General features: G+C 40.5%; 2 protein-coding genes and 2 pseudogenes across 2 annotated transcripts; 2 read left to right on the top strand and 2 right to left on the bottom strand.

Annotated features, from left to right (window-relative positions):
• Positions 1-51,585: 51,585 nt before the first annotated feature.
• Positions 51,586-52,488, bottom strand: LOC130043510 (voltage-dependent anion-selective channel protein 3-like). Its single transcript, XM_056135846.1, has one exon. The coding sequence runs from the start codon at positions 52,486-52,488 to the stop codon at positions 51,733-51,735; it is 756 nt and encodes a 251-aa protein (XP_055991821.1). The 3' UTR covers positions 51,586-51,732.
• A 17,621-nt stretch (positions 52,489-70,109) lies between these two features.
• LOC130016086 (mas-related G-protein coupled receptor member X1-like) lies at positions 70,110-108,945 on the top strand. Its single transcript, XM_056106802.1, has 2 exons — positions 70,110-70,207; positions 107,928-108,945. The coding sequence occupies exons 1-2, from the start codon at positions 70,110-70,112 to the stop codon at positions 108,943-108,945; spliced, it is 1,116 nt and encodes a 371-aa protein (XP_055962777.1).
• Positions 108,946-113,813: 4,868 nt separating this feature from the next.
• Positions 113,814-114,743, top strand: LOC130016102 (very-long-chain 3-oxoacyl-CoA reductase-like; annotated as a pseudogene).
• A 28,162-nt stretch (positions 114,744-142,905) lies between these two features.
• Positions 142,906-144,179, bottom strand: part of LOC130016118 (myelin expression factor 2-like) — a 3,010-nt pseudogene continuing 1,736 nt past the window's right edge.

Consider the following 144,179-nt stretch of genomic DNA (forward strand, 5'->3'; position numbering starts at 1 on the left):
ACAAATACCACCCTGTTTGGCAGTAAGGAGGTCCAGGCCTTATCGATTCTCTAATACAACTTGGGCAAAAGAATTTAATTGCTCTTTAACAGTCAAAAGAATTTGTGATACCTCTTGGATGTCCTCTATCAGCTGATTCTGCAAGGAATCATGTAAGGAGACAGCAGTGGTGATGCCGCCATGCCTGTGGCAATCCCAGCTGCCACTCCTAGGCCAACAAGAAAAGGGATGAAGGCAGGAGAGTGGGGTGTATGAGTATGTTCCTTCAAAAGTATTGCGATGAGTTCGGATGCTGGGAGTATATTAAGGTGTGGGAAAACAAAGACAATGGTACAAGTTCCAGTCCAATTTCCATACAGAAAGGGATGAATACCCATGTCACAAAGAAATGAGGCATTATATGGAGGGCATACTTAAGGGCAGCACTCATAACTGGGGGTTCCAGGAATTTTTTTACAATCAAGGGAAAGTTTACCTGTAGGAATACTGGTTAAATTAGACTTATTAAAGCAAGTATAATTCTCTGGAACTGTAGACAGCACATGATGGGGAAAATAATACAAAGGTCTATTATCATGACAGGGCTTAATTACTTCAGAGAAATTAAGGGTTTCATTAATCAGCAAGCTGGAGGCATCTAGAGGGACCTCATAGGAGGGGTGCATACACAACCAGCACCCTTGAGAGTACCCAACCTGAGTAGAACTAAGAAATTGATAGGAATATTTCAACAATTCAAGTAAAAGGGCAAAGGTCCAAGAATGTATTGGGTTAACTTGTTGTACAAGAGCTTGTAAAGCCTGAGATGCATGAGCCAACTGTAAATATAAAAAGGGAGGTTATGAATATCAGTTTTTGAATGGCACTCAAGTCCCAATGGTTTCCTTGTTTGCAGCATGGGCAGGGAGCGTTAGGAGGGGGACACCCCGTGGAGCAATTCAGTGCAAAATGACCTGGTTGCCCGCCTTTGAAGCCGGTTTTTTCTCTAGGGGCGATATATTCCTTAAAGGCAGCCCCAATGGTCATCCCAATGGCATGAGAAAAGCCAATCCCTGAGCATAACGAAATATAATCTGAGAGGTTGGCACCAACACGGTGGGGGTGGATGGCCGCCTGGCATGCATGGTTAGCATTCTCAAATGCCAGGTGTTTGACAAAAGCACTTTCGTTTTCTCCACTGCCCAACAATCGCTCAGCTGCGTCAGTCAGGCGGCTGATGAAACTGCTATAAGGTTCTCTGCACCCTGCCGCCGCTTCTTGAGAGAGGTGGTCGCAGACCCCTTAGGGGGGGAGGTGTTTCCATGCCTTGAGATCAGCACGCTGAATTTGGGCAAGCAGACCAGGGGGAAAACGGGCCTGGCTATCGTTAGTGTCATATGGACTGTGGCCCAAGAGTTTTTCTCTAGTCCAGTTTTTAAAGGCTACATTATCCAGATTTCGTTGGGCAGTTTCCCTGCAATTCTCAATGAACTCAGTTCTCCACAGGTCAGTCACCTCCAGAGAAGGTGGCCCGCGCCAAAAAATAACAATCATTCGATGTCAGACAGTGGTCACTCTTCAATTGATTTGTGCCAGCTAATTGATTTCAGCAGTGTCATATGGTTGATTTGTACCTATCTGTTTCTCTTCAAATAGAAGGGATGATCATACTGCTGTGTGGAAGAAGAAGAAGAAGAAGGAGGAGGAGGAGGAGGAGGAGGAGGAGGAGGAGGAGAGGAGGAGGAGGAGGAAGAGAGGAGGAGGAGGAGGAGGAGAAGAATTTTAAAATCTTTTCTAGTTACAAAGATATTAACCTGTGTCAAAAGCTGTGCTAATCCCAAGATTTAGTTTTTTGTTGGCTCTGTAGGACTGGAGCAATAGCACAGCAGGTAGGGCGTTCGCCTTGCACGCAGCCAACATGGCCGACCAGAGTTCGATTCCTCCGCCCCTCTCGGAGAGCCCGGCAAGCTACCGAGAGTATTTGATATGCCAGACACAGTAACAACAAAGTCTCCAGTGGAGACGTTACTGGGCCCGCTCGAGCAAATCGATGATCAACGGGAGGGCCTTTACGTTACTTTACTATAGGTAGTAGAAAAGGTAGCAAAGAAGGAGCCTCAAATTAATTCTTTAGAGAGCTTTGGAGGATGTTCTTTAGGAGGGTGGAAATCAAGACAACCTTCCTCAGGAGACTCTGGAGTTGTAAGGAAATAGTCATGTGGCCTAACTCAATTACAATGTAGTCATCACTGTTACTGTCCTCCCGTTGTGCATTGATTTGTTCGAATGAGCACCAGTAACGTCTCAAAACAAATTGTGAGACTTGTTGTTACTGTTTTTGGGAAATTGAACATGTCACAGGTAGCTTGCCAGGCTTTGCTGTGTGGGCGATATACTCTCTGTAGCTTGCCGGGCTCTCCGAGAGGGAATGTAGTCATATTTTCAGAAAATTTGTGACTGCATTTGAGATATCTGGCATTTCTCAGTTCTTAAAGCTGAATAGTATTTCATTGTATAAGTGAGTCACAATATACCTTCGTGGTTTGTGTATGTTGGTAAATAGTCTATTTTTGTGCAGTTTTCACACATAATAAATTTGCTACTAACATAAGTCTTTGAGTGTTTGTAGGACATGTTTGTATTTCTCACTGATGAACAACCAGAAGGGAAATCAGGTTAATATGAAAGAAGTTGCATATGGATCTATAGGAGTAATTTCAAATGTATTTTCAAGACGGGTGGTTCTATATCTGTTTGTTACATCTACTGTATGGTGTTAGTGCTCTAGACTTTCTGTTTTTCAACATTGCTCTCTTGCATGAAACACCACCACTAATGAACTGAGTACACAAAACAACAGGAACAAAAATACATCTATGACACCTCATCATACTCAAACAGTTCTATAAACCTAAGGAAACATGGGCTAAAACTAATCAGGAAAAAAAAACCTGTGCGTTCAACAACATCAGATAAAATTTTCCCATTTTTTATAAAGTACACAGATCAGCAACAGAAAGTAAGTCAAAAGCCCTATCCAAACATCTGGACAGAAAATGAACAAGTACTTCTTTGAAGGAGATAGACAGTGGTTGAGGATTCATTGAAAAATTAACTCTCATCCATAGCTGGTTCAACTAGTTCTATCCTAAGAAAAATAGTATGGATATTTCTCAGCACAGTAAGTATGAAATCAAAGCTCCAACAATCAAATTTAGAAATATGCCCTTCAAAATAGCAGACTAGAGGTTGGAAAAATACCTGGAATATCAGTGGAGGAAAGTCAGCACTGCTGGTGGGTTGCATTGAAACATTGCATGCCTCACACTCTGCTAGGTATAACTATGTACGTCCAAGTACCACAATATTCAATGAAATATAATAAGTGAATGAAGTAATAAAAGATCGTTGATCAAATTTGCAGAAAAATATATTTCTGGGGTTTAATTTTAACCCACTGCTCTCTGTATGGGTTTTTGTTCCAATACCACTCTTTTAATTTCTACTTTTGTGCTATTTCTTGAAGTCAAAGATTGTGATCCATATTCTTTACACTTCTTCCTGTCAGAACTATGTCAGTCACAAAGAAATGTTAGCTTTTCGTGTAAAAATAAAAAACCACAAAATAATTGCCTTTGGCACCATATAAGCTCATTAATGGTCATGATCTAAAACTCCAAATAACTTCGGAAGAAAACAACATGCTATAGAGGTGCAAGAGGACCCATGCCAGGCTGAGTTCATCCAGGACACTTCAGTGGGTGGCAGTTGAGCCCACAATCTGCCCCAAGAGAACCCCAGAAGCCAAATAACCTTCCAGAACCCAATTGATGCAATGCTCACAGTTCATGTTCACAGGCTCAGGACAAGCCCCTCATGCTTGAGAATGAATCTGTTGAAAAACCCAGATATTATGTCTTGTGACTGAATTCCTCAGGCTGTTATGCGTTAGGGAATGGGTGACCTTCTCCCATTTCCCTATTCTTCCAGAATCCTGGCAGTCATGCCCAGGAACTGCCTCTGGTGCCATAGAAGGTCATTAATGACTTTGACCAAGAGACTCACAAATCAATATCAGAAGAGAACAACAAGCTTCAGAGATGCGTCCAGACCCCAAAATGAACATCCAATTAAATACTTAACACCAGCTCTATCACTCATTTAAAATGTTCAAATTTCTGAAGAAAATTCTTATTCTCTAAGCCACTAATGTACCAAGAGTAGGACACCAGATTTGATGGGGAGAAAAGTAGAAGGCAATCAATCTTGATCAAGTCTGTGTAAGTATATGTGGTATTTATATATGTATAAAATACACATATATGTGTATGTACATATATATTAGCACAGATGGCTCAGTCTATAAGAACATGTTAGTATTTTCTTATACCAGTGCTTAATGGCTCCAAGGTGAGATACAAAAATTTTACACTTTTTATTAAGGAAAAGTTTTAGCGTGATGTTTTGAGTATTATTCATAACAAGCAATACAAAATAAATTGTTTCAGATGTGCTATAGGGCAGGCTGGGTGTTGGTGAGAAAGTATGAAATAATGGTAGTGGGAAGTTCTAATAGTGGTGGAATTGGTGTTGAAATATTTAAGTAACTAATTTTGGAGGACAACTTTATGAAAATCACTTAATCACTTAATCACTTAACTTCCCATTAGTCGACGACTTGCTTGAGCGGGCGCCAGTAACGTCTCCACTTGTCCCTGTCGCGTGCTAGTGTAGCCCAATGGCATCTGTTCACTCTGGGAACATGAAGAGCCTCAAACTGATCGTTCATGATCTTCACGAAGAAGTCTGACCATCTGGTAGGTGGGCGGCCACGCGGTTTTTTGACATCCCGTGGAATCCAGTCAGTAACAGCTCTAGTCCAGCGGTCATCTTTAAATCTCATTATGTGACCAGCCCATCTGATTTTTGGCACCTTGGCAAATGAGACAGCATCCCTGATTCTTGATCGTTGACTAATGTCGGAACTCCAGATTCTTTCTCTCATTTGAGTGAAACGTGATATTCTAAGCATAGCTCTTTCTATTCTTCTTTGAGAGACCTGAATAGCGTTCTCATCCTGTTTGCATAGAGCCCAGGTCTCTGAGGCATATGTTAATGCAGGAAGAACAGTGGAATCAAAGAGATGTGCCCAGAGCCTGAGGTTCTTCATCCTCTTAGCTATTTCTTCGACGTTCTTGAAGGCATTCCAAGCCGCTCTCTTCCTCCTGCGCAGCTCGGGTGCCAGGCCATTTATCATGTTGACTTCTCAACCTAGGTACACATAGCTGCTGCATTCGGAGATGGTCATTCCATTGAGAGTGAATGGGTCATCAGGAACGAGGCTGTTTCTCATAAACATTGTCTTCGTAAGATTCAGCTGTAGTCCTACCTTTCCACACTCACGGTCAAAGTCAGCCAGCTTTTGTGCCGCTTGGCTGATGTTTGGTGTTATTAAAACAATGTCATCAGCAAAGCAGAGGTGGTGTAATTGGCGACCATCTATCTTCACTCCCATTCCTTCCCATTCCAGTCATCACATGATGTTCTCGAGGGTGGCACTGAAGAGTTTCGGTGAAATGGTATCTCCCTGCCGAACCCCTCTCTTGACATCAACGATCACTTCTTTGTAGAATGGTGAGATCCTGGTAGTGAATCCGCAATACAGCTCACGGAGGATCTTGATGTATTGGGCTTGAATGACCTGATTGGCTAGGGCTTCAATGACCGCTTCCGTCTCAACAGAATCAAAGGCCTTCTTTAAATCAATGAACGTTAAACAGAGCGGCATCTTGAACTCCCGAGAAACCTCAATGAGTTTGGTTATTGTGTGGATGTGGTCGATGGTGCTGAATCCTTTGCGGAATCCAGCTTGCTCGCATGGTTGTCCTTCATCTAGTGTTCTGCCAATCCTATTTAGGATGACTCGAGTGAACAACTTGTAGATGACAGACAATAGGCAGATCGGGCGATAGTTGCCAATGTCATGGATGTCTCCCTTCTTGAACAGTAGTACAGTCCTGCTGGTTTTCCATTGGGACGGAACCTTGCATTCAGACAGGTAACGAGTGAAGAGCGAGCCAGTGTATTGATGAGTACTGATGGCAGGTTCTTCAGGTGTTCAGGTCTGACCTTGTCTGGGCCAGGTGCTGTTTGTTTCTTTACTGACGAAATGGCGTGTCAGATTTCGGAAGGGAGAACATTGGGAACGACATATCCATCCTGTGGAATTTGGTATGCCGGCAAGTGGACATGGCTATCGAAGAGATTTGAGTAGAAGTCATGGATAATCTTCTCCATTGCCGTTCTGGAGGATGTGATGGATCCATCAGGATGTTGGAGGGCAGTCATCTTGGTCTTGTAGTTGGCGAAGAACAGGCAGGCATAACGAATACTTTACCCACCTTCTGCCACATCTACCAGTACTTCTGCTCTTCTCTCTTTGAGGTCTTCCTTGATCGCATCTCTGCACTGCTTTCCGAGCTCGGACGTTAACTTGCGGTTGCCTGAGGCATGCGCCAAACCACACTGGTGAATTAGCTCAAGAGTTTTTGAAGACAGGCGTTTTTCTGTGGCTATCTCTCTCTTCGCGTTCCTCGCACATTCATGGAGGTGCTGAACCAGTCGATCGTATTCCTCGTCAATGTTGTCCACAATGGCATCTTCCCATGTTGCCGCAATAGTGCCAAAGAGTTCCCAGTTGGTGGTCTTTCTGGGAGTTCTCTTTTTGAACTTTGCAGCCCTTTTTCCCTGCTCTGTGAATTAGAACTTTGCACAAAGGAGACGGTGGTCCGTTCCCATTCGAAATTTTGGGAAAACAGCGACATTGGTCAGGCAAAACCGTCAATTGAATATGATGTGGTCTATTTCGTTTTGGAATCATCCACCGGGAGACTCCCATGTCCATCGTTTAGATTCTGCCTTCTGGAACTGTGAGTTACCATGGATGGTCTTGGTTGACATGATGAACTCAGACAGTCTCTCACCCTGTTCGTTCCATTCTAGGCCATTGGTCCTGATGTGAAGTTCTTCAGCTGATCTTCTCGGTCCTATCTTGGCATTAAAATCACCCAGGATGATCTTGTAGAAGGTGTGGTCTTCTTTATAGAACTTCTCCAGCTCCATGTAGAACTTCTCGATTTCTCTTTCATCATAATGAGATGTTGGTGCGTAGAAAACGAAGATAGAAACTGCAGGTAGTGAGCCACATCTATTCAGATGTAAACGTCCGATTCGGGTTGTTAGGCATTCGAACGAATCAATGCTCTTGGCCAAGTTTGTGTTGACAAGGACACTGACACCTCCGACACCTCTTTTATCGCATGTTCCGAGGAAAAATTCTTCTCCAGTGTCGAAAACGGCATGGTGAGATTCGTGCCTTCTTGTCTCGGTCAGACCAATGATGTCGTACTTGATCATTCGCGCTTGTACCATCAGGTCCTCAATGGATGCATCTGATGCTAGCGTACGTGCATTGAAAGTACAGATGATCATTTTTGTCTTCCTTCGTTGTGGCAGCCTAGTTCGGCCTTGAGATTTTGTCGGCCTCTCCTTTCTCATCCTTCTCAGTGCTGCCATGTCGGTGAACCCTTCAGGGTCAGGTGAATGAGACCAGTTGTAGTTACTGGTTTTGGCATATCGAATACACAACGGATAGCTTGCCAGGCTCTTCCGTGAGGGCAGAATACTCTCGGGAGCTTGCCAGTCTTTCCGAGAGGGATATTTCTATGTCTTTATGAAAATACAATTAAAAATAAAAAAAAACTTAAAATCATTTGATCACTTCACTTCCCGGTAATCGTGCATTAGCTCGAGTGAGCACCAGTTATGTCTCCATTTGTCTCTGTCACGTGCTACTGTAGCCCAATGGCGTCTGTTCGTTCTAGGAACACAAAGAGCTTCAAAGTCATCATTCAGGATCTTGATGAAGAAGTCTGACCATCTGATAGGTGGGCAGCCATGCGGTCTTTTGATGTCCGTGGAATCCAGTAGGTAACGGCTCTAGTCCAGAGGTCATCTCCAAATCTCATTAGGTGTCCAGCCCATCTGATTTTTGATTCCCTGGCAAAGGGGATAGCGTCCCTAATTCTTGATCCTCGATGGAGTTCAGAACTTTGGATTCTTTATCTCATTTGAGTGAAATGTGATACTCCAAGCATAGCTCCTTGAGGTTCCTCTTTGGGAGACCCGAATAGCTTTCTCATCCTGTTCACATAGGGCCCAGGTCTCTGAGGCGGATGTTAATGCAAGAAGAACAGTGAAATTGAAGAGATGTGCCTGGAGTCGGAAGTTCTTCATCCTCTTCGCTATTTCTTCGATGCTCTTGAAGGCATTCCAAGCCACTCTCTTCCTCCTGTGCAACTCAATTGCCAAGTCACTCATCATGTTGAGTTCTCAACCTAGGTACACATAACTGTTGCATTCAGAGATGGTTGTTCCATTGAGAGTGAATGGAGCATCCGAAACGAGGCTGTTTCTCATAAACATTGTCTTCATAACATTCAGCTGTAGTCCGACCTTTCCACACTCATGGTCGAAGTCAGCCAGCATTTGTGCCGCTTGGCTAATGTTTGGTGTTATTAGAACAATATCATCAGCTAAGCAGAGGTGGTGTAGTTGCTGACCACCTATCTTCACTCCCATTCATTCCCATTACAGTTGTCACATGATGTTCTCAAAGGTGGCACTGAAGAGTTTCGGTGAAATGGTATCATCCTGCCTAACCCCTCTCTTGACATCGATGATTACTTCTTTGTAGAATGGTGAGATTCTAGTTGTGAATCTGTAATACACTACTAAAAATTAAAATAGAAATGAGTAAATAAATGAGAAAAAGAAACAAAATTATTTTCAGGTTTTTTAAAAATTGTTAATGCTCTTTGAAAGAGTCTATTCAACTCTTCAGATTTGGAGTAGGACTCAATGTGTTTTTGGCATTGAGTTTTATGATATTTTTTGATATTTTGGTTCTCAACTTCTTATGTGTAAGGTTCACACACTTTTAACTAAGTAAACTATTAAATTAGAAACCATTCCAAATCAATACATTACAATTATTTATACAGTTACACAGAAGCAGATTGTTCCTGTGGATTGCAATTTAATCAGTGTGTTGGAGAAACTTACTTCTGTAGATAATAATACTAATCTTTCTACATGTGTAAACTTTGTATTAAGTATTTGGCACAGGCACAAACATCTGTGTAAACAAAATACTACATCAAAAAAGGGAGGAAAAAGAACAGCCGGTTTTCTCCCTTGATCTGCGCAGGACGGGAACTGAGGCCCATCTCTCAGCAAGAAACCTGAATGTCTCCGGGTACTCTCTCCTCATTCAACCAGGTACAGCCTGCCCCCAGGGCTTGGGACTCTCTCTGAGCGTGCATAGCTAGCTCAATCCCCTAGAACAGCCGCCGGTTTTTTCCCTTGATCTGTGCGGGACGGGAACTGAGGCCCATCTCTTGGCAACAAAGCTGAACATTTCCAGGTACGCTCTCCTCATTCAACCAAGTATAGCCTGGTACCCAGAGCCAGGGACCCATTCCAGAGCCGCGACCACTAACAGGCCTCAAATTGTTCTCCCACTACATATACCATAGGAACCATAAGCTACTCTCTTAGATGGAATTTCTCTAGGTTAGCTCAGCCACTAGAAACACAGTAGCCAATAACTCATAAGCCTATCTCAACTCACACTGCATATCAAGCAGAATAGTAACAGTGAACGTGAAGGACTAAACCACACTGGTAACAATGGTAAAGCAACGCAAAAGCCCACCAAACTTTCTTATTGAAGAGTCTAGCCCAAAAGACACCAACAGTACTGTAGTGTTAGACACCCTCTCTGACAAGGAATTTTTAAGGGAGCTTCTTAGGATGCTTAGGGAACTAAAAGAAACAATGGAAAGCAATGCCAATAAAAGACAAGAGGATTTGAAGGCAGAAATGAGGAAAATGCAATCGGAAATGTCAGACCTGAAAAACATGGTAGGCGAATTGAAAAACTCAGTGGAAGGACTCAGCAGCAGAGTAACAGCTGCTGAGAACAGAATCAGTGAGCTCGAAGATGAAGTTCAGAGACTCTCCAGAAAAGAGCAGAAAATGGAAAAGAGACTCACAATTCGGGAACAGATGGCAAGAGAAGATGATGATGAAGCCAAGAGTGGTAACATAAGAATTGTTGGAGTCACAGAGAGACAGGAAGAAAACCTCGATGAAGAAGAAACTGTCAAAGACATCATTGCTACGTTTCCAGAGCTGAAGAAAACTTGTGACCACATTCAGGAGCCCTGAAGGTTACCAGCTAGAAGATATCCGAATAAAAATACCCCAAGACACATCCTGATCAAAAAGACCAAAACCTTAGACAGAGACAAAATTCTGAAAGCAGCAAGAAAGAAGAAATAAATCTCTTACAAAGGAGCATCCTGAAAGTTCACAGCTGATTTTTCTGATGAAACCCTCATGGCCCGAAAAAAGTGGTGGGACATAGTGAAAAAACTCAATGAAATAAATGCCTCTCCAAAAATATTTTACCCAGCGAGACTCTCATTCATAACAGAAGGAACAACACACAGTTTCACAGACAAACAACAGCTCAGGAACTTCATAGACTCAAAATCATGGTTACAAGAACAACTAAATGGCTACTTTAAGGCAAGACAGGCCCCTCAAATACACCAAATTTCAACAGAACAATGGAATAAAATCCCATAACAATAATCTCTCTCAATGTCAATGGGATAAACGCACCAATTAAAATACATAGAGTGGCAGGGTGGATTAGAAAATTGAACCCAACATTCTGCTGCCTGCAAGAAACACATCTCAATAGTCAAAGCAAACACAGACTCAGAGTCAAAGGCTGGAAAACAATCCTACAGGCAAAAAGCTCCCATAAAAAAGCTGGGATAGCCATCCAAATATCAGACCACATCGATTTCAGAGTGAAGAAGGTCATAAGAGACAGTGAAGGCCATTTCTTACTGATAAAAGATTCTGTACAACTGAAGAACATACAATAATAAAAGTATATGCACCTAATGAGAGACCAGCAAAGTACTTAAAACAACTACTCATAGATTTGGAAAAAGACATCAATAGCAACACAATACTAGTGGGAGACTTCAACACCACTTTGTCACCTCTTGATAGATCAACCAGACTCAAGCTTAGCAAAGACATACATCATCTGAGGGAAAAAATGGAAGAAAGGGACTTAGTAGATATGTACAGGACAATTCATCCTCAAAAAACTGAATACATAATCTTCTCAAGCATAAATGGAACATTCTCCAAGATAAACCACATGCTGAGCCACAAAACATACCTCCATAAAATTAAGAAGATAGAGATTGTATCAACAATCTTCTCAGACCATAATGCGCTGAAATTAGAAGTAAATCACACAAAAAAACAGAAAACTAAATCAAACACCTGGAAATTAAATAGTGAGCTATTGAACAACGAGTGGCTTAGAAAGGAAATCAAAGAGGAAATCAAAAGATTTCCAGGAACAAATGAATATGAGGACACGAGTTACCAAAACTTATGGGACACAGCAAAAGCTGTGTTAAGAGGAAAGTTTATAGCTCTACAAGCATTCCTCAGGAAGGAGGAGCAAGCACACATGAATAACCTAACCGCACAACTTAAGAGCTTGGAGAAGGACCAACAAAAGGAGCACAACCCAAACAGGAGGAAGGAAATAATAAAACTCAAAGTAGATATTAACGAGATGGAAACCCAAAAACAATTCGAAAGATCAATGAAACCAAGAGCTGGTTCTTTGAGAAAATTAACAAGATCGATAAGCCTCTAGCAAAATTCACAAAGAAAGGGAGAGAGAAAACCCTAATAAACCGAATCAGAAATGAAAAGGGGGTCATTAAAACAGAAACTACAGAAATTCAAAGGATCCTGAGGGAGTACTTTGAGAAGCTTTATGCCATGGAACATCAAATCCTCGAGGAAATGGATAAATTTCTAGGTTCCTACAGACACCCAAAGCTGAACCAAGAAGACCTGGAATACCTGAACAGACCTATCACCACAGAGGAAATTGAAATGGTAATAAAAAGTCTCCCCAAGCACAAAAGTCCTGGCCCGGATGGATTCACTAGTGAATTCTTCCAAATCTTTAAAGAGGACTTACTCCCAATGCTCTTTAAGCTTTTCCACGAAATTGAAATATCAAAATAAGTTCCAAACACTTTCTACGAAGCAAATATCACACTGATACCAAAAGCAGACAGAGATACCACAAAGAAAGAGAATTACAGGTCGATATCCCTGATGAACACAGATGCAAGGATCCTCAACAAACTACTAGCAAATAGAATCCAACTACTCATCAAAAAGATCATACACCATGACCAAGTAGCATTCATCCCAGGGATGCAAGAATATTTTTACGTTCGGAAATCAATCGCCATAATCCATCATATCAACAAAAGAAAAGATAAAAAGCATATGATCATATCAATAGATGCAGAGAAAGCAGTTGACAAGATCCAGCACCCCTTTATGATGAAAACCCTAGTCAAAATGGGTATAGAGAGGACTTTCCTCAACATAGTTAAATCCATCTACCACAAGCCTACAGCAAGCATCATCCTCAATGGGGAAAAACTGAGAACCTTCCCTCTAAGATCAGGGACGCGACAAGGATGCCCACTCTCTCCACTGCTGTTCAATATAGTACTGGAAGTAGGAAAGGAAGAAATCAAGCTCTCACTATTCGCAGATGATATGATACTGTAGTTAGAGAACCCAATAACCTCCACCAAAAAACTCTTAGAAACAATAGACTTGTATAGTAAAGTTGCTGGAGCGATAGCACAGCGAGTACGGCGTTCGCCTTACAAGCGGCCAACATGGCCGACCGGAGTTCGATTCCTCTGCCCCTCTCGGAGAGCCCGGCAAGCTGAGAGTATTCAATATGCCAGACACAGTAACAACAAAGTCTCCAATGGAGACGTTACTGAACCCGCTCAAGCAAATCGACGATCAACGGGAGGGCCTTTACCTTTACCTTACCTTAGTAAATTTGCAGGCTAAAAAATAAATAACTAAAAGTCCATGGCTTTCCTATACGAAAATAGTGAGAGAGAAGAAAGCTACATGAAAAAAAAAAAAACAATCCCGGTCACTATTGTGCCCCAGAAAATTAAGTACCTAGGAATCAGTTTAACTACGGAAATAAAGGACTTGTACAAAGAAAACTACAAAACGCTACTTCAGGAAATAAAAGAGGACATGAGGAAATGGAAAGACGTCCCCTGCTCATGGGTCGGGAGACTTAACATTGTCAAAATGGCAATATTACAGAAAGCATTGTATAAATTCAATGAAATCCCTATAAGGATACCCATGACATTCTGCAATGAAATTGAGTAAACACTCCTGAAATTTATATGGCACAATAAGCCCCCACGAATAGCTAAAGAAATTCTTGGGAAAAAGAAAATGGGAGGAATCAACCTCCCTAACTTCAAACTGTACTACAAAGCAGTAATAATTAAAACAGCATGGTACTGGAACAAAGGCAGAACTGCAGACCAATTTCACAGGGTTCAATATACTGACATCTCCCCTCAATCATATGATCATCTAATCTTTGATAAAGGTGCAAGAAATGTGAAGTGGAGTAAGGAAAGTCTCTTTAACAAACTGTACTGGCGTCACTGGACGGCTACATGCAAAAAAATGGGCTCACAACTCTGCCTAACACCATGTACAAAAGTAAGATCAAAATGGATTAAAGACCTCAACATCAGACCAGAAACCATAAGGTACATTGAAGACAAAGTTGGCAAAACCCTCCATGACATTGAAGCTAATGGTATCTTCAAAGATGCCACTCCACTGACTAAGCAAGTGAAAACAGAGATAGATAAATGTGACTATCTTAAACTAAGCAGTTTCTGCACCTCAAAAGAAACAGTGACCAAAATACAAAGACAGTCTACAGAATGGGAAAGGATATTCACCGAATACACATCTGGCAAGGGGTTGATATCAAGGATATACAAAGTACTGGTTGAACTCCACACGAAGAAAACATCCAACCCCATCAAAAAATGGGGCAATGAAATCAACAGAAACTTTCTCAAAGAAGAAATCATAATGGCAAAAAATCACATGAGAAAATGCTCTACATCATTAATCATCAGGGAGATGCAGATCAAAACCACAATGAGATACCATCTCACACCTCAGAGACTGGCCCACATTCAAAAGAACAAAAGCAACTGATGCTGGCGCAGATCTGGCGAGAAAGGAACACTCCTTCATTGTTGGTAGGATGCCGATTAGTTCAGCCCTTTTGGAGAACAGTATGGACGATTCTCAAAAAATTAGAAATTGAGCTCCCATTTGACCCAGCAATACCACTCCTGGGAATATATCCCAGAGAGGCAAAATTGCATAGTCGAAGTGACATCTGCACTTGTTTGTTCATTGCTGCACTCTTCACAGTAGCCAGAAACTGGAAGAAACCTGAGTGCCGAAGAACAGCTGACTGGTTAAAGAAACTTTGGTACATCTACACAATGGAGTACTATGTAGCTGCTAGAAAAGATGAAGTCATGAAATTTACACACAAGTGGTACAACATGGAAAGTATCATGCTAAGTGAAATGAGTCAGAAAGAGAGTGATAGACATAGAAAGATTGCATTCATCTGAGGGATATAAAGTAACAAAATATGAGATTAATACCCAATAATACCTGAGATCGGCACCAGGAGGATTACTCCATAGCTTAGTGGCCAGCCGTGCATTCTAGGTGAAAGGGCAGCTCAGATAGAGAAGGGAGCACCAAATAAAGGGTATTTGGAGGATCCTCCCAGGAGGGGAGATGCATGTTGAAAGTGGACTATGGACTGAACCTGTTTACCACTTAATGCCTCTTTTGCAGACCACAACACCCAAAAGGAGAGAGAGAACAAAAGGGAATGCCCTGCCACAGGGGCAGGGTGGGATGGGGGGGGGGATAATGGTCGGAGGGATAATATCCATGGTGGTAGAAAATGGACACTGGTGAGATGGGTATTTGATCATTGTATAATCGAAACCCAAGCACAAAAAATTGTAAATCTACAACTGTACCTCATGGTGTTTCACTAATAAAAATTTAAAAAAAACCATAAATTTCAAAAAAAAGCACTGTAGCACTGTAGCACTGTACTCTCATTGTTCATCAATTTGTTCCAGCAGGCCCAGTAACATCCCGATTGTGAGATTTGTTGTTACTGTGCTTGGCTTATCAAATACGTCACGCGGAACTTGCCAGGCTTTGCCTTGAGGGCGAGATACTCTCGGTAGCTTGCCGGGCTCTCCAAGAGGGGCAGAGGAATCAAACCCGGCTCAAAAAGGAAAAGAAAATAAGTCCTCCTTTCATTGTATGACTTTCATGATGGAGGATGTCCTCCTACTATTTAAGTTTTATTCTCTGTATAGATCAATAGTTCTCTTTTTCTAGTAGCAAGGGATTTGAGTCTTTGAGAGTTGTTCTTGGGAGGATTCAAAAACATCCAATTCATTGCTTTCTATGTGGATTGATTTTATTTTTGTAAGTGATGTTAGAAGGAGATAGACATATATAAAATAATCAGTCCCTTGTAAATTAACAGTGTAAGGGAGTAACAAATTTCCAAGAATAATAGAAGCTGAAAACTGGACATCAATGGAAAGCCTATGATGATTAGATGATAAGAGAAGAAAAAACTGAAGGATTTGGACACTGTAGAATGTGTCATTCTAATTCTAAAAGTGGATCTGTAGAATTGGGAAAGGAAAAACAACTGACTGAGACCTGGATATTCAGAACAGCACTGTAACAGTTGTAAGTATGAACCAGGTACCTACCACTTAAACCCTTTGTGCTTCCATTTTCTTTTCTCTCTATGGAAATGATACATTTTCATTCTTTTTACATTTGTTTTGAGTAATTTCATCTCTTAGTTATGAAGTCAAGGGTTAATTTTATACCTTTTCATAGGTAACTCACTCACCACACCCACCTGCTAGATTTCAGTATCATTCCATCACCAAAAAGGCCCTCTACTCAGCCTTCCTGTCAGCCTCTCAGACACAACAGTTTTGTTCTGTTAACTCTATTTTTTCTTAATAAGACCCAGGGAGAGGTTTTATCATGAATATCACTGCACTAGCAGCTCTTCTTCACCTTGATTTGCCAGCTTTTCCCAAATTGAAGTTCAAATGAGCTTTGTGCTTAAATTGCAAGTCACTCCTGTAAAAGACACATCACCAATAACCATGCTTACTCTGGTGACAGTTTCATTTAGCAGGGTTTTTTGCATGTCATTTCATTTTCCTTGCTTTTAAACATTCCCTAACTCATTTGTTTTAGATTTCTATTTTATTTATTTTTTAGAGCACTACAAAGCCATTCGTGTTTGGATTTCAGTCATACAGTATTCCAAAAACCTTTCCCCCAAGAGTAGATTTCCCAGACTCCCTCACATCACTCCACACACCCACCCGCTGCCTCCCTACCTGCCTCTATGGCAGATACTTCTCTCTCTCTCTCTCTCTCTCTCTCTCTCTCTCTCTCTCTCTCTCTCTGTTACCTTTTTGACATTGTGGTTGCAATATTGAAAATGAAAGATTATCAAGAATATGCCTGACCTAGTTTTACCCCTGAAATCTTGTCCAGCGTTATCATTCCCAGCTATCTTTGTCCTAGAAGTATCTTCTATATCTTATCCACCTTCACCCAACAGACACTTGTGATTAGCTCCAACCATGCTTAACTCATTTATTATCTATTTAGTAATAACTCATGTGACCTTGACAAATGTTAGGCATTGGGACACATTAATTAACATGAGCAAGAGCTCGCTGTTTTCAGAAAGTTTACATAACTGACCATGCACTTTAGGGTCATATTCCTTGAAATACTGGTATGCTCTTTTCTTATAGGGGGTCATTATCAGTCATTGAGATATCACATAGTTCATGCCTCTGAAGAACAGAAGGCCCAGAACAGAAGAAGGTGGCCTCAGAGTCCTGCTACTGCCCTTACATCCTGCCCGGAAAACTCCCATCCAGACACTGTGTAATGGGACATGGCCGAGGAAACTCGTGGAAAAATCAGGACCTTAGAAAATATCATGTTTGTGAAAAATTGTGATTCATTAGAGGAATCCCAGGCCTTAATCAGAAAGACCAGATATTGGGCTGGAGTATTAGGACAGCAGGTAGGACATTTGCCTTGCATGTGGCCAACATTGGTTGGTTCCCAGCATCCCATATGTTACCATAATCACTGTCAGAAGTAATTCCTTAGTGCAGAGCCAGGATTAACCCAGGTGCATTGCCAGGAAAAACACAATAATCATCAAAAAAAAAAAAAGAAAGATCAGACAGAATCCAAATATAGGATGCCAAAACTGTGGGCCTGCTTAAACTGTCTAAGTTGCTACTCTCTGGCTTTGGGTACCCATATGGCCATGAAGATTGTGATCATTCTCAAAATTCTTTTTCATTTATGTTTCCAGGAACACCAGCAGAGAGAATCTGAGCATGGATATAACTGCCACACTTTGGGTGGCTGAAAGCATACTTCAGAGTACAAGTGACTTGTTGGACTTTCAAAGACCATTTTCCACGAATTTGCTGATCTCAAACCCTTTGAAATTCATCATTTCCCTGGTGGGGCTGGCAGGAAATGCTGTGGTGCTCTAGTGCTTGACTTTCCATGAACTGAGGAATGCTTTCTCCATCGATCAACAACTTACAGGAGCTGATTGTGTCTGTCATTCACCCACATGGTGTTTTCCAAAATGAGTTTTGTCAGAGATATCAAATTACACCCCATCTTCATTTACAAAAAAATTTAATAAGGTTTGTCTTTCCCTGGCCTGGAGCGATAGCACACCGGGTTTGGGTATTTGCCTTGCACACAGCTAACATGGCCACCCCGAGTTCGATTCCTCCACCCCTCTCGGAGAGCCTGGCAAGCTACCGAGAGTATCTTGCCTGCACAGCAAAGCCTGGCAAGCTACCCATGACGTATTAGATATGCCAAACACAGTAACAACAAGTATCACAATGGAGACATTAATGGGCCTGCTCAAGCAAATCGATGAACAACAGGAGGACAATGACAGTGACAGTGACCACAGAATACATTAGTGACAGTCTTTCCCTATATTGTAGGCCTGAGCATTCTCACTGCCATTAGCACTGAGCGATGCCTGCCTGTCCTAAAGCCCATCTGGTATGGTTGCCACCACCCAAAACATATGTTTTCTGTCATGTGTTTCCTGATATGGGCCCTGCTCCTGGACATTCTGTGATTTGAATTCAGTGGCTTTCTGTTTGGAGAACCTGACATACATTTGTGTAAAATAGTTGATTTAAGCATTGACACATTGCTAATTTTCTCCTTTGTGCTTCTCTTTGGATCCAGCCTGGTACGGATAATCAGATTGAGGTGTGGCTCCCAGAATAAGAAGCTCACCGGGCTATGTGTGACCATCAGGCTCACTGTGCTGGCTTTCCTCCACTGTGAATTTCCTTGGAGCATCCTCTTAGGCTTGCTGTCAATTAATTATACTACGTAGCACTGCAGCACTGTCATCCCATTGTTCATCAATTTGCTCAAACGGGCACAAGTAACATCTCCATTGTAAGACTTGCTACTGCTTTTGGCATGTCGAATAGGCCATGGGTGTTTTGCCAAGCTCTGCCGTGCAAGTGGTATAATCTCAGTGGCTTGCCGGGCTCTCCAAGAGGGATTAAGCAATCAAACCCGGTGGGTCGCGTGCAAGGCAAATGCCCTACCCTCTATGCTATTGTTCCAGCCCTTATTCTATTTACACTTCAAAATCTTTTCCAGTTTACAGAGATAATAACCTGTGTCAACAGTTGTGCCAACCCCATTATTTACTTCTTCATAGCTTCTTATAAGCAGAAGCAAAAAACAGCAAAGTGGGAGACTTGAATACATTCTTCAGAGGCTTTGCAGGATGTTCCTGCAGAGAATGAAAGTCAAGGCAGCCCTCCTCAGGAGACTCTGGAAATGTCAGGAAGTACTTGTGTGTCCTAATTTAATAAAAATGCAGGAATTTTTTCAGAAAGTTTGGCATTGCAATTCAGGTATCTGCCATTTATCACTTTTTAAAGCTAAACTCTGTCTCATTTGCCAAGGTGTCAAAAATCAGATGGGCTGGACATGTAATGAGATTCGGAGACGAACGCTGGACTAGAGCCACTACCGACTGAATTCCACGGGACATCAAAAGACCACATGGCCGTCCACCTACCAGACGGTCAGACTTCTTCATCAAGATCCTGAATGATTGGTTTGAGGCTCTTCGTGTTCCTAGAACAAACAGACGCCATTGTTCTGTTGAACAGAACACTAGCATGCGACAGGGACAAATGGAGACATATCTGGCTCCCACTCGAGCAAATCGATGATTAACAGAAAGTCAAGTGATCAAGTGATCAAAGCTAAATTTTATTTCATTGATAAGTGAGTTGCTATTCATTTTAATGGTCTGTCTATAAAGGTAAAAGGCTATTTTTGTCTAATATTCATGCAGAATAAATTTATACATCTTTGAGTGTTTCTAGGTCATGTTTGTATTTCTCATAGATAAACAACCAGAAGGAAAATTTGGTTAATATAAAGGAAGTTTACATGGCAGTGTCTGGCAAACTCCCCGTGGCGTACCCAATATGTCAAATACCAGTAACAATAAAGGGTCTCATTCTTCTAACTCTGAAAGAGCCTTGAATATGGCACTTTCTAAAAAAAATCTCAGAGCTAGGATGAAGAGACGTTACTGGGGCCTGCTCGAGGCAATCGACGAATAACAGGATGGTTGTGATTTGTGTGATTTGTGAAAGGAAGTTTCATATGTAACTCCAGGATTGATTTCAAATCTTTTCACAAAGGTTGGTTCTATATCTGGTTGTTACATCTACTATATGGTATCAATGTGCAGACTTCCTGTTTTCCATATGTTGCTCTCTTGCACCAAACCTCATTTCTTATGATTTTAGTACTCAAAAAATCAGAAACAAATACACCTATGACACCATATCTACTAAAAATTTCTATAGAAATTAGGAAACTTGGACTAAAACTAATAGACACTAAATGAACAGGAAAAAATATGTGCATTCAACAATATAAGATAAATACTTCCTTTTTTAGGTATATAAAGTACACAGATTAACAACAAAAAATAAGGCAAAAGTCCTATCGAAAAATCCAAGAGAAAATGAACAGATACTTCTTTGAAGGAGATGGACAGTGGCTGGGGATACATTGAAAAATGAACTCTTGTCCAGGACTGGTTCTACAATATCAACTCTAGGAAAATAGTATGGACGTTTCTCAGAGAAATAAATATAGAGTTACCTTGGGCAGGGATAATATTCACTGGGATGTGAATCAACCTAGGTGTCCAAGAGCAGATGAATGAGTAATGAAAGTATGATAAATTACATGCAAAACTTACACGATGAAGCTGAAATGGATGAAGAAATCATGCATTTTGCACAACTTGGACAGAACTGGAGTATACCATGTAAAGGAAGTGAGTCTCCAGGAAGACAAATACTAGATGATATTAGTTACCTGTGGTCTATAGAAGAAAACAAGAGAAGGGAATGCCTGGTCTCACAGTGGGGATAACCACACTACCCTTGACGACTGAATGTAGAAGGACAATGACAGGAAAGGGAAAAAATGAGGGGGATAAATATAGAGGAATGAGAGGGAACAGGAGGAAGGTTCTGGACTTTGAGTACAATTGTTGTGTTGACATGGGACATATGTATTTATCTATACTTCAGAGCCAACAATACTGTAAGTATGAAATCAAAACTCCAACAATCAAATTTAGAAAAGTGCCTGTCAAAAACACAGACTGGGGATATGGAGAAAACCTGGGAACAACAGTGGAGGGAAGTCAGCACTGTTGGTGAGACTTCATTGAAACACTGCATGCCTAAACTCTGCTAAGAATAATTGTGTACATCATGATACCATAATGTCTAATAAAATATAATAAAATAATAAAATTAGTCATTCACATGCCGCTTTGTTCAACGTTCATTGATTTAAAGAAGGCCTTTGATTCTGTTGAGACGGAAGCGGTCATTGAAGCCCTAGCCAATCAGGGCATTCAAGCCCAATACATCACGATCCTCCATGAGCTGTATTGCAGATTCACTACCAGGATCTCACCATTCTACAAAGAAGTGATCGTTGATGTCAAGAGAGGGGTGCAGCAGGGTGATACCATTTCACCGAAACTCTTCAGTGCCACCCTCAAGAACATCATGCGACGACTGGAATGGGAAGGAATGGGAGTGAAGATAGATGGTCGGCAATTACACCACCTCTGCTTTGCTGATGACATTGTTTTAATAACACCAAACATCAGCCAAGCGGCACAAATGCTGGCCGACTTTGACCGTGAGTGTGGAAAGGTAGGACTACAGCTGAATCTTACGAAGACAATGTTTATGAGAAACAGCCTCATTCCTGACTCCCCATTCGCTCTCAACGGAACGACCATCTCCGAATGCAACAGCTATGTGTACCTAGGTCGAGAGGTCAACATGACAAATGACCTGGCACCCGAGCTGCGCAGGAGGAAGAGAGCAGCTTGGAACGCCTTCAAGAACGTCGAAGAAATAGCTAAAAGGACGAAGAACCTCCGGCTCCGGGCACATCTCTTGATTCCACTGTTCTTCCTGCATTAACATATGCCTCAGAGACCTGGGCCCTATGCAAACAAGATGAGAACGCTATTCAGGTCTCCCAAAGAAGAATAGAAAGAGCTATGCTTGGAATATCACGTTTCACTCAAATGAGAGAGAGAATCCGGAGTTCTGACATCCGTCGATGATCAAGAATCAGGGACGCTGTCTCATTTGCCAAGGTGTCGAAAATCAGATGGGCTGGTCACGTAATGAGATTTAAGGACGACTGCTGGACTAGAGCTGTTACTGACTGGATTCCACAGGATGTCAAAAGATCGGGTGGCCGACCACCTACCAGATGGTCAGACTTCTTTGTCAAGATCATGAACGATCGGTTTGAGGCCCTTCATGTTCCCGAAGCGAACAGATGCCATTCATTGGGCTACACTAGCACGCGACAGGGACAAATGGAGACGTTACTGGCGCCCGCTTAAGCAAATCGACGACTAACGGGAAGTTAAGTGATTAAGTGATTAAGTCATTCACATATGTGTATAAGATTATTTCTGTTAGGCTTACTTTTAATCCTTTGGTCTGGGTTTGAAATTTTGTTCCAATATCATTATATTTTAAATATTTCTTTTGTACTATAGCCTACGTGGAAGATTATGATGAATCTTCTTTATTCCTACTCTCAGAACTACATGCAAATTGAGCTGTTCTTTGAAACACAAACAAATAAACAGTGCTATTTTCTGTTTCCCTGAAAATTGTCCTTGAACTTTGAAGAAGTCAATTCAGCTCTTCTATTTTGAGATTGGGTTGGATGTTTTTTCATATTGAGATCCATGAGATTTTTAGATCTTTGGGTCATCAACTTATATGTATGAGTCACACACTTTGAACCAAGTATAGTGTTAATTCAGAAGTCATTCCAAATAAGATGTATTGCTGTTTATTTAACAGACATAATATCTGGTTATTAGTAGTGATTGCAATTTATTCAGTGTGTTGAGGTTTTTGATATTTGATGATAAACAAGAAATAGTTCTACATGTGTAAACTACATGTATAATATAATCCATCTGTATTATGTCTTGGGCACATGCACAAATATCATTGTAAATCAAATACTACATAAGAAACTAAAGGAGAAAAATGTATGACATTTATATGTCTTCATACATATTTTGAATAGCCTTACTTTACGATTCTGTCAAATTTCACAATCATAAAAAAGTGTAAGTATGTCTCATTCTAAACTTTTCACAGTCGACAAAAATATTTTGCATTCTTATTCTTCAGGACTAAAAAAATAGAATTCTTAGTAATTTTAATTTGCATTTAAGTCATAGCTCAAGTGGGCCCAGTAACGTCTCCATTGGAGACTTTGTTGTTACTGTGTCTGGCATATCGAATACTCTCGGTAGCTTGCCGGGCTCTCCGAGAGGGGTGGAGGAATCGAACTCGGGTCGGTCATGTTGGCTGCGTGCAAGGCAGACACCCTACCCGCTGTGCTATTGCTCCAGCCCTACGATAGCACAGCGGGTAGGGCGTTCGCCTTACACGCGGCCAACATGGCCGACCCGAGTTCGATTCCTCCGCCCCTCTCGGAGAGCCCGGCAAGCTACTGAGAGTATTCGATATGCCAGACACAGTAACAACAAAGTCTCCAATGGAGACGTTACTGGGCCCGCTCGAGCAAATCGACGATCAACGGGAGGCCCTTTACCTTTACCTTTTACCTAAGTCATAGCAAACTGTGATTTTGCATCATTTCTGGTTGTCCATACTTGTTTTATTTTGCTTATTAGTAATTTTACTTGATATTATTGACATTTTATTTCCAAATAAATTTAATTCACAACCTGAAAATTTCTAAATTTTCTGTCATACCCCAAGATCTTACATGTGAAGAAAACTGATTCCCTGGTTCAGTTGACAAATAAAAAGAAACATGCATGTTCTTCAAATCACTAATCATAGCAAAAGAATTTAGGTACAAAAGTTAACTAAACTGCTGCTTTGGAAATAAAATCAGAACATTATTTATAAGTTGATTTATTTCTGTAGGTAATTTTAAGGAAAACTAAAACTACATGACTTATTACCATGATAACACAAAATTTAAAAAAGCCAGATAGAAAATAAGTCTCAGGTGAGGAAAGTGCATTTTATTCCTAACTATGTATCTTCAAAGAGCCAACTTGCATTGCTTTATGTTGTTACCCAGGCAAACGGCTGTCAGTGAGAGAATCCATAAGAAATACTTGCGAGGAAGTGTACCATATGGTAATGGAGATGCACAGACTGAAATAGAGGTTCTATCAGATCTATTGTTGAGACACTTCCCCAGAGAGCTCATGATACCAAAGACGTTGTTCTCTCATTTGATAGCAGGTCTCTAAATAGGAACTCACGTGAGCTCCTAGAAAACTTGATAAGCCTCCTTCTCACCAAGTCCCACTCTGTCTAAGGATCTTCTGTGCGGCAGAGAAAGGTTCAAAACGAAGTTAAATCTCTACAAACTCTTTCTTTCAGCAGGAGTCAGCTTTCTACTTAAAGGAAGAACACAAACAATGTAAGTTTATGCAGCTTATATCCAAAGCACTTCTGTGTTTTTGTCCGAAGGCACATCCATGAACCTCAAACTGGAAGCCACATGAGTACAGTAAGAAAAGAGAGAAATTCAGGGTCCAGCGAGAAAAACAGCAGTTTTGGTGTCTGCCTTGCTCAAAGCCTGCCTGTGTTACTACGAACTCACAGCCTTGCAGTGAGAAGGTATTGCAAATTACTGTCGTTATATTTTTTCATGTCTTGTTTTCCTGGATGCACCAGTGTCATAAGAAATGGGAATCCATCTGTGAGGCAGAGATATTTTTTCAGGATGCATAATCTATGGAGAATATATAGAAAGTATGTAGTGAAAAAGGCAAAAGACTCTACTTTCTGATGTATACTTGTCAGATAGTATTTTATGGGACTTTCTCTGGGTGATGGATCTCTTATTCACCACAAATCACAATCACAAATCATCCTGTTATTCGTCGATTGCCTCGAGCAGGCCCAAGTAACGTCTCCTTCATCCTAGCCCTGAGATTATATTCAAGGCTCTTTAGGAGAATGAGACCCATCATTGTTACTGGTATTTGGCATATTGGGTACGCCACGGGGAGTTTGCCAGACTCTGCCCTGTGGGCAGGCTACATTCAGTAGCCTGCCAGTTTGTCCAAAGTAGGAATGAGATAATAAGATGTCGCACGGCCGCATTCGCGGCCGTGCGGTTCCAGGAGCTGGTTTTTATAGTCTCTGAGTCTTGGTGGCTGATGGGATTACACGGCGCGAGTATACATCAGAAAGTAGAGTCTTTTGCCTTTTTCACTACATACTTTCTATATGCTCGAGTGGGCCCAGTAACGTCTCCATTGGAGACTTTGTTGTTACTGTGTCTGGCATATCGAATACTCTCAGTAGCTTGCCAGGCTCTCCGAGAGGGGCGGAGGAATTGAACTCGGGTCGGCTAACATGGCCGCTTGTAAGGCAAATGCCCTACCGCTGGGTAGGGCGTTTGCCTTACAAGCGGCCAACATGGTCGACCCGAGTTCGATTCCTCTGCCCCTCTCGGAGAGCCCGGCAAGCTACCGAGAGTATTCGATATGCCAGACACAGTAACAACAAAGTCTCCAATGGAGACGTTACTGGGCCCGCTCGAGCAAATCGACGATCAACGGCAGGGCCTTACTTTCTATATATTCTCCATAGATTATTCAACACATTCCACATAAACGATTGCTTTATTTTTATTTAGTTGTCAATCTCTATTTATATAATTTATTTTGAATGATTATCATTTGTCATTTCTTACTATTATGATTAATTATTGCCAGGAAAATCTGAATTTTACTTAAAAATATGGTGGGAAGCAAATCACTATCACGATCATACTGTTGTTTGTCGATTGCCTCGAGCAGGCACCAGTAATGTCTCCTTGCCCCTAGCCCTGAGATTTTAAAAAGTGCCGTATTCCGATCAAAACTCATTTATTCTCCATAATTTGTCTTCTTCTGTGTTAGTAATGCTTTAACAATAAATAGTCAAAGTGAATACTGCCAAATGAGGAGATTATAAAAATGAGCATACTGTAAGCCAAAATAAAATGAAGAAGGTTTGGTTTCTAAGGTTTCTGTCAAAAGGCAAAAAAGACAAGTACTTATCACAACTGACATTTGTATTCAATGACATTAATGAATAGGGCATGTGCCCTGATGGATGAAAATAGAGTTGTACTTTCCCTCCTCTTATCTGTCAACCAAGCCTACAAGATCCAATATATGTTTGATGGTTTATTCATCATGTCTATGAAAATGAGTCTTCCTTTCACTGTGGGGGTAAGGGCAGAATAGTGTCCTCTAACCATTTTAGTCTTCTGTTTGGTAGACCAAAAGTTACCTTTCCTAGCATCAAGGGACTTGAGTCTTTGAGCATTGTTCTTAGGAGGCTTCAAATAATAAATAACATCCATCTATGCTATGTGGATGGATCTTATTGTAAGTGAAGTTAGGAGAAAGGCACATATAGAATAATCTGTCTCATATAAAGCAATAATGTGAGGGAATAAAAATGCCAAAGACCAACCAACAGAAACCGAGAACTGGACTTCAGAACAAAAATGTATGAAGCTGAGGAGAAAAGGGAGGAAGAATATGGTGGGGTTGGGACACTGGGACAATGATGAGGGAAGTGAAATCAAAGCGCATGTGTGATGCTTGAAATATTAAAAACGGTTTTAAACGTTAAACATTTTATTTATATATTCTTTTTCAAGTTTTTATTTATTTATTTATTTATTGAATCACTGTGGGAAAGGTTACAAAGCTTTCAGGTTTAGGTCTCAGTCATGAAAATATCAAACACATTTCCCTTTAACCAATACTTATTTTTTACCATGAAGAACCCCAATAAAACCCCACCCCCCACCCCTCCCCGTCCCTGTGAGGGCGATGAATTCTAGTTAACATTCTATCCCCTTTGATTAGATTCATTGTTTCAATAAAAGATTCACCACTATTATTTAGAGTTTACCCCCCACCCCAAAATCAGACATGCTGAAAAAGCATTGTGAAGTGATTTGCTTTCTACAGCTGGGTTCAAGAATTAAATGTTGGTTTTGGATTTCTGCTATTTTACTTATTGACCCTGGAAGTATTTCTACTGAAAGTCAGATAGTTAAGAAATTGGTTTCTGTGCTCTGGAGTCGTGGCCATGCTGGAGAGCTGCTCGTGGGGGGCAACTGGTGGCCTCGGTAGGGCGTGAAGGGCGGACCGAAACGCCCCCCTTCCCATGAGGTTTTAGTCGCCCCCACACCCACGGCTCATACCTGCTGTCCACAAGGCTCCCATGCGGCCACCATCCTTCTTTCCAGAGAAGAGAGGGCGAATGGGGCAACACCCTTTCCCCTCTGGCAGACTTGATGGCCTGGATTAACGCATAGTCCTTTCACTTTTCTGCTCCAAGCTGCCGGGTTTTGCATTAAATCCTTGTGCTTCTGGGGCTGTGGCCGTGCTGGAGAGCCACTCGTGGGGGGCAACCCGTGGCCTCGGTAGGGCATGAAGGACGGACCGGAACGCCCCCCTTCCCATGAGGTTTTAGTCGCCCCCACTCCCCCGGCTCATACCTGCTGTCCACAAGGCTCCCATGCAGGCGCCATCTTTCTTTCCAGAGAAGAGAGGGCGAATGTGGCAACTCCCTTTCTCCTCTGGGCAGAAATGATGGCCTGGATTAACGCATAGTCCTTTCACTTTTCTGCTCCAAGCTGTTGTTTTCTGCATTAAGTCCTTGTGTTTCTGGGGTTGTGGCCATGCTCCAAACTTAACTCTGATTTTCACGGAGAAAGACTGGGTGGTTTACTTCCCATTGATCACTTTGTATATAGAGAGACGTCGCGCGGCCGCGAAAAAGTCCTAGTTCCCGCATACTCGAGCTGTGTTTGTAGAGGCTTCTGGTCACCGGAGTTCCATCTGGGGGAGGCGGGATGCGGCACCTACCCCATCTGGAACTTGCAGGTGATCTCGGCTCTTTTTGGAACCTGTTTTTTTTTTTTTCTCCGGGATCTGTGGTTCCCGCACCCTCCATGTGGTCCTTCTCTTAGGCTGAATGCTGAATGTTATTTATATATTTTTTACAAAATATCTTTAACATTTGAAATCATATAAACCAGGCTATGCAAAAAAATCCCAAGTCAAAATATTCCTCACGGGATCTGTGGAAGAGTTACTGGCATCATTCTCTCACTTCTCTTTAAGCAGGTGTCATTCCATTCTAAAAGTGCTTCTGTAGATTTGGTAAAGGAAAAGTAACTGACTCAGACCTAGATATTCAGAACAGCACTATACCAATTGTATGCATGCAATCAGGTACCTACCACTCAAACCTTTTGTGCTTCCATTTTTTTTACTCTATGTAGATATATAGTATTTACTTAGCATTTTCAGTCTGTTTAAATTAGTTTAGATGGTTTCAAGTATTTAGATATGAAGTTCAAGCCTTAATTTTATCCCTTTACATAGTTCACTCACTCACCATACCCACCTACTGGATCTTAGTATAATGACATAACCAAAAGGGCCCTCTCTCAGATATTCCTGTCAACCTCTCTGAGACAGCAATTTTTTTCTGTTAACTCAAATTTTTTCTTAAGAAGATGAAGACTGGTTTTATCTTGAATAACACTAATCAGGTTGCTCTTCTTCACCTTTATTTGCCAACTATTCACGAGTTAAAGTTCAAATGATTGTTTGTGTTTATATCTAAAGTCTCTCTGATCAAAGGCACATGACCAAACAAGTGCAGATGTCACCTCGACTATACTTTTTTTTTTTTTTTGCTTTTTGGGTCACACCCGGTGATGCTCAGGGGTTATTCCTGACTCATGCACTCAGGAATCACTCCTGGCGGTGCCCGGGGGACCATATGGGATGCTGGGAATCGAACCTGTGTTGGCCATGTTGGCGGCGTGCAAGGCAAACGCCCTACCTGCTTTGCTATTGCTCCAGCCCATGACTATACTTTTTTACCTCTCTGGGATATATTCCCAGGAGTGGTATTGCTGGGTCAAATGGGAGCTTAATTTCTAATTTTTTGAGAATCAATCGCACTGTTTTCCAAAAGTGCTGAACCATTCTGCATTTTCACCAGAAGTAGGATGGTCCCTTTCTTGCCATATCCGCGCCAACACCAGTTACTTTGGTTCTTTTGGATGTGGGCCAGTCTATGTGATGTGAAATCATATCTCATTGTTGCTTTGATCTGCATCTCCCTTATTATTAATGATATAGAGCAATTTCTCATGTGCCTTTTAGCCATTTGGATTTCTTCTTTGAGAAAGTTTATGTTCATTTCGTCCCACCATTTTTTGGTGGGGTTGACTATACACTGAACATGATTGCCACTCAATGCCTCCTTTGCAAACCACAGCACCCAAAAGGAATAGAGAACAAAAGGTAATGTTCTCTCACAGAGGCAGGGTGGGATCGGGGGAATTAGGGGAGAGAGGGATACTGGGATCAGTGGTGGTGGAGAATGGGCACTAGTGAAGGGATGGGTACTCGATCATTGTATAACTGAAACCCAAGCACAAAAATTTGTAAGTCTACAACTGTACATCATGGTTTCTTACTAATAAAAATTTTTTAAAAAAATAAAGAAAAATAAATCAATAAAATAAAACAAAATTGGAAAAAAAAGGCACATGACCAATAACCAATCTCCATGGGGCCTGGTGATAGTACACAGAAGGCATTTGCTTTCATGAGTCCAGCCTACGTTCCAGCCCCAGGAAACCATATGGTCCCCTGAGCATTTCAAATTAGGAACTGAGAACATTTCATGTTTGTGAAAAGTTGTGGTTCAGAATTCTCAGAAAGATCATGCAGAGTCCAACTATAGCATGTCAAAGTTGTGTGGCCTGCATAGACTGTATAAGTTGCTCCTCTCTGGTCTCAGGTACCTGTATGGCCATAAGGATCAGTGATGATACTGAAAATTCCTTCTCATTTGTGTTTCCAGGAGCACCGTCAGAGATTTTCTTAGCATGGATATAACTGTCACACCTTGGGTGACCGAAAACACACTGCATAAACAAAGCGACTGGGAGGACTTTGATAGACAACCTAACATGGCTTGGCTGATTTCAGGCATTGTGGAATTCATCATTTCGCTCTTTGGGCTGGCAGGAAATGCTGTGGTGCTCTGGCTTCTGGCTTTCTGTGTGTAGAGGAATGCTTTCTCTGTCTACATCCTCAACTTGGTAGGTGCTGATTTTGTCTTTCTATACACCCACATGGTATTCTCCATAATGGACTTGGTTGAACATAGAATACTATACTCCACCAACCTGTCACAATTTTTTTTGTAGCATTTTTCTTTCCCTATGTTGCAGACCTGAGCATTCTCGCTGCCATTAGCACTGACCGCTGCCTGTCTGTCCTAAAGCCCATTTGGTATCATTGCCACCGCCCAAAACATAGGTCATCTATCATCTGTGCCCTGATCTGGGCGCTGTCTCTCCTCCTGACCATACTAAAATGGGGTTAATTGACAGATGGTTTAGATATATTGATAGAAATTTGCATAATATCATTTGTTGCAGCATTCCCACCTGGCTGATTTTCTCCTATGTGCTTATACTTGGGTCCAGCCTGGTGCTGCTGGCCAGATTGTTGTGTGGCTCCCTGAAAATGAAGCTGGCCAGGCTGTATGCGACCATCGGACTCTCAGTGCTAGTCTTCCTCTTCTTTGTCTTGCCCTGGGGAATCAGTGATTTTCTATTATTCTTCATGCCAACTCTTTCTAAAATGAACATTCTTACAGTACATTTAACGACGAAGGTCTGTGTCAACAGCTGTGCCAATCCCATCATTTACATCTTTGTTGGCTCTTATAGGCAGCAGCAAAGTCAGCAAAGAAAGAGCCTAAAACTAATTCTGCAGAGAGCTCTGCTGGATGTTCCTGAGGAGGATGGAAGTCAAGACAGCCCACCTCAGGAGACCCTGGAGATGTCAGGAAATATTCATGTGACCTAACTCAACAAAAACGCAGACATAGTTTTCAGAAATTTTATCATTGCCTTTCAGATAGCATATTCTCACTTTTTAAAGCTGAATATTATAACTGAACCACCATTTATTTTCATGGTCTATATATATGCACAAATATATATAGGTAAAAAGTTTATTTTTGTATAGTGTTCACACAGAATAAATTTGCTATTAACATTAATCTTTGAGTGTTTTCCAGACATGTTTGTATTTCTTACATGTAAAAATCAGAAGCTAAATCTGAATAATATGGAAAAACTTGCATGTGAAACTCTAGGGATAAGTTCCAATGCGTTTTCTAGGGACGTGGTTCTATATCTGTTTTATAGATCTGCTGTGTACTGTCCATGATCTGGACTCACTATTTCTCCATGAGTTGCTCCCTCACACAAAATACTAGTCACGGTCACGGTCCCCCCGTTGTTCATCGATTTGCTCGAGCGGGCCCACTAACATCTCCATCACGAGACTTGTTGTTACTGTGTTTGGCATATTGAATACATCACGGGTAGCTTGCCAGGCTCTGCCGGGTGGGCGAGATACTCTCGGTAGCTTGCCGGGCTCTCTGAGAGGGGCGGAGGAATCGAACTTGGGTCGGCCATGTTGGCCGCTTGTAAGGCAAACGCCCGACCACTGTGCTATCGCTCCAGTCTCTAATACTTATAAATTATTACTCAAGAAAATAGAAACAACAACAACAAGAAAACAAACCAGACCTCATACATCCAAACATTCCTGTACAGCTAAAAAAACATAGGCTAAAACGAATAGAAACTAAATGAGGAAGAGAAAAATATGTGCATACAATATCAGATAAAGTTTTCTATTTTTATTTTGATTATTTCTTTATATTTATATATCATTATAAATATTTATACATGTAAAAATATATATGTAGGCATACGAATATATTTTATATGTATACATTTTATGTATTATACATATTGATACACATTTACATGTGTTTATACATATTTTAAATGACCCTTCTTGCTGATTCTGTCAAATTTTCCTTCTGTGAAAAATGTGAGAGAATGTCTTAACCCACACTGTCACCACAGCTGACAGAGAAATGTTTTGCACTTTTATTCTTTAGTGGAAAAACATATAATTGTGAAAAATTTAAATCAACAAGTAAGTCATTGAAAACTGTGACATTGGACTGTTTCTTACTGTCTATCCTTGGTTTATTTCCGTATTTTCAATTTTTCTTGAAAGTGTTTCATACGATTTACAACTAAATTTTATAACAACTCTTAAAATTTCTAAATTTCCTGCCATACCATAAAGTCTTTTATGGGATGAAAACAGATTCTCAGGTTCAAACTGACAAACAAAAAGAAATATGAATGTTATTCAAATCAACAGTCATAAGCAAAGAATTTAGATGCAAAAGTGAATAAAACTACTCCTCCTGGAAATATCAGTAGAATTCATGAGCTGATATACTTCTGTTTCATTTATAAGGTAGATAGAAATGAAAAGGACATATTACCATAATAACACAAAATTTAAAAGAGTCAAGTAGAATTTGAGTCTCAGATAAGCAAAGTGTACTCTATTTCTAATCTTCACAGACTCAAATCCCATTGCTCTGTGTGCTGCCAGGCACACGGCTGTCAGTGAGAGAATCCACAAGAAGCACTCGCAGGGAAGTGTACCACATGGGGGTGGAGATGCACATGCTGAGATGGAGGTTTCATCAGATCTAATGTTCAGACACATCCCCAGAGTGATCATGACACTAAAGACATTGTGGTCTCATTGGACAGCAGGTCTTTAAAAAGAAACTCATAAATGTTCACGGCTAAATTAATTAGCTCCCTCTCACCAACTTCCACTCCTTCCGAGGATCCTTCTTCAGGGACAGAGAAGGGTTCAAAATGAAGGTGAATCTCTATAGACTTCCTCTCAACAGGAGTCAGCTTGCGACCTAAAGGTAGAATGCAAAGCAGGTAAGCTTATCAAGTTTATTTCCAAAGCCACTACTGGGTGTTTGCCCTAAGGCATATCCATGAATCTCAAAATAGGAGCCACATGAGTGCACCAAGAAAAGACAGAAATTCTGGGACCAGTGAGATTGTCCAGCAGTTAGGAAGTTTGACTTGCTCACTGCGTACTCACGGCCTGACAGGGAGAAAATATTTCAAATGGCTGTCCTCACAATTTTTCACTCTCCTTTTCCTTATGCACCATAGTCAGAGGAAATGGGAATCAAGCTGTGAGGTACAGAGATAGTGTCTCCTGGATGCATAATCAATGAGCATATGCAAATGGTTTCAATGATAAAAGTAGAGGATTCTATCTTCCTTTGCTTTCTTCAAAAAAGGAAGTTTCTACAATATGGACAATTTTCAAAAAATTAGAAATTGAGCTCCAATTTGACCCTGCAATACCACTCCTGGGAATATATCCCAGAGAGGCAAAAAAGTATAGCCGAAGTGGCATCTGCAATTGTTTGTTCATTGCAGCACTCTTTACAATAGCCAGAATCTGGAAAAAACCTGAGTGCCTGAGAACAGATGACTGGTTAAAGAAACTTTGGTACATCTACACAATGGAGTATTATGTAACTGTACATAGAACAGATGATAGAAAAGATGAAGTCATAGAACTTACATACAAGTGGTACTACATGGAAAGTATCATGCTAAGCGAAATGAGTCAGAAAGAGAGGGATAGACATAAAAAGATTGCATTCATCTGGGGGACATAAAGTAACAAAATAGGATATTGATACCCAAGAATAGCCGAGATCAGTACCAGGAGGATAACTCCATGGCTTAGAGGCCAGCCGGGCATTCTAGGGGAAAGGGCAGCTCAGATAGGGAAGGGAGCACCAAATAAAGGGTGTTTGGAGGATCCTCCCAGGATGGGAGATGCAAGTTGAAAGTAGACTATGGACCGAACATGATTGCCACTCAATGCCTCTTTTGCAGATCATAACACTCAAAAGGAGAGAGAGAACAAAAGCGAATCCCCTGCCACAGAGGCAGGGTGGGATGGGGGTGATGGGGATTGGAGGGATACTGGGATTCAGCATGGTGGTGGAAAATGGGCACTGGTGGAGGGATGGGTATTTGATCACTGTATAATCGAAACCCAAGCACAAAAATTTGTAAGCTACAACTGTACCTCATGGTGTTTCACTAATAAAATGTTTTTTTTAAAAAAGGAAGTTTCTGGGACTTTTTCTGGGTAATGGAAATCTTCTTTACAACATTTCATCAAATGTTTCCTTTACTTTTTTGTTGTCAAAAAACATCTGTATAATTTCTTTGGAATAATATCTCAAAAGTACATCATTGCCTGTATAATTTCACTTTTTTAAAAAAATTTTATTTTATTTTTTTTAATAGTGAGACATCATGAGGTACAGTTGCAGACTTACACATTTTTGTGCTTGGGTTTCAATTATACAATGATCAAACACCCATCCCTCCACCAGTACGCATTTCCCACCACCACGGATCCCAGTATCTCTTCCACCCCCCAACCCCCATACCACCCTTCCTCTGGGGTAGGGCATTTCCCTCTCTCTCCTTTTGAGTGCTGTGGTTTGCAAAAGAGGCATTGAGTGGCAATCTTGTTTGGTCAATAGTCTACTTTCAGCATGCTCTCCCATCCTGGGTGAATCCTCCCAACGCCCTTTATTTGGTGTTCCCTTCTCTTTCTGAGCTCCCTTTTCCCCTAACATGTGTGGTTGTCCTCCGGGTCATTGAGTAATATTCCTGGTACTAATCTCTGCCCTACTTGGGTGTTAGTTTCCTATTTTGTTACTTTATGTTCCCCAGATGAATGCAATCTTTCTATGTCTATCCCTTTCTTTCTGAGTCATTTCGCTTAACATGATACTTTCCATGTAGTACCACTTCTATGTAAATTTCATGACTTCATCTTTTCTAACAGCTACATAGTACTCCATTGTATAAATGTACCAAAGTTTCTTTAACCAGTCATCTGTTCTCGGGCACTCAGGTTTTTTCCAGATTCTGGCTATTGTAAAGAGTGCTGCAATAAACAGACAATTGCAGATGCCACTTCGGCTATACTTTTTTGCCTCTCTGGGATATATTCCCAGGAGTGGTATTGCTGGGTCAAATAGGAGCTCAATTTCTAGTTTTTTGAGAATCATCCATACTGTTTTCCAAAAGGGCTGAATCAGTCGGCATTCCCACCAACAGTGAAGGAGTGTCCCTTTCTCACCACATCCGCGCCAGCACCGGTTGCTTTTGTTCTTGTGGATATAGGCCAGTCTCTGTGGTGTGAGGTGATATCTCATTGTGGTTTTGATCTACATCTCCCTGATGATTAATGATGTGGAACATTTTCTCATGTGTCTTTTAGCCATTCGGATTTCTTCTTTGTCAAAGTTTCTATTCATTTCATTTCCCCATTTTTTGATGGGGTTGAATGTGTTCTTTTCGTGGAGTTGAACCAGTATTTTGTATATCCTTGAAATTAACCCCTTATCAGATGTGTAGTTGGCGAATATCCTTTCCCATTCTGTAGACTGTCTTTGTATTTTGGTCACTGTTTCTTTTGAGGTGCAGAAGCTTCTTAGTTTAAGATAGTCCCATTTGTCTATCTGTTTTCACTTGCTTGGTCAGCGGTATGACATCTTTGAAGAACTATTAGCTTCTATGTCATGAAGGGTTTTTCCAACATTTTCCTCAATGTATCTTATAGATTCCGGTCTGATGTTGAGGTCTTTAATCCCCTTAGATCTTACTTTTGTACATGGAGTTAGGCAGAGAGATCTGAGCCCATTTTTTTTGCATGTAGCCGTCCAGTTTTGCCAGCAAAATTTGTTAAAGAGGCTTTCCATGCTCCAATGGTAAGAGACCTCAAAATAGCTCAAGAGCGAATCAGGGTCCTACGAGATGATTCAAGAAGAAACAACATTAGAATCATTGGACTACCAGAAGCTCAGGGAAACAATCCCAATGAAAAAAAACTTTCTTAAACAAATTATCACCGAAAAATTCCCAGAGCTCCATAATACAGCCATCCAGATTCAAGAATCCCGAAGGGTGTCAGCTAAAAAAGACCCCAACAGAAACACCGCAAGACATATTATAGTTAGAATGATCGATGCTGCAGATAGCGACACAATACTGCAAGCAGCAAGGGCAAGAAAGGAAATCAGATACAAAGGAGCACCCCTGAGATTCACAGCAGACCTGTCAGAGGAAACCCTAAAAGCCAGAAGACAGTGGTGAGATATAGTCAAAAAACTCACTGAAATTAATGCTTCACCAAGAATACTCTATCTGGCTAAGCTCTCACTCCAAATAGATGGAAAGCTACACTATTTTCTAGATAAACTGCAGCTCAGGAACTTCAAAGACTCAAAACCAAACCTAAAACAAGGACTAAAGGGGCTACTATAAGACAAGACAAACCCTACAACCACAACACACCCGCACAGAAACATGACACAAAACCCCATAACCGTACTCTCTCTCAATGTCAACGGCCTCAATTCACCATTGAAGAGACACAGAGTGGCAAAATGGATACAGAGACAGAACCCAACATTCTGCTGCCTACAAGAAACTCATCTCAACACTCAGAGCAAACACAGACTCAAAGTCAAAGGATGGAAAGCAATCCTGCAAGCAAACAGCTCCTGTAAAAAAGCTGGGGTGGTCATACTAGTATCGGACAACATAAATTTCACCTTGAAAAAGGCTAGAAGGGACAGTGAAGGCCATTTTCTATTCATCAAGGGATACGTACAACAGGAAGAAATCACACTCTTAAATGTATACACACCTAATGAGGGAACAGCTAAATATTTAAAACAACTGCTAACAGATTTTAAGGAGGACATTGCAAGCAACACAATAGTACTTGGAGACATCAACATTGCCCTATCATCTCTGGACAGATCGACAAGAACAAAACCCAGCAAGGAATCATTGGCTTTGAAAGAAGAAATAGAAGAGAGAGGGCTTATAGACCTATACAGGGCTTTACACCCCAAAAAGAAAGAATACACATTCTTCTCCAGTGCACAAGGAACATTTTCCAAAATAGACCATGTGCTAGGACACAAAACATACCTCAACAAAATAAGGAAGATAGAAATAGTATCAGCCATCTTTTCAGACCATGATGAACTGAGGATAGAAGCGAATCACACACAGACAAGGATAACCAAATCAAACACCTGGAAATTAAACAACTCGATGCTGAACAATGAGTGGGTCAGGAACGAAGTCAAAGACGAAATCAAAAGATACTTGGAAACAAATGAGAATGAAGACACGAGCTACCAGAACCTATGGGATGCAGCAAAAGCTGTATTAAGGGGAAAATTTATAGCTCTGCAAGCATATCTTAGGTTACATAAACAACTTGACCTCACAGCTCAAGTCCTTAGAAAAGGATCAACAGAAAGAGCCTAAATCAGGCAGAAGGAAAGAGATCATAAAACTTAGAACAGAAATCAATGACATGGAAACCAAAGAGACAATCATAAAGATCAATCAAACCAAGAGCTGGTTCTTCGAGAGAATAAACAAGATAGATAAACCACTCGCAACACTCACAAAGAAACAGAGAGAGAGAACCCTAATAAATTGAATCAGAAATGAGAAGGGGGATATCACAACAGAAACCAAAGAAATCCAAAAGATCATCAGAGACTACTTTGAAAGTCTGTATGCCTCGAAACAAGAGAACCTAGAAGAAATGGACAAATTCCTGGACTCCTATAATCTCCCAAAGCTGAATCAAGAAGACCTGGAGTGTCTGAATAGACCTATTAACATAAATGAAATAGAAACTGCAATCAAAAGCCTTCCCAAAAACAAAAGCCTGGGCCCAGATGGATTCACTAGCGAATTTTTCCAAACATTTAAAGAGGTCCTGCTGCCAGTCCTTCTCAAGCTCTTTCAGGAAATTGAAAAAACAGAAACTCTCCCAAACAGTTTCTATGAAGCCCATATCTCTCTAATATCAAAAGGAAACAAAGATACCACGAGGAAAGAAAACTAAAGGCCGATATCCCTGATTAACACGGATGTGAAGATTCTTAATAAAATACTAGCAAATAGAATTCAACTACTCATCAAAAAGATAATACACCACAACCAAGTAGGATTCATCCCGGGGATGCAAGGCTGGTTTAACACTAGGAAATCAATCATCATAATCCACCATATCAACAAAAGAAAAGATAAAAATCATATGATCATATAAATAGATGCAGAGAAAGCATTTGACAAGATCCAGCACCCCTTTATGATGAAAACCCTAGCCAAAATGGGGATAGAGGGGACTTTTCTCAATATAGTTAAAGCCATCTACCACAAGCCTACAGCAAGCATCGTCCTCAATGGCGAAAAACTGAGAGCCTTCCCTCTAAGATCAGGGACGAGACAAGGATGTCCACTCTCTCCACTGCTGTTCAATATAGTACTGGAAGTACTTGCAATAGCGATTAGGCAAGAAAAAGATATTAGGGGCATCCAGGTAGGAAAGGAAGAAATCAAGCTCTCACTATTCCCAGATGATATGATACTATACTTAGAAAACCCTAAAACATCTATCAAGAAACTTCTAGAGACAATAGGCTTGTATAGTAAAGTGGCAGGCTATATAATCAATACCCAAAAGTCCATGGCTTTCCTATATGCACATAGTGAAAGAGAAGAAAAAGACATGAAGAAAACAATCCCATTCACAATTGTGCCCCAGAAAATCAAGTACCTAGGAATCACCTTAACTAAGGAAGTAAAGGACCTGTACAAAGAAAACTACAAAACTCTACTTCAGGAAATAAAAGAGGATACAAAGAAATTGAAAATAATTTCACTTTTAATTGAATATATAGTGGTAATTATAATTATTTATAGAGATTTTTTTAAATTTTGAGGGCTCATGATTTTGAATTTGTTAGAAAGAATAGCAATTGTGGCTTTTTGTTTGTTTTTTGCTTTTTCATTTTTTGCTTTTTGGTTCATACTCGACTATTAACAGGGGATACTATTGACTCTGCACTCAGAATTTAGTGGTTCTCGGAGATGCTGGGAATCTAACTGGGTCAGCTGAGTGCAAGGCAAATGCCCTAACTACTGTGCTACCACTTTAGCCCCAGCAATTATGTTTTAAATGAACTGAAATTACTTAATGACCTGAGTCTTGAGAACACATGCCTTTCCCATATTTGTGTATTTCCCTTTTAAAAATAATTTTGTTTACACTGTGTAGTCCTCTTTGGCATTTAGCAACCAGCCAGGGGAATAAAAGAAAGGTATAACTAAAGCAGTAGGTGCTGTACATCTGCCCTCCTTAAAGCCAGTGCCCAGTGATGATAGGGCCCAGGTTCTTAGTGCCATTCAGAATCACACAGCCCTGTTCTCACACCCTCAGTAATATTTCTGAGCATAATGGAATTAGTGGGTAACTTCACTCACTACAATCCTGATTATTCCTCAGAATCTACCTCATTTAAATACTTTTGATGGTAACTCTTCTCATTATAAATGATGTGGCAGAAAATATGGAATACCTTAGGTGTGACTCCTGGACCAGGGTCTATGTAGACCTACCCAGAACCCAAGTCACTTATTCTCCTTAATTTATCTTCTTCTATGTTAATAAGACTATTGCAATAAATAGTAAAAGTGAATGGCACTACATGAGATTATATAATGAGCATTATTATAAACCACAACAAATATGAAGAAGGTTCAGGTTTCTAAGGTTTTTTTCAGGGGTCAAAAAAGACAAGGATTGCCCTGCCACAGAGACAGGGGGGATGGGGGGATGGGGGTGGGAGGGATATTATCCATGGTGGTGGAAAATGGGCACTGGTGGAGGGATGGGTATCTGATCATTGTATAATTGAAACCAAAGCACAAAAAACTGTAAATCTACACCTGTAAAATAAAATAAAATAAAATAAAGGGAAAAAAAAGAAAAGAAACTAGAACAGTTTCGTATCTTGAGTGAGGAGCTCCACAAACCTACACATGCATCTTAATTGCCTAAGATCACAAAACACACACACAAGAGTGTAGGCAATTTATGAAATATTAATAAATCTGTGGATTGCACCAAAAAAAAAGACAAGCCTTCTGCGCAGGACGGGAACTGAGCCCCACGGCTTGGCAACAAAGCTGAAGGGGACCCCTCTCCTCCTTCCAGTCAGGTACAGCTTGCCTCCAGGGCCTGGGAATCTCTGGGCATGCGCAGCTAGCTCGATCTCATAGCACAGCTGTTTTTTTCCCCTGATCTGCGCAGGACGGGAACGGAGCCCCAGGGCTCGGCAGCAAAGCTGAAGGGGACCCCTCTCCTCCTTCCAATCAGGTACAGCTCGCCTCCAGGGCCTGGGACTCTCTGGGCATGTGCAGCTAGCTCGATCTCATAGCACAGCTGGTTTTTTCCCCTGATCTGCGCGGGACAGAAACTGAGCCCCACGGCTCGGCAACAAAGCTGAAGGGGACCCCTCTCCTCCTTCCAATCAGGTACCAGTGCAGGGACACTTTCCAGAGCCGTGGCAGCTAACGCGGCCGTGAAATATTCTCTCACTACATATGCCCTAGGAACCATAAGCTACGTTCTTAGATGGAAACTTCTCTATTTTAGCTCAGCCACTAGAAACACAGTAGCCAATAACTCATAAGCCTATCTCAACTCACACTACATATCAAGCAGAATAGTAACAGTAAACGTGAAGGACTAAACCAAACTGGAAACAATGGTAAAGCAACGCAAAAGCCCACCAAACTTTTTTATTGAAGAGGCTAACCCAGAAGACATCAACAGTACTGCAGTGTTAGACAACCTCTCTGAAAAGGAATTCAGAAGGGAGCTACTTAGGATGCTTCAGGAACTAAAAGAAACAATGGAAAGCAATGCCAATAAAAAACAAGAGGATTTGAAGGCAGAAATGAGGAAAATGCAATCGGAAATGTCAGACCTGAAAAACCTGGTAGGCGAATTGAAAAACTCAGTGGAAGGCCTCAGCAGCAGAGTAACAGCTGCTGAGAACAGAATCAGTGAGCTCGAAGATCAAGTTCAGAGACTCTCCAGGAAAGAGCAGAAAATGGAAAAAAGACTCACAATTCGGGAACAGATGGCAAGAGAAGATGGTGACGAAGCCAAAAGGGGTAACATAAGAATTATTGGAGTCCCACAGGGAAAGGAAGAAAACCTTGATGAAGAAGAAACTGTCAAAAACATCATTGCTACAACATTTCCAGGTCTGAAAAAAACTTGTGACCACATTCAGGAGGCCCGAAGGGTACCAGCTAGAAGAAATCCGAATAAAAATACCCCAAGACACATTCTGATCAAAATGACCAAAACCTTAGACAGAGACAAAATTCTGAAAGCAGCAAGATAGAAGAAAGAAATCTCTTACAAAGGAGCATCCTTAAAATTCACAGCTGATTTTTCTGATGAAATCCTCATGGCCCGAAAACAGTGGGGGGACATAGTGAAAAAACTCAATGAAATAAATGCCTCTCCAAAAATACTTTACCCAGCGACACTCTCATTCATAATAGAAGGAACAACACACAGTTTCACAGACAAACAACAGCTCAGGAACTTCATAGACTCAAAACCATGGCTACAAGAACAACTAAATGGGCTACTTTAAGGCAAGACAGGCCCCTCAAATACACCAAATTTCACCAAAACAATGGGGCAAAATCCCATAACAATAATCTCTCTCAATGTCAATGGGCTAAACACACCAATTAAAATACATAGAGTGGCAGGATGGATTAGAAAATTGAACCCAACATTCTGCTGCCTGCAAGAAGCACATCTCAATAGTCAAAGCAAACACAGACTCAGAGTCAAAGGCTGGAAAACAATCCTACGGGCAAACAGCTCCCATAAAAAAGCTGGGGTAGCCATCCTAATATCAGACCACATCGATTTCTGAGTGAAGAATGTCATAAGAGACAGTGAAGGACATTTCTTATTGATCAAAGGATCTGTACATCAGGAAGAACTTACAATAATAAATGTATATGCACCTAATGAGAGATCAGCAAAGTACTTAAAACAACTACTCATAGATTTGGAAAAAGACATCAATAGCAACACGATACTAGTGGGAGACTTCAACACCGCTTAATCACCTCTTGATAGTCAACCAGACTCCAGCTTAATAAGGGCATACTTCATCTGAAGGAAAAAATGGAAGAAAGGGACTTAGTAGATATATACAGGACACTTCATCCTCAAAAAGTTGAATACACATTCTTCTCAAGCGTACATGGAACATTCTCCAAGATAGACCACATGCAGAGCCACAAAACATGCCTCCATAAAATTAAGAAGATAGAGATTGTATCAACAATCTTCTCAGACCATAATGCACTGAAATTAGAAGTAAATCACACACAAAAACAGAAAACTAAATCAAACACATGGAAATTAAACAGTGCGCTATTGAACAACGAGTGGCTTAGAAAGGAAATCAAAGAGGAAATCAAAAGATTTCTAGAAACAAATGAAGATGAGGACACGAGTTACCAAAACTTATGGGACACAGCAAAAACTGTGTTAAGAGGAAAGTTCATAGCTCTACAAGCATTCCTCAGGAAGGAGGAGCGAGCACACATAAGAAACCTAACCTCAAAGCTTAAGAGCTTGGAGAAGGACCAAAAAAGGGAGCACAACCCGAACAAGAGAAAGGAAATAATAAAACTCAGAGCAGAGATTAACGAGATGGAAACCCACAAAACAATCCGAAAGATCAATGAAACCAAGAGCTGGTTCTTCGAGAAAATTAACAAGAATGATAAGCCTTTAGCAAAACTCACAAAGAAAGTGAGAGAGAAAACCCTAATAAACCAAATCAGAAATGAAAAGGGGGTCACAGAAACTACAGAAATTCAAAGGATCCTCAGCGAGTACTTTTAGAAGCTTTATGCCGTGGAATAGCAAAATCTCGAGGAAATGGATAAATTCCTAGACTCCTACAGACTCCCAAGGCTGAACAAGAAGACCTGGAATACCTGAAGAGACCTATCACCATTAAGGAAATTGAAATGGTAATTAAAAGTCTCCCCAAGCACAAAAGTCCTGGCCCAGATGGATTCACTAGTGAATTCTTCCAAATCTTTAAAGAGGACTTACTCCCAATGCTCTTTAAGCTTTTCCACGAAATTGAAATATGAAAAACACTTCCGAACAGTTTCTACGAAGCAAATATCACACTGATACCAAAAGCAGACAGAGATACCACAAAGAAAGAGAATTACAGGCCGATATCCCTGATGAACACAGATGCAAAGATCCTCAACAAACTACTAGCAAATAGAATCCAACTACTCATCAGAAAGATCATACACCATGACCAAGTAGGATTCATCCCAGGGATGCAAGGATGGTTCAACATTCGAAAATCAATCAACATAATCCATCATATCAACAAAAGAAAAGATAAAAAGCATATGATTATATCAATAGATGCAGAGAAAGCATTTGACAAGATCCAGCACCCCTTTATGATGAAAACCCTAGCCAAAGTGGGTATAGAGGGTACCTTCCTCAACATAATTAAAGCCATCTACCACAAGCCTACAGCAAGCATCATCCTCAAATGGGAAAAACTGAGAGCCTTCCCTCTAAGATCAGGAACGAGAGAAGGATGCCCACTATCTCCACTGCTGTTCAGTATAGTACTGGAAGTACTTGCAATAGCGATTAGGCAAGAAAAAGATATTAAGGGCATTCAGGTAGGAAAGGAAGAAATCAAGCTCTCACTATTCCCAGATGATATGATACTATAGGAAGGAAGTGGCTTGGAATGCCTTCAAGAGGGTTGAAGAAATAGCTAAGAGGACAAAGATCCTCTGGCTCCGGGCACATCTCTTTGATTCCATTGTTCTTCCTGCATTAACATATGCCTCAGAGACCTGGGCCCTATGCAAACAGGATGAGAACGCTATTCCGGTCTCCCATAGAAGAATAGAAAGAGCTATGCTTGGAATATCACATTTCACTCAAATGAGAGAAAGAATCCGGAGTTCCGACATCATTCGACGATCACGAATCAAGGATGCTGTCTCATTTGCCAAGGTGGCAAAAATCAGATGGGCTGGTCACGTAATGAGATTTAAAGATGACCGCTGGACTAGAGCTGTTACAGACTGGATTCCACGGGATGTCAAAAGACCGCGTGGCCGCCCACCTACCAGACGATCAGACTTCTTCGTGAATATCATGAATGATCGGTTTGAGGCTCTTCATGTTCCCAGAGCGAACAGATGCCACTGGGCTACACTAGCACACGACAGGGACAAATGGAGACGTTACTGGCGCCCGTTTGAGCAAATCGACGACTAACGGGAAATTAAGTGATTGAGTGATTAAGGATAATGGTATAGCAGTAGGGTATTCGCTTTGCATGTGGCCAGTCAGTTCCACTTCCAGCTTCTTAGATGATCGGCCAAGTATGTACAGTCATAGTTTCTGTATACATAGCCAGGAGTAGCCACTCAGCATCACCAGGTGATTTTTGGCACAAAAAATAAATCAATATCTTATCTCTTCTCCAAAGAATCCTTTATACAAAAGCATTAAAAACACTATAAATATTGAGTGAATCAGCAGCCTAAATGTGCCTTTAGGCTTCCTGACACTCCAAAATTGCCGCTGTGTCTTTCACCGGGCCCCAAAAACATGGGTATCAGTTCACCAAGAAATTAAATGGCAGAAGTTAAGTCTGTGGAATCTATGCCTGAAAACCACCTGCAGCTGAGCTATGCAAGCTCATTTATTGGCCTTATTTCAGAGACCCATATAGAAATCCTGAAAGAAATGAAAAGTCGCAATTAATCTCAGACCTACACAGGGCTAATTAAACTGGGGTAAATTGGAGGAGGTCGGGTTGACCTGCTGGTCCGCCCAAGCAGAGCCTTCAGCAATCACTTGCTTCCAAAATCCAAAATCACTAGCGTACCACAGCCTGTATCCACTGTCTCAGGACAAACGTCATCAAGATATAACCTGTTGAATACTCTTGTATGTGAGTTTTGTGGCTGAAATATCTAGGTTTTCTCAGAGTTGGGGTGGGCTACCTCCTTCTACTTCCATACTCATGGAAGCACTGGCGTCATCCCATGAACCAACTCCAGTGCCACCATATAAACTCTACTACTGATCTTGCTTCAGATACCCTTAAATAAATCTTGAAAGAGATAAAAGCCTCAGTTCAGTTCAGACCCATGATGTGAACAGATAGGGTAAACTGAATGGGGGGAGAGGGTTTGGCCTGTGCCTGCCCAACCTGTGGCCCCAGAAGTTGCTTACTTCCATAAATCAAAATTGCTGCCAAACCCCTGACCTGACTCCACCATCTCAAGATGGACCTTATCAACATATAATCTGTTGAAAATTCTGGTATGCACTCTATTGCAAACCACAACACCAGTAAAGAAAGAGATAGAGCAAAAGGGAATGCCCTGACACAGAGGTGGAATGGGATGGGGGGGTGAGATGGGAGTGTGGGAGGAATACTGAGATCATTGGTGGTGGAATGAGCACTGGTGAAGGGGTGGCTACTTGATCATCGTATGACTGAAACTAAAAAGGATGAAAGTTGGTAAGTCTGTAGCTGTACCCCACAGTGACTCATTAAAAAAAATTCTGGTATGTGGGTTTGTGACTGAAATTTCCAGACTTTATTGAGGTCAGGATGGGCTACCTTCACTCACCTCCCTGTAGTTACAGAAGCTTCAGCAGTATCATGCACACCCCAAAGCTGCTACCCAATTGAAAAGCTTCTCCAACCTTACGATCCAAATAAAAATACCAAGTACCCTGAAGAAACATCATGATCTCTTATCACATGTATTGCAAACCATAATGCATAAAGGGAAAAGGAGGCGGGGGCTCAAGAAGGAAAGTGCCACTATCTTTATACCCTACTGCGGCCTTGAGTTTCCCATCACCAGCGGCTCTCTGGCACAGCCATGGCCCCTGAGGTAGACAGACCCATGTGAATGAAAAGGGTATCTGTCTTTTCTGCCTCTCCCCCACCAGCAGCATGGTGGTCACCTCAGAGTTTATGGATAGCCAGGCATGAGCTGGCGGTGACGGGACAACTGCAGTCTCATTGGATGGGGGGTGGAACCAGCATGTCCTTCACAAGCAACCGAGGCAGGAGTTATCCCCTACAAGTGGCTCTCCAGCACAGCCATGGACCCAGAGACACACAAAACGATCTCGTAATTATTCAGCTTTTGGCAGAAATCCCTCCAGATTTAATTAGTAAAATATCAGAAATCCAAATTGTGAGACTGCACATCATATGGTCTGCATAACCTCAGCCTGCTCCCAGCAGCCCTGCAGACCTCTATTACCTCCACTACCTTCACTACCCAGCCACCGACACACTCCAGGACACTTTCTGGACACTCAGGCCGAGACTCACGCATGAGTTGAGCCCCACAGAGCGAGGAAAGTGGAACTCTGGACCTTGGACTCCAGGCTCAATGGACCTGGGAACAGAGATCATAAAACACATCATAAAACACTTAGTACAGGATTACCAAACCATATTTAATTGCATTGAAATATGGTCTGAGCCATGGGAACACCTGCAAGGATGATTAGAGGCTGCCCTAAAAGCCTCTATCTCTCTCAGAGAGCCTGGCAAGCTACCAAGAGTGTGCCGCCCACACAGCAGAGCCTGGCAAAGCTATCCATCATGTATTTGATATACCAAAACCATTAAATACAATGGGTCTCATTCCCCTGATCTTGAAAGAGCCACCAATATGGCAGTGTTAAGAAGGATGAGGAAGGAAAGGCTGATAAAATCTCAGGGTCGATCTAGGCTGCCACAACAAAGAAAGACAAAAATGACTGTCTGTACTTTCAATGCATGTACTCTGGCATTGGATGCATCCATCGAGGACCTGATGGTGCAAGCGTGAAAGATCAAGTACAACATCATTGGTCTGACCAAGACGAGAAGGCGTCAATCACATCATGCCATTTTTGGCACTGGGGAAGAACTCTTCCTCGGAACATGCAACAAAAGAGGCGTTGGTAGTGTCGGTGTCCTTGTTAACACTAACCTGGCCATGAGCATTGATTCATTCGAATGTCTAACAAACCGCGTCGCATGATTATACATGAATAGATGTGGCTACTGCCAGTAATTTCTATCTTTGTTGTCTATGTGCCAACATCCAATTATGATGAAGGACAAATTGAGAAGTTCTACATGGAGATGGAGAAGTTCTATAAAGTAGACCACACCTTCTACAAGATCATTGTCAGTGATTTTAATGCCAAGATAGAACCGAGAAGATCAGCTGAAGAACTCCACATCGGGACCAATGGACTAGAATGGAACAAAAAGGGTGAGTTACTGTCCGATTTAATCATGTTGACCAAGACCATCCATGGTAACTCACAATTTCAGAAGGCCGAATCTAAACGTTGGACATAGGAGTCTCCCAGTGGACGGTTCCACAAAGAAATTGACCACATCATATTCAATTGATGGTTTTTGCCTGACCAATGTCGCTGTTGTACCAAAATTCCAAATGGGATTGGACCACTGTCTCCTTCGTGCAAAATTTTACTTCACAGAGCGGAGACATCTTCTCAATTCCACTGTTCTTCCTGCATTAACATATGTCTCAGAGACCTGGGCCCTAAGAAAACAGGATGAGAACACTATTCAGGTCTCCCAAAGTGGAATCAAAAGAGCTATGCTTGGAGTATAGTGCTTCAGTCAAATGAGAGAAAGAATCTGGAGTTCCGACCTCTGTCAATGGTCAAGAATCAGGGACACTGTCTTGTTTGCCAAGGCATCGAAAATTAAATGGGCTGGACACGTAATGAAGTTTGGAGACGACCACTGGACTAGAGCCATTACTGACTGGATTCCACAGGACATCAAAAGACTGTGTGGCCGCCCACCTATTAGATGGTCAGTTTCTTCATCTAGAACCTGAATGACATGAAAACCCTAGCCAAAATGGGTATAGAGGGGACTTTCCTCAATATAGTTAAAGCCATCTACCACAAGAATACAGCAAGCATCATCCTCAATGGGGAAAAATTGAGAGCCTTCCCTCTAAGGTCAGGGATGAGACAAGGATGCCCACTCTCTCCACTGCTGTTCAATATAGTACTGGAAGTACTTGCAATAGCGATTAGTCAAGAAAAAGATATTAAGGGCATTCAGGTAGGAAAGGAAGAAATCAAGCTCTCACTATTCCCAGATGATGTGACACTAAACTTAGAGAACCCAATAACCTCCACCAAAAAACTCCTAGAAACAATAGACTTGTATAGTAAGGTTGCAGGCTATAAAATCAATACCCAAAAGTCCATGGCTTTCTTCTTATACGCAAAGAGTGAGAGAGAAGAAAGCTACATGAAAAAAACAATCCTGTTCACAATTGTGCCCCAGAAAATCAAGTACCTAGGAATCACCTTAACTAAGGAAGTAAAGGACCTGTACAAAGAAAACTACAAAAGGCTACTTCAGGAAATAAAAGAGGACATGAGGAAATGGAAAGATATCCCCTGCTCATGGTTCTGTAGACTTAATATTGTCAAAATGGCAACACTACCGAAAGCATTGTATAAATTCAATGCAATCCCTATAAGGATACCCATGACATTTTTCAAAGAAATGGAGCAAACACTCCTGAAATTTATATGGAACAATAAGCCCCCACGAATAGCTAAAGAAATTCTTGGGAAAAAGAAAATGGGAAGAAACAACCTCCCTAACTTCAAGCTCTACTACAAATCAGTAATAATTAAAACAGCATAGTACTGGAACAAAGGCAGAACTGCAGACCAATGGCACAGGGTTGAATACACTGACATTTCCCCTCAATCATATGATCATCTAATCTTTGATAAAGGTGCAATAAATGTGAAGTGGAGTAAGGAAAGCCTCTTTAACAAATTGTGCTGGCATCACTGGATGGCTACATGCAAAAAAATGGACTCAGAACTCTGCCTAACACCGTGTACAAAAGTAAGAACAAAATGGATTAAAGACCTCAACATCAGACCAGAAACCATAAGGTACATTGAAGACAAAGTTGGCAAAACCCTCCATGACATTGAAGCTAATGGTATCTTCAAAGATGCCATGCCACTGGCCAAGCAAGTGAAAACAGAGATAGATAAATGGGACTATCTTAAACTAAGAAGCTTCTGCACCTCAAAAGAAACAGTGACCAAAATACAAAGACAGTCTACAGAATGAGAAACGATATTCGCCGAATACACATCTGACACGGGGTTGATATCAAGGATATACAAAGTACTGGTTTAACTCCACACGAAGAAAACTTCCAACCCCATCAAAAAATGGGGCAATGAAATGAACAGAAACTTTCTCAAAGAAGAAATCTGAATGGCAAAAAAGCACATGAGAAAATGCTCTACATCATTAATCATCAGGGAGATGCAGATCAAAACCACAATGAGATACCATCTCACACCTCAGAGACTGGCCCACATTCAAAAGAACAAAAGCAACCGATGCTTGCGCAGATGTGGTGAGAAAGGGAGACTCCTTCACTGTTGGTGGGAATGTCGACTGGTTCAGCCCTTCTGAAAAACAGTATGGAAAATTCTCAAAAAATTAGAAATCCAGCTCCCATTTGACACAGCAATACCACTCCTGGGAATATATCCCAGAGAGGCAAAAATGTATAGTCGAAGTGACATCTGCACTTGTTTGTTCATTGCAGCACTCTTTACAATAGCCAGAAACTGGAACAAACCTGAATGCCCAAGAACAGATGACTGGTTAATGAAACTTTGGTACATCTACACAATGGAGTACTATGTAGCTGTTATAAAAGCTGTCATAAAATTTACATGCAGGTGATACAACATGGAAAGTATCATGCTAAGCGAAATGAGTCAGAAAGAGAGGGATAGACATAGAAATATTGCGCTCATCTGGGGGATACAAAGTAACAATATAGGAGATTAATACCCAAGAATAGCTGAGATCAGTACCAGGAGGATTACTCCATAGCTTAGAGGCCAGTCGGTCATTCTAGGGGAAAGGGCAGCTCATATAGAGAAGGGAGCATCAAATAAAGTGTGTTTGGAGGATCCTCCAGGAGGGGAGATGAGTGTTGAAAGTAGACTATGGACTGAACATGTTTGCCACTCAATGCCTCTTTTGCAGACCACAACACCCAAAAGGAGAGAGAGAACAAAAGGGAATGCCCTGCCACAGAGGCAGGGGGGGATGGGGGGGTGGGAGCGATATTTTCCATGGTGGTGGAAAGTGGGCACTGATGGAGGGATGGGTATTTGATCATTGTATAATCGACCCAAGCACAAAAAATTGTAAATCTACAACTGTACTTCATGGTGTTTCACTAATAAAAAGAAAAAAAATGAAAAAAAAGAACCTGAATGATCAGTTTGAGGGTCTTCATGTTCCTAGAATGAGCAGAAACCATTGGGCTATATTAGCATGTGACAAGGACAAATGGAGATGTTTCTGGCACCTGCTCAAGAAAATCAATGAGTAACAGGATGTCAAGTGATCAAGTGATCATGTGAAACAGCAATAGAAAACAAATTATTTCACAATGCCTTTTCAGCAGTTCTGAGTGTTGGAGGAAATTCCAAATAATAATGATGCATCTTTTGTCTAAATAGTGAATATAAACAAAGTAGAAAGAGTTAAGTAAGAATCATCTGCCTCACAGGCATCTGGAGGGGTGGGAAAGGGGGTATATTTTGCTTCCTGGTGGTGAAAAATGCACACTGGTGAAGGGATAGGTGTTTGATCATTGTATGACTCAGAAATCTGAAAGCTTTGCGACTTTTCTCACGGTAATTCAACAAATAAATTTAAAAAAATAAAAACTGTCTTTGTTAGAACATTAAAGATACAAGGAAAAGCAAAAAAAAAAAAAAAAGGAGAAAAGTGCCTCCCATAGAGGGAGACTGAGGATAGGGTTGGGGGTTAGAAGACGGTGGTAGGGAAACTGGGCACATTGGAAGTGGGAAATGTGCATGGGTGGAGAAATGGGTGGTGGATCATTTATTGACTAAAAAACAATCATGAAGAATTTTGTAATGGTCTATCTTATGGATATCCAATTAAAAAATTTTTAAAAATGTAATGTGGAGTTCATGCCCAATTCAATGAGCTTAATCAATAGCTGAATAAATAGCAGCACTTTTCCATTTAAAAAGTACAAATATTATCATTTTCCCATACTTTCGTATGCAACAGAATTAAATAATGAAGTCTCTTATTCAACCCCACTCTCTCCACTCTCTATTACGTACATGCCCTTTTCCATACTAAAATATTACAAATTGAGTGAGTTTTTAAATATCATCACAAACTATATTCTTTATTTTAGCAGGTGACCACAAAAGTCTTTTCACTTTTGATCTCACAGAAAATAAAAGTAATCGTTATGCATGTTTTTTTATGTTTCAAATGTATGAGTTTATTTTATTTTACTCTGATTCAAAACCAAAGATTCCACTATAGCACAGAGACCAATATATTAAGAGGTCATAAAAAAGTGATGTGGGACATGCGGGACATGAGGCACAAACTAGAGGATCCGGTCATTCCCGAGTAACATGACACTACATCCTTGCTGAGAAAAAACAATTAAGATAACACTGCAGAACTGAACTGAAATGTGGCATAAAACATGTCAACTCCCAAGCATGCCTTCAAGCACCTCCCTTTGAATGGACCTGCGATCTCTATAGACTTCAGCGTTAGAAGGATTACAATAATTTGGAAGAATAAAGAGTTCACACTTTTGAAATTTCACAGAATTTTAAAGCAAAAAAAAATAACAGTGAGTTTATTTCTCTTCACACCCAGGGAAAAATCTGATGTTTCACTCAAAATCACATAAAGCTTCTAGTTCAAATCCCAGCCCAATCTTGTGACCACCTGCATTGAAGTTCTTTCCATCAACTAAAGCGGATAAGGTCAGTTTGACTCCTGGTCAAAGGGTATGAATATAACCCAGTCCAATCAGACTGGCATTATTTACTTTAACAGATAGAAAAGTTCTACAATCCAGCCTGTATTTAGCAGCGATGCCAAAATGGCTGGTATTATTGCCAGCTGTCCATGCAAGGTTTATTGATGTTTCAACTTTGTCAGTAACCTTCTGGTAGATACATCCTCCAAGTTCAGTGACATCGTTTACATGAGTATGCAGTTGGAAATCTGAATCCTTGTAAGCCAAGGCAACATTATTCTGAAACAGTTTGGATTTGCCTGTATCAAAACTCATCTGATAACCAGCAAGCCAACCTTCAAAGGCAAACACAGCCCAGCCATAGATGGTTGGTCCAGAAAAATCTATGTCAACACTACTGCCAAGACTGAAACATTCCCACCTAAAGGAGGCCTTCAATTTCTCACTCTTCTTTCCTGTGTTCAGTACAACTATGTTATTAAGAGTCAGCTTCAGCATGTCAACCAACTTATTCTCCCAAGATATTTCCATTCCAAGTGTACTGTCTATGTTCCAATTTTGGACAAAGGTAAATCCATAGTTACAGACCTTGTATTTGGTCTCTAGGTTCTCGATCGCTTTCCCTGTATCTGTGTAGGCATGACCAGAAGTAGAAAATTCCGCTCCACTACAAGACTTGGTTTTCAGATTTATTTTGACCATACCAAAGTCATATCTGTTGCTGAAGACATCCTTGGAAGCCTTTCCTAGGTCACAGTAAGTCACTGTGCTACACATATCTCAATCAGAGGGCCCATCTCTGCACTGCTAGGGCAACTGCTGAAGGTATCCCCAGGATGCCATCTGCGCCTGCGCAGCCTCAGTTCATTGTGCATGTTTAATTAATACATTCAAACAAACTAAGTTTCCAAATTAGGAGGAATCATGATACTTCTTATTATGCATGCTTATTCAGGTGACAGTTCCATTTAATGACTTCTATTTTTTTGCATGTGATTCAACTTTTCCTTGCTTTGAAAGTTCCCCCTCACTCATCTTTTATCTCCTAGTTGGAAAACATTTCATAATAATCTATTGTGACCCTGACAAATGTTAGCCATTGGGACACATTAATGAAAATGAGTCAGAGGTCACTCTTTCCAGATTACTGACATGAGCACTCACAGACCAGGCGCTACTGGGTTGTATTCCTTTAATTCCTTGTGTTGTCTCTGCCTGTCAGTGGGCCATTTTCAGGCAGAAAGGCCCAAAAGAGAAAAAAGTTGGGCTCAGGGTCCTGCTGCTGCCCTTACTTCCTGCCAGGAAAACTCCCCTCCAGACACTGTACAATGGGACATGATCTAGGAAACTAGTGGGAAAATCAGGACCTTAGAACATTGGATGTTTGTGAAAAGTTGTGACTCAGTAGAGAAATTGTAGGCTGTAATCAGAAAGATCAGGCAGAATCTAAATATAGTATGCCTAAATTGCATGGCCTGCTTAAACTGTCTTAGTCGCTTCTCTCTAATCTCAGGTATGGCCATGAGAACTCATGATTATACAGAATATTCTTTCTAGTTTGTGTTACAAGGAAACCAACAGAATATCTGAGCATGCATGTAACTGTCACAGTCTGGTTTAGGAAGGCACACCAGAAAATGAACGTGACTGGCTAGATCTGGAAACAACCCGAGTGCCTGAGAATTTTTTCATTTTCATTTCATCATCCTGTTAATCGTCGATTGCCTCGAGCAGGCCCCAGTAACGTCTCTTTCATCCTAGCCCTGAGATTATATTCACGGCTCTTTAGGAGAATGAGACCCATCATTGTTACTGGTATTTGGCATATTTGGTACGCCACGGGGAGTTTGCCAGACTCTGCCCTGTGGGCAGGCTACATTCGATAGCCTGCAAGTTTGTCCAAAGTAGGAATGAGATAATAAGATGTCATAAAGAAAAGTTCTGATAAGATGTCGCGCGGCCGCATATAAAATCTGGATTTTATAGTCTCTGAGTCTTGGCCGCTGATGGGATTACACGGCGCCAGGGGGCCAGGTGGTGGGTGTGACCCCCGCCTACTGGAATTTGGAGGATCTGGGTGGAAGATGCTCGACTCCAATTCGAGTAGGCTTGGAGGTCTCGGCCCCGGAACCCGCGTGGCTTTGTCCCTCTGCCAGTACCTTCATGTTTGCGGAGAGTGGTCTCAGCATGGTGGTGGCTGGTCCTGGAGGTCTTCGGCTGCCGGAGCCCCAGTCGGGGCGGGGAGGAAAGCTCGACCCGCTCCCCTCCAAGGGGTCCCGGCGAGGGACACCCAGGCGCGGGGGCAAAAGACTGCCGCCTGAGAATAGACAATTGATTAAATAAACTGAGGTACATCTACAAAATGAAATACTACTCAGCTGTTAGGAAAGGTAAAGTCATGAAATTTGCTTATGATTGGACTGACATTGAGAGTACCATACTAAGTGAAATGATTCAGAAAGAAAGGGAGGAGGGCTACTGGGATCATTGGTGGTGGAGAATGGGCACTGGTGGAGGGATGGGTACTCGATCATTGTATAACTGAAACCAAAGCACGAAAGTTTGTAAGTCTACAACTGTACCTCATGGTGTTTCACTAAAAAAATTTTTAATTAAAATAATTATAAAAAATTTAAAAAAGAAAGGGGCAGACATAGAATGACTGCAGTCATTTGTGGAATATCAGATAACATAATATGAGACTGACAAGCAGAAAAAGTAGAGACATGACCAAGAATATTGCTCCAGTGCAGCCTGCCTCATGAACTGGGGGGAAGACATGAAGCTTTGTACCTTATCTCATTGTTATTCAATAAAATTTTTAAAAATTAAATAAATAAATGTTCATTCCATTCTAGGCCATTGGACCTAATGTGGAGTTCTTAGGGGGAACTTCTCAGTCCTACTTACAATGACCTTGTAGAAGATGTGGTTTTCTTTATAGAACTTCTCCAGCTCCATGTAGAAATTCTCAATTTCTTCTTCACCATAGTTGGATGCTGGTCCATAGACGATGAAGACAGAAACTGCCGACAATGAGCCAGATGTATTCAAACGTCATAAGCATCGAATTCAGGTTGTTAGGTATTCAAATGAATCAATGCTCATAGCCAAGTTCGTGTTGACAAGGACACCAACACCACCGACGGTCTACTATAGCATGTTCTGAAGAACAGTTCTTTTCCAGTGTCGAAAGTGGCGTGTTGTGATTGATGCTTTCTTGTCTCTGTCAATTCAATGAGGTCATACTTGGTCTTCTGCACTTGCACCATCAGGTTATCAATGCATGCTTCCAACGCAAGCATACATGCATTAAAAGTGCAGATAGTCATTTTTGTCCTTCTTCGCTTTGGCAGCCTAGTTCAGTCCTGAGATTTTAGCAGCCTCTCCTTGTTCGTCTTTCTCAAAGCTGCAGTATTGGAGGCTTTTCCAGAGTCGGGGAATGAGGACCATATTTTTTACTTTTTTGTCATATTGAATATGCCACAGGTAGCTTCTGAGCTCTGTCATGTGGGCAGCATGTTATAACATTCTGTGTTGGTTCAAACTTCTCCAGTTGGCACCATTGAGGTTCTCTTGCCACAATGAGGCAGACACTATCAAGGTCGGTGGAAACTCCTATTTCTCACTTATCTACAGTTTTTTATGCTGACCAAGGCCAAACATGGTAATTCACACTTCCAGAAGGCAAAATCTAAACATTGGACATGGCAGTCTCCCCTTGGACAGTTCAACAACGAAATTGATCACATCATATTCAACTGATGGTTGGCCTGACTAATGTCGCTGTTGTCCCAAAATTGCAAACGGGATCAGACCACCACCTCCTTCATGCGAAATTATACTTCACACATCAGGGAGAAAGGGATTCAAAGTTTAAGACAAGAACATCCAGAACATCCACCAACTGGGAGCTCTTTGGCACTACTTCAGCAACATTTCAGCAATGACAGCATCAACATAGAATATGATTGACTGATTCATCATCTCCATGGTTGTGCAAGAAACAACGAAAGAGAGAAAGCCACAAAAGGATGCCTGGCTCAGAAACTCTCCAGCTCATTCACCAAGTGGTTTGGAGCGAGCCTCTGAAATCACAGGCTAACATCCGAACTAGCAAGCTGTGCAGAGAAGCAATAAAAGAACCTCAAAGGAAGAAGAGCAGCAGTGTTGGCTGATGTGGCAAAAGTAAGGAAAAGTATTCACAATGCCTGCCTGTCCTTCTCCAACTATAAGACCAAGATGACTGTGCCCTCTGACGTCCTGATGGATCTATCACATCTTCCAGATGGGCAATGGAGAAGGTTATCCATGAATTCTACTCGGACCTCCTTCATAGCCATGTTCACCTGCCCACATACCAAATTCCGCAGGATGGATATGTGGTTCCCAGCATTCTCTCTTCTGAAATCCGACATGCTATTTCATCAGAACAGAACCCGGCCCAGCAAGGTCAGACCTGAACACCTGAAGAAACTGCCTTCAGTACTCATCAATACACTGGTCCGGCTCCTCACACACTACCTGTCTGAATGCAACTGTCTGACCCAATGGAAAACTAGGAGGACTGTACTGCTGTACAAGAAGGGAGACATTCACGACATTGTCAACTATCGCCCATTCTGCCTATAATCTGTCATCTACAGGCTGTTCACTCAAGTCATCCTGAATAAGATTGGCAGAACACTAGATGAACCTACAACCATGAGAGCAAGCCAGGTTCCAAAAAGGATTCAGCATGATCGACCATATTCAATGGTAACTGAGCTCACTGAGGTTTCTCAGAAGTTCAAGATGACACTCTGTCCAACGTTCATTGATTTAAAGAAGGCCTTTGGTTCTGTTGAGATGGAAGTGGTCTTCAAAACCCTAGCCAAACAGGGCGTTCAAACTCTATACATAAGGCTCCTCCATGAGCTGTATTATTGATTCACTTCCAGGATCTCACCGTTCTACAAGGAAGTGATCATTGATGTCAAGAGATGGGTTTGGTAGGGTGATACCATTTCACTGAAACTCTTCAGTGCCACCCTTGAGGACGCCATGTGAGCACTGGACTGGGAAGGAATGGGAGTGAAGATAGACAGTTGGCAACTATTCCACCTCCGTTTTGCTGATGACATCATTCTAATAACCGCAAATATCTGCCAAGAGGCATGAATGCTGGCTGACTTCGACCATGACTGTGGAAAAGTCAGACTAGAGCTAAATCTCATGAAGACAATGTTCATGAGAAATGGACTTTTTCCTGGCATTCCATTTGCTCTCAATGGAACAAACATCTCCAGATGCAGCAGTTATGTGTACCTAGGTCAAGAATCTACTATGAGAAACAACTTGACACCTCAAATGCACAGGAGGAAGAGAGCGGCATGGAACACCTTCAAGAGCATCAAAGAAATGGTTAAGAGGATGAAGAACCTCCAGCTCCGAGCACATCTTTTCAACTCCACTGTTCTTTCTGCATTAACATGTGTCTCATAGCCCTGGGCCCTACAAAAACAGGATCAGAACGCTACTCGGCTATCCCAAAGAGGAATCAAAAGAGTTATGCTTGGAATATCATGTTTCACTCAAGTGAGAGAAGGAATCCAAAGTCCCGACCTACTTCTATGATCAAGAATCAGGGATGCTGTCTCGTTTGCCAAGGCGTCGAAAATCAGATGGGCCAGACACACCATGCGATTTGAAGACGATTGCTGGACTATATCTGTTTCTGACTGGATTCCACAGGATGTCAAAGAACACATGACCGCCAACCTAAGAGATGGTCAGACTTCTTTGTCAAAACGCTTAAAAAACATTTTGAGGCTCTTCTTGTTCCTGGAATAAGCAGACATCACTGGGCTACAATAGCATGCGACAGGAACAAATGGAGACTTTACTGGTGCCCCTTCGAGCAAATCAATGACAAGTGATCAAGTAATACAACTGACAAATAAATACATAAAAAATTAAAATAAAGTGACTGACTAGGCTTTCAGAGAACACGTTACATGCAAATGGATTTCTTGATCACAAACCTTCTGAAATTTATCATTTCCCTGGTAGGGCTGCAGGAAATGCTGCGGTGCTCTGGGTCCCGAATATCTACAAATGTTTTCTCAGTCTACATCCACAACTTGGCAGCAGTTGATTTAGTCTGGCTATTCATCCAGATGTTGTACTCCAAAATATGCTTTGCCAGGAACTTCAAATTATAATTAATTTCCATTTCTAAGTTTTACTTCATAATGTTTGTTTTCCCTATGTTGCAGGCCAAGCATTCTCCATGCCACTAGCATGTAGCTCTGCCTATCTGTCCAAAGCCCGTCTGGTATTGTTGCCATTGCCCAAATCACATGCCATCTGTCATTTTTGCCCTGTGCTGGGCCCTGTCCCTAATTCTGAGGATCCTGAGAATTGAATTCAGAGGCTTTTTGTTTGGAGAACATGATATATATATTTGTGGAAGTACTTAATAACAGCAGTGCCACATGGTTGATTGGCACCTTTGTGTTTCTTTTCAAATCCAACTGATGATCATATTGCTGTGTGTCTCCTGGAAGAAGTTGAACAGGTTATGTGTGACCAATGGACATACTGTACTGGACTTCCTCCTCTGTGGACTGCCTTGGGGCCTCCTCTTAAGCTTAATGCCTATTAGTTATACTATGAACATTTAAAAATCTTTTCTAGTTACAAATATATTAACCTGTGTCAAAAGATGTGCTAATCCCATCATTTACTTCTTTTATGGCTCTATAGGCAGCAGAAAAGGCAGCAAAGAAGGAGTCTTAAATTAATTCTTCAGAGAGTGTTGCAGGATGTTCCTGAGGAGGACAGAAGTCAAGGCAGCCCTCCTCAGGGGACTCTGGAGATGTCAGGAAATACTCATGTGGCCTAACTCAATCACAATGTAGTTATCACTGTCACTGTCCTCCCATTGTGCATTGATTTGTTCGAGTGGGCACCAGTACCATCTCACAACAAATTGTGAGACTTGTTGTTACTAGTTTTGGCATATTGAATACTTCACGGGTAGCTTGCCAGACTTTGCTGTGCGGACGATATACTCTCCAAAGCTTGTCAGGGTCTCTGAGAGGGAACGTAGTAATATTTTCAGAAAATTTATCACTGAATTTCAGATATTTGGCATTTCTCAGTTCTTAAAGCTGAATAGTATTTCACTGTATAAGTGAGTCATTATTTACTTTAATGGTCTGGGTATATTGGTAAATAGTCTATTTTTGTGTAGTGTTCACACAGAACAAATTTGCTACTAAAATACGTCTAGAGTGTTTGTAGGGCATGTTTGTATTTCTAACAGATGAAAAACCAGAAGTAAAATATGGTTAATAGGAAAGAAGTTGCATATGAAACTCTAGGAGTAATTTCAAATGTCTTTTCAGAAGGAAAGACATTTGAAATTGTATATTTGTTACATCTTTTTGTTACATATACTATATGGTGTCAGTGTTTTGGACTTTCTGTTTTCCATATATTGCTCTCCTGTTCCAAACACCTCTTCCTATGAATTGAGTACTCAAAACAACAGAAACAAAAATACACCTATGAGAACTCATCATACTCAAAGAGTTCTATAAACCTAAAGAAACGGGATAAAACTAATCAGGAAAAAAATGTGTGCATTCAACAATATCAGATAAAGGTTTTTAATTTTATATTATATAAAGCACACAGAAAAACAACAGAGAAAAGTCTAAAGCCCTATACAAACATCTGGACAGAAAATGAACAAGTACTTCTTTGAAGAAGATAGACAGTGGTTGGGAATTCATTGAAAAATGAACTCTCAACCTTGGCTGGTTCAACTCATTCTATCCTAAGAAAAACAGTATGGACGTTTCTCATCACAGTAAGTATGAAATCAAAATTCCAACAATCAAATTTAGAAATGTGCCCTTCAAATAGCAAACTAGAGGTTGGGAAATATACCTGGGATATCAGTGGAGGGAAGTCATCATTACTGGTGGGTTGCATTGAAACATTGCATGCCTTACAGTCTGCTAGGTATAACTATGTACATCACAGTACACAATACGCATTCAAGTATAATAAGCGAATGAAATAATAAAAGTTAGTTATAACACTTCCATAAAAATATATTTCCGGGACTTAATTTTAACCCAATGGCTGGTGTGTGGGTTTTTGTTCTGGTAAAAGGTAAAGGCCCTCCCGTTGATCATCGATTTGCTCGTGCGGGCCCAGTAACGTCTCCATTGGAGACTTTGTTGTTACTGTGTTTGGCATATCGAATACGTCACAGGAAGCTTGCCAGGCTCTGCCGTGCAGGCGAGATACTCTCGGTAGCTTGCCAGGCTTCTCCGAGAGGGGCGGAGGAATCGAACTTGGGTTGGCCATGTTGGCTGCGTGCAAGGCAAACGCCCTACCCGCTGTGCTATTTGTTCTGGTACCATTGTTTAATTTCTACTTTTGTACTATTTCTTTTTTTAATTTTTATTAGTGAAACACCATGAGGTACAGACATAGACTTATAAATTTTTGTGCTTGGGTTTCAGTTATACAATGGTAAAGTACCCATCACTCCAACAGGGCCCATTCTCCACCACCACGTGTCACAGTATCCCTCTAACCTCTCATTCCCCCATCCCACCGTACCTCTGTGGTAGGGCATTCCCTTTTGTTCTCTCTCTCCTTATGGGTGTTGTGGTCTGCAAAAGAGGCATTGAGTGGAAATCATGTTTGTTCTATAGTCCTCTTTCAGGATGTTTCTCGTATCCTGTAAGGATCCTCCCAACACCCTTTATTTGATGCTCCCTTCCTATCTGAACTCCCCTTTCCCCTAGCATGTGTGAATAGCCTCAAGCCATGGAACAACATTCCTGGTACTAATCTCGGCCACTCTCTGGTGTTAGTCTCCCATTTTGTTACTTTATGTTCCCCAGATGAATGCAGTCTTTCTATGTCTATCCCTCTCTGACTCATTTTGCTTTACATGACACTTTCCATGTAGTACCAATTGTATGTAAATTTCATGACTTCATCTTTTCTAATAGCTACTTAGTACTCCACTGTGTAAATAAACCAAAGATTCTTTAACCAGTCATCTGTTCTCGGGCACCCAGGTTTTTTCCAGATTCTAGCTATTGTAAACAGTGCGCAATGAAAAAACAAGTGCAGATGTCACTTTGACTGTACTTTTTTGCCTCATCGGGATACATTACCAGGAATGGTATTGCTGGGTCAAATGGGAGCTCAATTTCTAACTTTTTGAGTATCGTCCACACTGTTTTTCAAAAGGGCTAAACAAGTCGGCATACTCACTAGCAGTGAAGGAGGGTCCTTTCTCGCCACATCCGCGCCAGCACTGGTTGCTTTTGTTCTTTTGGATGTGGGCCAATTTCTGTGGTGTAATTGATATCTCATTGTGGTTTTGATCTGCATCTCCCTGATAATTAATGATGTAGAGCATTTTCTCATGTGCCCTTTTTCCATTCCGATTTCTTCTTTGAGAAAGTTTCTGTTCATTCCATTGCACCATTTTTTTGATGGGGTTGGATGTTTTCTTCTTGTGCAGTTCAACCAGTACCTTGTATATCCTTGATATCAACCCCTTGTCAGATGTGTATTCGGTGAATATCCTTGGCTATTGATTTTATAGCCTGCAACTTTACTATACAAGTCTATTGTTTCTAGGAGTTTCTTGGTAGAGGTTTTAGGATTCTATAAGTATAGTATCATATCATCTGGGAATAGTGAGCTTGATTTCTTTCTTTTCTACCTGGATGCCCTTAATATCTTTTTCTTGCCTAATCGCTTTTTAAAGTATTTCCAGTACTATACTGAACATTAGTGGAGAGAGTGGGCATCCTTGTGTCGTCCCTGTCTTAGGGAGAAGGATCTCAGTTTTCTCCATTGAGGATGATGCTTACTGTAGGCTTGTGGTAGGTGGCTTTAACTATATTGAGGAAAGTCTCTTCTATACCCATTTTGGCTAGGGTTTTCATCATAAATAGGTTCTGGATCTTGTCAAATGCTTTCTCTGTGTCTATTGATGTGAACATATGATTTTTATCTTTTCTCTTGTTGATAGGATGGATTATTTTGATTGATTTCTGAAAGTTAAAGCATCCCTGCATCCCCTGGGATGAATCTTAATTGGTCATGGTGTATGATCTTTTTGAAGAGTTGTTGAGTTCTATTTGTTAGTATTTTGTTGAGAATCTTCGTATCTGTGTTCATCAGGGATATCGGCCTGTAGTTTTCTTTTCTTGTGGTGTCTTTGTTTCCTTTTGGTATTGGAGAGATATGGGCTCAATAGAAACTGTTTGGGAGAGTTTCTTTTTTTTTCCATTTTCCCGGAAAAGCTTGAGAAGAACTGGCATTAGGTCCTCTTTAAATGATTGGAAAAATTTGCTAGTGATTCCATACGGACCCGGGATTTTGTTTTTGGGAATACTTTTGATTACAATTTCAATTTCTTTAATGTTAATAGATCTTTTAAGGTACTCTAGATCTTCTTGTTTCAGCTTTGGGAGATTATAGGAATCCAGGAATTTATCCATTTCTTCTAGGTTCTCTTGTTTCATGGCATACAGACTGTCAAAGTAGTCTCTGATGATCTTTTGAATTTCTTTGGTTTCTGTTGTGATGTCCTCATTCTTATTTCTGTTTTGATTTATTAGGGTTCTCTTTCCTCTGTTTCTTTGTGAGTGTTGCTAGTGATTTATCTATCTTATTTATTTTCTCAGAGAACCAGATCTTGGTTTCAATGATCTTTCAGATTGTTTTTTTGTTGTTGTTGTTTCCATGTCATTGATTTCTGCTCTAAGTTTTATGATCTTTTTCCTTCTGCCTGATTTGGGCTACTTCTGTTGATCCTTTTTTAAGGTCTTGAGCTGTGAAGTCAAGTTGTTTTTGTACATCCTTGGTTCTGTCCTGAGATATGCTTCAGAGCTATAAATTTCCCCTTAATACGACTTTAGCTGCATCCCATAGGTTCTGGTAGCTTGTGTCTTCATTCTCATTTGTTTCCAAGTATCTTTTGATTTCGTCGTTGACTTCCTTCCTTATCCATTCGTTGTTGAGCATTGAGTTGTTTAATGTCCAGGTGGTTTGATTTGATTCTCCGTGTCTGTGTGTGATTCACGTCTATTTTCATTGCATCATGGTCTGAAAAGCTGTTGATACTATTTCTATCTTCTTGATTCTATTGAGGAATGTTTTGTGGCCTAGAACATGGTCTATTTTGGAAAATGTCCCGTGAGCACTGGAGAAGAATGTGCATTCTTTCTTTTTTGGGTGTAAAGCCCTGTATAGATCTATAAGGCCTTTCTCTTCTATTTCTTCTTTCAAAGCCAATGTTTCCTTGCTGAGTTTTGTTCTTATTGATATATCCAGAGGTGATAAGGCAATGTTGAAGTCTCCAGTTACTATTGTGTTGCTAGCAATATCCTCCTTAAGATCTGTTAGCAGTAGTTTTAAATATTTAGCTGTTCCCTCATTAGGTGCATATACATTTAAGTGTGTGATTTCTCCCTGTTGTACGTATCCCTTGATGAAGAGAGGATACCGTTCGCTGTCCCTTCTAATTTTTTCAACCTGAAATTAATGTTGTAGGATACTAGTATTGCCACCACAACTTTTTTGAAGGATCTTTTGCTTGCAGGATTGTTTTCAATCCTTTCATTTAGAGCCTGTTTTTGCTCTGCCTGTTGAGATGAGTTTTTTGTAGGCAGCAGAATGTTGGGTTCTGTCTCTGAATCTATTTTGCCACTCTGTGTCTCTTAATTGGTTAATTTAGACCATTAACGTTGAGAGAGATTATTTTATGGGGTTTTGTGTTATCTTTCTGTAAGGGTCTGTTGTGCTTATAGGATTTGTGTTGTCTTATAGTAGCCCCTTTAGTCCTTCTTTTGGGTTTGGTTTTGAGTCTATGAAGTTCCTGAGCTGCTGTTTATCTAGAAAATTGTGTGCCGTTCCTAGATTTTGAGTGAGATCTATGGAAAAGATGATGGATGGATTATCTGGACTCCTGTGACAGTGCTCTTAGATAATTGAGTTTTTCAAAAGTTGCAGGAAATCAAGGGTTTTTTCATACGAGATTAAATGATTTATACATAATAACATCTGACTGAGTAAAGAGAAATGCTTGCTTTTCTCTTCTTTTATACCTTCAGTATGTTTTTGATGCTTCATGGCACTATGTTGGTTTGCATAAATTCAGATAAGTCTTTCCTCTCTGTAATTGGGTCTACCCCTCATGCAGACAGGAAAAACATCTATGGGACCCCTAACCCCTCTTCCAGGGAAACAGTCAGGGGATCTGTCTAAATGACAGGAGCAGGGATTTAACAGGCACTGTTTCAAGTACCCTACAAACCTCAGGGCTACCTTAAAGGCAGGCCAGCTTAAGAAAAGACTGAAAATCATCACTGCTATGGAGAATGAGGAATTTAGGACTCTGCAATGACTAACTCAGTCTGGGTCTACTCTAAGTGTCAAGGAAAAACCTGGAAACCAGGATTTCTCCCACCCATGAAGAAGGGATGGTATGGACTCCTTTCTGTCAGGACATCTCTGTGAAAAATGAGGCCTAAAGCCACATCCAGTTCAACCTGAAGGCTCGAGGCCTTCCATTCAGTTCATCGCGCAACATCTTTTGGCCAGGCCTGGGTAGTTCTGACATACCAGGTAAGATTAATGACACTATTGGTCTGTCTCCTGTCTTTAGCCGATTCCCAGGACTTCTCAGTAAATAATGGGGTATCCCAAATGGAGAGTACTTTAATCTTACTGTGTTTATGCAAAGGAACAAGCCAGGTTTGGTAAGCTATCTTGCAAATTTTAAAATGAAGGTGGAGAGAAAACCATGTTTCTGCAACTTGCTTTTTGTAAGAATCAGTGTCTAATTCTACAGAGGTGATTGAATAAATGTATTTAATCTTGATCTAAAAGGTACCCCCTCTTTTGGCAAATTTAGATAAAACTTGGTTTACTTACTGTAGAAAAACAGCCTAATCTATAAAGGAACTCAATGTTTTACATGCTGTCACTTGTCTGATCAGAGCATAAAGCTCTGAAGCCAGAGCTTTACTAGGGTGAAGCTCATCTCAAAGTGCAGAATTTGCTGTGAATTGGCCAAAATGTCGAGAAGGGCATCTAAACTGGTTAAATTAGAATAGATTAATATCTAGTTCTAAAATACTGTGAATTTTCTTTCTATACTTTCTGTATTGCATCTCATTTTCTGTGAACAGTCATTTGGAGAGAACAAGGATATTAACAGCTCTTAATTTTTGTTGCTTCATGGGATTAACACCAGAGAATATTTCCCCTAAGTCAGAATGTACTGCAGAAGAGGAACAATGGACATTGGAGGTTTCCAAAAGGAAGTTGATGAATGATTTACCCAACAAGGAAAGTTGTGAACCCCTGGATCAATGCAATGGAATATTATTAAAGGGTTATACTTTAACACTAATGAAAACCATCTTCCATGGGAAGGGACTGAACAGCAAGTAAGATAGAAGTAACTCAGAACTGTGCTTTCTGTGCCATTAATGAACCTAGTGGAAATCTTGATCCTCCTCTCCTAACACCTGTTCAGCATCAAGGAACTTAGAGGAGGATCACAGCTTGACCTCATGCAAATGATCAAATGCTCATATGTTCAAAGTAAAATATCTGTTGGTTCTCATTGAGAGCTTCAGTGTACGGGCAAAAGCTTTTCCAATCTGTACTGAGAAAGCCAGAGAATGGCTTGGTGTTTCAGTGTCCATTAGAAAAATCTGGACACAGGAAGTCATATTATCAACCAAATCTTATCAACCAAGTCATATTATCAACCAAGTGATAGGTAGAGTTATTCCTTTTTATTGTCTTAATGATAGATATGGGTATGGTATTGTGTTGCTTTTGTTTCTGTTGCTTTAACTCTTGTTTTTTTAGACAGAAAACAATTCTGTCCTTACTGGGTCAGAAAGAACCTTCTACTTCTCCAGGGTCTAAACATTTCAAAGTGATAGCCCTCAGTCTAATTGATCTGATCTTCTCTTTCAGATAATTTCAGGAACCCAACCAATTCATTGCCTGGGGCCCATTATTAACTAAGGTAGTCTGAGATTTCCCCCTTGCACAGGCAGGGTCTGTGCCCCTTATCAGCATGAAACAGCTTCAGAAGATGGACCACCAACCATTTTCCCCTTAAAGTTTTAAGGTGGTGAAATCTCTAGGGGGGGGGGAGAATATGATGTAGGCAGGTAGACAGGGAAAGCCCCCTCCCAAGGCAATGACAAAAGCAGCCCTGCATAAAATAGGAAAACAGGAACTAAGGCTTAATAAGACCCTCACCTGGCTACAGCAATAGACCCAAAGAAGCTCCTGCAGGAACAAAAGGTCAGGAAAGGAATTTCAAAGAAGACCATCACCACTCCAATCCTCCATGGTAACCTCCTTAGCAACGAACTTTTACCTGGGAAGAAGCCCACGAGGGGGCAGGCTGGAGAAACCCTATAAAGTACCAACTGCCTGAACTCATGTGCTGCTTGCAACCACGTGGCCGAGCACATGTGCGCTGAACACATGCGTTGCCGGCATCTCCCCTCTTGAGATGTATACTTTCATGCTTTTCTGTCTAATGCTAGGATGTGTGTAGGGGTTCTCTCTGCCTTTGGAGAAGCCTGTGTTCTCTCTTGAGTACATTACTCTCTCACTCTCTTCCTCTCCAAAACCTCCAAATAAAATCTGTTTATTTCACTGCTTGTCTACTTCTGAAATTCTTTTATGCGAGTGAGACAAGAACCCAGTAACTCTGGGTCCTGGGCGGCAGAGGAGGTTGGGGAGAAAGTGAACATCTTTCTCCTCCCCGTGTCACATAAGTCACTGGATGAAGTATTCTTAATGAAGCAATCATTTCAGTGAGCTTTTTCACTATATCCCGCCATTGCCTTCAGGTTTGGAGGTTTTCCTCTGATAGGTCTGCTGTGAATCTAAGGGTGCTCCTTTGTATGTGATTTCCTTCTTTGACCTTGCTGCTTGCAGTATTTTGTCTCTATTGGCAGCATCGATTATTCTAACTATAGTATGTCTTGGAGTGTTTTTGTTAGGGTCTCTTTTAGCTGGCACCCTTCAGGCTCCTTGAACCTGAATGGCTGCATTGTCAAGCTGTAGGGATTTTTCAGCAATGATTTTTTTAACCGTGTTTTTTCATTGGTATTATTTCCCTGATCTTCTGGTACCCCAATGATTCTAATGTTGTTCCTCTTGGAATCATCTCCTAGGACTCTGATTCTCTGTAGAGCTCTTTTGAGGTCCTTTGCCACTGTTTGTTGTTGCCTGTTGGCTTGGTGCAGCTGATCTTCCAGCTCACTGATTCTCTCTTCAGCTGTGGTAATTCTACTGTCGAGGCCACAGACTGAGTTTTTTATTTCATCTACGAAATCTTTTATTCGTGACATTTCTGCTCTCATTTCTTCCCGTAATTTGCCTATTTTTTCTGTCATGTTACTGGATATCTGTCTGACTGTTTCATTGAGTTGATTGAACATCTTCATGACTTCATATCTGAATTCTTTGTCAGAGAGGTCCCTTAGGTGAGCAGTATCTACAGAGGCTTCTGGATTCCTTTTGTTGTCCTCCCCATGTGGTGAGGATTTGCATTGTTTCTTCATGTTGGTGTGTAGTAATGGAGACTAGGTTTCTTGATATGGCTAAACTACCTGTGGCCACGAGAGCATCGGCCCACATAAAATCACATAAAATTAGGCCACTCCCACGTCTACAGAAGTCACACCCACTTCTGAAAAGGCCACGCCCCCACAGGAACCTGGTGTGTGTGGGGGGAGTAAAGACTGTGTAGGGGAGAAGATCAGCACGGCTTAGGGGGCGAAGAGGAAGAGGCAGAGGCCCATGGCTGCTTTTCCCCCAGCATCTAAGAGGATGCCTGGGGGGCTTGCAGGGAGAAATCCAAGTCCCGGGTTAGAGTACCAGCGGATGAACTGACCTGGGTTTGGGAGAAGATCAGTACAGCTTTGGGGGCGAAGAGGAAGACGCAGAGGCTCATGGCTGCTTTTCTCCCAGCACCCGAGAGGATGCCTTGTGGGCTTGCAGGGAGAAATCCAAATCCAAGTCCCGGGTTTAAGTACTGGCGGATGAACTGACCTGGGTTTAGGAGAAGATCAGTACAGCTTGCGGAGCGAAGATCACTATTTCTTTAAGTCAAAGATTATGATGCGTCCTCTTTATTCTTCTTCCTGTCAGAACTCTGTTGGTCACAAAGAAACTTTAGCTATTCATGTAAAAATGAAAAAACACCCACTATCTGCCTCTGGCACCATATATGCTCATTAATGCTCATAATCCAAAAACTCACAAATAACTCTCAGAAGAGAACAACAAGGCATATAGGTGCCTCAAGGACCCACGCCAGGCTGCGTTCATCCAGAGCAACTAAGAGGGTAGTGTTTGAGCCCACCATCTGCCCCAAGAGAACCCTGGCAGCCAAAAGTCTTCCAGAACCCAATTGACACAGTGTTCACAGGCTCAGGATTAGCCCCTCATGCTTGAGAGTGAATCTGTTGAAAACCCCAGGTATGAGGGTTTTGTCATTGAAATCATCAGGTTCTCATGGGTTAGGGAATAGATGACCTTCTCCCATCTCCCTATTCTTCTGGGAGCCTGGAAGTCATGCGAGGAACTCCCTCTGGTGCCATAGAAGGTAATTAATGGCATTAACTAAGAGACTCACAAATCAATATCAGAACAACAACCATAGAGTTGCTTCCAGACCGCAAAGTGGGGTCCAATTAAATATTTAATTCCAGCTATATCACCCATTTAAAATGTTCAAATTTCTGAAGCAAATCTTATTCTCTAAAGCAAATCTTATTCTCTAAGAGACTAATGTACCAAGAGTAGCACCCCACATTTGATGGGGTGAAAAGTAGAAGGCAACCAATCTTGATCAAGTCTGTGTAAGTATATGTGGTATTTATATATGTATATAAATATACATATGTGTATATGTACATATATATCAGCCCAGAAGGCTCAATCTATAAGAACATGTTAGTAATTTCTTACACAAGGGCTTAATGGCTCCAAGGTGAGGTACCACAATTTCACACACTTTTCTCTAAGGAAAACTTTTTGCATCATGTTTTGAGGGTTATTCATAACAAGCAATACAAAATAAATTATTTCAGATCTGCTATGGGCAGGCTGGATGTTGATGAGAAAGTACGAAATAATGGTAGTGGGAAGTCCTAATAGTGGTGGAATTGGTGTTGAAATATTTAATGTAACAAATTTTGGTGGACAACTTTATGAAAATACAATTAAAAAAATAAAAAATTTAAATAGAAATAAATAAGAATAAGAAAAAACAGAACTATTTTCAGTTTTTTATAAAAAATTGTTAGTGCTCTTTGATCAGATGGGCTGGACATGTAATGAGATTTGGAGACAACCGCTGGACTAGAGCCATTACTGACTGGATTCCATGGGACGTCAAAAGACCGCGTGGCTGCCCACCTACCAGAAGTTCAGACTTCTTCATCAAGATCCTGAACAATCGGTTTGAGGCTCTTCGTGTTCCTAGAACGAACAGAAGTCAGTGGGCTACACTAGCACGGGACAGGGACAAATGGAGACATTACTGGCGCCTGCTCGAGCAAATCGATGATTAATGGGAAGTCAAGTGATCAAGTGATCAAGTGCTCTTTGAAAGAGTCTATCCAACTCTTCGAATTTGGGATAGGACTCGATGTGTTTTTGACCTTGAGTTTTATGAGATTTTTTTGATCTTTTGGTTGTCAATTCCATATGTGTATTGTTCACACACTTTTAACTAAGTAGAGTATTAAATTAGAAACCATTCCAAATCAATATATTACATTTTTTATACAGCTACACAGGAGCTGATTGTTCATGTGGATTGCAATTTATTCAGTGTGTTGGACATACTTCTGGAATAATATTACAAATATTTCTACACGTGTAAACCTTGTATTAGGTATTTGGCACAGGCACAAACATTTGTATAAACAAAATACTACATCAAAAAAGGGAGGAATATGTATGGCTTTGATATCATTATAAATATTTTAAATGGTCCTGCTTGCCGATTCTGTCAAATTTCACTTCCATCAAAAACACCTGAGACCTTTTTACGAAGATGGTGCCAAAGGCCAAGAAGGAAATCCCTGACCCTCCCAAAGTTGAAACCAAAGCCAAAGCTTTGAAGGACAAGAAAGCAGTGCTGAAAGGCGTTCACAGCCAGAAAAAGGAAAAGATTCGCACTGTCACCCACCTTCAGAAGACCTAAAACGCTGCGTCTGAGAAGGTAACCCAAATACCCTCGTAAGAGTGCCTCCAGGAGAAACAAGCTTGACCGTTATGGCATCATCAAGTTTCCTCTGACTACAGAGTCAGCCATGAAGAAGATAGAAGATAACAACACACTTGTGTTCATTGTGGATGTCAAGGCCAACAAGTACCAGATTAAACGGGCTGTGAACAAGCTCTATGGCAGGTCAATACCCTGATTGGGCCTGTTGGAGAGAAAAAGGCATATGTTCGACTGGCTCCTGATTATGAGCCAGATTATGATTATGGATGTTGCTAACAAATTGGGATCATCTAAATAGTCCAGCTGGCTAATCCTAAATACAATTTATTTTCCACTATAAAAAAACGGCTGAGAATGCCTTATCCCACAGTGTTACCACAGCTGACGAAAATATGTTCTACACGTTTGTCTCAGAGAACATATATAGGTGACTAATTTTAATTTACATTTAAATCATTACAAATTGAGATTTTGCACCATTTATGGTGCCCACATTTGGTCTGTTTTGCATATTATTCAACTTCCCTTGAGAGTATTAGTATAATATTTAAAATTAAATTTAATTACAAATTTGAAAAACTCAAAATCTCATGCCATACACTTAGATCCTATACATGAATGAAAATAATTCCCCAGTTCTCCACTGTCCTTCTGAAAGATGTGATAGACCCATCAGGATGTCAAAGGGCAGTCATCTTGATCTTGTAGTTGGAGAAGGACAGGAGGGCGTTGGAAAGGCTTTTTTCATCTTCTGACGCATAGACCAGCACTGTTGCTCTTCTCTCTTTGAGGTCTTCCTTTATCGTTTCTTTGCCCTGCTTATCGAGCTCCTACATTTGCTTGTGGTTGCCTAAGGATTGAACCAAGTCACATTGGCGAATGAGCTCGAAAGATTTCAAACACAGGCGTCTTTTTGTGGCTATCTCTCTCGGTGATCAGATAGCAGAGACTCATGTCTTTATTTCTCATCTCAGGGGCATAAGTTGAGAATTTGATATCCAACAGATATACACAACTGTTCTGATACAGAGCCTCTGCTTCAATACATATATGTCGTCTCCACAGCCAACTTGACTCTTATAAGTTTGAGAGATTTGCTTCATTTCAGATTTCTAGGTCCCTGAAAAACGGCTTGTGAGAAGGTGTGACACAATTGTGCCTGTTAAGGAAATGCTATTGGCAGCCAATCACACATCAACTGACCCATGAATATTCACCCCATCTTAAGATGAGTATTGCTAAATCTGGTAGCAAGGATTTCTCCCACTTTTGAGGAACATCAGGTATATTCCTTGTTTTTATGCCTTACTTCACTAAACATGAGTTTCTTTGGTTCCACTCTACTTACAATAAATTGCACAATTTTATTATTCTTTGTGGCTGAAAAATATTTCATCATTCATATATAGTATTCACATAGTGAATACTATGTATATACTATATACTGTATATATAATATATAGTAGAATGCAATCTATTTATGATATATAGTGGAACAATGGGGCTGGAGCAATAGCTCAGCGGGTTCGGCATTTGCCTTGCACGTGACTGACCTGGTCTACCCTAGTTCTATTCCTCTGCCTTCGATTCCTCCTCCCCTCTTGGAGAGCCCAGCAAGCTACCGAGAATATAGCACCCTCACCGAAAAGCATGGCAAGCTAGCCGTGATGTATTTGATATGCCAAACACAGTAACAAATATCACAATAGAGACACTACTGGGCCTGCTCGAGCAAATTGATAAACAACGGGAGGACAGTAACATTGACAGTGGAACAATATGTGTATATATAATGTGTATACCACAAGTTTATTATCCTCACTTCTGTTGCCAGACATCTGGGTTATTTCTATATTTTAAAGAATTGTTTCACTGTATATAAAGATACAGGGCAATTTTAAATTCACCCACAGTGTACGATAATTCTCTTTATATGACACATTTTTGAAGGCTTGATGTTTCCTGTCTTTGTGATACATACTGCCTTTTCAAGTGTGAGATAATAGTGAGGATTATGTATTTATTGATGTTAGACACAGAAATGAATCGAGCTCCTCTATATGCAGGTCATCTCCTCTACCTCCACCTTAAGGTGGTAACCAGTTATTTTGAATTATTTTATGCTCATGATTTTGATTTTTGAAGAAAGAATAATGACCATGGTTTACATGAATTGCAATAGGAGGTATGGTGCCGCCAGGAGGCAAATCTGTACCTGTCAGGCAAATGCATCAGCAGCATAATGGCACCTTCAGACTTTCAGATACAGCAAAATTGCTGCTGTGCCTTTGGCCAGACCCCAAAAACTTGGGGCAAAGTTTACCAGGAAAGTAAGCGGCCAAAAATTAGGTATGTGGGATACATACCCAAAAACCACATTGGTTGAGCAATATAATTGAAAGCATGGCCTCTCTGGTTCCTGATCGAACTGCTCAACAGCCATGATCCCAGAGACTCAGAGACAAATTTCTAAACCCTATGGCTTTGGGCAGAACTGCAGTAGGTTACCAGTGCCGGGCCAACCCAGGTGGGAACAGGTTTTATGCCTTGGTCTTTTCCCCATGGTGGCCCAATGGCTGCCATCCTCCAGAGGCCACTGGACAGTCAGGTTTGGGCCAGCAGTGACAAGACACCACGTGGGGCCTTCCAAATGGGGGTAGAGCCAGCCCTTTCCTCCTCATCCCAAGGAGACCCCAAGTTGCCGCCCACGAACGGCCTCTCTGGCTCCTGATCAAGCTGCTTAACGGCCATGGTCCCAGAGATTCAGAAACAAATCTGGAAACCCAGCTGCATTTGGCAGAAATGCGTCCAGACCCTGCAGGAGGTTACTGTTGCAGGGCCACCCCAGGGGGGAAAAGGTGCTGTCCCCCTGCCTGCTCCCGATTGGCAGCTCGGTGGCTGTCATTCTCCAGAGCAATTGGACAGTCAGGTATGGGCCCACAGTGATGAGACACATGGAGCCTCACGGGATGGGGGTGGAGCCGGCCCTTTCCTCCCCATCCCAATGAAACCTTGAGTCGCTGCCCCAAAATGGCCTCCCTGGCTCCTGATCAAGCTGCTTAACGGCCATGATCCAAGAGACTCAGGAACAAATCTCGGAACTAAGCAGGTTTTGATAGAAATCCCTCTAGATTTAATTGTCAAAATTTTGAAATTTCAAAATTGCACGGCCACTGCTGCAGACACGGGATATCCTATGTTATTCATAACTGGAATAGGAAACAAATAGTCTACTATTGCTTTTTTTTAATAGTGAAACACCATGAGGTACAGTTGTAGACTTACAAATTTTTGTGATTGGGTTTCAGTTATACAATGATCCAGTGCCCATTCTCTGTCATTTACATTTTTTAAAATTTTTTTGTTAGTGAAACACCATGAGGTACGATTGTAGATTTACAAATTTTTGTGCTTGGGTTTCAATTGTACAATTATCAAACACCCATCCTTCCACCAGTGCACATTTCCCACCACCAGGAGTCCCAGAATCCCTCCCACCCCCCAGCCCCCATACCACCCTGCCTCGGTGGCGGGTATTCCCTTTTGTTCTCTCTCTCCTTTTGGGTGTGGTGGTTTGCAAAAGAGGCATTGAGTGGCAATCATGTTTGGTCTATAGTCTACTTTCAGCATGCTTCTCCCATCCTGGGAGGACCCTCCCGACACCCTTTACTTGGTGCTTCCATCTCTATCTGAGTTCCCTTTTCCCCTAGAATGTGTGGCTGGCCTCCAAGCCATGGAGCAAAATTCCTGGTACTAATCTTGGACACTCTTGGGTGTTAGTCTCCTATTTTGTTACTTTATGCTCCCCAGATGAATGCAATCTTTCTCTGTCTATTCCGCTTTTCTGATCCATTTCACTTAAAATGATACTTTCCAGGTAGTACCACTTGTATGTAAATTTCTTGACTTCATCTTTTCTAACAGCTACATAGTACTCCATTGTGTAGATGTACCAAAGTTTCTTTAACCAGTCATCTCACTCAGGTATTTTCCAGATTCTGACTAATGGAAACAGTGCTGCAATGAACAAACAAGTTCAGATGTCACTTCGACTATACTTCGTTGCCTTTCTGGGATATATTCCCAGGAGTGGTATTGCTGGGTCAAATGGGAGCTCAATTTCTAATTTTTTGAGAATCGTCCACACTTTTTTCCAAAAGGCTTGAACCAGTCAGCATTCCCACCAGCAGTGAAGGAGGGTCCCTTTCTCGCCACATCCATGCCAGCACCGGTTGCTCTTGTTCTTTTGGATGTGGGCCAGTTTCTGTGGTGTAATTGATATCTCATTGTTGTTTTGATCTGCATCTCCCTGACGATTAATGATATAGAGCATTTTCTCATGTGCCTTTTTTTCATTCTGATTTCTTCTTTAAGAAAGTTTCTGTTCATTCTATCACCCCATTTTTTGATGGAGTTGGATGTTTTCTTCTTGTGCAGTTCAACCAGGACCTTGTATATCCTTGATATCAACCCCTCATCAGATGTGTATTCAGCGAATATCCTTTCCCATTCTGTACACTGTCTTTGTATTTTGGTCACTGTTTCTTTGGATGTGCAGAAGCTTCTTAGTTTAAGATAGTCCCATTTGTCTATTTCTGTTTTCACTTGCTTGGCCAGTGGCATGACATTTTTGAAGATATCATTAACTTCAATATCATAGAAGGTTTTGCCAACTTTCTCTTCAGTGAACTTTATGGCTTCCGGTTTGATGTTGAGGTCTTTAATCCATTTTGATCTTACTTTTGTACATGGCGTTAGGCAGAGATCTGTGCCCACTTTTTTGCATATAGCCATCCAGTTTTGCCAGCAAAACTTGTTAAAGAGGCTTTTCCTGTTGCACTTTTTTTGCCCCCTTATCAAAGATTAGATGATCATATGCTTGGGGGGAGATGTCAGTATATTCAACCCTGTTCCATTGGTCTGCAGCTCTGCCTTTGTTCCAGTACCATGCTGTTCTAACTATTACTGCTTTGTAGTAGAGTTTGAAGTTAGGGAGGTTGATTCCTCCCATTTTCTTTTATCCAAGAATTGTGTTAGCTATTCGTAAGGTCTTATTGTTCCATATAAATTTCAGGATAGTTTGCTTCATTTCTTGGTAGAATGTCATGCGTATTGTAATAGGGATCACATTGAATTTGTACAATGCTTTGGGAAGTATTGCCATTTTAACAATGTTATTTCTCCTCATGCATGAACAGGGGATATTTTTCCATTTCCCCGTGTCCTCTTTTATTTCCTTAAGTAATGTTTTGTCGTTTTCTTTGTACAGGTCCTTTACTTCCTTAGATAAGCTGATTCCTTGGTACTTGATTTTCTGGGGCACAATTGAGAACAGGATTGTTTTCTTCATGTCACTTTCTTCTCTTTCACTATTTGCGTATAGGAAAGTCATGGACTTTGGGCTGTTCATTTTATAGCTTGCAACTTTACTATACAGATCTATCGTATCTAGGAGTTTCTTCGTAGAGGTTTTAGTGATCTCTAAGTATAGTATCATATCATCTGGGAAGAGTGAGGCCTTGATTTCTTCCTTTCCTACTTGGATGCCCTTGATATGTTTTTCTTCCCTAATCACTATTGCAATTAGATGGCTTGTAGATGGCTTTAACTATATTGAGGAAAGTCCCATCTATCCCCATTTTGGTGAGGGTTTTCATCATAAAAGGGTAATGGATCTTGTCAAATGCTTTCTCTGCATCTATTGATGTGACCATATGATTTTTATCTTTTCTTTTGTTAATATGATGGATTTTGTTGATTGATTTCCGAATGTTAAACCATACTTGTATCCCAGGGATTAATCCCACTTGTTCATGGTGTATGATCTTTTTGATGAGTTGTTGAATTCTATTTGCCAGTGTTTTGTTGAGAATCTTCGCATCCGTGTTCATCAGGGATATCGTCCTGTAGTTTTCTTTTCTTGTGGTGTCTTTATTACCTTTTGGTATTATAGAGAAATGTGCATAATAGAAACTGTTTGGGAGAGTTTCTATTTTTTTAATTTCTTTGAAAATCTTGAGAGGAACTGGCAATAGATCCTCTTTAAATGTTTGGAAAAATTCATTAGTGACTCCATCTGGAGATGGGCTTTTGTTTTTGGAAAGACTTTTGATTGCAGTTTCAATTTCCTTGATGTTAATAGGTCTATTCAGGTACTCTATATCTTCTTGATTCAGCTTTGGGAAATTATAGGAATCCAGGAATTTATCCATTTCTTCTAGGTTCTCTTGTTTCGTGACATATAGACTTTCAAAGTAGTTTCTGATGATCTTTGGAATTTCTTTGGTTTCTGTTGAGATATCCCCAGTCTTATTTCTGACTCGATTTATTAGGGTTCTCTTTCTCTGTTTCTTTGTGAGTGTTGCTTTTGGTTTTTCTATCTTATTTATTTTCTCGAAGAACCAGCTCTTGGTTTCAACGATCTTTTGGATTGTTTCTTTGGTTTCCATGTCGTTTATTTCTGTTCTAAGTTTTATGATCTCTTTCCTTCTGCCTGATTTGGGCTCCTTCTTTTGATCCTTTTCTAAGGTCTTGAGCTGTGAAGTCAAGTTGTTTATGTGCATCCTTTCTTCTGTCATGAGATATGCTTGCAGAGCTATAAATTTTCGCCCTAATAGGGCTTTAGCTGCATCCCATAAACTCTGGTAGCTTGAGTCTTCATTCTCATTTGTTTCCAAGTATCTTTTGACTTCCTTCCTGATCCACTCTGTTCAGCGTTTAGTTGTTTAATTTCCAGGTGTTTGTTTTGGTTCTCTGTGTCTGTATGTGATTCACTTCTATTCTCAGAGCATAATGATCTGAAACGCTGTTGATACTATTTCTATCTTCCTGATTCAATTGAGGAATGTTTTGTGGTCTAGGACATGGTCTATTTTGGAAAATGTTCCATGAGCACTGGAGAAGAATGTGTATTCTTTCTTTTTGGGGTGTAAAGCCCTGTATAGGTCTATAAGCCCTTTCTCTTCTATTTCTTCTTTCAAAGCCAATGTTTCCTTGCTGAGGTTTGTACTTGTTGATCTATTCAGAGGTGATAAGGTGATGTTGAAGTCTCCAGTTACTATTGTGTTGCTAGGAATGTCCTCCTTAAACTCTGTTAGCAGTTGTTTTAAATATTTAGCTCTTCCCTCATTAGGTGCGCATACATTTGAGTGTGATTTTTTCCTGTTGTACGTACCCCTTGATGAAAAGAAAATAGCCTTCGCTGTCCCTTCTAATCTTTTTCAACCCAAAGTAAATGTTGTCGGATACTAGAATGGCCACCCCAGCTTTTTTGAGGGAACTGTTCGCTTGCAGGATTGTTTTCCATCCTTTCATTTTGAGTCTGTATTTGCTCTGACTGTTGAGATGAGTTTCTTGTAGGCAACAGAATGTTGGGTTCTGTCTCTGAATCCATTTTGCCACTCTGTGTCTCTTTATTTGTGAATTTAGACTGTTGACGTTGAGAGAGATTATTGTTATGGGGGTTTGTGTCTCTTTCTGTAAGGGTCTGTTGTGCTTATAGGGTTTGTCTTGTCTTATAGTAGCCCCTTTAGCCCTTATTTTAGGTTTGGTTTTGAGTCTATGAATTTTCTGAGCTGCTGTTTATCTAGAAAATAGTGAACTGTTCCTTCGATTTTGAATGAGAGTTTAGTTGGATAGAGTATTCTTGGTGAAGCATTCATTTCATTGAGTTTTTCCACTATATCCCACCATTGCCTTCAGGCTTGGAGGGTTTGCTCTGATAGTTCTGCTGTGAATCTAAGGGTGCTTCTTTGTATGTGATTTCCTTCTTTGACCTTGCTCCTTGCAGTATTGTATCTCTATTGACAGAATCAATCATTATAACTATGATATGTCTTGGAGTGTTTTTGTTAGGGTCTCTTTTAGCTGGCACCCTTCGTGCTCCTTAAACCTGAATGGCTACATTGTCGAGCTCTGAGAATTTTTCAGCAATGATTTGTTTAACCATGGTTTTTCACCGCAATTGTTTCCCTGAGCTTCTGGTACTCCAATGATTCTAATGTTGTTCCTCTTGGAATCATCTCCTAGGACTCTGATTCTCTGTAGAGCTATTTTGAGATCCCTTGCCACTGTTTGTTGTTGCCTGTTGACTTTGTGCAGCTGATCTTCCAGCTCATTGATTCTCTCTTCAGCTGCGGTCATTACACTCTTGAGAGCACAGACTGTGGTTTTCATTTCATCTACAGAATCTTTTATTCATGACATTTCTGCTCTCATTTCTTTGTGTAATTTGTTGATAGTTTCTGCCATGGTACTGGATATCTTTCTGATTGTTTCATTGAGTTGACTGAACATCTTCCTGACTTCGTATCTGAATTCTTTGTCAGAGAGGTCCCTTAGATCACCAGTATTGACAGAGGCTTTTGGATTCCTTTTGTTGTCCTCCCAATGTGGTGGGGATTTGTGTTGTTTCTTCCTGTTGGTGTGTAGGTATGGAGACTAGGTTTCTTGATATGAGTAAACTACCTGCGGTCACGTGAGCAGCCACCTGCTCAAAAATACGGCAAGCCCATTTCTACAGAAGCCACACCCACTTCTGAAAAGGCCATGCCCCCACGGGTACCTGGTTGTGTGGGGGTGGGGGGGAGAAAAGACTGGGTAGGGGAGAAGACAGCTTGTCTGAGAGGTAGGGAAGAAGACCAGCACAGCTTGTCGGAGAGGATGCCTTGGGTGCTTTCAGGGAGAAATCCAAGACCCGGGTTCAAGTACCTGCGGATGAACTGTGCTGGGTTTGGGAGAAGATCAGCACAGCTTGGAGGGCGAACAGGAAAATGTACTATTGCCTTTTCGCAATATGTGAGTGTTGGGATAAAATCCCAAGTAATAATGGCGGGTCTGGTGTCAAAATATTGAATGTAATCAAAGTAGAGAGAGAGTAATGTGGAAATCATCTGCCCCACAGGTAGGGAGAGGATGGGATGAGGGTATACTGGGGTTTTGGGGGGTGGAGCATGGGCACTGGTGAAAGTACGGGTGTCTCATTGTATGACCGAGACTGAAACTCAAAAGCTTTGTAACTGCTCTCACAGTGATTCAATAAGTAAAATTATAAAAAAAAATCACTTGACTTGGTCACTGGACTTCCCGTTACTCATTGATTTGCTCGAGCGGGAGCCAGTAATGTCTCTATTCATCCCTGTTGCGTGTTATTGTAACCCAATGGCGTCTGTTTGTCCTAGGAACATGAAGTGCCTCAACCCAATTGTTCAGGGTCTTCTCAAAGAAGTATAACCATCTCATAGGTGAGCGGCCATGCATTCTTTTGATGTCCCATGGAATCCAGTCGGTAACAGCTCTAGTCCAGCAGTCATCTCCAAATCTCATTACGTGTCCAGCACACCTGATTTTCGACACCTTGACAAATGAGACAGCGTCCCTGATTCTTGGTCGTCGATAGAGGTCAGAACTCTGGATTCTTTCTCTCATTTGAATGAAACGTGATACTCCAAGCATAGCTCCATCAATTCCTCTTTGGGAGACCCAAATAGCATTCTCATCCTCTTTTACAAAAAGGCCCAGGTCTCTAAAGTGTATTTTAATGCAGGAAAAACTGTGGAATCAAAGAAATGTACCCGGAGCCAGAGGTTCTTAGTCCTCTAGCTATCTCTTCGACACTCTTGAAGGTGTTCCAAGTCACTCTCTTCCTCCTGCACAACTCAGGTGCCAGGTCATTCGTCATGTTGATTTCTCGACCTAGGTAGACATAACTGTTGCATTCTGAAATGGTCATTCCATTGAGAGCGAATGGAGCATCAAGAAAGAGACTATTTCTTTTTTTTTTTTTTCCCCCTTTATTTTATTTTATTTTTTTTAAAGTTGTAGATTTACAATTTTTTGTGCTTTGGTTTCAATTATACAATGATCAGATATCCATCCCTCCACCAGTGCCCATTTTCCACCACCATGGATAATATCCCTCCCACCCCCATCCCCCCATCCCCCCGTCTCTGTGGCAGGGCAATCCCCTGTGTTCTCTCTCTCCTTTTGGGTGTTGTGGTCTGCAAAAGAGGCATTGAGTGGCAAACATGTTCAGTCCATAGTCTACTTTCGACATGCATCTCCCCTCCTGGGAGGATCCTCCAAACATCCTTTATTTGGTGCTCCCTTCTCTGTCTGAATAGCCCTTTCCTCTAGGATACCCGGCTGGCCTCTAAGTTATGGAGTAATCCTCCTGGTGCTGATCTCAGCTATTCTTGGGTATTAATCTCATACTTTGTTACTTTATATCCCCCAGATGAATGCAATCTTTCTATGTCTATCCCTCTCTTTCTGACTCATTTCGCTTAGCATGATACTTTCCATATTGTACCACTTGTATGTAAATTTCATGACTTCATCTTTTCTAAGAGCTACATAGTACTCCATTGTGTAGATGTACCAAAGTTTCTTTAACCAGTCATCTGTTCTTGGGCATTCAGGTTTCTTCCAGTTTCTGGCTATTGTAAAGAGGGCTGCAATGAACAAACAAGTGCAGATGTCACTTCGACTATACATTTTTGCCTCTCTGGGATATATTCCCAGGAGTGGTATTGCTGGGTCAAATGGGAGCTCAATTTCTAATTTTTTGAGAATCGTCCATACTGTTTTCCAGAAGGGCTGAACCAGTGGACATTCCCACCAACAGTGAAGGAGTGTCCCTTTCTCGCCACATCCACGCCAGCATCGGTTGCTTTTGTTCTTTTGAATTTGGGCCAGTCTCTGAGGTGTGAGATGGTATCTCATTGTGGTTTTGATCTGCATCTCCCTGATGATTAATGATGTAGAGCATTTTCTCATGTGCTTTTTTGCCATTCGGATTTCTTCTTTGAGAAAGTTTCTGTTCATTTCATTGCCCCATTTTTGGATGGGGTTGGATGTTTTCTTCTTGTGGAGTTTAACCAGTATTTTGTATATCCTGGATATCAACCCCTTGTCAGATGTGTATTCGGTGAATATCCTTTCCCATTCTGTAGACTGTCTTTGTATTTTGGTCACTGTTTCTTTGGAGGTGCAGAAGCTTCTTAGTTTAAGATAGTCCCATTTATCTATCTCTGTTTTCACTTGCTCGGCCAGTGGCGTGGCATCTTTGAAGATACCATTAGCTTCAATGTCATGGAGGGTTTTGCCAACTTTATCTTCAATGTACCTTATGGTTTCTGGTCTGATGTTGAGGTCTTTAATCCATTTTGATCTTACTTTTGTACATGGTGTTAGGCAGAGTTCTGAGCCTATTTTTTTTGCATGTAGCCGTCCAGTGATGCCAACACAATTTATTAAAGAGGCTTTCCTTACTTCACTTCACATTACTTGCACCTTTATCAAAGATTAGATGAGCATATGATTGAGGAGAGATGTCAGTGTATTCAACCCTGTTCCATTGGTCTGCAGTTCTGCCTTTGTTCCAGTACCATGCTGTTTTAATTATTACTGCTTTGTAGTACAGTTTGAAGTTCGGGAGGTTGATTCCTCCCATTTTCTTTTTCCCAAGAATTGCTTTAGCTATTCGTGGGGGCTTATTGTTCCATATAAATTTCAAGAGTGTTTGCTCCATTTCTTTGAAGAATGTCATGGGTATCTTTATAGGGATTGCATTGAATTTATACAATTCTTTCGGTAGTATTGCCATTTTGACAATGTTAAGTCTCCCGACCCATGAGCAGGGGATATCTTTCCATTTCCTCATGTCCTCTTTTATTTCCTGAAGTAGCGTTTTGTAGTTTTCTTTGTACAGGTCCTTTACTTCCTTAGTTAAGCTGATTCCTAGGTACTTGATTTTCTGGGGCACAATTGTGAATGGGATTGTTTTTTTCATGTTGCTTTCTTCTCTCTCACTGTTTGCGTATAGGAAAGCCATGGACTTTTGGGTATTGATTTTATAACCTGCAACTTTACTATACGAGTCTATTGTTTCTAGGAGTTTTTTGGTGGAAGTTATTGGGTTCTCTAAGTAGAGTATCATATCATCTGCGAATAGTGAGAGCTTGATTTCTTCCTTTCCTACCTGAATGCCCTTAATATCTTTTTCCTGCCTAATCGCTATTGCAAGTACTTCCAGTACTATATTGAACAGCAGTGGAGAGAGTGGGCCTCCCTGTCTCGTCCCTGATCTTAGAGGGAAGGCTCTCAGTTTTTCCCCATTGAGGATGATGCTTGCTGTAGGCTTGTGGTAGATGGCTTTAATTATGTTGAGGAAGGTCCCCTCTATACCCATTTTGGCTAGGGTTTTCATCATAAAGGGGTGCTGGATCTTATCAAATGCTTTCTCTGCATCTATTGATATGATCATATGCTTTTTATCTTTTCTTTTGTTGATATGGTGGATTATGTTGATTGATTTCCGAATGTTGAACCATCCTTGCATCCCTGGGATGAATCCTACTTGGTCATGGTGTATGATCTTTTTGATGAGTAGTTGGATTCTATTTGCTAGTAGTTTGTTGAGGATCTTTGCATCTGTGTTCATCAGGGATATCGGCCTGTAATTCTCTTTCTTTGTGGTATCTCTGTCTGCTTTTGGTATCAGTGTGATATTTGCTTCGTAGAAACTGTTTGGAAGTGTTTTTGATATTTCAATTTCGTGGAAAAGCTTAAAGAGTATTGGGAGTAAGTCCTCTTTAAAGATTTGGAAGAATTCACTAGTGAATCCATCCGGGCCAGGACTTTTGTGCTTGGGGAGACTTTTTATTACCATTTCAATTTCCTTGATGGTGATAGGTCTGTTCAGGTATTCCAGGTCTTCTTGGTTCAGCCTTGGGAGTCTGTAGGAGTCTAGGAATTTATCCATTTCCTCGAGGTTTTGATGTTCCGTGGCATAAAGCTTCTCAAAGTACTCCCTGAGGATCCTCTGAATTTCTGTGGTTTCTGTTGTAATGACCCCCTTTTCATTTCTGATTCGGTTGATTAGGGTTTTCTCTCTCCCTTTCTTTGTGAGTTTTGCTAGAGGCTTATCGATCTTGTTAATTTTCTCAAAGAACCAGCTCTTGGTTTCATTGATCTTTCGTATTGTTTTTTGGGTTTCCATCTCGTTAATCTCTGCTCTGAGTTTTATTATTTCCTTTCTCCTGTTCGGGTTGTGCTCCTTTTTTTGGTCCTTCTCCAAGCTCTTAAGCTGTGAGGTTAGGTTACTTATGTGTGCTCGCTCCTCCTTCCTGAGGAATGCTTGTAGAGCTATAAACTTTCCTCTTAACACAGCCTTTGCTGTGTCCCATAAGTTTTGGTAACTCGTGTTCTCATTTTCATTCGTTTCTAGGAAACTTTTGATTTCCTCTTTGATTTCCTGTCTAATCCACTCGTTGTTCAATAGTGCACTGTTTAATTTCCAGGTGTTTGATTTAGTTTTCTGTTTTTGTGTGTGATTTACTTCTAATTTCAGCGCATTATGGTCTGAGAAGATTGTTGATACAATCTCTACCTTCTTAATTTTATGGAGGCATGTTTTGTGGCTCAGCATGTGGTCTATCTTGGAGAATGTTCCATGTACGCTTGAGAAGAATGTGTATTCAGCTTTTTGTGGATGAAGTGTCCTGTATATATCTACTAAGTCCCTAAGAAAGAGACTATTTCTCATAAACATTTTCTTCATGACTTTCAGCTATAGTCTGACCTTTCCACACTCATAGTCAAAGTCAGCCAGCATTTCACTAAAAAAGAAAAAAAAAGTAAGGTGGAGTTCATGCCCAATTCAATCAGCTAGTCAGTGGCTGAATAAATAGCAGTACTCCTACATTTTAAAAATAAATAAGTAAAATGAATGAATTATAATATCTAAAACTGACCTGAAACTTGAGCACCCATACCTCTCCCATTTTTGTGTATTTCCATCAAAAAAATTTTAGTGTAGTAAAGCTGTGTCATCTTCTGTGCCATTTAGCAACCAGAGAAAGAAAAGAAGGGCAGAATTCAAGGAGTCGGTACCTTACATCTACCCTCCTCAGATCAGCTGCCCAACGATGACAGGAGCTCAGTTTCATGGTACCAGCCAAAATCAGGCAGCCCTGTTCCCACACTATCAATAATATTTCTGAAAAGAATAGAAGAAGAGGTTTACTGCAGTCTCTCAACCCTGATTCTTCCTCAGAAACTGCCCTATTAAAAGACTTTTTATGGAAACTCATTTCATTGTAAATGAGGTGGCAGAAAACATGAAATTCCTTGAGTGTGGTTCCAGGTTCCAGGCCTATATTCATCTACCTAGATCCCAATGTCTTTGATTCTCCTTAATTGTACTTCTTCTGTATTAATACGGTTAGTATAATACATAGCCAAAGTGAATGCTACATGACCAGATTATAGTTTTGAGCATTATTATAAACCATAACAAACATGAAGAACAGTCAGGTTCCTAAGGTCTCATATGGAAAAATAAAAGACAAGCACGAATCACAACTGACATTTGTGTTCACTGACATGAGTGAATAGGACATGTGCCCTGATAAATTGAAATATATTTGTACTTTACCTCTTCTCATTCAGGCCACCAAGATTGCAAAACCCAAGAGAGATTTCATGACTTACTTATTATCTGTAGAAAAATAAGTCCTGTTCATTGGTGGTGGAAAATGTGCACTGGTGGAGTAATAGGTGTCTGATCCTTGTATTATTGATTCTTAAACACAAAAGCATTGTAACTATATATCATGGTGATTCAATAAAAAAGAAAAAGAAAATAAGTCCTCCTTTTATTGTATGAGTTGCTCAATGGAGGATGTCCTCCTACTTTTTAAGTCTTCTACTCTTTATAGATCAATGGTTGTCTTATTCTAGTAGCAAGGGATTTGTGCCTTTGAGCGTTGTTTGTGGGAGGCTTCAAAAAACATCCAATTCATTGCTTTCTATGTGGATTAATTTTTTTGTAAGTGAAGTTAGAAGTAGAAAGACATATTAAAACTATCAGTCTCGTAAATTAATAGTGTCAGGGAATAACAAATGTCCAAGCCTAACAAGCTGAAAATTGGACATCAGTGGATAGTCTATGATGTTTAGAAGATAAGGGCAGAAAAAACGAAGGGATTGGGACACTGTAGAATGTGTCATTCTATTCTACAAGTGGATCTGTAGAATTGGGAAAGGAAAAACTGACTCAGACCTGGATATTCAGAACAGCACTATAACAGTTGTAAGTATGAACTAGGTACCTACCACTCAAACCCTTTGTGTTTCCATTTTCTTTTCTCTCTAAGGAAATGATACATTTTCATTCTTTTTACATTTCTTTTGAGTACTTTCAAATCTTAGATATGAAGTCAAGGGTTAATTTTATACCTTTTCATAGGTAACTCACTCACCACACCCACCTGCTAGATTTCAGTATTATCCCATCTCCAAAGAGACCCTCTACTCAGCCCTCCTGTCAGCCTCTCAGACTTAACAGTTTTATTCTGTTAACTCAATATTTCTTAAGAAGACCCAGAGTGATGTTTTATCTTGAATATCACTGCACCCGCAGCTCTTCTTCACCTTGATTTGCCACCTTTTCCCAATTTGAAATTTAAATGAATTTGTGCTTAAATCGCAAGTCACTCTGGTAAAAGACACATTACCAATAACCATGCTTACTCTGGTGACAGTTCCATTTAGCAGTTTTTTTGCATGTCATTTTATTTCCCTTGCTCACTACTCATATGTTTTCTATTTATTTTCATTTATTTTTTTAAGCATTACAAAGACATTCATGATTGGATTTAAGACAAACAGTACTCCAAACACCATCCCCCCCCGTAGATTTCCAAGAACCAGTGTCCCAGACTTCCTCCCATCACTCCATAACCCATCCCCTGCCTCCCTACCTGCCTCTACGTCAGATAATTCTCTCTCTCTTCTCTCTCTCTCTCTCTCTCTCTCTCTCTCTCTCTCTCTCTCTCTCTCTCTCTCCTATCTGGCATTGTGGTTGCAATGTTGAAACTGAAAGGTTATCAAGAATATGCCTGACCTAGTTTTAACCCTGAGATCTTGTCCAGCATGATCATTCCCAGCTATCGTTGTCCTAGCTGTATCTTCTCTATCTTATCCCTCACCCAACAGACACTTGTGATTAGTTCCAACCATCTTTCACTCATTTCTTATCTATTTAGTAGTAACGCATATGACCCTGACAAATGTTAGGCATTGGGACACACTAATTAACATGAGCAAATGCTCACTATTTTCAGAGAGTTGACATAACTGACCATACACTTTAGGGTCATAATCCTTGAAATACTGGTATGCTCTTTTCTTTGAGTGGGTCATTTGCAGTCACTAAAATGTCACATAATCCGTGCCTCTGAAGAACAGAAGGCCCAGGACAGAATAAGGTGGCCTCAGAGTCCTCCTGCTGCCCTTACTTCCTGCCCAGAAAACTCCCATCCAGGCACTGTGTAATGGGACATGGCCAAGGAAACTAGTGGGAAAATCAGGACCTGAGAAAATTTCCTGTTTGTGAAAAATTGTGATTCAGTAGAGAAATCCCAGGCCTTACTCAGAAAGACCAAGCTTAGGGCTAGAGTGATAGTACAGCAGGTAGGGAATTTGCCTTGCATGTGGCCAACATGGGTTGATTCCCAGAATCCCATGTGTTCCTATAAACACTGTCAAGAGTAAATCCTGATTTCAGGACCATTATTAACCCCAGTGCATTGTCAGGTATAACCTGATAATCATCAAAAAAAGAAAGATCAGAGGCTGGAGCAATAGCACACTGGGTAGGGTGTTTGCCTTGCACGCAGCTAGACCCAGGTTTGATTTCCAGCATCCCATATGGTCCCCTGAGCACCGCCAGGAGTGATTCCTGAGTGCATGAACCAAGAGTAACTCCTCTGCATCGCTGGGTTTAACCCAAAAATTGCAAAAAAATAAAAATCAGACAGAATCCAAATATAGGATGCCAAAGCTGTGTGGCCTGCTTAAACTGTCTAAGTTGCTTCTCTCTGGTCTCGGTTCCTGTATGGCATGGAGATCCATGATCATACTGAAAATTCTTTCTCATTTATGTTTCCAGGATAGTAAGCAGAGAGAATCTGAGCATGGATATAACTGCCACACCTTGGGTGGCTGAAAGCACACTGCAGAATACAAGTGAATTGATGGATTTACAAAAACAATTTTCCATGGATTTGCTGATCTCAAACCTTTTGAAATTCATCATTGCCCTGGTGTGGCTGGTAGGAAATGCTGTGTTGCTCTGGTTCCTGGCTTTCTGAATGCAGAGGAATGCTTTCTCCACCTTCATCATCATCTTGGCAGGAACTGATTTTGTGTGTCTATTCACCTACATGGTGTTTTCCATAATGAGTTTTTACAGAGATATAAAATTTTTTAATAAATTTTGTCTTTCCCTATATTGTAGGCCTGAGCATTCTCACTGCCATTAGCACTGAGCAATGCCCGTCTGTCCTAAAGCCCATCTGCTATGGTTGCCACCACCCAAAACACATGTTTTATGTCATGTGTGCCCTGATCTGGGCCCTGCTCCTGAACATTCTGTGATTTGAATTCAGTGGCTTTCTGTTTGGAGAAACTGATATACATTTGTGTAAGTTAGTTGATTTAAGCATTGACATATTGCTAATTTTCTCCTTTGTGCTTCTCTTTGGATCCAGCCTGGTACTGATAATCAGATTGATGTGTGGCTCCCAGAATGAATCTCACCAGGCGACGTGTGACCATCAGGCTCACTGTGCTGGCCTTCCTCCACTGTGGACTTCCTTGGAGCATCCTTTTAGGCTTGATATCATTTAGTTATACTATGTAGAACTGCAGCAATGTTGTCCCATTGTTCATCAATTTGCACCAGTAACATCTCCATTGTAAGAATTGTTACTGTTTTTGGCATTTCAAATACACCATGGGAAGTTTGCCAGGCTCTGTTGTGTAGGCGGTATAATCTCAGTAGCATGCTGGGCTGTCCAAGAGAAATCAAGGAATTGAACCCACGTTGGCCACGTGAAAGGCAATGCTATTGCTCCATCCCTTATACTATTTAAACTTCAAAATATTATCTAGTTACAGAGATATTAACCTATGTCAATAGCTGTGCCAATCTCATCCTTTACTTATGTGTTGCTTCTTATAAGCAGAAGCAAAAACAATAAAGTAGGAGACTCGAGTCATTCTTCAGAGGGCTTTGGAGGATGTTCCTGCAGAGAATGAAAGTCAAGGAAGCCCTTCTAGGGAGACCCTGGAAATGTCAGAAAACACTCTTGTATCCTAACATAATCACAATGTAGGAATTTTTTTCAGGAAGTTTGGCATTGCATTTGAGGTATATTCTATTTATCACTTTTTAAAACTAAATTGTATTTCATTGTGTAAGTGAGTCACTATTAATTTTCCTGCTCTGCATATAAAGGGAAAAGGCTATTTTTGTCTAGTATTCATGCAGAATAAATTTTTACATCTTTGAGTGTTTTTGGATCACTTTTGTATTTCTCACAAATAAACTACCAGAAGGAAAATTTGATTACTATAAAAGAAGATTCAAATGGAACTCCAGGATTGATTTCAAATGTCTTTTCGAGAGGGGTGCTTCTTTTTTTTTTCCCTTTATTTTATTTTATTTTTTTTAAAGTTGTAGATTTACAATTTTTGTGCTTTGGTTTCAATTATACAATGATCAGATACCCATCCCTCCACCAGTGCCCATTTTCCACCACCATGGATAATATCCCTCCCACCCCCATCCCCCCATCCCCCCTGACTCTGTGGCAGGGCAATCCCCTGTGTTCTCTCTCTCCTTTTGGGTGTTGTGGTCTGCAAAAGAGGCATTGAGTGGCAAACATGTTCAGTCCATAGTCTACTTTCTACATGCATCTCCCCTCCTGGGAGGATCCTCCAAACATCCTTTATTTGGTGCTCCCTTCTCTATCTGAACAGCCCTTTCCTCTAGGATACCCGGCTGGCCTCTAAGTTATGGAGTAATCCTCCTGGTGCTGATCTCAGCTATTCTTGGGTATTAATCTCATACTTTGTTACTTTATATCCCCCAGATGAATGCAATCTTTCTATGTCTATCCCTCTCTTTCTGACTCATTTCGCTTAGCATGATACTTTCCATATTGTACCATTTGTATGTAAATTTCATGACTTCATCTTTTCTAAGAGCTGCATAGTACTCCATTGTGTAGATGTACCAAAGTTTCTTTAACCAGTCATCTGTTCTTGGGCATTCAGGTTTCTTCCAGTTTCTGGCTATTGTAAAGAGTGCTGCAATGAACAAACAAGTGCAGATGTCACTTCGACTATACATTTTTGCCTCTCTGGGATATATTCCCAGGAGTGGTATTGCTGGGTCAAATGGGAGCTCAATTTCTAATTTTTTGAGAATCGACCATACTGTTGTCCAGAAGGGCTGAACCAGCGGACATTACAACCAACAGTGAAGGAGTGTCCCTTTCTCGCCACATCCACGCCAGCATCGGTTGCTTTTGTTCTTTTGAATGTGGGCCAGTCTCTGAGGTGTGAGATGGTATCTCATTGTGGTTTTGATCTGCATCTCCCTGATGATTAATGATGTAGAGCATTTTCTCATGTGCTTTTTTGCCATTCGGATTTCTTCTTTGAGAAAGTTTCTGTTCATTTCATTGCCCCATTTTTGGATGGGGTTGGATGTTTTCTTCTTGTGGAGTTTAACCAGTATTTTGTATATCCTGGATATCAACCCCTTGTCAGATGTGTATTCGGTGAGTATCCTTTCCCATTCTGTAGACTGTCTTTGTATTTTGGTCACTGTATCTTTGGAGGTGCAGAAGCTTCTTAGTTTAAGATGGTCCCATTTATCTATCTCTGTTTTCACTTGCTCGGCCAGTGGCGTGGCATCTTTGAAGATACCATTAGCTTCAATGTCATGGAGGGTTTTGCCAACTTTATCTTCAATGTACCTTATGGTTTCTGGTCTGATGTTGAGGTCTTTAATCCATTTTGATCTTACTTTTGTACATGGTGTTAGGCAGAGTTCTGAGCCTATTTTTTTGCATGTAGCCGTCCAGTGATGCCAACACAATTTATTAAAGAGGCTTTCCTTACTCCACTTCACATTACTTGCACCTTTATCAAAGATTAGATGAGCATATGATTGAGGAGAGATGTCAGTGTATTCAACCCTGTTCCATTGGTCTACAGTTCTGCCTTTGTTCCAGTACCATGCTGTTTTAATTATTACTGCTTTGTAGTACAGTTTGAAGTTCGGGAGGTTGATTCCTCCCATTTTCATTTTCCCAAGAATTGCTTTAGCTATTCGCGGGGGCTTATTGTTCCATATAAATTTCAAGAGTGTTTGCTCCATTTCTTTGAAGAATGTCATGGGTATCCTTATAGGGATTGCATTGAATTTATACAATTCTTTCGGTAGTATTGCCATTTTGACAATGTTAAGTCTCCCGACCCATGAGCAGGGGATATCTTTCCATTTCCTCATGTCCTCTTTTATTTCCTGAAGTAGCGTTTTGTAGTTTTCTTTGTACAGGTCCTTTACTTCCTTAGTTAAGCTGATTCCTAGGTACTTGATTTTCTGGGGCACAATTGTGAATGGGATTGTTTTTTTCATGTTGCTTTCTTCTCTCTCACTGTTTGCGTATAGGAAAGCCATGGACTTTTGGGTATTGATTTTATAACCTGCAACTTTACTATACGAGTCTATTGTTTCTAGGAGTTTTTTGGTGGAAGTTATTGGGTTCTCTAAGTAGAGTATCATATCATCTGCGAATAGTGAGAGCTTGATTTCTTCCTTTCCTACCTGAATGCCCTTAATATCTTTTTCCTGCCTAATCGCTATTGCAAGTACTTCCAGTACTATATTGAACAGCAGTGGAGAGAGTGGGCCTCCCTGTCTCGTCCCTGATCTTAGAGGGAAGGCTCTCAGTTTTTCCCCATTGAGGATGATGCTTGCTGTAGGCTTGTGGTAGATGGCTTTAATTATGTTGAGGAAGGTCCCCTCTATACCCATTTTGGCTAGGGTTTTCATCATAAAGGGGTGCTGGATCTTATCAAATGCTTTCTCTGCATCTATTGATATGATCATATGCTTTTTATCTTTTCTTTTGTTGATATGGTGGATTATGTTGATTGATTTCCGAATGTTAAACCATCCTTGCATCCCTGGGATGAATCCTACTTGGTCATGGTGTATGATCTTTTTAATGAGTAGTTGGATTCTATTTGCTAGTAGTTTGTTGAGGATCTTTGCATCTGTGTTCATCAGGGATATCGGCCTGTAATTCTCTTTCTTTGTGGTATCTCTGTCTGCTTTTGGTATCAGTGTGATATTCGCTTCGTAGAAACTGTTTGGAAGTGTTTTTGATATTTCAATTTCGTGGAAAAGCTTAAAGAGCATTGGGAGTAAGTCCTCTTTAAAGATTTGGAAGAATTCACTAGTGAATCCATCCGGGCCAGGACTTTTGTGCTTGGGGAGACGTTTTATTACCATTTCAATTTCCTTGATGGTGATAGGTCTGTTCAGGTATTCCAGGTCTTCTTGGTTCAGCCTTGGGAGTCTGTAGGAGTCTAGGAATTTATCCATTTCCTCGAGGTTTTGATGTTCCGTGGCATAAAGCTTCTCAAAGTACTCCCTGAGGATCCTCTGAATTTCTGTGGTTTCTGTTGTAATGACCCCCTTTTCATTTCTGATTCGGTTGATTAGGGTTTTCTCTCTCCCTTTCTTTGTGAGTTTTGCTAGAGGCTTATCGATCTTGTTAATTTTCTCGAAGAACCAGCTCTTGGTTTCATTGATCTTTCGGATTGATTTTTGGGTTTCCATCTCGTTAATATCTGCTCTGAGTTTTATTATTTCCTTTCTCCTGTTCGGGTTGTGCTCCTTTTTTTGGTCCTTCTCCAAGCTCTTAAGCTGTGAGGTTAGGTTACTTATGTGTGCTCGCTCCTCCTTCCTGAGGAATGCTTGTAGAGCTATAAACTTTCCTCTTAACACAGCCTTTGCTGTGTCCCATAAGTTTTGGTAACTCGTGTTCTCATTTTCATTCGTTTCTAGGAATCTTTTGATTTCCTCTTTGATTTCCTGTCTAATCCACTCGTTGTTCAATAGTGCACTGTTAATTTCCAGGTGTTTGATTTAGTTTTCTGTTTTTGTGTGTGATTTACTTCTAATTTCAGCGCATTATGGTCTGAGAAGATTGTTGATACAATCTCTATCTTCTTAATTTTATGGAGGCAGGTTTTGTGGCTCAGCATGTGGTCTATCTTGGAGAATGTTCCATGGACGCTTGAGAAGAATGTGTATTCAGCTTTTTGTGGATGAAGTGTCCTGTATATATCTACTAAGTCCCTTTCTTCCATTGTTTCCCTCAAATGAAGTATGTCCTTGCTAAGCTTGAGTCTGGTTGATCTATCAAGAGGTGACAAAGCAGTGTTGAAGTCTCCCACTAGTATTGTGTTGCTATTGATGTCTTTTTCCAAATCTATGAGTAGTTGTTTTAAGTACTTTGCTGGTCTCTCATTAGGTGCATATACATTTATTATTGTAAGTTCTTCCTGTTGTACAGATCCTCTGATCAATAAGAAATGGCCTTCACTGTCTGTTATGACCTTCCTCACTCTGAAATCGATGTGGTCTGATATAAGGATGGCTACCCCAGCTTTTTTATGGGAGCTGTTTGCCTGTAGGATTGTTTTCCAGCCTTTGACTCTGAGTCTGTGTTTGCTTTGACTATTGAGATGCATTTCTTGCAGGCAGCAGAATGTTGGATTCAATTTTCTAATCCATCCTGCCACTCTATGTCTTTTAATTGGTGCGTTTAGCCCATTGACATTGAGAGAGATTATTGTTATGGGATTTTGTCCCATTGTTCTGTTAAAATTTGGTGTATTTGAGGGGCCTTTCTTGCCTTAAAGTAGCCCATTTAGTTGTTCTTTTAACCATGGTTTTGAGTCTATGAAGTTCCTGAGCTGTTGTTTGTCTGTGAAACTGTGTGTTGTTCCTTCTATTATGAATGAGAGTCTTGCTGGGAAAAGTATTTTGGGGGAGGCATTTATTTCATTGAGTTTTTTTACTATGTCCCACCACTGTTTTCGGGCCATGAGGGTTTCATCAGAAAAATCAGCTGTGAATTTTAAGGATGCTCCTTTGTAAGAGATTTCTTTCTTCGATCTTGCTGCTTTCAGAATTTTGTCTCTGTCTAAGGTTTTGGTCATTTTGATCAGAATGTGTCTTGGGGTATTTTTATTCGGATTTCTTCTAGCTGGTACCCTTCGGGCCTCCTGAATGTGGTCACAAGTTTTCTTCAGCTCTGGAAATGTTGTAGCAATGATGTCTTTGACAGTTTCTTCTTCATCGAGGTTTTCTTCCTGTCCCTCTGGGACTCCAATAATTCTTATGTTACCCCTCTTGGCTTCATCACGATCTTCTCTTGCTATCTGTTCCCGAATTGTGAGTCTCTTTTCCATTTTCTGCTCTTTTCTGGAGAGTCTCTGAACTTCATCTTCGAGCTCACTGATTCTGTTCTCAGCTGCTCTTACTCTGCTGCTGAGGCCTTCCACTGAGCTTTTCAATTCGCCTATGAGATTTTTCAGGTCTGACATTTCTGATTGCATTTTCCTCATTTCTGCCTTCAGATCCTCTTGTCTTCTATTGGCATTGCTTTCCATTGTTTCTTTTAATTCCCTAAGCATCCTAAGTAGCTCCCTCCTGAATTCCTTGTCAGAGAGGTTGTCTAACACTACAGTACTGTTGGTGTCATCTGGGCTAGACTCTTCAATGTGAATGTTTGGTGGGCTTTTGCGTTGCTTTACCATTGTTTACCAGTGTGGTTTAGTCCTTCACGTTCACTGTTACTATTCTGCTTGATATGCAGTGTGAGTTAAGATAGGCTTATGAGTTATTGGCAACTGTGTTTCTAGTGGCTGAGCTAAAATAGAGAAGTTTCCATCTAAGAAGTTAGCTTATGGTTCCTATGGCATATGTAGTGGGAAAATATTTCTCGGCCGCGTTAGCGGCCGCGGCTCCGGAAAGAGTCCCTGGCACTGGGCGAGGAGTTGGGAATGTCTCCTGTTTGGAATTGGAGCCGTTCAGCTTTGTTGCCCAGAGCTGGGCCTCTGTGCCGGTCCCATGCAGATCAGGGGTTGAAAACCGGCTGTCTAGGGGCTGTTTCTAGCTGCGCGTGCCCAGAGAGGAACCCAGGCCCTTGGGGGCAGGCTGTACCTGTTGGTATTGGAGCCGTTCAGCTTTGTTGCCTAGAGCTGGGCCTCTGTGCCCGTCCCACGCAGATCAGGGGTTGAAAACCTGCTGTCTAGGGGCTGTTTCTAGCTGCGCGTGCCCAGAGAGGAACCCAGGCCCTTGGGGGCGGGCTGTACCTGTTGGAATTGGAGCCGTTCAGCTTTGTTGCCCAGAGCTGGGCCTCTGTGCCTGTCCCACGCGGATCAGGGGTTCTCTCAGTGGTATTTTTGTGGACTGACACTCCACTATAATTACCTGCTGATCTGATGGTCCAATTTCTGCTGGCGCTCCTTAAGACACACAGCTAAACTGACAAACAGCTGGGGGCCGTCTGGTCAGGGAGAGATTACATGTGTGGAGTGCTTTGCAACCAGACCTTAGGATGGAGAAATTCTTGACCCTCAGTATTTATCCCAATAGTGACGGGTCACCCACTCAGGAAGAGATGAAGAGTGGAGGGTGCTTTGCAACCTGACATGAGGGAGATGAAACTCGTGATCTTCTTAACAAGTGGAGGCCGCATCCAGCTTCTTGCACACAAACAGCTGGGGGTGCTTCTATATCTGGTTGTTACATCTACTATATGGTGTCAGTGCTTTGAACTTCCTGTTTTCCATATTTTGCTATCTTGTACATAACCCCATTTCTTATTATTTTAGTACTCAAAAAAACATAAACTTAAATACACCCATGACACCTCATTATACTCAAAAACTTCTATTGAGCTTAGGAAACATGGACTAAAACTAATAGACACTAAATGAACAGGAAGACACATGTGCATTCAACAACATAAGATAAATGTTTCCTATTTTAGATATATAAATTACACAGATTAACAACAAAAATAATTCAAAAGTCCTATCCAAAAATATGCAGAGAAAATGAACAGGTACTTCTTTGAAGGAGATGGACGGTGGCTGCAGATTATTTGAAAAATGAACTCTCATCCAGGTATGGTTCAACAACTTCAACTCTAAGGAAAACAGTATGGACGTTTCTCAGAGAAGTAAATATGGACGTTCTCAGAGAAGTAAATATAGAGTTACCTTGGGCAGGGATGATATTCACTGAGATGTGAATCATCCTAGGTGTCCAAGAACAGATGAATGAATAATGAAAGTATGATCAATTACATGCAGAATTTATACAATGAAGCAGAAAAGGATAAAGAAATCATGCATTTTGCCACAACTTGGACAGAACTGGAGTATACCATGTAACAGACGTGAGTAACCAGGAAGACAAATACCAGATGATATTAGTTACCTGTTTTCTATAGAAGAAAACAAGAGAAGGGAATGCCTGGTCTCACAGTGTGGATACCCACACTACCCTTGACCACTGAATGTGGAAATGGACATGGACAGAAAAAGGAAAAAATGAGGAGGTTAAATCTAGAGTAATGGGATGGAACAGGAGTAAGGTTCTGGGCTTTGAATACATTTGTCATGTTGACATGGGACATATATATTTATCTATACTTCAGAGCCTACAATACTGTAAGTATGAAATTAAAACTCCAACAATCAAATTTAGAAAAGTGCTTGTCAAAAACATAGACTGCGGGAATGGAGAAACCTGGGAACCACAGTGGAGGGATGTCAGCACTGCTGGTGAGACTTCACTGAAACACTGCATGCCTAAACTCTGCTAAGAATAGTTGTGTACATCATGGTACCACAACATCTAATGAAATATAATAAAATAATAAAATTATTCATTCATTTGTGTGTATAAGTTTATTTCTGTTAGGCTTAGTTTTAATCCTTTGGTCTGCGTTTGAAATTTTGATCCAAAACCTTTATATTTTAATTGCTCCTTTTTTACTACAGCTTAAGTCAAAGATTATGATGAATCTTCTTTTTTCATACTCTCAGAACTACATCAGCAGTGCAAATTGAGGTGTTCATTGAAAAACAACAAAAATAGTGCTATTTTCCATTTTCTTGAAAATTGTCCTTGAACTTTGAAGAAGTCAATTCAGATCTTCTATTTTGAAATTAGGTTGGATGCCTTTTTAATATTGAGATTTATGAGATTTTTAGATCTTTTGGTTATCAACTTATAGGAATGAGTCACACACTTTGATCAAAGTATAGTATTAACTAACTAGTCATTCGAAATGAGATGTATTGCTATTTTTAACAGATATAAGACCTAGTTATTAATAGCGATTACAATTTATTCAGTGTGTTGGAGTTTTTGATTTTTGGTGATAATTCTGTAATAGTTCTACATGTGTAAACTATATGTGTAAAATAATCCATCTGTATTATACTTTGGGCACACGCACAAACATCACTGTAAATCAAATACTACATAAGAAACTAAGGGAGGAAAATGTGTGCCATTTATATTTCTTTTTTTTTTTTTGCATTTTAAAGTATTCATTTCATTCCTGGTAAAGTTTTCTCTAATTTCTTTTTTTTCTATTTTTTTTTCTTTTTTTTTTAAATTTTTTTTATTTATTTTTTTACAGTTGTAGATTTACAATTTTTTTTGTGCTTGGGTTTCAATTATACAATGATCAGATACCCATCCCTCCACCAGTGCCCGTTTTTCACCACCATGGATAATATCCCTCCCACCCCCATCCCCCCATCCCCCCCTGCCTCTGTGGCAGGACAATCCCCTGTGTTCTCTCTCTCCGTTTGGGTGTTGTGGTCTGCAAAAGACGCATTGAGTGGCAAACTTGTTCAGTCCATAGTCTACTTTCGACATGCATCTCCCCTCCTGGGAGGATCCTCCAAACATCCTTTATTTGGTGCTCCCTTCTCTATCTGTACTGCCCTTTCCTCTAGGATACCCGGCTGGCCTCTAAGTTATGGAGTAATCCTCCTGGTGCTGATCTCAGCTATTCTTGGGTATTAATCTCATACTTTGTTACTTTATATCCCCCAGATGAATGCAATCTTTCTATGTCTATCCCTCTCTTTCTGACTCATTTCGCTTAGCATGATACTTTCCATATTGTACCACTTGTATGTAAATTGCATGACTTCATCTTTTCTAACAGCTACATAGTACTCCATTGTGTAGATGTACCAAAGTTCCTTTAACCAGTCATCTGTTCTTGGGCATTCAGGTTTCTTCCAGTTTCTGGCTATTGTAAAGAGTGCTGCAATGAACAAACAAGTGCAGATGTCACTTCGACTATACATTTTTGCTTCTCTGGGATATATTCCCAGGAGTGGTATTGCTGGGTCAAATGGGAGCTCAATTTCTAATTTTTTGAGAATCGTCCATACTGTTGTCCAGAAGGGCTGAACCAGTGGACATTCCCACCAACAGTGAAGGAGTGTCCCTTTCTCGCCACATCCACGCCAGCATTGGTTGCTTTTGTTCTTTTGAATGTGGGCCAGTCTCTGAGGTGTGAGATGGTATCTCATTGTGGTTTTGATCTGCATCTCTCTGATGATTAATGATGTAGAGCATTTTCTCATGTGCTTTTTTGTCATTCGGATTTCTTCTTTGAGAAAGTTTCTGTTCATTTCATTGCCCCATTTTTGGATGGGATTGGATGTTTTCTTCTTGTGGAGTTTAACCAGTATTTTGTATATCCTGGATATCAACCCCTTGTCAGATGTGTATTCGGCGAATATCCTTTCCCATTCTGTAGACTGTCTTTGTATTTTGGTCACTGTTTCTTTGGAGGTGCAGAAGCTTCTTAGTTTAAGATAGTCCCATTTATCTATCTCTGTTTTCACTTGCTTGGCCAGTGGCGTGGCATCTTTGAAGACACCATTAGCTTCAATGTCATGGAGGGTTTTGCCAACTTTATCTTCAATGTACCTTATGGTTTCTGGTCTGATGTTGAGGTCTTTAATCCATTTTGATCTTACTTTTGTACATGGTGTTAGGCAGAGTTCTGAGCCTATTTTTTTGCATGTAGCCGTCCAATGATGCCAACATAATTTATTAAAGAGGCTTTCCTTACTCCACTTCATATTACTTGCACCTTTATCAAAGATTAGATGATCATATGATTGAGGGGAGATGTCAGTGTATTCAACCCTGTTCCATTGGTCTGCAGTTCTGCCTTTGTTCCAGTACCATGCTGTTTTAATTATTACTTCTTTGTAGTACAGTTTGAAGTTAGGGAGGTTGATTCCCCCCATTTTCTTTTTCCCAAGAATTGCTTTAGCTATTCGTGGGGGCTTATTGTTCCATATAAATTTCAGGAGTGTTTGCTCCATTTCTTTGAAGAATGTCATGGGTATCCTTATAGGGATTGCATTGAATTTATACAATGCTTTCGGTAGTATTGCCATTTTGACAATGTTAAGTCTCCCGACCCATGAGCAGGGGATATCTTTCCATTTCCTCATGTCCTCTTTTATTTCCTGAAGTAGCATTTTGTAGTTTTCTTTGTACAGGTCCTTTACTTCCTTAGTTAAGCTGATTCCTAGGTACTTGATTTTCTGGGGCACAATTGTGAACGGGATTGTTTTTTTCATGTTGCTTTCTTCTCTCTCACTGTTGGCGTATAGGAAAGCCATGGACTTTTGGGTATTGATTTTATAACCTGCAACTTTACTATACGAGTCTATTGTTTCTAGGAGTTTTTTGTGGAGGTTATTGGGTTCTCTAAGTAGAGTATCATATCATCTGCGAATAGTGAGAGCTTGATTTCTTCCTTCCCTACCTGAATGCCCTTAATATCTTTTTCTTGCCTAATCGCTATTGCAAGTACTTACAGTACTATATTGAACAGAAGTGGAGAGAGTGGGCATCCCTGTCTCGTCCCTGATCTTAGATGGAAGGCTCTCAGTTTTTCCCCATTGAGGATGATGCTTGCTGTAGGCTTGTGGTAGATGGTTTTAATTATGTTGAGGAAGGTCCCCTGTATACCCATTTTGGCTAGGGTTTTCATCATAAAGGGGTGCTGGATCTTGTCAAATGCTTTCTCTGCATCTATTGATATGATCATATGCTTTTTATCTTTTCTTTTGTTGATATGATGAATTATGTTGATTGATTTTCGAATGTTAAACCATCCTTGCATCCCTGGGATGAATCCTACTTGGTCATGGTGTATGATCTTTTTGATGAGTAGTTGGATTCTATTTGCTAGTAGTTTGTTGAGGATCTTTGCATCTGTGTTCATCAGGGATATCGGCCTGTAATTCCCTTTCTTTGTGGTATCTCTGTCTGCTTTTGGTATCAGTGTGATATTCGCTTCGTAGAAACTGTTCGGAAGTGTTTTTGATATTTCAATTTCGTGGAAAAGCTTAAAGAGCATTGGGAGTAAGTCCTCTTTAAAGATTTGGAAGAATTCACTAGTGAATCCATCCGGGCCAGGACTTTTGTGCTTGAGGAGAATTTTTATTACCAGTTCAATTTCCTTGATGGTGATAGGTCTGTTCAGGTATTCCAGGTCTTCTTGGTTCAGCCTTGGGAGTCTGTAGGAGTCTAGGAATTTATCCATTTCCTCGAGGTTTTGATGTTCCGTGGCATAAAGCTTCTCAAAGTACTCCCTGAGGATCCTCTGAATTTCTGTGGTTTCTGTTGTAATGACCCCCTTTTCATTTCTGATTCGGTTTATTAGGGTTTTCTCTCTCCCTTTCTTTGTGAGTTTTGCTAGCGGCTTATCGATCTTGTTAATTTTCTCAAAGAACCAGCTTTTGGTTTCATTGATCTTTCGGATTGTTTTTTGGGTTTCCATCTCATTAATCTCTGCTCTGAGTTTTATTATTTCCTTTCTCCTGTTCGGGTTGTGCTCCTTTTTTTGGTCCTTCTCCAAGCTCTTAAGCTGTGAGGTTAGGTTACTTATGTGTGTTCGCTGCTCCTTCCTGAGGAATGCTTGTAGAGCTATAAACTTTCCTCTTAACACAGCCTTTGCTGTGTCCCATAAGTTTTGGTAACTCGTGTTCTCATTTTCATTCGTTTCTAGGAATCTTTTGATTTCCTCTTTGATTTCCTGTCTAATCCACTCGTTGTTCAATAGTGCACTGTTTAATTTCCAGGTGTTTGATTTAGTTTTCTGTTTTTGTGTGTGATTTACTTCTAATTTCAGCGCATTATGGTCTGAGAAGATTGTTGATACAATCTCTATCTTCTTAATTTTATGGAGGCAGGTTTTGTGGCTCAGCATGTGGTCTATCTTGGAGAATGTTCCATGGACGCTTGAGAAGAATGTGTATTCAGCTTTTTGTGGATGAAGTGTCCTATATATATCTACCAAGTCCCTTTCTTCCATTGTTTCCCTCAAATGAAGTATGTCCTTGCTAAGCTTGAGTCTGGTTGATCTATCAAGAGGTGACAAAGCAGTGTTGAAGTCTCCCACTAGTATTGTGTTGCTATTGATGTCTTTTTCCAAATCTATGAGTAGTTGTTTTAAGTACTTTGCTGGTCTCTCATTAGGTGCATATACATTTATTATTGTAAGTTCTTCCTGTTGTACAGATCCTTTGATCAATAAGAAATGGCCTTCACTGTCTCTTATGACCTTCCTCACTCTGAAATCGATGTGGTCTGATATAAGGATGGCTACCCCAGCTTTTTTATGGGAGCTGTTTGCCTGTAGGATTGTTTTCCAGCCTTTGACTCTGAGTCTGTGTTTGCTTTGACTATTGAGATGCGTTTCTTGCAGGCAGCAGAATGTTGGATTCAATTTTCTAATCCATCCTGCCACTCTATGTCTTTTAATTGGTGAGTTTAGCCCATTGACATTGAGAGAGATTATTGTTATGGAATTTTGTCCTATTGTTCTGTTAAAATTTGGTGTATTTGAGGGACCTTTTTGCCTTAAAGTAGCCCATTTAGTTGTTCTTGTAACCATGGTTTTGAGTCTATGAAGTTCCTGAGCTGTTGTTTGTCTGTGAAACTGTGTGTTGTTCCTTCTATTATGAATGAGAGTCTTGCTGGGAAAAGTATTTTTGGAGAGGCATTTATTTCATTGAGTTTTTTCACTATGTCCCACCACTGTTTTCGGGCCATGAGGGTTTCATCAGAAAAATCAGCTGTGAATTTTAAGGATGCTCCTTTGTAAGAGATTTCTTTCTTCGATCTTGCTGCTTTCAGAATTTTGTCTCTGTCTAAGATTTTGGTCATTTTGATCAGAATGTGTCTTGGGGTATTTTTATTCGGATTTCTTCTAGCTGGTACCCTTCGTGCCTCCTGAATGTGGTCACAAGTTTTCTTCAGCTCTGGAAATGTTGTAGCAATGATTTCTTTGACAGTTTCTTCTTCATCGAGGTTTTCTTCCTGTACCTCTGGGACTCCAATAATTCTTATGTTACCCCTCTTGGCTTCATCACAATCTTCTCTTGCCATCTGTTCCCGAATTGTGAGTCTCTTCCATTTTCTGCTCTTTTCTGGAGAGTCTCTGAACTTCATCTTCGAGTTCACTGATTCTGTTCTCAGCAGCTGTTACTCTGCTGCTGAGGCCTTCCACTGAGCTTTTTAATTCGCCAACGAGATTTTTCAGGTCTGATATTTCTGATTGCATTTTCCTCATTTCTGCCTTCAGATCCTCGTGTCTTCTATTGGCATTGCTTTCCATTGTTTCTTTTAATTCCCTAAGCATCCTAAGTAGCTCCCTCCTGAATTCCTTGTCAGAGAGGTTGTCTAACACTACAGTACTGTTGGTGTCATCTGGGCTAGACTCTTCAATGTGAATGTTTGGTGGGCTTTTGCGTTGCTTTACCATTGTTTACCAGTGTGGTTTAGTCCTTCACGTTCACTGTTACTATTCTGCTTGATATGCAGTGTGAGTTAAGATAGGCTTATGAGTTATTGGCAACTGTGTTTCTAGTGGCTGAGCTAAAATAGAGAAGTTTCCATCTAAGAAGTTAGCTTATGGTTCCTAAGGCATGTGTAGTGGGAAAATATTTCTCGGCCGCGTTAGCGGCCGCGGCTCCGGAAAGAGTCCCTGGCACTGGCAAGGAGTTGGGAATGTCTCCTGTTTGAAATTGGAACCGTTCAGCTTTGTTGCCCAGAGCTGGGCCTCTGTGCCTGTCCCAAGCAGCTCAAGGGTTGAAAACCGGCTGTCTAGGGGCTGGATCTACGTGCGCATGCCCAGAAAGGGTCCCAGGCCCTTGGAGTCGGGCTGTACCTGTTTGAAATTGGAGCCGTTCAGCTTTGTTGCCCAGAGCTGGGCCTCCGTGCCCGTCCAGCGCAGCTCAGGGGTTGAAAACCCGCCATTTATATTTCTTTATACATATTTTGAATAGCCCTACTTCAGAGATTCTGTCAAATTTTAAATTCATAAAATACGTGTAATTATGTCTCATACTAAATTGTCACCACACTTTGCAAAGAAATGCTTTGCATTCTTATCTTCAGGGATAAAAAATACAATCTTAGAAATTTTAATTTGCATTTTAGTCATTGCAAACTGTGATTTTACATCATTTCTTGTTGTCCATAATTGTTTTATTTTGCTTACTATTTATTTTCACTTGAAATTTACTGTCACTGTCCTCCAGTTGTTCATCAATTTGATAGAGCGGGCCCAGTAACATCTCCATTGTGACAATTGTTATCGTGTTTGGCATATCGAATAAGTCACGGGGAGCTTGCAAGGCTTAGCTCTGTGGGCGAGATACTCTCGGTAGCTGGCCGGGCTCTCCAAGAGGGGCAGAAGAATCAAATACTTGAAATTATTGACATATTATTTACAAATGAATTTAATTCACAACCTGAAAAATTCTAAATTTTCTGTCATACCCCAAGATCTTAATGTGAAGAAAACAGATTCCCTGGTTCAGTTGAAAAACAAAAAGAAACATACATGTTCTTCAAATCAGTACTCATAGCAAAAGAATTTAGGTGCAAAAGTTAACCGAACTGCTGCTCTAGAAATAGAATGAGAAGATTATTTATAAGTTAATCTATTTCTGTAGTTAAGTGTATGAAAAACTAGAAACTACATGACTTATTACCATGATAACACAAAATTTTAAGGAGCCAGATAGAGAATGAGTCTCAGGTGAAGAAAGTGCATTTTACTCCTAATTATAAATCTTCACAGAGCCAACTTGCATTGCTTTATGTTGCTGCCCAGACATATGGCTTTCAGTGAGAGAATCTATAAGAAATACTTGCAAGGAAGAGTACCCTACAGGGGTGGAGATGCACAGACTGAAATAGAGGTTCTATCAGATCTAATGTTGAGACACATCCTAAGAGAGCTCATGATACCAAAAACATAGTTCTCTCATTTGACAGCAGGTCTCTGAACAGGAACTCACATGAGCTCCTGGAAAACTTGATAAGCCTCCTTCTCACCAAGTCCCACTCTGTCTAAGGATCTTCTGTGTGGAAGAGAAGGGTTCAAAACAAACTTGAATGTCTACAAACTCTTTCTGTCAGCAGGAGTCAACTTTCTACTTAAAGGAAGAACACCAGAAGGTAAGTTTATCCAGCTTATTTCCAAGGCACTTCTGTGTTTTTGTCTGAAGGCACATCCATGAACCTCAAACTGGAAGCCACATGAGTATGGTAAGAAAACACAGAAATTCAGGGTCCAGAGAGAAAGGACAGCAGTTTGGGTGTCTGCCTTGCTCACTGCCAACTTGTGTCACTACAAACTCACAGCTTTGCAGTGAGAAGGTATTTCAAATTACTGTCCTCACATTTTTTTCATGTCTTATTTTCCTGGATTCACCAGAGTCATAGAAAATGGGAATCCATCTGTGAGACAGAGATATTTTTTCTGGATGCATAATCTATGGAGAATATATAAATAGGATTTGGTGAAAAAGGCAAAATACTCTAACTTCTGGAGGATACTTGTCAGATGGTAGTTTATGGGTCTTTCTCTGGGTGATGGATCTCTGATTCACCACATTCCACATAATTTTTTGTTTTATTTTCTTGGTTGCCATATCTCCATCTGTATACTTTCTTTTGAATGATTTATCATTTCTCATTTCTTACTATTATGATAAATTATTGCCAGTAATATCTGACTTTTATTTGAAAATATGGTGGGAAGCTAATATTTCTAATTATTTTGCGTGCATGATTTTGATTTTTAAAGAAAGAATAACAAATGTATTTTAACTGAACTACAATAGATAAAACTGACCTAAGTGTTGAGAAGACATGCTTCTCCCTTTTGATTTATGTCTAATTCTAAAAATAAATGAAAAAGTTAAAGAATTTTATTTACACCATGTTATCTTCTGTGACATGTAGCCACCAGCTATGGAAGCAAGGGAAAACAGAACACATGGAGTCTGTGCCTTACTTCTGCCCTTCTCACATCAGGTGCCCACTGATGACAAGACCTAATTTGATGATAACACTCAAAATCAGGCAGCTGTGTCTCCACACCCTCAATAATATTTGAGGAGAATTTACAATGCTGATTGCTTCTCAGAAACTACCACTTTGGAGACATTTGATTGATACTCATCTCATTATAAATGATGTGGCAGAAAACCTGAAACTATTTAGTCCTGGCTCCTGGATCAGGGTCTATGGTAACCTAACCAGATCAAAACTCATTTATTCTCCATAATTTGTCTTCTTCTGTGTTAGTAAGGCTTTTACAATAAATAGTCAAAATGAATACTGCTACATGAGGAGATTATATAAATGAGAATATTGTAAACCACAACAAAATGAAGGAGGTTTGGGTTTCTAAGGTTTCTGTCAAAAGGCAAAAAATACAAGCACTTATCACAACTGAAATTTGTGTTCAATGACATTAATGAACAGGACATGTGCCAAGATGGATGGAAATAGTTTTTTACTTTCCCTCTTCTCCTCTGTCCACCAAGCCTGCAAGACCCAAAATATATTTGATGGTTTATTCATCATATCTAGGTAAACGAGGCTTCCTTCCACTGTATGGGTAATGCATAATAGTGTTCCCCTACCATTTTAGTCTTCTGATTGATAGACCAAAAGTTAGGTTTCCTAGCAGGAAGGGACTTGGGTCTTTGAGCATTGTTCTTGGGAGCCTTCAAATAATAAATAACATCCATCTATGCTATGTGGATGGATCTTATTGTAAGAGAAGTTAGGAAAAAAGCATAGATAGAATAATCTGTCTCATATAAAGAAATAATGTCAGGAAAGACAAATGCCCAAGGTCACAAGAAACTGAGAAATGGACTTCAGTACAAAAATATATGAAGATGAGGAGAGAATGTGGAAGAAGATAGAGGGGGTGGAACACTGGGACAATGATGGAGGGAAGTGAAACCAAAGCACATGTGTGATGCTGGAATGTTAAAAATTGTTTTAAATGTTAAACACTTTCTCCTCATTTTTAACAAAATAGCTTTAAGATTTGAAATTATATAATCCAGGCTATGCTAAAAAATCAAATCAAAATATTCCTCATGGGATCTGTAGAAGAGTAACTGGCGTCATTCTCTCACTTCTCTTTAAGTAGGTGTCATTGCATTCTACAAGTGGATCTGTGATTTCATAAAGGAAAAGTAACTGACTCAGACCTAGATATTCAGCACTATACCTATTGTTTGCATGCAATCAGGTACCTACCACTCAAACCCACTCAAACCTTTGTGCTTCCATTTTTTTTTACTCTGTATAGAAATGATAGTATGTACTTAGTATTTTCATTATTTTTACATTAGTTTTGAATGGTGCCAATTATCAATCTTTAGATTTGACACTTAAGGATTAATTTTATGCCTTTACTTAATTCACTCACTCACCACACCCACCGGCTGGATCTTAGTATCATGACATGACCAAAAAGGCTCTCTACTCAGCTATTCTGTCAACCTCTCAGAGTCAGCAGTGTTGTTCTGTTAACTCAATTTTTTTCTTAAGCAGATGAAGACAAAGATTTTATCTTGAATAGCACTAATCCAGTTGCTCTTCTTCACTTTGGTTTGCCAATTATTCCCATGTTAACATTCAAATGATCATTTGTGCTTATATCATAAGTCACTCTGGTCAAAAACACCTACCAATAACCAATCTGCATGGGGCCTGGTGATAGTACGCAGCAGGTATTTGCTTTCCATGAGTCCAGCTAGGTTCCATTCCCAGCATCCCATATGGTCCCCTGAGCATGTCCAGTAATTGTTTCTGTATACATAGCCAATACTAACCCCTGAGAATCACATAGTTTGCCATAATATTAAAAAATCTAAAAATATGGGGGCTGTACCAATAGTATAGTGGGTAGAGCGTTTGCCTTGCATGTGGCTAAACTGGATTCGATATGTCCCATATGGTCCCCCAATATCAACAGGAGTAATTCCTGAGTGCAGAGCCAGGGTAACCCCTGAGCATTGCTGGGTGTGGCCAAAAACAAACAAAAAATACAAAAAACAATATCCTAGCCCATTTTTCAAAGAATTCCCTATAAAATTACATAATAAAAAACTACAAATATTATCTGTCTTCTATAGTTTCATAAGTAACAGGTTAAGTAAATAATGAAGTCTTTCATTAGCCCCACTGCCGACTCTCTCCAATGCATGGATGTCTTTTTCCATACCGCACTGCAGCACTGTCCTCCCATTGTTCATTGATTTGCTCAAGTGAGCCCAGTAAGGTCTCCATTGTGAAAATTTTTGTTACGGTGTTTGGCATATTGAATTGTCTTGAGTAGCTTGCAAGGCTTTGCCGTGCGGGCAGGATACTCTAAAGCTTGCTGGGCTTTCACTGAATTTTTACTTATTATGATAAACAATATCCTTTATTATTAGCATGTACCTACTAGATTATCTTTTATTTTAAGCTCACAGAAGACAGAACTAGTCATTGTGCATGTTTAATGAATACTCTCAGACACAAAATCTTTCCAAATAAGGATAAGTAATGATACTTCTTTACATATCTGTTATTTAAATATTTTACTTTTGTTTTTTTTCTTGTATTTTTCTTTTTAATTTATTTTTAGAGCATTACATAGTGATTCAAGATTAGATTTCTGTCATACAGTATTCCAACACCCATCACTTCATCAATATACTTTTCCCACCACCAATGGTACCAGTTTCCTTCCAACTCCCTTCTCCACCCTTCCGTACTTCTCTCTACGTATATCTATCTGAAGATCCATCTATCTATCTATCTATCTATCTATCTATCTATCTATCTCCTCTTGGACATTGTGGTTTGCAATATTGATACTGAAAGGTTATCAAGAATATCCATAACCTACTTTTAACCATCCAATCTTGCCAATCAAGTCCAGCATTATCACTACCAGCTATTATTTTCATAGAGGTCTCTTCTCTATCTTGCCTACCCTCATCTTCACACACACTTGTGGTTAGTTCCAACCTTTCGTCACTCATGTCACTCACTTGTTATCTATATCCTAATGACCCATTGTAACCCTGACAAATGGAGGCATTGGGCCACACTAATGAAGATGAGTAAGAGCTCGCTGTTTTCAAGAGCTGACATGTAGGCCCTAATAGACCTTCTACTTTAGGATCATATTTTTTCATATCCTGGGGTCCTGTTTTCTTTTACTGGGTCATTTTTAGTCACGGAGATGTCACATTTTTCATGCCTCAGAAGAACAGAAAGCCCAGAGCACAAGAAGGTGGTTTCAGAGTTCGCAGTTGTCTTACATCCTGCTCAGAAAACTCCCCTCCAGACAGTGTGTGATGGGTCTTGGTGTAGAAAACTAGTGGGAAAATTAGAACCTGAGAACATTTCATGTTTTTGAAAAGTTGTGGATCAGGATTCTTATAAAGATCATGCAGAGTCCAAATATAGCATGCCAAAGTTGTGTGGCCTGCAGAGACTCTATAATTTGCTCCTCTCTGGTCTCAGGTACCTCTATGGCCATGAGGATCCATGATCATACTGAAAATTCTTTCTCGTTTCTGTTTCCAGGAGCACCACCAGAGAGTTTCTGAGCATGAATGTAACTGTCACACCTTGGGTGACCGAAAGCAAACGGCAGAATGAAAGTGACTGGGAGGATTTTGATAAAGAGTATAAAATAGCTTTGCTGATCTCAAGCATTGTGGAATTCATCATTTCCCTGGTGGGGCTGGCAGGAAATTCTGTGGTGCTCTGGCTCCTGGCTTTCCACATACAGAGCAATGCTTTCTCCGTCTACATCCTCAACTTGGCTGGAGCTGATTTTGTCTTTCTATGCACCTACATGCTATTCTCCATAATGAATTTTGTTGGATATAAGTACTCCATCCACATGAGACGAGTTTTATTTTTAGGATTTTTCTTTCCCTATGTTGCAAGCCTGAGCATTCTCACTGCCATTAGCACTGAGCGCTGCCTGTCTGTCCTAAAGCCCATCTGGTATCGTTGCCACCGCCCAAAACATATGTCATCTGTTGTCTGTGCCGTGATCTGGGTGCTCTCTCTGCTCCTGACCATTCTAAAACTGGGGTTAATTGACACATGGTTTGGATATATTGATAGAAATTTGTGTTTTATAATTGATTTTAGCATTCCCACATGGCTGCTTTTCTCCTTTGTGCTTATGTTCGGGTCCAGCCTGGTGCTGCTGGCCAGGTTGTTGTGTGGGTCCCTGAAAATGAAGCTGACCAGGCTGTATGCAACCATCGGACTCACAATTCTGGTCTTCCTCTTATGTGGCTTGCCCTGGGGAATCAGTGATTTTCTCTTACACTGGATGCGAAATTCTTTTCACTTGGACATCCCTAAAGTAAATTTAGCGACACACGTATTAGCCTGTGTCAACAGCTGTGCCAATCCCATCATTTACTTCTATGTTGGCTCTTATAGAAAGCAGCAAAGACAGCAAAGAAAGAGCCTAAAACTAATTCTGCAGAGAGCTCTGCAGGATGTTCCTGAGGAGAATGGAAGTCAATACAGCCTTCCTCAGGAGACGCCAGCGATGTCAGGAAATATTCATATGACCTAACTCAAACATGTAGACACAGTAATCAGAAATTTTGTTATTGTATTTCAGATATCACATTCTCACTTCATAAAGCTGAATATTATAACTGAACCACCATTTATTTTCGTGGTCTATATATATGCACAAATACATATAGGTAAAAATATTTTTGTATAGGGTTCACACAGAATAAATTCGCTATTAACATTAATCTTTCCGTGTTTTCCAGACATGTTTGTATTTCACACAAGTAATAATCAGAAGCAAAATCTGGATAATATGGAAGAATTTGAATGTGAAATTCTAGGAATAATTTCCAATGCATTTTCTAGGGAAGTAGTTCTATATCTGTTTTATATATCTGTTGTGTGCTGTACATGATCTGGACTTACTATTTCTCCATGAGTTGCTCTCTCGCACAAAATGCTAATATTTATAAATTATTACTCAAGAAAATAGAAACAAACAAACAAAAAAAATCCGGAAATAATCCATTCATACATTCCTGTACAGTTAAGAAAACATGGTCTAAAACGAACAGAAACTAAATGAGGCGGAAAAAAGTATGTTCATACATCAGATAAAGGTTTTCTATTTAATATTTTATGATAATTTCTTTATATTTATATGTCATTTTAAATATTTATAAATGTAAAATATATACATCTAGGCATATGTATGTTTTATATGCATGCATTTTATGTATTATACATAAAATACATATTGATACACATCTATATGTGTTTATACATATTTTAAATGACCCTTTTGCTGATTCTGTCAAATTTTACTTCGGTAAAAATGTGAGAGACTTCTTGGTTTAAGATAGTCCCATTTGTCTATCTCTGTTTTCACTTGCTTGGCCAGTGGTGTGACGTCTTTGATGATATCATTAGCTTCTATGTCATAGAGGGTTTGACAACTTTGTCTTCAATGTACCTTATGGATTCCGGTCTGACATTGAGGTCTTTAATCCATTTAGATCTTACTTTTGTACATGGTATTAGGCAGAGATCTGAGCCCATTTTTTTTGCATGTAGCTGTCCACTATTGCCAACACAATCTGTTAAAGAGGCTTTCCTTACTCTCCTTCACATTTATTGCTCCCTTATTATACAAAGAAGCTTCTGCACCTCAAAGGAACAGTGACCAAAATACAAAGACAGTCTACAGAATGGGAAAGGATATTCGCCCAATACACACCCGACAAGAGTTTTATATCAAGGATATACAAATTACTGGTTGAACTCCACAAGAAGAAAACATCCAACCCCATCAAAAATGAGGCGACGAAATGAACAGAAACTTTCTCAAAGAAGAAATGTGAATGTCTAAAAGGCACATGAGAAAGTGCTTTACATCACTAATCATCAGGGTGATGCAGACCAAAACAACAATGAGATATCATTTCACACCAAAGAGACTGACCCACATCCAAAAGAACAAAAGCAACATGTGTTGGTGCAGATGTGGCAAGAAAGGAACCCTCCTTCACTGCTGGTGGGAATGCCGACTGGTTCAACCCTTTTGGAAAACAGTATGGACGATTCTCAAAAAATTAGAAATTGAGTTCCCATTTGACCCAGCAATACCACTCCTGGGAATATCCCAGAGAGGCAAAAAGTATAATCGAATTGACATATGCACTTATTTTTTAATTGGAGCACTGTTACAATAGCTAAAATCTGAAAAAAAAAAACCTGATGCCCAAGGACAGATGACTAGTTAAAGAAATTTTGGTACATGTACAGAATGGAGTACTATAAAGCTGTTATAAAAGATAAAGTCGTGAAATTTACGTACAAGTGGTACTACATGAGAATTTTTATGCTAAGCAAAATGAGTCAGAAAGAGAGACATAAAAACATTGCATTCATCTGGGGAACATAAAGTAACAAAAGAGGAGACTAACATCCAAGAATAGCTGAGATAAGTACCAGGAGGTTCACTCCAGGACTTGGAGGCGAGCCACACATGCTGGAGGAAAAGGCAGCTCAGATAGAGAAGGGAGCACCAAATAGAGGGTGTTGGGAGGATCCTCCCAGGATCAGAGATGCATGCTAAAAATAGACTATACAGTGAATATGATTGCCACTCAATGGCTCTTTTGAAAATTACAGCACCCAAACGGAGAGAGAGAACAAAAGGGAATGCCCTGTCAAAGACGCAGGGTGGAATGGGGTGGGGGGGGAATGGTGATTGGGAGGGATATTGGGATCAGTGGTGCTGAAGAATGGGCACTGGTGGAGGGATGGGTACTCAATCATTGTATAACCCCAAGCAAAAAATGTGTAAGTCTACATAACACCCAAGACTGGCTGAGATTAGTACCAGGAATTTTGCTCCAAGGCTTGGAGGCCAGCCACACATGCTAGGGGAAAAGGGAGCTCAGATAGAGAAGGTTGTTGGGAGGATTCTCCCAGAATGGGAGAAGCATGCTGAAAGTTGACTATAGACCAAACATGATTGCCACTCATTCCCTCTTTTGCAAACCACAACACCCAAAAGGATAAAGAGAACAAAAGGGAATACCCTGCCACAGAGGCAGGATGGGATGGGGGGGGTGGGGGGTTGGAGGGATACTGAGATCCGTAGTAGTGGGAAATGGGCACTGGTGGAGGGATGGGTATTTGATCATTGTATAATTGAAACCCAAGCACAAAAATTTATAAGTCTACAACTGTACCTCATGGTGTCTCACTAATAAAAATTTTAAAAAAGAGAGAATTTCCCCTGGAACAGGTGCTTTACATATGTTCATGTTGATGTTCAACCACACCTATGTGTAATTGCTGTCCTTCAACCTTCATGATTTCCATATCATAATTCTGACTGATTTGAATAAAGACAGACTGGTTAAAAGAAAAAAATGTGAGAGATGTCTCAACCAACACTGTCATCACAGCTGATAGAGAAATGTTTTGCACTTTTCTTCTTTAGTGAAAAAATATATAATTGTGAAAATTTAAATCAACAAATAAGTCATTTTAAACTGTGACATTGACTTTTTTATTGTTCGTCCTTGGTTTATTTGCATATTATTCAATTTTTCTTGAAAGCATATCATATAATTGACAACTAAATTTTATAACAACTCTTAAAAATTCTAAATTTCCTGTCATACCCTAATGTCTCATATGGGAAGAAAAATAATTTTCTGGTTCAAACTGACAAACATAATGAATATAAATGTTATTCAAGTCAATATTCATAGAAAAAGAATTTAGATACAAAAGTGAATAAAATTACTCCATCTGGAATTTATATCACTAGATTTTATGAGCTGGTATACTTCTGTAGCATTTATAAAGAAAATTGAAATGAAAAGGACTTATTATAATAATAATACAAAATTTAAAAGAATCAAGTAGAGTTTGAGTCTCAGATAAGCAAAGTGTACTCTATTTCTAATCTTCACACATTCAAATTCCATTTCTCTGTGTGCTGCCCAGACACAAGGCTGTCAGTGACAGAATCCACAAGAACCACTCTCAGGGAAGTGTAGCACATGGGGATGGAGATGCACAGGCTGAGATGGAGGTTTAATCAGATCTAATGTTGAGACACATCCCCGGAGTGGTCATGACACTAAGACATTGTGGTCTCACTGGACAGCAGGTCTTTGAAAAGGAAACCATTCATGTTCACGGGAAAAAGGATTAGCCTACCTGTCACCAACTTTCACTCCTTCTGAGGAGTCTTCTTTGGGGGCAGAGAAGGAAAATCAAGGTGAATCTCTATAGACTTCCTCTCAACAGGGGTCAGCTTGCCTCCAAAAGGTAGAATGCAAAGCAGGCAAGCTTGTCAAGCTTATTTCCAAAGCCACCACTTGGTTTTTTGTCCTAAGGCATATCCACGAACCGCAAACTAGGAGCCACTTGAATGCACCAAGAAAAGACAGAAATTCAGGGGCCAGTGAGATAGTCCAGCAGGTAGAATGTTTGCCTTGGCAATGCGTACTCACAGCCTGGCAGAGAGAAAATATTTCAAATGACTGCCCTCACAATTTTTCACTCTCATTTTCCTGGATGCACCATAGTCAGAGGAAGTGGGATTCAGTCTGTGAGGCACAGAGATATTGTCTCTTGGATGCATAATCAATGAGTATATGCAAATGGTTTCAATGACAATAGTATAGGATTCTATCTTCGTTTGCTTTCTTCAGAATGGAAGTTTCTGGGACTTTTTCTGGGTGATGGAACTCTTCTTTACTAATTCCATCAAATTGTTTCCTTTACTTTTTTGTAGTCAAAAAACATCTGTATAATTTCTTTGGAATAATATCTTAAAAATACATCATAGCCTTTATAATTTTATTTTTATTTGAAAATATAGTGGTATTTAAATTATTTATAGATATTTATTTTTAAAAATTTGGGGACTCATGATTTTGAATTTGTAAGAAAGTGTAGCAATTGTGGCTTTTTGTTTATTTGCTTTTTGCTTTTTTGGTTTTTGCTTTTTGAGTCACACCTGACTATGCACAAGGGTTACTATTGGCTCTGCACTCAGAAATTACTCCTGGTGGTTCTCGGGATGCTGGGAATCTAACTGAGTCAGCTGCCTGCAAGGCAAATGCCCCACCCACTGTGCTATCACTCCAGCCCCATCAATTGTGTTTAAGATGAACTGCAATTACTAAAATACCTGAGTCTTGAGAACACATGCCATTTTTGTGTATTTTTCTTTTAAAAATAATTGTGTAGGCGCCAGAGGTGGGACTTAGGCCTGGAGCTGCTGTTGGAGCAGCACATATTAGTATAGTTTTCGTGGTCACAGTCAGCGTCTCTTCTTGAATTCATTCATTCATTTTTTTTAAAACCACCCTCACCCCCACTCCTCCTCTCCACTCTTCATTCTAGGAGGTGGTGAGGCCGGGTGAAAAAGCCATGGAAGTTACTCTCCATATTTTCCTGTATTGGGTGGGCACCGGCACCGTGGCCTACCTGGCGCTGTGCGTCTCGTGCTCGCTCTTCACGGTCCTGCGGCTCTGGGCTCTGGACCAGGAGGCAGGGGTCGGACCCAAGCTCGGAGAATGGGCAGTTGTCACAGGTAGTACTGATGGAATTGGAAAATCATATGCAGAGGAGTTAGCAAAATGCGGGATGAAGGTTGTTCTCATCAGCAGATCGCAGGGGAAACTGAACCAGGTTTCCAGTGAACTAAGAGAGAAATTCAAAGTGGAGACGAAAACCATTTCTGTTGATTTTTCAATCAGAAGATATTTACGATAAAATTAAGACAAGTTTGGCTGGTCTTAACATCGGTGTTTTAGAAAACAATGTCAGGATGTCTTAGAGTATCCTGAACACTTTCTGGAGATTCCGAACTGGATCGTACTATTAAGAACCTGATAAATATTAATATTCTTTCTGTTTGTAAGATGACACAGTTGGTGCTGCCTGGCATGCTGGAAAGATCGAAGGGTGTGATTCTGAACATGTCCTCTGCCAGTGGCATGTACCCTGTCCCAATGCTACCATCTACTCTGCAACCAAGGCTTTATGTCGATTTCTTCTCTCAGTACCTCCATGAAGAGTACAAGAACAAGGGTATCTATGTGCAGAGCATCCTGCCTTTCTGCGTGACCACAAAACCGGCAAAAATCTGAAAACCCACTTTGGATAAACCTTCTGGAACGTATGTGAAGTCTGCGATGAAGACGGTGGGCCTGCAGTCGCGGACCAACGGCTACCCCGATCCACTCCCTCATGGGGGCCGTGATACCCATGCTGCCTTCCTGGCTGTATTACAAAATAACCATGGATTCGAACAAGTCTGTGAAAGCCCGCTATCTGAAGAAAAGCAAGAAGAACTGAGCTGCCATCGCAGCATGGAGGCACATGACCAGATGCTTCCGCCGGTCCCTGCCCCCACCACCCTACCCCACCCCCACGCCAGTCTCCATCACTGTCACGGATTTTCACAGTTACTAAATAAGGCCGAACGTAGTCAGAACACAGGGGTTCTTTTCAGGTGCTTCCCACACATGCTCTGGAGTTCCTCTGCAGTTTAATTGGGCTGAAAGTGAAATGGCTCTAAGAGCTTGATGGGAAGCAGGAGCAGCTTGATAGAAGGGACCAGGATTCTCACGAACGTCAGAGGGAAGGGTCTTGACACTGGGACGAACTGCTCCAGCTCCCCGTATGCCAAAGGGGCGTCATCTCTAAGGAAACTTAACAGAGTGACATCCAGCCACTCTTCCTTCGGGACCCTTCGAGGGGGTTGATTCTCCTGGGTCAGGGTCAGCTGCCGTTTGCAAGCTCTCTGCCGGGGTGTCTATACCTGTATCCCAGCTTGTACATCTATAGACGTCGCTTTCTCCGTGGTAGGTAGGGTTGTAAAAATGATTTCTGAAATGCGGGGCGGGTTTTTCACTCGCAAGGTAAAACATACTTTTCTTTATATGTGTTTCTTTTCCATTTAAATGTGTGTAACTCGGCTGGAGCAATAGTACAGGGGCAGGTCGCTCCAGGACTTCCAGACCCAGGCTCAATCCCCAGGACCCCTTGCAGTCCACCCCACCTCCCAGGAGCGATCCCTGTCTGCAGCACCAGGAGTAAGTCCTGAGCATCGCTGGGTGTGACCCAAAACCAAATAAAGAAATGTCTATAGCTTTGGAAAGCCTAACTGGTGTGATTGGTGAAAGTACTTGGACCAAGTATGCCTTGAGCCAAGTAGCCACGTGTGATCCCATGAACAGCCTGACCCAGCAAAGTGGTCTGTGTAGCACCCTTTCGTTTCATCCCATGTCAGGACAACAGCTAGGAGTCATTCTCCACTCCAGTCTGTGCCCTCTGCAACCCCCTAGGATTTGTTTTGAGAAAACATCATCTAAACATGATGTTGATTGAAAACATAATTCCTTAGTGCTTGAAATTAAAGCCATTTTTGTTTTTTATACTGGCTTGAGACATTTTTTATCCTGCAGCGTAGTTTGGGGGAAGTTTCTGAGAAATAATGACTCAGGACTTTAAAATACACACTAGCCTGTGTATTTTAGGGATGGTTCGTCCCAGGCTCTGAGTTTTTAAAACAGCCAGTTGGGTCTCCCGTCCCCCACTCCCCCAATTGATTCTGTGCTTCTGGCTTTTAATCCGTCAGCTTAAAGACAAAATGAAACTGGAGGCACTAAAGTGTGATCATCTGCTCTTAACAGAATCACAAAAGAAAGTTAGCACCCCCAAAGGAGGAAGAATTTAATTCAGTATAAAGAATGGTCACGGCAGGGTGGGATGGGGTGGATGGGGGTGGGAGGGATACTGGGATCCGTGGTAGTGGGAAATGGGCACTGGTGCAGGGATGGGTATTCGAAATAAATTTTTAAAAATCTGATATAAAAAAATTAAGTTTATGGGATTGAAACTTCAAAAAAAAAAAGAATGGTCACATCAGTTTAATAAAATCAATTTTACAAAACCCCAAACCCATGACCTTTTTTTTTAATTTTGCAGAAGTGATGAAATCACTTGGGCAATATTTTATGCCTCACACATTGGTGTTGGTGGTATGGAGAGTATGGCTTTGTTTACAGATGAATAAGAGACTTCAGGAGTGAACCCTAGTGGTGCTCAGGGGACCAAAAGGTGCCGGGGATCAAAGTGGGGTTGGTTACGTCCAAAGTAAGTGCCTTAGGGTGAACACATTAAACATTTTTAAATATGAAAAATGGCTTGTTACAATGTGGTCCAGTACTTTTATGTGCATTATTGAAAATTAAACAAATTTGGCAGTACACACTGTAAACCTAAAAAGATGGGGAAAAATCACCTTATTACAAATCTTTCTAGTTATGACTTTTTTTCTCATAAGGGTCACATTCAGCAGTGCTGGGGGCAAAGTAGGACCTCTCAGCTGGCCAGGCCCAGTGCAGGACACTGCTGCTCTCGGGCATCAGGACCACACCCAGTGGTTCCTGTGGTGGTGGGGGGGGGACAGGTGCGCATGCTCAATATATGTCTGCTCTACAATTTGCCCAATCTCCCCAGCCACTAGATGTAACTTTGTTTTTATTCATTGAGTGCTAGCCTCGAGCTGGTTATGCCAGTAGGTGCTGGATAAACTACAGTACGCAAAGCAAGCCCAAAGGCCTGCCCTCCGGGCCTGGAGAGATGAGACAGGGGTCAAGGCACTTGCCATGCCTTTTGCTCACCCCTGGTTTGATTTCTGAGCACCAATCCAGGAGTAAGGCCCTGAGCACTGCTGGGTATGACCACTCACAGCCAAAATTCTTGCCTTCTGCTGCTTATATTTAAGCTGCGGGCAGGGGAGGTAACCAAAAAAGAGAAAGATAAAGGAATAGTGAAGTAGCTGCATTTGGCAGAAATGCCTCCAGACCCTGCAGGAGGATACTGTTGCAGGGCGCCACCCCAGGGGGGAAAAGGTGCTGTCCCCCTGCCTGCTCCCGATTGGCAGCTCGGTGGCTGTCATTCTCCAGAGCAATTGGACAGTCAGGTATGGGCCCACAGTGATGAGACACATGGAGCCTCATGGGATGGGGGTGGAGCCGGCCCTTTCCTCCCCATCCCAATGAGACCTTGAGTCGCTGCCCCAAAATGGCCTCCCTGGCTCCTGATCAAGCTGCTTAACGGCCATGATCCAAGAGACTCAGGAACAAATCTCGGAACTAAGCAGGTTTTGATAGAAATCCCTCTAGATTTAATTGTCAAAATTTTGAAATTTCAAAATTGCACGGCCACTGCTGCAGACACGGGATATCCTATGTTATTCATAACCGGAATAGAAAACAAATAGTCTACTATTGCTTTTTTTTTAATAGTGAAACACCATGAGGTACAGTTGTAGACTTACAAATTTTTGTGATTGGGTTTCAGTTATACAATGATCCAGTGCCCATTCTCTGTCATTTACATTTTTTTAAATTTTTTTGTTAGTGAAACACTATGAGGTACGATTGTAGATTTACAAATTTTTGTGCTTGGGTTTCAATTGTACAATTATCAAACACCCATCCTTCCACCAGTGCACATTTCCCACCACCAGGAGTCCCAGAATCCCTCCCACCCCCCAACCCCCATACCACCCTGCCTCGGTGGCGGGGTATTTCCTTTTGTTCTCTCTCTCCTTTTGGGTGTGGTGGTTTGCAAAAGAGGCATTGAGTGGCAATCATGTTTGGTCTATAGTCTACTTTCAGTATGCTTCTCTCATCCTGGGAGGACCCTCCCGACACCCTTTACTTAGTGCTACCATCTCTATCTGAGTTCCCTTTTCCCCTAGAATGTGTGGCTGGCCTCCAAGCCATGGAGCAAAATTCCTGGTACTAATCTCGGACACTCTTGGGTGTTAGTCTCCTATTTTGTTACTTTATGCTCCTCAGATGAATGCAATCTTTCTCTGTCTATCCCGCTTTTCTGATCCATTTCACTTAAAATGATACTTTCGAGGTAGTACCACTTGTATGTAAATTTCTTGATTTCATCTTTTCTAACAGCTACATAGTACTCCATTGTGTAGATGTACCAAAGTTTCTTTAACCAGTCATCTCACTCAGGTATTTTCCAGATTCTGAATAATGGAAACAGTGCTGCAATGAACAAACAAGTGCAGATGTCACTTCGACTATACTTTGTTGCCTCTCTGGAATATATTCCCAGGAGTGGTATTGCTGGGTCAAATGGGAGCTCAATTTCTAATTTTTTGAGAATCGTCCACACATTTTTCCAAAAGGCTTGAACCAGTCAGCATTCCCACCAGCAGTGAAGGAGGGTCCCTTTCTCGCCACATCCATGCCAGCACCGGTTGCTCTTGTTCTTTTGGATGTGGGCCAGTTTCTGTGGTGTAATTGATATCTCATTGTTGTTTTGATCTGCATCTCCCTGACGATTAATGATATAGAGCATTTTCTCATGTGCCTTTTTTTCATTCTGATTTCTTCTTTAAGAAAGTTTCTGTTCATTCTATCGCCCCATTTTTTGATGGAGTTGGATGTTTTCTTCTTGTGCAGTTCAACCAGGACCTTGTATATCCTTGATATCAACCCCTCATCAGATGCATATTCAGCGAATATCCTTTCCCATTCTGTAGACTGTCTTTGTATTTTGGTCACTGTTTCTTTGGATGTGCAGAAGCTTCTTAGTTTAAGATAGTCCCATTTGTTTATTTCTGTTTTCACTTGCTTGGCCAGTGTCATGACATTTTTGAAGATATCATTAACTTCAATATCATGGAAGGTTTTGCCAACTTTCTCTTCAGTGAACTTTATGGCTTCCGGTTTGATGTTGAGGTCTTTAATCCATTTTGATCTTACTTTTGTACATGGCGTTAGGCAGAGATCTGTGCCCACTTTTTTGGATATAGCCGTCCAGTTTTGCCAGCAAAATTTGTTAAAGAGGCTTTCCCTGTTGCACTTTTTTTGCCCCCTTATCAAAGATTAGATGATCATATGCTTGGGGGGAGATGTCAGTATATTCAACCCTGTTCCATTGGTCTGCAGCTCTGCCTTTGTTCCAGTACCATGCTGTTCTAACTATTACTGCTTTGTAGTAGAGTTTGAAGTTAGGGAGGTTGATTCCTCCCATTTTCTTTTACCCAAAAATTGTTTTAGCTATTCGTGAGGTCTTATTGTTCCATATAAATTTCAGGATAGTTTGCTCCATTTCTTGGTAGAATGTCATGGGTATTGTAATAGGGATCACTTTGAATTTGTACAATGCTTTGGGAAGTATTGCCATTTTAACGATGTTACTTCTCCTCATCCATGAACAGGGGATATTTTTCCATTTCCTCGTGTCCTTTTTTATTTCCTTAAGTAATGTTTTGTCGTTTTCTTTGTACAGGTCCTTTACTTCCTTAGATAAGCTGATTCCTTGGTACTTGATTTTCTGGGGCACAATTGAGAACAGGATTGTTTTCTTCATGTCACTTTCTTCTCTTTCACTATTTGCGTATAGGAAAGCCATGGACTTTGGGCTGTTCATTTTATAGCTTGCAACTTTACTATACAGATCTATCGTATCTACGAGTTTCTTCGTAGAGGTTTTAGTGATCTCTAAGTATAGTATCATATAATCTGGGAAGAGTGAGGCCTTGATTTCTTCCTTTCCTACTTGGATGCCCTTGATATGTTTTTCTTCCCTAATCACTATTGCAATCAGATGGCTTGTAGATGGCTTTAACTATATTGAGGGAAGTCCCATCTATCCCCATTTTGGTGAGGGTTTTCATCATAAAAGGGTACTGGATCTTGTCAAATGCTTTCTCTGCATCTATTGATGTGACCATATGATTTTTATCTTTTATTTTGTTAATATGATGGATTTTGTTGATTGATTTCCGAATGTTAAACCATACTTGCATCCCAGGGATTAATCCCACTTGTTCATGGTGTATGATCTTTTTGATGAGTTGTTGAATTCTATTTGCCAGTGTTTTGTTGAGAATCTTCGCATCCGTGTTCATCAGGGATATCGTCCTGTAGTTTTCTTTTCTTGTGGTGTCTGTATTACCTTTTGGTATTATAGAGAAATGTGCATAATAGAAACTGTTTGGGAGATTTTCTATTTTTTTAATTTCTTTGAAAAGCTTGAGAGGAACTGGCAATAGATCCTCTTTAAATGTTTGGAAAAATTCATTAGTGACTCCATCTGGAGATGGGCTTTTGTTTTTGGAAAGACTTTTGATTGCAGTTTCAATTTCCTTGATGTTAATAGGTCTATTCAGGTACTCTATATCTTCTTGATTCAGCTTTGGGAAATTATAGGAATCCAGGAATTTATCCATTTCTTCTAGGTTCTCTTGTTTCGTGACATATAGACTTTCAAAGTAGTTTCTGATGACCTTTGGAATTTCTTTGGTTTCTGTTGAGATATCCCCAGTCTTATTTCTGACTCAATTTATTAGGGTTCTCTTTCTCTGTTTCTTTGTGAGTGTTGCTTTTGGTTTTTCTATCTTATTTTTTTCTCGAAGAACCAGCTCTTGGTTTCAACGATCTTTTGGATTGTTTCTTTGGTTTCCATGTCGTTTATTTCTGTTCTAAGTTTTATGATCTCTTTCCTTCTGCCTGATTTGGGCGCCTTCTTTTGATCCTTTTCTAAGGTCTTGAGCTGTGAAGTCAAGTTGTTTATGTGCATCCTTTCTTCTGTCATGAGATATGCTTGCAGAGCTATAAATTTTTGCCTTAATAGGGCTTTAGCTGCATCCCATAAACTCTGGTAGCTTGAGTCTTCATTCTCATTTGTTTCCAAGTATCTTTTGACTTCCTTCCTGATCCACTCTGTTCAGCGTTTAGTTGTTTAATTTCCAGGTGTTTGTTTTGGTTCTCTGTGTCTGTATGTGATTCACTTCTATTCTCAGAGTATAATGATCTGAAACGCTGTTGATACTATTTCTATCTTCCTGATTCAATTGAGGAATGTTTTGTGGTCTAGGACATGGTCTATTTTGGAAAATGTTTCATGAGCACTGGAGAAGAATGTGTATTCTTTCTTTTTTGGGTGTAAAGCCCTGTATAGGTCTATAAGCCCTTTCTCTTCTATTTCTTCTTTCAAAGCCAATGTTTCCTTGCTGAGGTTTGTACTTGTTGATCCATTCAGAGGTGATAAGGTGATGTTGAAGTCTCCAGTTACTATTGTGTTGCTAGGAATGTCCTCCTTAAACTCTGTTAGCAGTTGTTTTAAATATTTAGCTCTTCCCTCATTAGGGGCGTATACATTTGAGTGTGATTTTTTTCCTGTTGTACGTACCCCTTGATGAAAAGAAAATAGCCTTCGCTGTCCCTTCTAATCTTTTTCAACCCAAGGTAAATGTTGTCGGATACTAGTATGGCCACCCCAGCTTTTTTGAGGGAACTGTTTGCTTGCAGGATTGTTTTCCATCCTTTCATTTTGAGTCTGTATTTGCTCTGACTGTTGAGATGAGTTTCTTGTAGGCAACAGAATGTTGGGTTCTGTCTCTGAATCCACTTTGCCACTCTGTGTCTCTTAATTCATGAATTTAGACTGTTGACGTTGAGAGAGATTATTGTTATGGGGGTTTGTGTCTCTTTCTGTAAGGGTCTGTTGTGCTTGTAGGGTTTGTCTTGTCTTATAGTAGCCCCTTTAGCCCTTATTTTAGGTTTGGTTTTGAGTCTATGAATTTTCTGAGTTGCTGTTTATCTAGAAAATAGTGAACTGTTCCTTCGATTTTGAATGAGAGTTTAGTTGGATAGAGTATTCTTGGTGAAGCATTCATTTCATTGAGTTTTTCCACTATATCCCACCATTGCCTTCGGGCTTGGAGGGTTTGCTCTGATAGTTCTGCTGTGAATCTAAGGGTGCTTCTTTGTATGTGATTTCCTTCTTTGACCTTGCTCCTTGCAGTATTGTATCTCTATTGACAGCATCAATCATTGTAACTATGTATGTCTTGGAGTGTTTTTGTTAGGGTCTCTTTTAGCTGGCACCCTTCGTGCTCCTTAAACCTGAATGGCTACATTGTCGAGCTCTGAGAATTTTTCAGCAATGATTTGTTTAACCATGGTTTTTCACCGCGATTGTTTCCCTGAGCTTCTGGTACTCCAATGATTCTAATGTTGTTCCTCTTGGAATCATCTTCTAGGACTCTGATTCTCTGTAGAGCTATTTTGAGATCCCTTGCAACTGTTTGTTGTTGCCTGTTGGCTTGGTGCAGCTGATCTTCCAGCTCATTGATTCTCTCTTCGGCTGCGGTCATTCCACTCTTGAGGGCACAGACTGTGGTTTTCATTTCATCTACAGAATCTTCTATTCATGACATTTCTGCTCTCATTTCTTTGTGTAATTTGTCGATAGTTTCTGCCATGTTACTGGATAGCTTTCTGATTGTTTCATTGAGTTGATTGAACATCTTCCTGACTTCGTATCTGAATTCTTAGTCAGAGAGTTCCCTTAGATCACCAGTATTGACAGAGGCTTTTGGATTCCTTTTGTTGTCCTCCCGATGTGGTGGGGATTTGTGTTGTTTCTTCCTGTTGGTGTGTAGGTATAGAGACTAGGTTTCTTGATATGAGTAAACTACCTGCGGCCACGTGAGCGGCCACCTGCTCAAAAATACGGCAAGCCCATTTCTACAGAAGCCACACCCACTTCTGAAAAGGCCATGCCCCCACGGGTACCTGGTTGGGTGGGGGTGGGGGGGAGTAAAGACTGGGTAGGGGAGAAGACAGCTTGTCTGAGAGGTAGGGAAGAAGACCAGCACAGCTTGTCGGAGAGAATGCCTTGGGTGCTTTCAGGGAGAAATCCAAGACCCGGGTTCAAGTACCTGCGGATGAACTGAGCTGGGTTTGGGAGAAGATCAGCACAGCTTGGAGGGCAAACAGGAAAATGTACTATTGCCTTTTCGCAATAAGTGAGTGTTGGGATAAAATCCCAAGTAATAATGCGGGTCTGGTGTCAAAATATTGAATGTAATCAAAGTAGAGAGAGAGTAATGTGGAAATCATCTGCCCCACAGGTAGGGAGAGGATGGGATGAGGGTATACTGGGGTTTGGGGGAGTGGAGCATGGGCACTGGTGAAAGTACGGGTGTCTCATTGTATGACCGAGACTGAAACTCAAAAGCTTTGTAACTGCTCTCACAGTGATTCAATAAGTAAAATTATAAAAAAAAAATCACTTGACTTGGTCACTGCACTTCCCGTTACTCATTGATTTGCTCGAGCGGGAGCCAGTAATGTCTCTATTCATCCCTGTTGCGTGTTATCCCTAGGCGTCTGTTTCTCCTAGGAACATGAAGTGCCTCAACCCGATTGTTCAGGGTCTTCTCAAAGAAGTATAACCATCTCATAGGTGAGCGGCCATGCATTCTTTTGATGTCCCATGGAATCCATTCGGTAACAGCTCTAGTCCAGCAGTCATCTCCAAATCTCATTACGTGTCCAGCACACCTGATTTTCGAAACCTTAACAAACGAAAGAGCGTCCCTGATTCTTGATCATCGATAGAGGTCAGAACTCTGGATTCTTTCTCTCATTTGAATGAAACATGATACTGCAAGCATAGCTCCATCAATACCTCTTTGGGAGACCCAAATAGCATTCTCATCCTCTTTTACAAAAAGGCCCAGGTCTCTTAAGTGTATTTTGATGCAGGAAAAACTGTGGAATCAAGAGATGTACCCGGAGCCAGAGGTTCTTAGTCCTCTAGCTATCTCTTCGACACTCTTGAAGGTGTTCCAAGTCACTCTCTTCCTCCTGCACAACTCAGGTGCCAGGTCATTCGTCATGTTGATTTCTCGACCTAGGTACACATAACTGTTGCATTCTGAAATGGTCATTCCATTGAGAGTGAATGGAGCATCAAGAAAGAGTCTATTTCTCATAAACATTTTCTTCATGACTTTCAGCTATAGTCTGACCTTTCCACACTCATAGTCAAAGTCAGCCAGCATTTCACTAAAAAAGAAAAAGAAAGTAAGGTGGAGTTCATGCCCAATTCAATCAGCTAGTCAGTGGCTGAATAAATAGCAGTACTCCTACATTTTAAAAAATCAATAAGTAAAATGAATGAATTATAATATCTAAAACTGACCTGAAACTTGAGCACCCATACCTGTCCCATTTTTGTGTATTTCCATCAAAAAATTTTAGTGTAGTAAAGCTGTGTCATCTTTTGTGCCATTTAGCAACCAGAGGAAGAAAAGAAGGGCAGAATTCAAGGAGTCGGTACCTTACATCTACCCTCCTCAGATCAGCTGCCCAACGATGACTGGAGCCCAGTTTCATGGTACCAGCCAAAATCAGGCAGCCCTGTTCCCACACTATCAATAATATTTCTGAAAAGAATAGAAGAAGAGGTTTACTGCAGTCTCTCAACCCTGATTCTTCCTCAGAAACTGCCCTATTAAAAGACTTTTTATGGAAACTCATTTCATTGTAAATGAGGTGGCAGAAAACATGAAATTCCTTGAGTGTGGTTCCAGGTTCCAGGCCTATATTCATCTACCTAGATCCCAATGTCTTTGATTCTCCTTAATTGTACTTCTTCTGTATTAATACTTTGACATTTGAGCGATAGCACAGCGGGTAGGGCGTTTGCCTTGCACGCAGCCAACATGGCCGACCCGAGTTCGATTCCTCCGCCCCTCTCAGAGAGCCCGGCAAGCTACCGAGAGAATTCGATATGCCAGACACAGTAACAACAAAGTCTCCAATGGAGACGTTACTGGGCCCGCTCGAGCAAATCGATGATCAACGGGAGGGCCTTTACTTTACTTTACTTTTACTGTATTAATACGGTTAGTATAATACATAGCCAAAGTGAATGCTACATGACCAGATTATAGTTTTGAGCATTATTATAAACCATAACAAACATGAAGAACAGTCAGGTTTCTAAGGTCTCATATGGAAAAATAAAAGACAAGCACGAATCACAACTGACATTTGTGTTCACTGACATGAGTGAATAGGACATGTGCCCTGATAAATTGAAATATATTTGTACTTTACTTCTTCTCATTCAGGCCACCAAGATTGCAAAACCCAAGAGAGATTTCATGACTTACTTATAATCTGTAGAAAAATAAGTCCTGTTCATTGGTGGTGGAAAATGTGCACTGGTGGAGTAATGGGTGTCTGATCCTTGTATGATTGATTCTTAAACACAAAAGCATTGTAACTATATATCATGGTGATTCAATAAAAAAGAAAAAGAAAATAAGTCCTTTTATTGTATGAGTTGCTCAATGGAGGATGTCCTCCTACTTTTTAAGTCTTCTACTCTTTATAGATCAATGGTTATCTTATTCTAGTAGCAAGGGATTTGTGCCTTTGAGCGTTGTTTGTGGGAGGCTTCAAAAAACATCCAATTCATTGCTTTCTATGTGGATTAATGTTTTTGTAAGTGAAGTTAGAAGTAGAAAGACATATTAAAACTATCAGTCTCGTAAATTAATAGTGTCAGGGAATAACAAATGTCCAAGCCTAACAAGCTCAAAATTGGACATCAGTGGATAGTCTATGATGTTTAGAAGATAAGGGCAGAAAAAACAAAGGGATTGGGACACTGTAGAATGTGTCATTCTATTCTACAAGTGGATCTGTAGAATTGGGAAAGGAAAAACAACTGACTCAGACCTGGATATTCAGAACAGCACTATAACAGTTGTAAGTATGAACTAGGTACCTACCACTCAAAACCTTTGTGTTTCCATTTTCTTTTCTCTCTAAGGAAAAGATACATTTTCATTCTTTTTACATTTCTTTTGAGTACTTTCAAATCTTAGATATGAAGTCAAGGGTTAATTTTATACCTTTTCATAGGTACCACACCCACCTGCTAGATTTCAGTATTATCCCATCTCCAAAGAGACCCTCTACTCAGTCCTCCTGTCAGCCTCTCAGACTTAACAGTTTTATTCTGTTAACTCAATATTTCTTAAGAAGACCCAGAGTGATGTTTTATCTTGAATATCACTGCACCCGCAGCTCTTCTTCACCTTGATTTGCCACCTTTTCCCAATTTGAAATTCAAATGAATTTGTGCTTAAATCGCAAGTCACTCTGGTAAAAGACACATTACCAATAACCATGCTTACTCTGGTGACAGTTCCATTTAGCAGTTTTTTTGCATGTCATTTTATTTCCCTTGCTCACTACTCATATGTTTTCTATTTATTTTCATTTATTTTTTTAAGCATTACAAAGACATTCATGATTGGATTTAAGACAAACAGTACTCCAACCACCATCCCCCCCGCCGTAGATTTCCAAGAACCAGTGTCCCAGACTTCCTCCCATCACTCCATACACCCATCCCCTGCCTCCCTACATGCCTCTATGTCAGATAATTCTCTCTCTTTCTCTCTCTCTCTCTCTCTCTCTCTCTCTCTCTCTCTCTCTCTCTCTCTCTCTCTCCTATCTGGCATTGTGGTTGCAATGTTGAAACTGAAAGGTTATCAAGAATATGCCTGACCTAGTTTTAACCCTGAGATCTTGTCCAGCATGATCATTCCCAGCTATCGTTGTCCTAGCTGTATCTTCTCTATCTTATCCCTCACCCAACAGACACTTGTGATTAGTTCCAACCATCTATCACTCATTTCTTATCTATTTAGTAATAACACATGTGACCCTGACAAATGTTACGCATTGGGACACACTAATTAACATGAGCAAATGCTCACTATTTTCAGAGTTGACATAACTGATCATACACTTTAGGGTCATAATCCTTGAAATACTGGTATGCTCTTTTCTTTGAGTGGGTCATTTGCAGTCACTAAAATGTCACATAATCCGTGCCTCTGAAGAACAGAAGGCCCAGGACAGAATAAGGTGGCTGCAGAGTCCTCCTGCTGCCCTTACATCCTGCCCAGAAAACTCCCATCCAGGCACTGTGTAATGGGACATGGCCAAGGAAACTAGTGGGAAAATCAGGACCTGAGAAAATTTCATGTTTGTGAAAAATTGTGATTCAGTAGAGAAATCCCAGGCCTTACTCAGAAAGACCAAGCTTAGGGCTAGAGTGATAGTACAGCAGGTAGGGAATTTGCCTTGCATGTGGCCAACATGGGTTGATTCCCAGAATCCCATGTGTTCCTATAAACACTGTCAAGAGTAAATCCTGATTTCAGGACCATTATTAACCCCAGTGCATTGTCAGGTATAACCTCATAATCATCAAAAAAAAGAGAGATCAGAGGCTGGAGCAATAGCACACTGGGTAGGGTGTTTGCCTTGCACACAGCTAGACCCAGGTTTGATTTCCAGCATCCCATATGGTCCCCTGAGCACCGCCAGGAGTGATTCCTGAGTGCATGAACCAAGAGTAACTCCTCTGCATCGCTGGGTTTCACCCAAAAATTACAAAAAAATAAAAATCAGACAGAATCCAAATATAGGATGCCAAACTGTGTGGCCTGCTTAAACTGTCTAAGTTGCTTCTCTCTGGTCTCGGTTCCTGTATGGCATGGAGATCCATGATCATACTGAAAATTCTTTCTCATTTATGTTTCCAGGATAATAAGCAGAGAGAATCTGAGCATGGATATAACTGCCACACCTTGGGTGGCTGAAAGCACACTGCAGAATACAAGTGAATTGATGGATTTACAAAAACAATTTTCCATGGATTTGCTGATCTCAAACCTTTTGAAATTCATCATTGCCCTGGTGTGGCTGGTAGGAAATGCTGTGTTGCTCTGGTTCCTGGCTTTCTGAATGCAGAGGAATGCTTTCTCCACCTTCATCATCATCTTGGCAGGAACTGATTTTGTGTGTCTATTCACCTACATGGTGTTTTCCATAATGAGTTTTTACAGAGATATAAAATTTTTTAATAAATTTTGTCTTTCCCTATATTGTAGGCCTGAGCATTCTCACTGCCATTAGCACTGAGCAATGCCCGTCTGTCCTAAAGTCCATCTGGTATGGTTGCCACCACCCAAAACACATGTTTTATGTCATGTGTGCCCTGATCTGGGCCCTGCTCCTGAACATTCTGTGATTTGAATTCAGTGGCTTTCTGTTTGGAGAAACTGATATACATTTGTGTAAGTTAGTTGATTTAAGCATTGACATATTGCTAATTTTCTCCTTTGTGCTTCTCTTTGGATCCAGCCTGGTACTGATAATCAGATTGATGTGTGGCTCCCAGAATGAATCTCACCAGGCAACGTGTGACCATCAGGCTCACTGTGCTGGCCTTCCTCCACTGTGGACTTCCTTGGAGCATCCTTTTAGGCTTGATATCATTTAGTTATACTATGTAGAACTGCAGCAATGTTGTCCCATTGTTCATCAATTTGCACCAGTAACATCTCCATTGTAAGAATTGTTACTGTTTTTGGCATTTCAAATACACCATGGGAAGTTTGCCAGGCTCTGTTGTGCAGGCGGTATAATCTCAGTAGCATGCTGGGCTGTCCAAGAGAAATCAAGGAATTGAACCCACGTTGGCCACGTGAAAGGCAATGCTATTGCTCCATCCCTTATACTATTTAAACTTCAAAATATTATCTAGTTACAGAGATATTAACCTATGTCAATAGCTGCGCCAATCTCATCCTTTACTTATGTGTTGCTTCTTATAAGCAGAAACAAAAACAGTAAAGTAGGAGACTCGAGTCATTCTTCAGAGGGCTTTGGAGGATGTTCCTGCAGAGAATGAAAGTCAAGGAAGCCCTTCTAGGGAGACCCTGGAAAAGTCAGAAAACACAAGACAGAGGTTTTATGTTGAATAGCACTAATCCAGTTGCTCTTCTTCACCTTGATTTGCCAACTATTCACAAGTTAAAGTTCAAATGATCATTTGTGTTTATATTGAAAGTCACTCTGGTCAAAGGCACATAACAATTATCAATCTCCATCGTGCCTGGTGATAGTACACAGTGGGCATTTGCTTTCCACGAGTCCAGACTTGGTTCCATCCCCAGCATCCCATATGGTCCCCTGAGCATGTCCAGTAGTTGTTTCTGTATACATAGCCAATAGTAACCCCTGAGAATCACAAAGTGCACACAACATTAAAAAAAAAAAACTAAAAATCATGGGAGCTGGAGAAATAGTACAATGGATAGGGCATTTGCCTTGCATGCAGCCAATCTTGATTTGATGTTTCCCATATGTTCCCCCAAGTACCAACAAGAGTAATTCCTGAGTGCAGAGCCAGGTGGAACCCCTGAGCATTGATGAGTGTGGCCCAAAAAGCAAAAAAAAACAAAACAAAAAAATCCTACCCCATTTTTCAAAGAATTCTGTATAGAGTTACATAATTTAAAGCTAAAAATATTATCTGTCTTCTATACTTTCATAACTTTTCACAAGTTGTTCACTCGAGTCATCCTGAATAGGACTGGCAGAACACTAGATGAAGAACAACCATGCGAGCAAGCCGAGTTCCACAAAGGATTCAGCACCATCGACCATATACACACGATAACCAAGCTCATTGAGGTTTCTCGGGAATTCAAGATGCCGCTCTGTCTAAAGTTCATTGATTTAAAGAAGGCCTTTGATTCTGTTGAGACAGAAGTGGTCATTGAAGCCCTAGCCACTCAGGGCATTCAAACTTAATACATCAGGATCCTCCATGAGCTCTATTACGGATTCACTACCAGGATCTCACCATTCTACAAAGAAGTAATCATCGATGTCAAGAGAGGGGTTCGGCAGGGTGATACCATTTCCCCGAAACTCTTCAGTGCCACCCTCGAGAACATCATGCGATGACTGGAATGGGAAGGAATGGGAGTGAAGATAGATGGTTCCCAACTATACCACCTCCATTTCTCTGATGACATCGTTATAAGAACACCAAACATTAGCCAATTGGCACAAATGCTGGCCAACTTCGACTGTGAGGGTGGAAAGTTCGAAGTGCAGCTGAATCTCACAAAGACAATGTTTATGAGAAATGGTCTCGTTCCTGACGTTTCATTTGCTCTCAACGGAACGAACAACTCTGAATGAGTGGTTATGTGTACCTAGCTTGAGATGTCAACATGACGAAAGACTTGGTACCTGAGTTTCTCAGGAGGAAGAGAGCGGCTTGGAACACCTTCAAGAGCATTGAAGAAATAGCTAAGAGGACAAAGAACCTCTGGCTCAGGGCACATCTCTTTGATTCCACTGTTAGTCCTGCATTAACATATGCCTCAGAGACCTGGGCCCTACGCCAACAGGATGAGAACGCTATTCGGGTCTTCCAAAGAGGAATTGAAAAAGCTATGCTTGGAGTTTCACTCAAATGAGAGAAAGAATCCGGAGTTCCAACCTCCATTGACGATCAGGAATCAGGGATGCTGTCTCATTTGCCAAGGCGTCAAAACTCAGATGGGCTGGACACGTAATGAGATTTATAGATGACCTCTGGATTAGAGCCATTACTGAATGTATTCCATGGAACATCAAAAGACCGCATGGCCGCCCACCTACCAGATGGTCAGACTTCTTCATCAAGATCCTGAACAATTGGTTTGAGGCTCTTCATGTTCCTAGAAGGAACAGATGCCATTGGGCTACACTAGAGTGCAACAGGGACAAATGGAGATGTTAATGGCACCTACTGGAGCAAATCAATGATTAACGGGAAGTCAAGTGATCAAGTGATACTTTCATAAGTAACAGGTTAAATAAATATATAATGCAGTTTCTCATTAGCCCCACTGCTGACTCTCTCCATTGCATGGATGCCTTTTTCCAGACTGCACTGTACTACTGTCCTCCCATTGTTCACTTATTTGCTCAAGTGAGTCCAGTAACATCTCCATTGTGAAAAAAATTTTTACGGTGTTTGGCATATCGAATATGTCATGAGTAGCTTGCAAGGATTTGCAGAACAGGCAGGATACTCTTGGAAGCTTGCCGGGTTTTCATTGCATTTTTACTTATTATGATAAACAATATCCTTTATTAATAGCACGTACCTACTAGATTATCTTGTCTTTTCAGCTCACAGAAGACAGAACTAGTCATTCTTCATGTGTAGTGAATACTCTCAGACACAAAATCCTTCCAAATAAGTATAAGTAATGGTACTTCTTTATATATCTGTTATTTAAATTTTTGCCTTTTGTTTCTTTTTGATATTTTTCTTCTTTATTTATTTTTTAGAGCATTACAAAATCATTTATGATTAGATTTCTGTCAAACAGTATTCTAACACCCATCACTTCGCCAGTGTACTTTTCCCACCACCAATGGGCCCAGTTTCCTTCCCACCCTTCTCCACCATTCCATATATATATATATATATATATATATATATATATATATATATAAAGATCTACCAATCTATCTATCTATCATCTATCTTTCTCATTTTGGGCATTGTGGTTTGCAATATTGATACTGAAAGGTTATCAAGAATATCCCTTACCTACTTTTAATCATCCACTCTTGCCAATCAAGTCCAGTATTATCACTCCCAACTATTATTTTCACAGTGGCCTCTTACCTCTATCTTACCTACCCTCATCTTCACACACACTTGTGGTTAGTTCCAATCATCCATCACTCATTTGTTATCTATATCCTAATGACCCGTTGTGACTCTGACATATTGAGGTATTGGGACACACTAATGAACATGAGTAAGAGCTCACTGTTTTCAGAGAGCTGACATATGGGTCTTAAAAGACCTTCTACTTCGGGGTCATAGTTCTTCATATCCTGGGGTCCTGTTTTCTGTTAGTGGGTCATTTTCAGTCACAGAAATGTCACATCATTCATGCCTCTGAAGAACAGAAAGCCCAGAGCACAAGAAGGTAGCTTCCGAGTCCTGCAACCACCCTTACATCCTACCCAGAAAACTCCCCTCCAGACAGTGTGTGATGGGACATGGTCTAGAAAACTAGTGGGAAAATTAGGACCTGAGAAAATTTAATTGTGAGAATTTGTGGTTCAGGATTTTCAGAGAAATCATGCAGAGTCCAAATATAGCATGTCAAAGTTGTATGGCCTGCATAGACTGTATAACTTAATCCTCTCTGGTCTCAGGTACTTATATGGCCATGAGGATCCATGATCATACTGAAAATTCTTTCTCATTTGTGTTTCCAGAAGCACCATCAGAGAGTTTCAGAGCATGGATATAACTGTCAAACCTTGGGTGACCAAAAGCACACTGCATAACGAAAATTACTGGGAGGACTTTGTTAGACAAGGTTACATGGCATGACTGATCTCACGAATTGTGGAATTCATCATTTCCCTGGCAGGAATTGCTGTGGTGCTCTGGCTCCTGACTTTCCACATGCAGAAGAACGCTTTTGTCTACATCCTCAACTTAGCTGGAGCTGATTTTGTCTTTCTATGAACCCACATGCTATTCTCCATAATGGATTTGGTTGGATATATATTCTCATTCCACCAGGAACTAGCTTTTTTGGTAGGATTTGTCTTTCCCTATGTTGCAAGCCTGAGCATTCTCACTGCCATTAGCACTGAGCGCTGCCTGTCTGTCCTAAAGCCCATCTGGTATCATTACCACTGGCCAAAACATATGTCATCTGTCATCTGTGCCTTGATCTGGGTCCTGTCCCTGCTCCTGACCATCATAAGAATGGAGTTATTTGACTCATGGTTTAGAGATATTGATATAAAATTTTATATAATTCATTTAAGGGCTGGAGCGATAGCACAGTGGTAGGGCGTTCGCCTTACAAGCGGCCAACATGGGCGACCCGAGTTCGATTCCTCCGCCCCTCTCAGAGAGCCCGGCAAGCTACCGAGAGTATCTCGCCCGCACGGCAGAGCCTGGCAAGCTCCCCATGACGTATTCGATATGCCAGACACAGTAACAACAAAGTCTCTGATGGAGACGTTACTGGGTCCGCTCGAGCAAATCGACGATCAATGGGAGGGCCTTTACCTTTACCTTTACCATTTAAGCATTCCCACCTGGCATATTTTCTCCTTTGTGCTTATGTTCGGGTCCAGTCTGGTACTGCTGGCCAGATTGTTGTGTGGCTCCCTGAAAATGAAGCTGACCAGGCTGTATGCGACCATCGGGCTCACAGTGCTTGTCTTCCTCTTCTGTGGCTTGCCCTGGGGAATCTGTGATTTTCTCTTATTCGAGATACAAATTTTCTCTTACAGGACCACCTTTAAAGTAGATTTAGTGACAAGGGTGTTATCCTGTGTCAACAGCTGTGCCAATCCCATCATTTACTTCTTTGTTGGCTCTTATAAGCAGCAGCAAAGACAGCAAAGAAAGAGCCTAAAACTAATTCTGCAGAGAGCTCTACAGGATGTTCCTGAGGAGGATGGAAATCAAGACAATCTTCCTCAGGAGACCCTGGAGATGTCAGGAAATATTCATGTGACCTAATTCAACTATGTTGACATAGTTTTCAGAAATTTTGTCATTTTATTTCAGATATCACATTCTCACTTCATAAAGCTCTATATTATAACTGAAACACCATTTATTTCCATTGTCTACACATATGCAAAAATACATATAAGTAATAAGTCTATTTTTGTATAGGGTACACACAGAATAAATTTGCTATTAACATTAATCTTTGAGTGTTTTCCAGACATGTTTTTATTTCTCACATGTAATAATCAGAAGCTGAAACTGGATAATATGGAAGAAGTTGCATGTGAAACTCTAGGAATAATTTTCAATGTGTATTCTAGGAAGGTGATTCTATATCTGTTTTATATATCTGCTGTGTGCTGTACATGATCTGGACTTAGTATTTCTCCATGAGTTGCTCTCTCGCACAAAATGCTAATATTTATAAATTATTACTCAAGAAAATAGAAACAAACAAATAAAAACCAAACCAGAAATCATCTATCCATCCGTTCCTGTACAGCTAAGAAAACATGGGCTAAAATGAATAGAAACTAAATGAGGAAGAAAAAAGTATGTGCACACAACATCAGATAAAGGTTTTCTATTTTCTATTTTATGATTATTTCTTTATATTTATTTGTCATTATACATATTTATACATGTAAAATATATATGTATGGATACAGATATATTTTATATGTATACATTTTAAGTATCATACATATTGATACACATTTATATATGTTTATATATATTTTAAATGACCTATCTTGCTGATTCTGTCAAATTTTACTTCTGTCAAAAATGTGAGAGCTCTTCGTTCCCAAAGCTGTGCTGGTCTTCTTCCCCACACAGGTCAGCTTATCCACTAGTATTCGAACTTGGTACTTGGCTTTCTCCTTGCAAGTGCCCCAGGCGTCCTCCCAGAGCTGGGACAAAAGCAGCCTTGAGGCTCTGCCTGTTTCTCAAAGCAACAGGCAACAAAAACAATGGAAAGGACCTCAAAATAGCTCTAGAGAGAATCAGAGTCCTAGAAGATGATTCCAAGAAGAACAACATTATAATCATTGGAGTACCAGAAGCTCAGGGAAACAGTCCCAATGAGAAAACCACGGTTTAACAAATCATTGCTGAAAAATTCCCAGAGCTCGACAATGCAGACATTCAGGATCAAGGAGCAAAAAGGGTGCTAGCTGAAAGAGACCCTAACAAAAATGCTCCAAGACATATCATAGTTAGAATGATGAATGCCAAGATAGAGACACAATACTGCAAGCTGCAAGGTCAAAAAAGGAATCACATAGAAAGGAGCAACCTTTAGATTCACAACAGACCTGTCAGAGGAAACCCTCCAAGCCCGAAGGCAATGGCGGGATATAGTGAAAACACTGAAATGAATGCATCACAAAGAATACTCTATCCGGCTAAAATCTCACTCAAATTCAAGGCACTGGTAACTATTTTCTAGATAAACAGCAGCTCAGGAACTTCATAGACTCAAAACCAAACCTACAAGGGCTAAAGGGGCTACTATAAGACAAGACAAACCCTACAAGCACAACAGTCCCTTACAGAAAGATGAGACAAAACCCCATAACAATAATCTCTCTCAGCATCAACGGTCTCAATTCACCAATTTAGAGACATAGAGTGGCAAAATGGATTCAGATACAGAACCTAACATTCTGCTGCCTACAAAAAAACTCATTGCAAAAGTCAGAGTAAACACAGACTCAAAGTGAAAGGATGGAAAACAATCCTGCAAGCAAACAGCTCCCTCAAAAAAGCTGGGGTGGCCATACTAGTATCCGACAATATTAATTTCAGGTAGAAAAAGAGTAGAAGGGACAGCGATAGCCACTTCCTATTTGTCAAGGGATACATACAACAGGAAGAAATCACACTCTTAAATGTATACGCACCTAATGAGGGAACAGCTATATATTTAAAACAACTACTAACAATGATATCTCATTGTTGTTTTGATATGCATCTCCCTGATGATTAATGATGTAGAGCATTTTCTCATGTGCCTTTAGCCATTCGGATTTCTTCTTTGAGAAAGTCTCTGTTCATTTCTTTGCCCCACTTTTTGATGGGGTTGGATGTTTTCTTCTTGTGGAGTTCAACCAGTACTTTGTATATCATTGATATCAAGCCCTTGTCAGATGTGTATTCAGCGAATATCCTTTCCCATTCTGTAGACTGTCTTTGTATTTTAATCACTATTTCTTTTAAGGTGCAGAAGCTAACATTGTCAAAATGGCAATATTTCCCAAAGCACTGTACAAATTCAATGTGATCCCTATTACAATAATCATGGCATTCTTCAAAGAAATGGAGCAAACACTACTGAAATTTATATGGAAAAATAAGCCCCCACAAATAGCTAAAGCAATTCATGGGAAAAAGAAAATGGGAGGAATTAAATTCCCGAACTTCAAACTCTACTACAAAGCAGTAATAATTAAAACAGCATGATACTGGAACAAAGGCAGAGCTTCAGACTTATGGAACATGGTTGAATATACTGACATCTCCCCTCAAACATATGATCATCTAATCTTTGATAAAGGAGCAAGAAATGCAAAGTGGAGTAAGGAAAGCCTTTTTAACAAACAGTGCTGGCAAAACTGGATGGCTACATGCAAAAAACTGGGCTCAGATCTCTGCCTAACACCATGTACAAAATTAAGATCAGAATGGATCAAAGACCTCACCATCAGACCAGAATCCATAAAGTACATTGAAGAAAAAGTTGGCAAAACCCTCCATGACATTGAAGCTAATGTTATCTTCAAAGATATCAGGCCACTGGCCAAGCAAGTGAAAACAGGGATAGACAAATGGGACTATCTTAAATTTAGTACTGAGTTTTAGGAGTTTTTTTGATGTTGTGATTATCAACTCCTTATGTGCATTATTGACACACTTTTAACAAAGAAGAGTATTAACTTATAAGCCATTCCAAATCAATATATTACAATATTTATACAGCTATATGGTGGATTCACTACCAGGATCTCACCATTCTACAAAGAAGTAATCATTGATGTCAAGAGAGGGGTTTGGCAGGGTGATACCATTTCCCCGAAACTCTTCAGTGCCACCCTCGAGAACATCATGCGACGACTGGAATGGGAAGGAATGGGAGTGAAGATAGATGGTCGGCAACTACACCACCTCCACTTTGCTGATGACATTGTTTTAATAACACCAAACATTAGCCAAGTGGCACAAATGATGGCCAACTTTGACCATGAGTGTGGAAAGGTCGGACTACAGCTGAATCTTACAAAGACAATGTTTATGAGAAACAGCCTCGTTCCTGATGCCCCATTTGCTCTCAAAGGAATGACCATCTCCGAATGCAACAGCTATGTGTACCTAGGTCGAGAAGTCAACATGACAAATGACCTGGCACCCGAGCTGAGCAGGAGGAAGAGAGCAGCTTGGAGCGCCTTCAAGAATGTCAAAGAAATAGCCAAGAGGACGAAGAACCTCGGCTCCGGGCACATCTCTTTGATTCCACTGTTCTTCCTGCATTAACATATGCCTCAGAGACCTGGTCCCTACACAGACAGGATGAGAAAGCTATTCAGGTCTCCCAAAGAAGAATTTAAAGAGCTATGCTTGGAATATCACGTTTCACTTAAATGAGAGAAAGAATCCGGAGTTCCGACATCCATTGAGGATCAAGAATCAGGGACGCTGTCTCATTTGCCAAGGTGTCAAAAATCAGATGGGCTGGTCACGTAATGAGATTTAAAGATGACCGCTGCACTAGAGCTGTTACCGACTTGATTCCACGGGATGTCAAAAGACCACGTGGCCACCCACCTACCAGATGGTCAGACTTCTTCATCAAGATCATGAACGATTGGTTTGAGGCTCTTCATGTTTCTAGAGTGAACAGATGCCATTGGACTACACTAGCACGTGACAGGGACAAATGGAGACGTTACTGGTGCCCGCTCGAGCAAATCGACAATTAATGGGAAGTTAAGTGATTAAGTGATTTATACAGCTAGAGGTGCTGGTTTTTCATATACATTGCAATTGATTCAGTGTATTAGACACTGGCTTTTGTTGATACTACTGCAAATAACTCTATATATGTAAACTTTGTATTATATATTTGGTACATGAAAAAACACCACTGGAAATCAATTGCTGCATAAGGAAATAAAGGAGGAAAATGTATGATATCTATATGTCATTATACAAATTTTAAATGGCCCTGCTGGCCGAGTCTGCCAAATTTTACTTCTGTCATAAATGTGATGGACTGTTTCAACCCACACTTTCACCACAGATGACAAAGAAATGTTTTGCATTTTCATTTTTCTGGAAAAAAATAATTGTAATTTAAATCAACATTTACCTCCTTGAAAAGGATGACTTTGCACTGTTTCTAATTGTTCATACTTGGTTTATTTTGCATATTATTTCATTTTTGTGAGAATATTTGCATGCTACTAACATATAATTTTAATTACAAGTCTATAAAACTCTAAATTTCATGCCTTATTCTAAAATCTTATATATATATATATATATATATATATATATATATATATATATATAATGGTTCTGGTTCAAACTGACAAGGAAAAAGAAATATAAATACTATTCAAATCAGTAATCATGGGGAAAGAATTTAGATGGAAAGATGAACCAAACTGCTACTCCTGGAAATGAGATCAGTATATTTTACATGAGTTCATATACTTCTGTACCCAATTGTAAGGAAAATAAAAGCTACCTATTTATTGCCATAATAACACAAAATTTAAATTAGCCAGGTAGAGTTTGAGTCTCAGATAAGGAATGTGCCTTTATATCTAATTAAAAATCCTCACAGACTCAACTCATTTTGCTGCCCAGGCACAGAGCTGTCAGCGAGAGAATCCACAAGAACCATTCACAGGGACCTCAACTTCAGTGGAGAAATACAAGCTGAGATAGGGGTTAAGTCTATTGACACATCCCCAGAGTGGTCATGACACCAAAGACATTGGCTCACATTTGATTGCAGGTCTGTGAACAGGAACTCACAGAAGAACCTGGGAAATTTGATCAGCCTCCTTCTAGCCAAATTCCACTCCTTCTGAGGAGTGTTTTGTGAGGAAGAGAAAGATTCCAAGCAAAGGGAAATCTTTGCAGACTCTTCTACTCAAGAGGAGTCAGCTTGCCACCAAAAGGAAGAATGCAAAGCAGGTAATTTTACCAAACTTATTTCCTTAGCCACTAGTGTGTTCTTGTCATAAGAAACATTTATAAACCTCAAAATGGGAGCAATGTGAGTGCACCAAGAAAAGACAAAAAGTCAGGAGGCTGGGAGATAATCCAGCAGGTAGGGTGTTTTGTCTTGCTTAGTGCCTACCTTGTGTCACTGCAAACTAACAGCCTGGAAGGGAGAAAATATTTCAAATGGCTGTCCTACGATTTTTTCATGTCTCATTTTTCTGGAAGCACCAGAGTCAGAGGAAATGAGAATCCAACTGGGAGGCAAGAGATATTTCCTCCTGGATGCATAATCTAAGGTGAATATGCAAATGAGATTGGCTCATAAAGGAAAAAGACCACCTTTTTAGATTGTCCACAGAAATTAGATTTTGGGACTTTCTCAGGGTGATGGATCTCTTATTCACTGTATTCCATTGAGTTGTTTGCTTTATGTTCTTGTTGTCATATCTTCATAGATATAACTTCTTGGAAATGATTTCTTACTACTATAATAAATCGTTGTCCGAAAAACTGATATTTATTAGAAAATATGGTTGTAAGCAGATATTTTGAATTATTTTATGCTCATGATTTTAATTTTGAAAAAAAGAATAACAACCATGGTTTAAATGAAATACAATATCTAAAACTGACCTGAGTCTTGAGCACCGATGCCTCTCCTATTTTTGTGTATGAGCGATAGCACAGCGGGTAGGGTGTTTGCCTTGCACGCAGCCAACATGGCTGACCCGAGTTTGATTCCTCCACCCCTCTCGGAGAGCCTGGCAAGCTACTGAGAGTATCCGATATGCCAGACACAGTAACAACAAAGTCTCCAATGGAGATGTTACTGGGCCCGCTCGAGCAAACCGATGATCAACGGGAGGGCCTTTACCTTTACCTTTACCTCAAAAAAAATTTTTTTAATGTGCTAAGACTGTGTCATCTTCTGTGGCATGTAGCATCTATGGGAAGAAAAGAAAGTCAGAATTCAAGGAGTCGGTACCTTATGTCTACCCTCCTCAGATCAGCTGCCCAACGATGACAGGGGCCCAGTTGCATGGTACCAGCCAGAATCAGGCAGCCCTGTTCTCACACTATCAATAATATTTCTGAAAAGATTAGAAGTAGAGGGTGACTGCAGTCTCTCAACCCTGATTCTTTCTCAGAAACTGCCCTATTTAAAGACTTTATATGGAAGCTCATCTCTTTATAAATGAGGTGACAGAAAACATGAAATTTCTTGATTGTGGTTCCAGGTTCAAGGCCTATATTGATCGACCTAGATCCAAAGTCATTGATTCTCCTTGATTGTTCTTCTTCTGTGTTAATAGAGCTAGTATAATACATAGGAAAAGGGAATAGTGCTAAATGAATAGATTATAGTTCACTTGATCACTTGATCACGTGACATTCTGTTAGTCAGTGATTTGCTCGAGCAGGTGCCAGTAACGTCTCCATTCGTCCTTGTCTCCTACTAGTATAGCCCAATGGTGTCTGCTCATTGTAGGAACACGAACAGCTTCAAACCAATCATTCAGGGTCTTGATGAAGAAGTCTGACCATCTTATAGGTAGAGGCCATGTGATTTTTTGACATCCAGTGAGTGGAATCCAGTGAGAACAGCTCTAGTCCAGCACTTGTCTCCAAATCTTATCACGTTTCCAGCCCATCTGATTTTTGGTGCCTTGGCAAATGAGAGAGCGTCACTGATTCTTGACCATTGACAGAGGTCGGAACTCCGGATTCTTTCTCTCGTTTGAGTGAAGCGTGATACTCCAAGCATAGCTCTTTCGATTCCTCTTTGGGGTATGTGAATAACATTCTCATCCTGTTATCGTAGGGCCCCAGTCTATGAGGCATATGTTAATGCCAGAAAAAGTGTGGTCTCGAAGAGATGTGTCCGGAGCTGGAGGTTCTTCTTCCTCTTAGATATTTCTTCGACTCTTTTGAAGGCGTTCCAAGCTGCTCTCTTGCTCCTGCACAACTCAGGTGCCAGGTCATTCGTCATGTTGACCTCTCGACCTAGGTACACATAACTGTTGCATTCGGAGATGTTCGTCCCATTGAGAGTAAATGGAACTATTATAGTTATGAACATTATTATAAACCATAACAAATATGAAGAACAGTCAGGTTTCAAAGGTCTTATATGGAGACGTAAAAGACAAGCACGAATCACAACTGACATTTGAGTATTGACATGAGTGAATAGGACATGTGCCCTGATGGATCGAAATATAGTTTTAATTTACCTCTTCTCATTCAGGCCACCAAGAGTGCAAAACCAAGGAGATATTTGATGACTTACTTATCATCTGTAGAAAAATAAATCCTGCTCATTGGTGGTGGAAAATGTGCACTGGTGGAGTGATGGGTGTCCGATCCTTGTATGATTGATTCTTAAACACAAAAGCATTGTAACTAGATCTCAAGGTGATTCAATAAAAATGAAAAAGAAAACAAGTCTTTTCATTGTGGGACTGGCGCGATGGAAGATGTCCTCCTACTATTTAAGTCTTCTCCTCTGAATAGATGTCTTTTTCTAGTAGCAAGGAATTTGTGCCTTTGAGCGTTGTTCATGGGAGGCTTCAAAAAACATCCTATTCATTGCATGCTATGTGGATTGATTTTTATTGTAAGTGAAGTTAAAAGTAAAAAGACATATATAAAATAATCAGTCTCTTGTTAAGAAAGAGTGTCAGGAAATAACAAATGTCCAAGCCTAACAGAATCTGAGAACTGGACATCAGTAGAAAGCCTATGATGCTTAGAAGATAAGGGAAGAAAAAAGCGGAGGGATTGGGACAGTGTAGAATGTGTCATTCTATTCTACAAGTGGATTTGTAGAACTGGGAAAGGAAAAACAACCAACTCAGGCCTGGATATTCAGAACAGCACTAACATTTGTATGTATGGAACCAGGTACCTACCACTCAAATCCTTTGTGCTTCCATTTTCTTTCCCATCACCAAAAAGGTCCTATACTCGGCCCTCTTGTCAGCCTCTCAGACTTAACAGTTTTGTTCTGTCAACTCAATTTTTTCTTTTTCTTTTTTTTAACCTTAGTGAAAAATGGTTTAATAAATAAAAGATAATTATTAGATAAATAAATGTTAAGACTTAAAAAACTAACCCATTCCAAAACAAATAATAGAAAGACGTTGTTCTAATACAACAATTTTCCATAACCAACAAACAAAAAATATCCAGTGTTTTCACCAATGTATCTTATAATAAAGTACAGTACTGATCCACACATTTTAACAACGTGCCTTTTTCATTGCAGGTAAAGGAGATATGGTTATATCTAACATTGTGGGATCCAATGAGTTTGATATGCTGTGCCTAGGTTTTCCATGGTTTATTAAAACTGCATTTATAAATTCATCTGTTCCAGTAGAAGTGAACATCAGAGGACTAACTTACATAACTATCTCTCTCAATATTTCAATTATTTTCTTTTTTCAGTAGTTCACTTCAATAGATGGAAACTTTACAGAAAGTTGGGAGTAGTCTGCCTATTAATATACTTGGGGCTTGCTACATTATCAGTTCTATATGAACTCAGGATTATTGGAAACAATAAAATTTGGGGCTGTGGAGATTAATAATAATTAATGTTATATGGAAATATGAATGATGGGGATGGGCAGAGAAAGAAAAATCCATTTCTTCATTTAATTAAAAGAAAAAAAGTCATGAACTATACAATCTGAAACTTGTATTGTTTGTCACAAAAGAAAAGTAACTTAGAGCCAACTAAAATTGCATCTTAATTTGTCTGAGCCCTTTCTTTAAAAGAACAATTATATATATATATACATATATATGTGTGTATATATATACATATATATTTGTGTGTATATATATCAGAAGTTCTGAAAAAATCTATGTCACCTTACAATAAGTTGATAAAATTTGGGGAAACTTGAACAAATCCCATAATGTAGTTTTGAAAATAACACGAAAATGGCTTATTTCATTAAAAACAGTATAAACTGAATGATCAGACTTGTTATCTTAAAAACCCAAATTTGAGATAACAAAAATCACAGTATATTTAACACTATACTGTTAAAAGCTAGTGGGAGTCTTAAAAGTTCATTTTTACAGCTTTTGTAAGCACACAGAATCACTAAAAAAATGACCTTTACTAGGAGAATCAGCAAAACAGATGTAAGAATGTTCCAACCATGGTTTAAATTATGCATTATGATCCAAGCGAACATCAATTTCTCTGCCACTGATTTTGTTGCCATTCATTATTCTGCATGCTTTTTAATCTGATTCTGGGGAGTCAAATCTGACCGTTCCAAAGCCTTTTGACTTCCTATTCTCCATTTTTATTTCAGCAAACATTACATGACCACATTGACTGAATTTCTCTTCTAGTTTCTGCCAAGTCAGGTCAAAGGAAGATTTCAGACAAATATCTGGTTGCCTTTGGAGCCTATTTTGTCTCTCATTCCACCTCCCATTGGACCTGATAAAAACCCTCGATCCATATCGATGCTCCTTTCCAGTATAGCTCCTATACCAGGTCCCATTCTATCGAAGCTGGAGCTCATCTGATCCAGTCCCATCCCCATTGCTCCAGTAACACTGTTCATACCACCCATTCCACCACTTATTCCAGATCCTACTGGACCCATGTTAGAAGTTCCTATTCTTCCTGCAAACCCTCCAATCATTGCTCTGCCAAGTCTACCAAAGAAATCTCCAAATCCTCTATTTATTCCAAGATCACCACGTCCAAAATCTCTCTCCATGCTACTAGTCATTGCACTACAGTATAGTGCTCTCATTCGGCCAACTCCTCCAAATCCTCCCATGCTATTCCTTGCTTCCAGGTCACCAAACCCAATTCCTCCTCCAATTCTATTCATGCCTCCAAAACCATTCCCATACCACTTGGACCTAAATTTCCCATTACACCACCTATGTTCAACTGACTGGCACTAATTGGCTGTCCACCAGGACCAAGTTCCATTCCAATGTTTCCAAGGCCATATGGTAACTGCGGTGTTTTACTATCACGTGAATGGTATTCTTCATGAGGTACAGACTTGTCATCCATTTTCACATGCATAGGTCTATCAAACAATTCTGCCCATTGAACATGGAAATTGCTTGCACTGCTTCAATCGCTTGTTCAAAGGTGACTGTGCCCATTCCTCTGATTTTGCCATCTTTGTCTTCTTTAATATCTGCCCATTTTACAGTTCCAGCTATGCTGAACACTTCCTTTAGCTTCTTCCAACCAACTTTGAAGTCAAGATTAGCAATAAAAATTGTGGAACT

The sequence above is a fragment of the Sorex fumeus genome, unplaced genomic scaffold, assembly GCF_029834395.1.
Source record: "Sorex fumeus unplaced genomic scaffold, SorFum_2.1 ptg000007l, whole genome shotgun sequence".
In the NCBI taxonomy this organism is placed as follows: domain Eukaryota; kingdom Metazoa; phylum Chordata; class Mammalia; order Eulipotyphla; family Soricidae; genus Sorex; species Sorex fumeus.

What these genes read in the sequence shown, in the direction of transcription:
- LOC130043510 (XM_056135846.1), bottom strand. Translation starts at nt 52,488, where the DNA reads ATGTGTAGCACAGTGACTTACTGTGACCTAGGAAAGGCTTCCAAGGAT.
- LOC130016086 (XM_056106802.1), top strand. Translation starts at nt 70,110, where the DNA reads ATGAAGAAGATAGAAGATAACAACACACTTGTGTTCATTGTGGATGTC. An exon ending in GTGAACAAGCTCTATGGCAG is followed by an intron (nt 70,208 to 107,927) that starts GTCAATACCCTG and finishes TTCTGTTTCCAG; the next exon opens with GAGCACCACCAGAGAGTTTC.